This window comes from Schistocerca serialis, chromosome 4 (genome assembly GCF_023864345.2).
Source record: "Schistocerca serialis cubense isolate TAMUIC-IGC-003099 chromosome 4, iqSchSeri2.2, whole genome shotgun sequence".
NCBI lineage: Eukaryota > Metazoa > Arthropoda > Insecta > Orthoptera > Acrididae > Schistocerca > Schistocerca serialis.
The window spans coordinates 832,035,277-832,179,455 of record NC_064641.1 but is presented as its reverse complement, the minus strand read 5'-3'; the positions used below and the strand labels follow the sequence as shown (position 1 = coordinate 832,179,455).

Genomic DNA, 144,179 nt, shown 5'->3' with positions numbered 1-144,179 from the left:
TCATAAGTAATTTTCTATCATCATGTATTTTTAATGATGTGTGGTTGGAAACACGTAATCGCATGTATACGGCCATAATGTAATACTTTTTGTATATTTCATTTGTTTTAGTCAGTTGTCAGTTTTATTTATTTCTGCATAGAAGAAAACAGATGTTAAAAGCACTGCAGAATAAAACCAATGTTCGAAAAAAATTATTCAGATTTGTAGGTCAATTCTAACTTTAAGTGTACTGTATCTCGAAACTACAATTTTGGCGCTTACCATTGTGTTCCACCGAGCTGCTCAAATTGAAACAAGAATTTTATCTTTAGGGCGGTTGTACATGGCGGCCCCGATCTGTGACATGGAAGCAGCTCCTTTACGGTGCAGCGCGTCGACGTAACACTTTGATACTGAAGCAGCTGCTCTGTGGTGCGTCGGCAATCACTTTGTGCCGGGTTGCGCTAGTTTTATAAAGAATGAATCTAAACAAAATAGAAAGATTTTATTGTCACTCGTCAGAAGTTGTTGCGATCTCGTATGGAGCTGTTGTTAATTTGTTTTGTTATTGTATAGTCTTATAGCTTTTTTTGCACTGATTTGGATCCTAAAAAACGTAAAGTTGGTAGTGAAATTAGGAAATTTTTGACTGAGCGGACTGAACAATACTGTTTTACGCCGCCTGATAGGCCTGGAGCTGTTCCAGCTTGCCTCTTATACAACAAAACTGTCATTCTTCTTACAAGTGCCAAGTTAAAGCGACGCCACGGAACAACCCATCAGCAGTCTCATAAAAATTTTCTTCTGGATGGTGAAACTCGCCAAGGAAAACTCCAGACATATCTATATGCTTACTAAACAAAACCACGGCCTTACTACGTCACTCTATGAACGGACACGAAAAATCCGTTTCCTGTGCATTGGATGCTTAATAAACACCAGAAGCCATTTTCAGACTCATAGGTAGTGAAAAAATTTATGTTGGATGTGGGCGCAACCATTTTTGAAGAGAAATAGGTCATAGCTGCCGCAGTTCAAGGTATTCTATTGCCGGCAAAAAGTGATACAAGAACAAGGGAAATTTTGACTGCAGACTATAAAAGTAGTTTGCTGGAACAGATGTAGAAGAAGCCGTAGTACTTGATGAATAGTGTGACGTTGTTCAGAAAGAATAAATGTCTACTCTCTTCCGATTTTTGGGTACTGAAGCTATAGCATTCAGAAAAGATCTGCTAGCAATTTTGCCGTTGTAAGGAAAGACTCAAGGAGAAGATTTATTCAAGAATTTTGATGACTTCACAACAAAATCAGACACTAGTTATGATAAAACTGTGTCTCTTTCAACTGACGGCACCCCCGCCATAATCAGCAAAGAAATGGGACTAGTAAAGAGAATCAGGTAGAAGAAACCTGGGCTACTATCTTATTAGTGTATAATTCACTGGGCAGACCTTTGTGAAAAAGTTAGTAGCACTCTGAAAGAAGTAACGGACAATTTGATCAAGTTGATTAATATTATGAGATCTCGTTTTGCTCATCAGGACAGGCAGTTCAAAGAGTTTCTATCCGATTGTGATTCGGAGCATTCTGACTTACTGCAGGATAGCAATGTTCGTTGGCTTAGTAAAGATCAAGTAATTGAACGTTTTTGGCAAATAAAAGAAGAAATAAACTCCTTCTTAGTTGCTTGGGTACACAAGAAGCAAGTAGGCATCTGGAGTTCCTAGCAAACGAAGGCTTTACATAAGCTGTGGCTTTTCTGAAAGCCTCTGTGAAACAGTTAAATGTGTTCAGTACTGAACTCCAAGGAAATGGGAAATTAATACGTGACTGACACAAAGTGTGTCTTCTTTTCGTCGCAAGCTGGATCTGGTCTTTGAAAAAGAGATAGCAAAACAAGAATTTATTCACTTTCCAACAGTTCTTGAAAATAAAAATAATTCTTAAGTAGAAATTGCAGTAACTTCAAATCTTGCGTCAGATCTGAGGAAGGATTTTGCATCAAATTTCCAAGACATTGCAGAGAAGAAGTTGTCGCGATTCTTCAAATTGCCTTCTGAAGCTTCTCCAGTTGCATAATGGACTGATGTGGCTGCTAAGATATCCTGCCTTTCAAAGCATTTACTCCAGCTGCATATAGTAAACTTGCAGGAAGGCCGTTCCTTGGTTACTCATCAGTATGATTTGGATGCATGGCTCGGAATGTTTACTCTCCCATCGACCATATTTAAACTTCAAGTGAGACATCACCTGCATTATAGTTAGCTATGAGAGGCACAAAAGTTAATACACATTCTTTCTTTTGGTGAGTACTTTTTTTTCACATATATTGTTCAAAATTTGAATCTGCATGTTGATATAAGAACGATCTTTTTGATATATGAAATCTTGTAATATGTTGTTTTTTTGTGGTTACTGAGCAGGTTGTTTTGGCTGTATGGATGTGAACATTTACTCTCTGAAACATCATTTATTTTGGGAATGAGTCATCACCTGCACTGTAGTTAACTCTGAATGGTGCTGAAGTTAATACATCTTCTTACTTTTGATAAAAACTTTTTTCTATTATACATATTTAATAATTAGGCCCTTCCATTTCAGACAAATATTATCTTTTTGCTATACAATATGTAGTAACAATTTCATCATTCAGTGGTTATGAAGGAGGTTTACATGACTGTGACCATTTACTCTCCCACTGACTGTGTTTTTGCTGCAAATGCGACACAGCCCTCACCATTGTTAGCTATGAGAAGTGCAGAAGTTAATTCATCCTCCTTCCCCCCCCCCCCCCCCCCCCCAAGAACTTTTCTCTTTTATATGTGTTTTAAAAGTAGATTCTAGAAGTTCATGCACCAAATGAGTTAGCAAGTTCATCCTTCTGTTGTGGCTCATCTGGTTGATCTGGCTTCATATGTGTAAACATCTACTCTTCGACGTATTGAATTTTTCTTGCAAATAAGACATTAGCTGCACCATAGTTAACTATGAGATATGCACAAGATAATATACACGGTGTTACAAAAAGGTACGGCCAAACTTTCAGGAAACATTCCTCACACACAAATAAAGAAAAGATGTTATGTGGACATGTGTCTGGAAACGCTTAATTTCCATGTTAGAGCTCATTTTAGTTTCATCAGCATATACTGTACTTCCTCGATTCACCACCAGTTGGCCCAATTGAAGGAAGGTAATGTTGACATCGGTGCTTGTGTTGACATGCGACTCATTGCTCTATAGTACTAGCATCAAGCACATCAGTACGTAGCATCAGCCGGCCGCGGTGGTCTAGCAGTTCTAGGCGCGCAGTCCGGAACCGCGCAGCTGCTATGGTCGCAGGTTCGAATCCTGCCTCGGGCATGGATGTGTGTGATGTCCTTAGGTTAGTTAGGTTTAAGTAGTTCTAAGTTCTAGGGGACTGATGACCACAGATGTTAAGTCCCATAGTGCTCAGAGCCTTTTAAACCATTTGAACGTAGCATCAACAGGTTAGTAATGTTCATCACAAACGTGGTTTTGCAGTCAGTGCAATGTTTACAAATGCGGAGTTGGCAGATGCCCATTGAATGTATGGATTAGCATGGGGTAATAGCTGTGGCGCGGTACGTTTGTATCGAGACAGATTTCCAGAACGAAGGTGTCCCGACAGGAAGACGTTCGAAGCAATTGATCAGCGTCTTAGAGAGCACGAAACATTCCAGCCTATGACTCGTGACTGGGGAAGACCTAGAATGACGAGGACACCTGCAATGGACGAGGCAATTCTACATGCAGTTGACGATAACCCTAATGTCAGCATCAGAGAAGTTGCTGCTGTACAAGGTAACGTTGACCACATCACTGGATGGAGAGTGCTACGGGAGAACCAGTTGTTTCCGTACCATGTACAGTGTGTGCAGGCACTATCAGCAGCTGATTGGCCTCCACGGGTAAACTTCTGCTAATGGTTCATCCAACAATGTGTCAATCCTCATTTCAGTGCAAATGTTCTCTTTACAGATGTGGCTTCATTCCATCATCATCATCATCATCATCATCATCAGTCTGCAGTCTGGAGCATAGTCCCCCTCATAAAATTTCTCCATGATCCCCTATTCAGTGCTAACATTGGTGCCTCTTTTGATGTTAAGCCTATTACTTCAAAATCATTCTTAACCAAATCCAGGTACCTTCTCCTTGGTCTGCCCCGACTCCTGCTACCCCCTACTGCTGAACCCATGATTCTCTTGGCTTCATTCCTACGTGATCAAATTGTAAATTTTCACAATCAACATATGTGGGCTGACGAGAATCCGCACGCAATTGTGTAATCACGTCATCAACACAGATTTTCTGTGAACGTTTGGGCAGGCATTGTTGGTGATGTCTTGATTGGGCCCCATGTTCTTCCACCTACGCTCAATGGAGCACGTTATCATGATTTCATACGGGATACTCTACCTGTGCTGTTAGAACATGTGCCTTTACAAGTACGACACAACATGTGGTTCATGCACGATGGAGCTCCTGCACATTTCAGTCGAAGTGTTCGTACGCTTCTCAACAACAGAGTCGGTGACCGATGGATTGGTAGAGGCAGACCAATTCCATGGCCTCCACGCTTTCCTGACCTCAACCCTCTTGACTTTCATTTATGGGGGCATTTGAAAGCTCTTGTCTACGCAACCCCGGTACCAAATGTAGAGACTCTTCGTGCTCGTATTGTGGACGGCTGTGATACAATACGCCATTTTCCAGGGCTGCATCAGAGCATCAGGGATTCCATGCGACGGAGGGTGGATGCTTGTATCCTCTCTAACGGGGGACATTTTGAACATTTGCTGTAACAAAGTGTTTGAAGTCACACTGGTAGGCTCTCTTGCTGTGTGTTTCCATTCCATGATTAATGTGACTTGAAGACCAGTAATAAAATGAGCTCTAACATGGAAAGTAAGCGTTTCCGGACACATGTCCACATAACATATTTTCTTTCTTTGTGTGTGAGGAATGTTTGCTGAAAGTGTGGCCGTACCTTTTTGTAACACCTTGTATGTTCTTTCTTTTGGTAAGTGCTTTCTTCTCTAGTATATTTTTTTGAATTTGGTTTGTAGTGACACACAATAGTGAAATGTTTGTTTTATCTATGAGCAACTTTCTTAGGACCAGCCTGATGCTGGCTTTCTCATGTGCTGTAACACTCATGTTTTCTGCTGTCTTTCTGCTGTATTAGTGTTTAATAAATGTATTTCCATCTTAATGTATCTTATTAGTGATGAACGTTATATTATCTGCATTAATAACCACAGCGGTGACCCCAACAACAGTTAGTAACATTGGAAACTGTGAGTGTCTTTCACCTTTGTTGTGTGTACCTTGGTTCCCACTGTTCGTGGCCAAAATGAACCATACTATTCCTTCTGATTTGGACTTCTCCATGTCTACAGTGGTGTTTGACCTACTTCATCACTCATGGCTAATGCAGAACTATGTGATTTTGTTTCATGTGTTTACGATGCCACCGAGCCAGGCTCATCCGGCACAGAATGGCCGTCCTTCCCTACTGCCGTCTATGCCAACCACATTGTGCTAAGCGGCCTGCCAAGGACTTTGCCAAGTTGTTCCACACCATATCACCAGCCCACAGACATAGTTGGAGCTACAGAGCCCATTCGGTGAGTCCACAGCATGCTGCCTTGTTCCACTCAGCTCTTCATTCTGCAGTGTTATCATAATTAACATCAATGACACCTGATCCCCTGCCTCAGTGGGCTCTGTCACACAGCATTTTTTTTGCCTGTTTACTCAGCAATGCCGATAACCTCTGCCACGTCGGTTCACCTGTATGCTCATTAGGCATCACATTTCATCTTTTCGACATCAGCTTTACCATACGCTTTAGTGGCGACACCGACCACCTCTGTCATGTCATATGCCTGCACCCATGTGCAACTCTCGTCCTACCCACATAGATTTTCAGTGATGCCAGTCACTTCTGCCTCACTGGACGCCTCTGGTCTCACTTACTCCTGTTGCACTGACCTACAGCACCCATACTCAGCTCACGCCCGCTTCAAACACACCAGCCCATGGTGCCAGAGCATCCTTCATGCCCGCCTCACTAGTGCTCAGTCCTGCACCTATGGGTCACAGCATTCCTTCCGTGTCCACACCTGCACTTTTTGTGCCAACTGCCTCCGACTATGGCACTGCTGTCATGTCTGTAGCTACTTGGCTCGCTGGTGCTGTCCATATGCCTGGCACTGCTATTAAGAACTACAGTATACCTGCTCGGCCCACTCCTGCTTCTGCTTGCACCACCCTTCGATGCCCTAGGGCCGGTGCACCTGTTTCAACCGTGCCCATTGTGGACATTAGCAGACTTTACCATGCTTCTGACTACAAGCTAGCCCACCTTCCACTGCTTCAATCACCAGTTCAATAATGACTCTTGTGTGATGCTCGATCAAACTTTCACACCATAGGCCGGTACAGCTCCCCTGCCTCAGTGCATGTCAGCTGCTTCCTTGCCCACCCATTATACTACCCCTCTGGGTTTTCCCACGCAGAGGCCATACACTACATTATTCATGATGAACTATTAGGCAAGTGCACACTGTTCAAGCTCTGGCGGAACCTTCATTCTCAAATCAACAGTGAAGTTATGCCTGACATTGTACTCTGGACTATTTGGCTTCTCGGGCTTCCTTACAAGCTACAGCTGCAATTGCTTTCACATGTCATGGCCCCTCTGGAGTCATGCCTACACTGACCAAGCATTCACTATTATTCACCACGACCAGTCTGTGCCTCGAGCACCATCGCTGACCACGGTGGTGGGAGGAGTGTCCTCCCCCCACTACCCCCTTCCTCACACACCCACAGCTGTACCCATCTGGGACAGTCCACCATTTCTACATGGCTGCCACCTGATGACCTCTAGCATGCCCTGCCAGTGTCAACAAAACAACGCACACCAACTTCAGCCAGCCCTTGAGTGCTGAGCAATGACCCGGCCCATCTGTGTACACTGCCCCCCGCCTGCACTCCCTAACTTTCCACACTGTTGGTTTCACGCAATGTTTGGAATCACACTGGCAACTGCAAACCTCTGTGCAGTCACCTAAATGCTGAAGGTGGGCACATTTAGGCGGCATGTCCTGTTTCGGTGCTACACGGCCTTACCAACACAGTTGCAGCAGCATCTGCCTCCAGTACACATTCACCGCCTCTACACGCATGACATAGCGTCCAGCCTCCACTTCCTCGTGGACACAAGAGCGGATGTCAGTGTCATCCTTGCCACTGTGATGCCTATTGATCCCTCTCCAGCTTTGTTACCTTTCGATGCTGCAAACATGTCACCGTTCATGGCTCTGTCAGGTTATCACTCTATTTTTCCTGCAGTAAGCTTTTCCCACAGACATTTTATGTGGCAGAATAAATGAACCCATGATAGGGTTAGACTTCCTCTGACACTATGATCCCTTTTCTGACCTTCAAGCTGCCACACTTTGCCATTCTTCAGGTGCCTTGATCTCCTGTAGTGACAACCATGTGCTGCACCTGACACCTGTTCCTTCAAACCTGCAAGTGGCAGTACTCACAAAATGCTCTTCACTGACCTCATAGATCATAGCCATTCTCTCCGAGCTCTCGTGTGAGTGCTCTCAGACAGCAGGGAGGGGGCTCCAATTCAACACAATGCTCGGCACCTTGACACGTTCAAGCTATGCTGTGCTAATGACATTGTCAAAGACTCATTTGATGTGGGTATCCTGCAGCCCTCAGACAGCACCTGGTCCTTGCCAGTACACCTCATGTTAAAGAAATATGGTATATTCCGTATGTGCGGTGATTACGGAACACTAAATACTTGCACGACCATTGATAACTACCCTATTTCCCACATCCAGGACATCACACAGTTGCTGCATGGGGCCCAACTGTTTACAGTGCTTGACTGCCATAAGGCATACCACCAACTTCCCATGCACCCACCCACACATCTAAGACTGCTGTCATTATGCCATTTGTTGTCTTTGAGAAATAATTCATGCCTTGGGACCTTAAAAATGCCACCCAAAAGTGGCAATGTTTTATCAACTCAATGTTGATTACTTTCTCTTTGCCTGTGCGTACCTTGAAATATTCTCGTGTTCTCATCATCTGTCAGTGAGCATCAGCAGCTCCTTGAACAAATTCACGTAGCCTTGGAATCGAACAGTGTCGAGCTGAATCGTGACAAGTTGCAGCACCATCACTTTTCTAGGTCATACTGTTTCACCTGATGGTATGTGCCCCACTTCAGACTGGGTGACCTCATTCTCAGTCTGCCTCTCCTGGAAGATTATTCTGAACTAAGACACTTCCTACACATGGTCAGTTTTTATCACTGACACCTCCCCTACACAGCTTCCACACAGATACCTTTGACTGATGCATAGATCTGGAAGAACATGTCAGGCACACAGTATCTTCCTTGGCAAACAACATGATTGATGTTTTCAACTATCTGAAGACTGCGCTTTCCAAGGCTGTTAACTTGCTGACCCCATCCTGGGAGCACATGTGCCCCTCACAGCAAAAACCAGTCACACTGCCATCACCACCATACAAGAGTACATGGGTAACACTATGGAACCGTCCACTTCTCTAAGAAACTGACAATGTCTCAGTGCAAGTGGTCGGCGTTTGATCAAGAACTTTTAGTGGTTGATGAGGCAATCAGATACTTTTGTAACGATATCCGAGGGTGTCCCTTCACCATATACGTGGACCATAAACCTCTTGCTGACATCATTCGCAACCTGTCTCAGGATCTCCCTCCTCACTGGCTTCACCACGTCAGTGTCATCTACCGGTATTCCACAGATGCGTGATTCATCCACAGGGCAGAGAACATGGTGGTGGACTGCCTTTCATGGCTCAATATCATCACCGTTCTTTGAAGACCTGGCATGCCAGCAGGCCACTGACACATCAATTCAACAGCTACGCACCAACCGATCAAGTTAACTCGCACTTGAAATGTGCAAACTTCCCAGAGTGATGACACCAGTGTTCTGTGACACATCAACAGGTACATTCTGACCAGTCATCTTGATGGAACTGTGATGTGACATCTTTGATTCCTTACTCACACAAATCCTGTATGGTGAGCCACAAATCCCGCGCACTGAGTTCCTGGACGATGTCCTACTTCCCTCTTGAGACTCTTTGCTTGCCCTGGTCAAGCATGTCTGCACGCACATCTCTCACCTTCAGACACCACTGCCAAAGCCTCGCACCATTTGTTATGGGACAATTCCATCTGTGTGACTATTCAACCTCCCTGCTCGGGGCCACAAAGGGCTCACATGCAGCACCAATACTATGTGCACCACACTAAACCCACTTGAACCTGGAAGACTCACCTGAGGCACTGGGTCCCCCATCGCCCCAAAATGATGCCCCCTTGGATTTCCCCTCAGTGCGTGAACATGAAGGCAATGCTGCCACTGAACCGACACAAGCTGAGCCTCCTGTCTCCAGAGCCAGATGCCGTATTCAAGTGCTCCATTGGCATGAAAACTACTACGTTCCACTGTAGTCAGTCCCCTATGCACCACCACAGGGCCTCCGGACAACCTCTCCATCTTGCTCTGCACTTCCGGGAGGGGGAAGTGGGAGGGGGAGGAGGTGGGAGGAAAGGCACCTGTCACAACTATAGATAAGTAAAAAATGTGTTTTATCTGTGAGCAACTTTCTTGGCACCAGTCCAGTGCTGGCATTCTCACATGCTGTAACACTCATGTTCTCTGCTGTGTTGTGTATAGTTGTTCAGTGTTTAATAAATGTATTGCCACCAAAATCTGTTGTTAGTGACATATGTAATCTTAACTGTGTAAATAACCAAAGATTCTTCAAGTCCCATAAACATTATCTTTTTTGTGGTTACCCAGCAGGTTGATCTGGCTGCATCACTGCGAACATTTACTCTCCCATCGACTATGTTTTGCTACAAATGATGCATCAGCTGCTCCACAAATAAGCAAGATAAGTGCACAAGATTGTACATTCACCTTATTTTGGTAAGTCCTTTCCTCTGTTACACATTTTTAAAAATTAGGATCTATAATATCACATAAAAATGAAGTTTTTCATATATGACGTAGCAGAAAGCTCATCCTTCTACGGTTATGCAGCAGCTTGATGTGACTGCATGACTGCAACATTTACTCTCCCATCAACTGCAATTTTGCTGCAAATGAAACAACACCTGCACCTTAGTTAACTATGAAAGCTTCAGAGGTTAATACATCTTTCTTTTGGTAAGTACATTTCTCTCCTATATATATTTTAAAATTAGGTTCTGCAAGATCACATAAAAAGGATATTGATGATGTACTAGATGTAGTAACATGTTTGTCCTTCTGCAGTTACCCATCAGGTTGTTCTGACTGCATGGCTGTGAACATTTACTGCCCCATCAACTGTGGATATGCTGCAAATGAGGCATCACATGCACCATAGTTAACTATGCACCATAGTTAATTATGAGGAGTTAGTTAGTAACACGTTCCACAGATCATTCTGTATGATACATCATAATGATGTGGAATGAGTCATTGTGCATTCACATTTCACAGTCCGTTATCAAATTTTACTTTGCTTTCTGTCAGGCATTTTATATCTCTGGGTAAATGATCAAATATTTTTATTGTGCTAAATAGAGTCTTAATGTAATGATGTACCTCAGTGTTCCTCTTGAATTGTAGTAAATTATTGACAGCTAACTTCATGAGGGAATAAATATACTGTGAAGCAGTAGTCAGACTGCCAAAATCCTTAAACAGATGTCTTGTTACCTCAGAACATCATTCCATATCACATTTTTTAATGAAAAATGCAAAATATGTCAACATACTGATATGTTTCTCCCCAAGATTTTCAATGATTCTAAGCAACAATATGGCTGAACTAAGATGCTTTAGGAGTTCCAAAACACATTTTTTCCTATTTAAATTCTCATCAATATGGACCTCTAAGAATTTTAAAGTTTCCACCCTATTTATTATTTCCTCACCATGTGTTACACTTATTATTGGTATTGTTCCTCCAGATGTGCAGAAGTGAATATGTAGGGTCTTTTTAAAATAGAGGGTGAGATCATTTGCAGAAAATGAGTCAATGATACTTTTAAGGATGTCTATAATTTCAGAGCTCTGTAAACTGTTCAAACAGACAAGAAGCACTTCTACATTATGACGCAATGCTCTAATATTTTGATAAAATAAGCTACTTACTTTTCTGTGCATTATTAAGCATTTTGTGGGACTCTTCTGTTATTTTTGTGTTCTTTCTAGCCTAAAAAAAGTGCCCCTCTGACACAAGTAACCACAGGGATCTTACTATGAGTGGTGGTGGTGGCCTCCCATATATTATCTGGAAGGAGGTCAATCAACCTATCTGCAGAAGTTAATGTATCTTCTTTCTTTTGATAAGTACTTTCCACTCTTATAAACTTTTAGAAATTAGGTTCAGCAATTTCACATAAAAATGAGCTTTTTGATATTCAAAATTTAGTAACAAGTTTGTCTTTCTATGGTTACGCAGCAGGGTGATCTGGCTGCATAGCTGTGAATACTTTACTCTCCCAACCACCACATTTGTGTTGCAAATGAGGCATCATGTGCACTGTAGTTAACTATGAGAGGTGCAGACGTTAATACATCTTCTTTCTTTTGGTAAGTACATTCTTGTTTTATGGATTTTTAAAAATTAGTTGCTTTCAAGTTCACATGAAATTGACCTTATTACTATACAATATGTAGTAACAAGTTTGTTCTTGTGCAGTTAACAGGTCTGTCCTTATGTGGTTACCCAGTAGGTGGATTTGTGTGGGTGGTTGCAAACGTTCATTCTCCTATTGGCTGCATCTTTGCTGCAAATCAGACATCACTAACATTACAGTTAACTGTGAGAGGTGCTGAACTTAATGCTTTCTCTTCTGTTTCATGCGAGTACTGGTAAGTTTGTTTCTAAAAAAAATATAAAAGAATAATTAAATACCACTACAGGTATGCGCACTGCCCACTGCTCTAATTGAAATATGATATCATTGTCAGCTCACTCTCGAGTAGTGCATGGAGAGAAAATGAACAATGCTGTGCTTTAACTCGAAATGCTTACCCTACTCTTACAGTAGCTTTAAAATGTTCTTGGTTTTGTGAAGCAGCTGCACCATTGTAAATTATTCCATGGATAGTGTGTCTTGGAAGCTCTGTAACACTGTTAGAATCGCATTATATTGGTATATTCCCATTTGAGAAAAAGAAAGGCTATGTATTTCTTGCAAAAACCTATGCCTTCAGTGGAGAATCTGATACCATTATGCCATCATATATCTAGCATAACAATCATAGGAATATGATAAAGGAGATTAGGATGTGTACAGGAACATATTTATTGACACTCATTGAATACTGATGAATTGCAGGTCTTATGCCTCTGAATTTATTTATGAATTCCTCATACATTAAACATGTAATAGTAAGGCTTCCTTGGCCATTAAAAACTTAATCTTGCATAGCAATCATAGAGGAGATTAGCATGTTTGCAGAGGCATACAGACAATCGTTTTTACTCAATCATTACACACGAGTGGAAGAGGAATGAAAATATCATTAATACAGCTACAACATAGTCCTCACCTTGCAGTAGGTTGCAGAATATGTATTTAGGTGTAGACTCTTATCCAGAAGGCTCTGATGCTGGCAGACTATAGTAATCTGCAGAGGATTGACAGCTGGTGGAAGTTGGAAGGATTGACAGTTGGTGGAAGTTGGAAATGCATCTAAATAAATGTAGCTATTGAATCTAAACAGCTGAAGAGATCTGGTACTGTTCCAGTATGCCTTTGACTGCAATCACTAGAAGCAGCACCAATCATAAAATACTTTAACATAAGCATCTGCTCAATTGTGAATTTATTCCTGTACATTAGTGTGCTATTTTTCTCATTCCAATAGCTCTCTACTCACCCAGCAATGGTTGGAGGGCTAGACAGCCTTCTAACTAATGGAACATAGCTTTTGCAATGTGATGGGATTTTGAAAGAATTAACAGGGGTTTATGAACTATCTGGGGGCATTTTGAGCCAGCTTCCATTGTCAAAATCAGGTAGGCACAAATGCCATATAGCAAAGGCTGGAAGAGTCATGAATTGTGAGAATATGGAGGGTAAGTGATCCTCTGACAGAAAGGGAGCTGTCAGAAGAGTTCTATACCACATCATGTAAGTGTAGTAAGCAAACATATTACTTCCTGCTATGGACATCTCACAAAGTGACTACATTGAGAAAATTATGGGCCAATCTTCTGTGAGTTTTGTCTGTCTACAAATGGATAGACTGAAATTTTAATAAGCAGACTAAATTTAATTTATTGACTTGTAGATAAAATCCATTAAATGAAGTTTTCGAATTATTCTGCAGTATAAAAATTCTGACCAATAGTCAGACATTCTTTCCACATGTAATGCACAGATGGTATTAACTGCAGATGAAAAACAAGTATGGATGATAACTCCTAGGAGTGACAAAGTATATATGTGATCAGCACAATAGCGAAACATAAAACAAGGGGAGAGGAAGTGTGTTGTAACTGGAGCATAATTGGACCATGTTCTGTCAGAATAAGGAAAAATAAATAATGGAATTGTCAAACCACTACTGAACACGAATTTCGTAAGATATGTGGAGGCGTATAACTTAGGAAACATGTACAAGCTTGTGTCATGCAGAACTGATTATGTATTCAGCGTGAATGGTATACCATCATGCTGTTTAGGTGTATGCTGTGGACTACCACAAAGACAAAACATGTCTTGCCACAGAGAAAAAAATTGTCAGTGTAGTGAGTTATTGATATAGCCTCATTTATGGAACTAGAAGAGACATTATATTAAAAAATTCTTAGAGTATGTGCACAGGGGAAGTGTCTAGATTTTTATTAACACTACAAATGATTAGAAGGGGTGGAAATTAGTGCTAGGCAGGTGAGCAGGATGGGGGAGGGGTGTGGACCACACAGCCCCAATTAAGACAACTCAAGCTCTGTACTCATAACATGTTGTTTAACCATGGTGTGGGGACAAGCTGCCTTCAAGACTTGCTGCAGTGGTGGTGCTCCAGTTGGTGACAACATAATGGCAGTGTACAGACAGACTGGAGCAGGATAGATCCTGTCACGTTCTTTCTTCCAGTTTTAAATAAAGAAGTAATAGTAGCCCTTTTCCACAGCCTTGGTGATACCAAGACAAGCACTTTAGCATTTTGGAGCCTGCAGTGCAGTGTGGTAGGAAACACTGTGGAAAAATACAGAAATTTATTGTTTATTTGTACAGTTCATAGATCTCCTATCCTTACTCTGGTGGTAGTGGCTCATGTGTGGAGCATATTAATGAAATATATACCTTCCAGCCATTATTTTTTTTACAAGTCCACTATAATTATATAGTGTTGGGAGAGCTGATAATTACATCGCAGAAATGTAGGCTTAGTGCACATTTTGTCATTAAATAAAAATTGCTACACACACACACACACACACACACACACACACACACACACACACACACACTCTCTCTCCCTCTCTCTCTCCCTCTCTCTCTCTCTCTCTCTTTTCCTACATTGTTGATATTCATACCTGGAGTTTCATTGTTTGACTGTGTAATTTGTTAGCTTATTGAGATGTGAGATGTGGTGACTGTTTGACCAATATTTTATACTGTGTCTTCCTAAAAAAGGAGCTATTTGTGGAGAAAATCTATAAAATTGTAGTTAAAAGCCCATGTTTTTGTGTGTTGTCTTAAGAAATTAGCAAAATTAGTTATGAAACCCATATTTTCATGTATCCTCTTCAAATAATTGTGAAAATAGCATCATCTATATTTACACTTTTTAAGTGTGGGGAAATCAGTAAAATAACAATGATATGTGCATCTTCATAAAAAAAAATTGATAGAAATTGGGCAAAAAACCATAAATAACGTCATACGTTGCAGAAAATACTGTTGGATGTCAAACATTCACAAAAACTAGGCCAATACCAGTGGGTGCTATGCTATGTTTGAAATTTGCAATATCATCTGAATTTACTGATGCTGTTGCTGCTGCTCCATTGAGGTCCACAGTAAAAGTGCCAATCTCAGGATGATGCTGTGGAGCAGTAGGGGGCACTGGTGGTAGTGGTGCAACCAATAGAAGCTCGGTGGGGGGCAGGAAGATATCTTTTTTTTTATCGTAAATTACTATCACTAAAAATGACAGTTACCATTTTATGCTAAAAGCACTAAACGACTAGGTGAAAGATAAAGCCAAGGGGGCCATCATGCCCATAAATTATGGCAACTATCATGACAGTAATTGCCCATTGATTAGGGCCTAGATAAACAAAATGTGCACCCATATGAACAGTTTGTTTACATAAGGCTCATTAAATTAGGTTAGCACAACTGGCTGGTTTGTTTACAACAATGCCCCTTATTGGCCAAAACTAGTACAGCATCATTACTACTGAATAATTCTGTTTTCACAAAACCATGAAAAATGTTATAAATGATCATAAAATTCATTTATGTTCCCGCTGGGAGGGGCATTGAGGCACAAGAGATTACATCACCAGACCAAATTTTAAGCAGTTCACAATCTTCAGTCAAGGACTAGTCACTGTGGAGATGGTAAAATTATGGATGCACAGTGGCAGTAAGTGTATTCTGGATCTCTCCAATCTACTGATATCTCTATGAGTTTGTGAAGCCAGCCTTTACTGATCTCAAATTCCTTTATATGGATATAGTTTGTAGATTGCAACTGCTTTCACAGATAGCTCTGCCTTCAATTGGCTAGGTGATACCTGTGACCAGACTGGAGTAAGTGATGGTGGGAGAATGTTTGGGATAGAGCTTGCATCTAGGCCTACTGCAGGAGTGTGAGCCATGAGGCAAGGGGTTGGGAGTAGGGATGGACAAGGATATTGTATAGATTTGGTGGGCAGGTGTTACTGTGCCCCCAATGGCAGTAGCTCTGTTCTCATGGACCAGCACTTTCAGCCTAATACCTGTAACCTATGCTCATATATAAACAACAAAAACCATTTCCTCCATATACTCTCCATAGTTCCTGTTCCTTTATCACACAGCACCCTGTTCTACATGTACATGTACATCTACATTTACATCTACGTCCATACTTTGCAAGCCACCTGACAGTGTGTGGCAGAGGGTACTTTCAGTACTTCTATCGGTTCTCCTTTCTATTCCAGTCTCGTATTGTTTGTGGAAAGAAGGATTGTCAGTATGCTTCTGTGTGGGCTCTAATCTCTCTGATTTTATCCTCATAGTCTCTTCGCGAGATATACGTAGGAGGGAGCAATATACTGCTTGACTCCTCGGTGAAGGTATGTTCTCGAAATGTCAACAAAAGCCTGTACCGAGCTACTGAGCATCTCTCCTGCAGTCTTCCACTGCAGTTTATCTGTCATCTCCGTAACACTTTCGGGATTACTAAATGATCCTGTAACGAAGTGTGCTGCTCTCTGTTGGGTCTTCTCTATCTCTTCTATCAACCCTATCTGGTACGGATCCCACACTGGTGAGCAATATTCAAGTAGTGGGCGAACAAGTGTACTGTAACCTACTTCCTTTGTCTTTGGATTGCATTTCCTTAGGATTCTTCCAATGAATCTCAGTCTGGCATCTGGTTTACCGACAATCAACTTTATATGATCATTCCATTTTAAAACACTCCTAATGCCTACTCCAAGATAATTTATGGAATTAACTGCTTCCAGTTGCTGACCTGCTATATTGTAGCTAAGTGATAAAGGATCTTTCTTTCTATGTATTCACAGTACATCACGCTTGTCTACATTGAGATTCAATTGCTATTCCCTGCACCATGCGTCAATTCATTGCAGATCCTCCTGCATTTCAGTACAATTTTCCATTGTTACAACCTCTTGATATACCACAGCATCATCCGCAAAAAGCCTCAGTGAACTTCCGATGATATCCACAAGGTCATTTATGTATATTGTGAATAGCAACGGTCCTACGACACTCCCCAGCGGCACACCTGAAATCACTCTTTGGAAAACTTCTCTCCATTGAGAATGACATGCTGTGTTCTGTTATCTAGGAACTCTTCAATCCAATCACACAATTGGTCTGATAGTCCATATGCTCTTACTTTGTTCATGTCTGTTGATGCCACCTCTCTCTACACTAACCTTCCTCATGTCATTGCCATGATTCACAGCTACCTTTCTCAGTGCTTGACTGATTCCTAGCCTACAATCTCTTCTCTGGTCGCCATGACCAACTGAATTCTCACCCACAATTACTTCACCTCTGAAGGCATCACCTACAAACAAATCTGTGATCCACATTCCTATCATCTGGCCATAAAGGAGCACCTCCTTGTGACTCAGTATCAGCCAGGACTGCAACAACTAAATCACATTGTCAGAGCTTTCAACAACCTCTTGCCATGACCTGAAATGAGGAATATCCTACTCGCTATCCTTCCCACTCCTCTCAAAGTGGTACTCTGTCATACACCAAACCTATGCAGTATTCTTGTCCAGTCCCATTCCATCCCCGCAATAGACCCAGATGAAAGATCTGTCCCATACATCCTCCTACCATCCCTTACTCGAATTCAGTTGTGTGCATGACCTATCCCATCAAAGGCAGGGCTACCTGTTAAAGTAGTTATGCACTCTATGAACTAAGCTGCAGCCACTGTACTGCTTTCTACAAAGGCATCACAACCAACAAGCTGTCTGTCTGCATGAATTGCCATTGCCAAACTGTGGCCAAGAGACAGTTTGACCACCCACTTACTGAACATGCTGCCCAACACAATGTCCTTCACTTCAATGAGTGCTTCACAGCCTATGCCATCTAGATCCTTTCTACCAATGCCAGCTTTTCTGACTTGCACGGGTGAGAACTCTCCCTGCATTAATGATCATTTATTACCATAGCTTCATTGTTCATTCAAGGCTGGATAGACTGTCTCAATGGAGAACAAATTAACACAAATATGCATAATAATACAGAACAAATTTGCATAGCACTTAATGGCATATAGAGTTAGAGCTCTTAACAAGTACATATTTACTTCATTTCATATGGTGGTGCATTGTTTAGGGAGTCCAGTTTGCTGTTCCACTGTCAACCTCATTTAAACTGTACAGTGGTTTTTGGTACAGAGTTTGTCGCATCTTTCATCAAAATTTCACCAAGTCCAAGGACTGCATTTAGTATTTTTGATGGTTGAACGTTTTAATGGCTATTGATGGAATACTGTAGTGTATCATGGGGAGGTGACAGCTTCAGATGTCCATATCTTCTTTACTGTGCATGTTGTAATTGTGGACGTCACTCCTGTTGGTGAATGTTTCGCGATTTTCTTTCACATACACAAAACAGGTGAAGACATACTGAAAATTGTCATCACTCCTAGTAGACATGTGAAGATGGGTTTGCAGTGATACAGTTTCCTACATGATGTTATGATCCTTTTTGTCTCCTCCGCCCCCCCCCCCCCCTCCCTTATTTATTTATTTAATTATTTATTTATTTTTTAGTAGAAGATATTTCTTGCAGCCTGTAGAGAAAACCCTGTAGTGACAGGTCACAGCTGATACGGCTGTGGAACAGTGAGTGATATACCGTATTTACTCGAATCTAAGCCGCACTTTTTTTCCAGTTTTTGTAATCCAAAAAACCGCCTGCGGCTTAGAATCGAGTACAAAGCAAGCGGAAGTTCTAAAAAATAAATGTTGGTAGGTGCCGCCGCAACTAACTTCTGCCGTCGAATATATGTAGCGCTACACAGGCATGCTTTGTAGGCACAAAGATAAATACTGGCTCAAAACCTCTGCGTCAGTAAATAAATTTAAAAAAAAGATGGAAGACGAGCTTTTTCTTCTCCGCCCTGAGTTTCGACCACTGCATTTTGATACATTATCCAATGAAGTAAATACAAATTCCGTATTGTTCATCTTCGAATGTAGCAGAATTTTAATGTACTACGAAAATCCGACAAGCAAGATTTTTTGGGATGTTTGTCAATATGGCCAACTCTACGTTCTGAATTTTTTCCTAGCTGTGAGAAGAGATGGTTGCTAATAGGAACCTGATGAATTGTGAATCACTTGCAATATTCTCTTCACCATAAGAAAGAATACGGATATAAACATTTTGCCATGTATTCTTTCGTGTTTGCTGCTATCTCATTTAAATCCTGTCTGCCTGATAAACCACGAAACTAGAGTGAGACAACAGCAAACGCGGAAGAATATACATATCGTGTCATGTTTATATTTGTATTATTCTTATGCCTAATAGTGATACAGTCAGAAATGAAGCACGGCAACTGACTAGATTTTTAAATCTAAGATGACTCTAATTTCTGTGCAGAATTTGATGTACTAAAGAAGCGGCCGCAAAGATTTTCAAACGGAGAACAACTCTCGTTCAGAACATGTTCTATCATACGCAGTCTATTATTTGGTTCTTGTTAATCATTATCAAAGAAAGCAGCAGTGTAAGTAACAACAAATAGCAGTCTCTTGCCATTTTCTCACTAATGAGATGATTCCTCTCTCTTTTTTTTAATTGTAAGCGGCGGTAGCGCGCACAAAAGCAAGCCATGCCGCGAGCGGCGACAGGCCGTAAACATGCACTATCAGAATGCGACAAACAATGCATGACACAGTACAGTAATGCATTTTCAGCTTAGAGTGACGTAAACACCTATGACAAAGAAAACGGCACTTATCAGATCAAAGCAAAATAAGCAATTGATTCAAACCAGACGAAGCACGTGAGAAAGGAAGGGTACCCGTATAAATACGGGCGGAGCGCCTGACGCATAGCAATGGCTACCTGGTAAAGCTTAACTGCTAAGCTTACGACTCGAACCAAACTACTGTAGCTGCATCGTCATTCAATCGACCTAAATTGTGTCTCATATTACAGTGGACCAACTTTGTTTCGTTTTGGAGGTGCGGCCTAAAACTTTTCTCCCCCTTGAATTTCAAGTCTCAAATTTCACGTGCGGCTTAGATTCGGGAAATTTTTTTCCTTTATTTCGAGTCTCATTTTTTAGGTGCGGCTTAGATTCGAGTGCGGCTTAGATTCGAGTGCGGCTTAGATTCGAGTAAATACGGTACCATTAGGAGAGACTGTTCAGTTCACATGCTTCAGTTTCCTCAAAAGCTGTATGACTCCTGACTGTTTGTCACACACATATGCAGTGTATTCTTGCCAAGTTGTTTACTATCCACCATAATGCCCAGAAGCTTCAGAGTCACCGAGTTCACATATCAATATTTGCATTTTTTCTTCATTTATTTTCATTTTGTTTATAAAAACCATTCCTTTATAGTAGCATACAAAGAATATACTACTTATTGAGCCTTGCTGGCATAAATACTTTTCCAGTACAGAATTATGTCATCTGCTAATTGCATGTACTGTCCATGAGAGTCAATTACAAATACTAGGAGCAGGAGGGAGCCCACTACTGATCCCTGTGGCATACCCTACTCCAACTTCCATTCTCATGATAGTGCTCCTTAGACTGATAAATCTTCCTTCTGTTTTCCAAATAAGATTCGTTGGGTTGCCAGAACAATGATTCCAAATCCATAGTTACTGAGATTATTTATGAGTACTTTGTGAGGAATGCAATCAAGTAACTGACTAAGGATGCAAAAGTCAGTGCTACCGATTCTTCTTTTTTCTCAAAACTCTGCTTTATCCTAGTAACCAGATATAGTGCTGCTGCTGCTGCTGGTGTTGGTGTTGTTTTAGCTGGCCAGAGTGGCCGAGCGGTTCTAGGCGCTAGTCTGGAACCGCGCGACCGCTACGGTCGCAGGTTCGAATCCTGCCTCGGGCATGGATGTGTGTGATGTCCTTACGTTAGTTAGGTTTAAGTAGTTCTAAGTTGTAGGGGACTGATGACCTCAGAAGTTAAGTCCCATAGTGCTCAAAGACATTTGACCTTTTTTTTCCCCCCAGAAATCGCGTTGTGCATCTGCCAAGAGTTCATTAATTTCAAAGTAGTGTGACATTTGGTCCTTCACTGCAGTCTCAGTGACTTTAGTGAACATTGAGATAGGCCTGAAGTTTGCTACTGTGACTGTGTCACTGTTTTTATAAACTGACGCTGTCCATCCAGATTTCAGAAAGTCTGAAAAACCCCAGCAGTGAAACACTTATTAATTACCATAGTTAATAGTTCAGCAGCTTCATAGATAATTTTCCTGAGAACACTGGTAGCCATCCCATATATATTTTGACTATCAGAAGGTTTAAAATATTTTACAATATTATGCCCATTTGTTTGCAATTTCATCCAGTTCATCATTGTGCATCTTTCGTTATTTATTACAGCAGCTGCAGGGTCTATACTGATGTCTGGGATTGTACTTTTAATGTTTTCCACAACGTCAATGAAATAACATTAAAGCCATCTGGACTACACTTGCTTGAGGGAGAGATGGTTTTCTTCTGTGTTCATTGATCGGGTCAAAGGCTGCCTTGCAAGGGTTGTGAGCTCATTTGATGAACTGATCATTACTTTTCTTTTTGGCTTCTTCTACATCCTTCCTGTTATGTCTTTTTTCTTGTAACTGCCTGCTTTCAAAGACTTCCTTTGCACTTTGATCTGTTGCTGTTTTGTAGTGATCATGTAGTAGCAGTACTATGCATTTTAATTTTTTCATTTCATCAGTGTTCCACGTTCTTTCTTTCACACTGTGACTGTTGTGTCATGCTCATATATCATATTTTGGTCTTCTGTGGATAGGTGTAGTCAAAATTTCCTTTGATGATCTGGAAAAACTCTTTAAATGCACCAGTTATGGCCATTCCCTGCCATCCAGACTGCCACTTTACTGCAAATACTGCTGTCTGAAAAGCATTTAATGTTTCCTTATTTATTTATAACACTTTTTGTGAATGCATATTTAGAATGCCACATAATAGTTAATTGACTTTTATCTCTCTTTGTATATAGTTCCATTACTAATGCATAAGTCACACAGTCAAGATTCCATTTAGTTGAGAAAATGTTCAAGATTGCCATTTGGAGAACAATATACTGCGACAACAATTGCATTGGGATCTAATAACTCTTAAGCAGCTAACTCCAAATCTTGTTTCTCGGAGTAGCTTTTTGAATCTATTTCTTTAATACTGAATTTTCTGTTGGCATATATAGATACACCACAAAAGAAAGCAGTTTCTCTGTACCATGGACTTAACAAGTTTAGGTATTCAATAGAGTTGCAGTACTCAGCTTCTTGTGATGATAACCAGTGTTCACATAGACACAGTGTCTTCTGTAAAGAATGACAACATATCGAGTCTAGTCGCAAGACATCGTACATTGCCACTGCTCATAACTATAGGAGTGTGGGTAATGTGTGATCCGTTTTCACTTAGTTGCTCTTGATACCTCTTTGTCAAAGGGGAGCCTATTTAACAGGGATATTGGTCATTCTTTGGAATAAAAAACACTAACATATTTTTGGGCTATTTAGTGCTTTCCATTACTTCATATCTTAGCTCAAAGTCAACACTACATTTGTAACTGTTATTAAGACCCTTAGTTTCAAACTTCTCAGCTGTAAAGCTGTTATATTGAGGAAATATCTTTTGCAGGGAACTAATGGTATCTTCTGGCATCACTCCACTCCTGACTCTGCTCAGATGAAACCAAACCCTTTTTTCCTTCTTGTTCTCTTGTACTGACTATTGGTTGAGTCATACTTTTCAATTTGGCATTCTGTGGTGATGAGTGTGCATTCTGGTTGGCACTCTGTATTGCACCTTTGTACGAATGCTTATGTTGCCTGAAAAGTTCAGTGCCTAAACTCTTTTGGCAGGCTTCACGATGAAACTTTGTTTTTTTTTTAACATGTCACAGCATGAGCTTCACTGTTACTTAGGCCTGCACAATCACTATGGAACAGTTTACTACAGCAAAATCCATACAACTATTCCCATGCTTTAAACTGCTTTTTTGGCCTTTACACTTGATTTACTATCATCACTCACCACAATATTGGTCACATGTATCATACTTTCCCATAACTCCTCCCAATGGATTTTCCATTATTTGATTTCACAGGTACTAGAAGTAGAGATAATTGGACATACACAGAATGAGGCTCCATGTCTTAAGTCCCTGAGCATCTGAATACATGATGAACTGAGGTGATATGAGCATGAGAATGAATTACTTAAAAAGCATCTTTCTGCCTACTTTGCACTTAGAAATCTCACTTGCTGCGCTGCCCTGCAGCACAGGATTGCTAACTAACTTTGCATACATAAACTAAGCACTATATTGTGCTATAATATTTTTAGTCAATCCAGCTAGGGTCAAAAAAGCATTTATTCTACATAAACATGCAGAAAGGACAGTATGTAAAATTGATAACCAATCTTCTTGCAGAAGGTGCCTCAGGGACCTAGTGATTCTTACACATACATGCCATGTATATTTACTCAAAGGTATTTTTGGTTAATAAGGATGAGCTGAGCTGTGCTATTTGCAGCCACAATATTAGAAGTAAAGATTTCCGTAAAGACTGACCTATCTAGGATTCAAAAGGGAGTTTTATATTCTGATGCAAAAATCCATAACAGGCTGCTGATAGCTGTTTTCTAGCAACACACAAACACACAAAGTTATTCCCTTAATTATCAGTATGAGTAGATTAGCACTAGTCATAATTGGTTGTTAGTATACTGTACAGAAATTACAACTGGAATTGGTCAGATCATATGTGGGGATGATATGAAATATAATTGTCATATAGGCTGTCCTGTATGTAGCCGACAAGAAGTATTCTAACTGCGTCAGCTATTTTTCCATCTTGGTGGAATTAATACAACATGATGTGCATTTGTGAATAAAAATAACTTTTGTATTGGACCTAATAAAGAAACATGCACTACCTAATTTCAGTATGATTTTTCCATTCCTAACTGAGAAATTTAAAAATATTATTGTGTCCCAAGGTAGAACCACCATTGTCCCAAGGTGAAAGCATAGGTTGTACCTTGGGACAAGTCTCACAGAAGTCTTTATTGGTGAGTAGTGATGTAATTATTGGAGCTAGCCTAAACTGCTGTTCATTCAACATTTTTACAATTGCTACATTTTCAGCTCTTTTATAGAAAATATAGTATATAAGAAATAAAAATGTAAAACTCCTCCCAAGGTACAACCCTTTCACCTGAGCTGAAACAGAAGCAAGGCAGCTGACGAGTGCTTACTGCATGCAACAAATTTCAATGCTAATAGTTGTATTCATAAGTGGAGCCCATGAAAATTAAGATCTGGTTGAAAGGAAGGAAAATTATGATGAGAACATGCCATTTGTCATCACCCGATTCCCCAGAAACTTTACTGAGTGGAAAAGGAGTCAAAATGAGTGAACACATGTCTTGGCTTATTCATAGATACTCTATTCTTTCTCAAAAAACAAGTCAAAGTTTTCAATGTGCCTTTTACATTGCCATATCCTTGGAAGAAATGGTGGCATGGTGGTTAGCATTGCAGTTTTTTAATTCTGCACCCATGTGCAGTGTTAAATTTATTTTATTTTTATTGTTTTCATTTATCTGTTGATGTCTGTAGAATGTACCTACAGGATTGTTTATTAAATTAGGGGATACAAGGGCATTATATTAATTGCAAAATTAAAAATAGATTTCACAATAAATGTCACACACTTATATATGAGTATGTGATATATTAAGGGAATTGCAATCTTTTTAAATTCACTTATTCCAATATTTCTGTCTATATCAATTCTATCTGGTGCATTCACTTGGTGATACCAATCATAGAAACATTTGGAACAAAGTCATTGTGAACACTACAAGCATTGCACGAAGGCAGGTTTGCAACAGTGATTTCCTTCATATGAGTCACACCTTGACAATTTTTCAGCAAACCATGCACAACAGATCACTTTTCTGGAAACTGGCACTTGCAACCAATGTATACTACAGGAATTTCACTGAAAACAATTTCAAACTCCACCCCTTCCCCTTTATAAATTCATTCATCTGACATACAACTAATAGACAAATTAATGACAACATTAATGTTTTAGTCCTCTGCAGACATTGATCTATAAATGAAAAACAAAAATAAAATTAATAATCGCATTTTGAATGCAGGGCACAAAATTATAAAGCTGCAGCACTAACCATTATGCCACCATTTCATCTGAGGATACTGCACAGTAAAAGGTGCATAAAATATCTCAAAAACTTTTCTCATTGTTTTTTCAGAAACTGTCGAGTGTCTATGAATAAGCTGAGACATGTTTGCTTATTTTAACACCTCTTCAACTAAGCAAAGTTTCTGGAAAATCAGGTTATGGCACTGACTGTGTTCTCCTCATTAGTAACAAATGCATACAGAAACAAAGTTAGACATTATCATTGCTTCAGTGGATATGCCATTAACTGTCTTTTTAAGCTGGAGCTGTTATTCAATTCTCTGCTGTAATGAAGTTTATTCCAGAGTCATGTTTCTGCTACTGAACTGGAGTTGGAAGAAGTGGCCAAGTGATGACATGCGGGAAAGGAATTTGCTCTGATGGCATTGAGTGTTTCTCCCATGTTGTTCAGAAAAAGACTTAAGGTCAAGGAGAAATATCAATCAGTAAGTTGGTAGGGAAAACAAAGTATGCAGATCGCTGCACTTGTCTGCACATAGCCAGGATAGCTATTCTTAAGATGGTGAAGTATGATCAAAGAGTTTAACATCAGAGATGTATAAAAACAGGCATTCACCACAAGTTCCAGATGCTGTGAGCTTTCTTGAGAAAGACCTTGCAGAGTAGCATCAGTATTATCTATTATCAATTATTTTAAGTATTTGAACAACTTTCTTTTTCAAGTCATGAGGGAAGAGCTTTATATATTGTTGTAGAGTACGGAGAGATTCTGAGGCCCTCTTGCAAATTGCAGTTACATGCTCAGCCCAATTTAGCTTTTCATCTACTATTACTCATCAACTCTGTGCCGAGATAGAGAAGTTGATATTTGTTCCATTTGGGATTAATGATAGTAGCAGTTCCCAGTATTTTGGGCTAATGAGCCTGGAATGACCAACCAGAATCATTTATGTTTTGGACAGATTGAGCTATAATCCTTCATTCCTAGCCCATTCTGATAGTACATACAGGCCAGCATTGAAATTCTCAATAATTATCTTCATGTTTATTGGCTGTGGATTTAGCTATAAACTAGAGCACCACCAAATATGTGGTATTTACAGTAGAATAGAACTGAAGACCTCACTGACATACAATGAAGAGAATATAGAACATAATACTGAACCCTGAGGAATGCCCCAATACGACTAAGGTGCTGGTCAAAGCACATTGTAGACAAGATGTCAGACAGGAGCAAAACCATTATCCTAAAGTTTTAGAGGAATTTAGACTGCTAGATTTAGCAAGTAAAATATCTACATCAACAGTATCAAGGGCTTTGCTCAAGTCACAGAAGCATAAGTGCGAACATTGTAAAGACTATTTATAAACCAACAAAGATGATCAAGGAGTGTCTCATATCTGCAAAGAAAAGGGACACTTGCAATGTCACGAAAACACCACATACCATGCATGTATGGAAAAGTTTATGTTGGAATGACTGGACAATCAACCAACACCAGTAACACAGGACGTATGTGGCATTGCAGGTTGGGGCAGGTGGAGAAATTGGTCTTGGCAGAGCATGCTCTGTGTGATACTCACCACATAGCAAAATTTGCTGACATGGAAGTCCTGGCTGTAGAGAAGAGCTATCACACCCTCTTGTTCAGAGAAATACACAACATGAGAATAGCTTCAATATGAACAGAAATCCTAAAGGTGAATGGATCCTGGATTCCAATGCTGCAGTGAATGACCATTGCAGGTAGCAAGAGGAGAACCACACCAGAAATGATCACAGAAAAGCCCTTGGATGTTGGTACACTAGGTACATATAATCTGTGGTCACAAGCTCATCTCCCATCCACCACCATGAATGGAGGGTGAAGCTTTGAAAATACCAGCCACTTGTCTAGTGAAACATGAGAAAAATCATCAAACTAATGTTGGGGGCCAAAGAACCCCAGACAGAGGCCAACAGACACTTTGTCAAGCATATGTTAGTCATCTCTTGGGTATATGTGGCAATCTTCTGGTAATCTTTTACTTTCATTAAAGCAGATAATGTGCTGCAATGTTTGCAGAAACCTGACTGGTATTCTTTTAGTACATTGTAATGTAGTTGGTTGGCTGTTCATGGACCTTATATTATGAAAACAAGATGGTCACAAGAGCGTGCTGTGGCGACATCCTTTTTGGGTAATAGCTTAACAAATCACAGCTTTTAGGTCTGAAGTAAAAAATATATCATAAATTCAGTAATTTACTTATCAAATTCAGAGTTACCTTGTTTATGATTTTATGTACAAAACAGTGTCTTCATCAAGAATTCACAGCCGCGGATTTCCATCAGTTACCTTCTGATCGATGATACAAGAGGATGGTTATTATAACTGATGAGAGTTGGAACACACAGTTATTTCTGAACCATTCTGTTTTTCTTTTACAGTACAATGTCTGTTCTGTAAATGATACTTTGGTGGTTATCATCAAATTTAAAATCAAACAAGTACTATACACCGACTGCCACAGCATTAACAGAGTGTACAGTACTGTATTAATCCAGTTTGTTAGGAGTGTGAAGAGACATCAGAGAAAGACATAATTATATGCACTACATAGATGTATGAAGAAGAATTGTAAAACATATTACTAATTAGTCTGGTTTTGGAACCTCAGTGGTGTCAGGATAGAAGAATTGGAAAGAAATTGATTTTCTTAAAAATGGCAGGACAGTAATCACTAGACAACCAAAAAGCAGAGGATGAATTGCTGGATGTAACACTTTTCATGTGATTTACAGCGAAGATCTAGAGTGGTGTTCCAATGTCAGACCCAATATTTCAAGAAAATGTAATGAGTTCAAACAAGGTGCAATCTATGGATTTCTAGCATTGTGCATTAATTGCAGGACAGCAACTTCTGTTCATCATTTCAGTATAGAAACAGCCAAAGTTACAAGGTTCATTTTTTATTTAGTTGAAGACTAGTTTTGAATTACCTGAACCCATTTTCACATCATCCAGACAGACAAAACAGTATATAAATGATGTCAAGATAGGATGATGTCAAGTTTAACCATAAACAGGGACAGAAAAAAAGTGAAGTCTGTTATGTCATTTCACTGTTCATGGTTAAACTTGACATTGTTGCATGTTGTAATGTCAAACAATTTAATACGAACATTTTTATTAGTGAATCTACTGACTGACACTGTACACTGTATGTAGGAATCAAAGACACTATAAACTAGCAGAGAGAGATGAACAATAAATCTCTGATTTATATAAAATTTCTATTGTTATCTGGAATGTTTATTACTCTGACTATTGTTCTCATTAAGATGATCTTGAAGCTACCACAGCTCTATAGATATATTGTATCAGAAGAAATAAAAGAGCTCATCTCAACTGATTAATAGGTGAGACTAATATTATGCTTCTACAATTATTATCTAGAGTGCTCCAGAATCTACTTTGACATACATTTGGAGAGAGACTGAATGATTCTTTACAGACTCAAGAACTCATTATCATATAGCGTTAACAACGCTTTACCAAGATATCGTCACTTAGCATGTTATGCAAGTGACTAATTTAGTTAACAGTACACTTTAAACCCAACAGTATAAATCAAAATGTTGTCCATATAATATTCCAACAAACCACCATGAAACACGACAACAATATAATGTACGAGGGCGGTTCATAAAGTAACCTCCGATTGGTCACAGTGCGGCTTGTGGGGGGAGTAGCGACGCCATCTGTGCGTTCACGCACTCAACAGGTCAGTCGGCATCAAGCCGTGGTCGAGTGAACGTCGTACCTGCGCTAGTTTAGTTTTTGTGGCAGTTTGAAATGTGTGCTGCAATAGAAAACCCCGCCAAATGTGAAGTGCGTGATGTCATAAGGTTTTTTACAGCCAAAGGATATTCTGCAGCAGCTATTCATCGTGAGCTTTGTGCCGTGTACGGACCAAGAGTTATGAGTGAAGGAGTTGTCCGTGAATGGGTACGTTTATTTAAAAGTGGACGAGAAAATGTTCATGATGAAGAGAGGAGTGGTAGACCATCATTGGTGACTGACGAACTCGTTCAGACAGTTGATGCAAAAGTTCGTGAAAATCGACGTTTCTCAATGTCGGAGTTGTCTACTGGTTTTCCACAGATTTCTAAGACTCTCTTGTACGAGATAGTGACAGCAAGATTGGGTTACTGTAAGTTCTGTGCACGATGGGTGCCCAAAATTCTTACCGACCACCACAAAACTCAAAGAATGGCCTCTGCATTAGACTTTCTGTCACGTTATGAGGACGAAGGAGAACCATTGTTAAACAGAATCTTGACCGGTGACGAAACCTGGATTAAGTACGTGAACCCTGAGACAAAAGAACAATCAAAGATGTGGGCACATTCAAATTCGCCTACCAAACCAAGAAAAGCCTCGCAAGATTTTTCTGCCAGAAAACTGATGGCAACGGTGTTTTGGGATGCCAAAGGGGTGTTGTTGGTTGAATTCATGGAACGTGGTACGACCATTAATCAAGACGTGTACTGTGAAACAATAAAAAAGTTACGACGGGCTATACAGAACAAACACCGTGGTATGCTGACTTCTGGTATCGTTTTTTTGCACGATAACGCCCGTCCTCACTCTGCTCGCAGAACAACGGCCCTTCTTGAGTCCTTCAAGTGGGACGTTATCAACCATCCACCTTACAGCCCAGACCTGGCGCCAAGTGATTATCACCTCTTCATGCATTTGAAGAAATGGCTCGGGTCACAGCGGTTTGATGACGACGAAGAGCTCAAAGATGCGGTCACAGGCTGGCTCCAGGCACAAGCGGGTGATTTTTATGCAGAAGGAATTTCAAAGCTTGTGAAGAGATACGATAAGTGCCTCAATCGCTATGGAGACTATGTAGAAAAATAGTGCAAAGACGTAGTTGTAAGATGTATATATTAAAATATTTTTATTTAACTTGGTGTATTTTTTAAAATCAACCGGAGGTTACTTTCTGAACGGCCCTCGTATATGTATAATCTCGACATGGTTTTTAAGGAAACACTGTTTTGACAAACTGCCTATTAGATCCAACGACATACCGAAAACTAAGCACAGATCCAATGCAGCATATCACATGGAATATGAATTGATTAATCAAGGCATCATCTCTGCCGGTGGACATACAGAGAAACTTGTGCAACACAGAAGCCCTACCACCTCAGCTGTATGGATTACCCAAGATCCATAAGAACAATGTTCCGCTAAGACTGATTGTTAGCACTCCTGGCTCACCTATATTTAAACTGGCAAAACACTTGGTCCCTCTGCTCCAGGCACATATGGGGAAAACCAAAACATACATAAAGGACTCAGGACATTTCACTGAGAAACTGAAACTTGCACCAAACAACATCTTGGTCAGCTTTGATGATGTTTTTTTGTTTACGAAAGTGCCACTTAGTGTCACTCTGGAGCACATCAGCTCCATTTTCCCGCAAGACATCACAAAGCTCTTCCATGCATGTCTCACCACGAGCTATTTCACGTGGAATGGCGATTTCTACTAACAGCTGGAAGACGTCGCCATGGGTAGTCCTCTTAGTCCAGTGGTAGCCAACTTCTTCATGGAACAATTCGAACCACGGACACTGGACTTGGCAACTAGCAAACCTAAGGTGTGGTACAGATACACCGACGATACTTTTGTTGTGTGGAGCCATGGTGAAGAACAGCTCGGTGACTTCCTAAGAAGCTCGAACAGCCTCCATGCCAACATAAAATTTACCATGGAAGTAGAAAAGGACAAAAAGCTGCCATTTGTAGATGTGCTGGTCACAAGGGATGGCGAAAACATGTGACACAGCATCTATCGAAAACAGACACACACGGACTGATACCTGCACAAACTATCAAACCACCACCCAGAGCCAGAAAAGAGGCATGATCAATACACTCGTAATGCGAGCAGGACGAATACGTGAGCTGCAGCACCTCAGACGCAAAATGCAACACCTGGAAGTGTTCTGAGGAGCAATGGGTACTCCACAAATTATATTAGAAATGTAAGAGAGCCAAATGCTTGGTGAAGTAAGGAATCAGAAAAAGAAATGTAGGATACCGCCTTTCTGCCATACATGCCCAGAGTGACGGACAGAATCGGCCGTATATTGCGCAAACATGGTGGCAAGGTGATTTTCAAACCGACAAGGAAGATCAAAGAGTGTCTTAGATCGGCAAAGGAGAAAAGGGACCCACTTGCAATGTCGGGAATATATTGTATACCATGCACATGCAGAAAAGTTTATGTCAGAATGACTGGACAATCGATCAACACCAGGATCAAAGAACATAAGCAACATTGCAGGTTGGGGCAAGTGGAGAAATCGGCCATGGTAGAGCATGCACTGAGTGAGACTGACCAAGTAATAAAATTCGCCGACACGGAAGTTCTGGCTGTAGAGAAGCACTATCACATGCGCTTGTTCAGAGAAGCTGTAGAAATACAAAAACACACGAACAGTTACAACAAGAAAGAGGAAAGCCTTCAGGTAAATGGATCCTGGCTTCCCGTACTGCAGCGAACGACCGCTGCAGGTAGCAAGATGAGAACCGCACCGGAAATGACCGCGGAGAAGCCTTCTCATGTTGGTGCACTAGGTACATATAGTCTGCGGCCACGAGCTTGACTCCATTTCACCACCGGCAATGGAGGGTGAAGCTTTGAGAATGCCAGCCACTCCTGCTAGCGAAACGTTAGTAAAATCATTAGATGAACATCGGCCGAAGAACCTGAGACAGAAGCCAATAGGTAGTTTGTCAACAAGTGGCCACGAAAGCCTTAATTTTGTAAACACTGTTTTGTCCATCTCAGTTGTTTGAAAATGGGTTCAGGTAGCCCAGAACTAGCCAAATTAAGTTAGAAGTGAATCTTGCAACTTTGACTGTTTCTATATTGAAGAATTATTCTAATGGTAAGTCTAATGTCACAGCCAGCTGGAATGGGTTACAAAGTGGAAAAATAAATGTGAAATATGGAAGCCTTCCAGAGGCACACTAGCTGATGAAAATTTTGCAAAAGAATTATAAAATTTGATTTTCTTTGACAAGATGACTCCAGATCAGTTCACAACATTGAAGATTCTGGTCTAAAAATCAGATGCTATCCAGCTAGACATTTGCTTCAAAGTTAGAGAATTCTGTAGAACATTTTATTTGAATTTTTTATTTATTTATACGTCAAGTTCAGCAGAACCAAATTCAGGAGCAAATCACCAAGGTCATGGAACGTGTCAGTACATGAAATTACAACATAAAAGTAATGACAGATAAAAATAAATGTTTATGAATCTGAAAAAAGTCACTACATAAGTTTAAGTAAACACACTCATCGATATGACAAGAATCAGCTTAATTTTCAAGGAACTGCTCGACAGAAAAGAAGGAGTGACCCATGGGAATAAGCTAATACTGTTAACAAGAAATGACAGTAATTTTTCACTTATTGCCCGAGCCACCCATTTCTGAGCCAAAATTATCCTTTTAGAATGGGAAGAGTTACCCCAAAATATAATACCATACAACATAAGCGAATGAAAATAAGCAAAGTAGACTAATTTTCAAGTTGAATGATCACTCACTTCTGATACCGTGTGAATAGTAAAAAGGGCAGTATTAATTCTTTGAACAAGATCCTTAATGTGGGCTTTCCATGGCAGCTTACTATCTATCTGAACATCCAGAAATCTGAACTTCAGTTTCACTAATTGTACAGGTATGCCCATTCTGTGAAATTAAAACTTCAAGTTTTGTTGAATTGTGTGTTAGAAACTGTAAAAACTGAGTCTTACTGTGATTTAACATTAGTTTATGTTCTACAAGCCATGAACTTAGGTCATGTACTGCACTATTTGAAACCGAGCCAATGTTGCACATGACATCCTTTACTACCAAGCTAATATCATCAGCAAACAGAAATATTTTAGAGTTACCTGCAATACTAGAGGGAATATCAGTTGTATAAATAAGTAACAGGAGTGGCCCCAACACTGATCCCTGGGGCACCCCCACTTGACAGTACCCCATTCAGACTACACCACAGCCATTATCAACATTGTGAATAATGAACTTTTGCAGCCTGTTGCTAAAGTAAGAGGTGAACCAATTGTGAGCTACTCTCCCATATTCTGTAATGGTCCAACTTCTGCAGCAATATTTTGTGATCAACACAATTAAATGCTTCAGTTAAATCAAAAAATATGTCAAGCATTCAAACCTTTTGTTTAGCCCATCCAGTACCTCACAGAGGAAAGAGAATATAGCATTTTCAGTTGTTAAACGACTTCTAAAGCCAAACTGTACATTTCTTAGCAAATCGGGTGTGATAAAAAATTATCAATTATTCTTACATACACAGCCTTTTCAATAACTTCTGTAAACACTGATGGCATAGAAATAGGTCTAAAATTATCTACATTATCCCTTTCTCTGTTTTTATAATGCGGCTTTACTACTGAGTACTTTAATAGCTTAGGAAACTAACCATTCCTAAAGGAAAAATTATAAATATGGCCAAATACAGGGCTAACATGTGCGGCACAGTACTTTAATATTCTGATAGACACTCCATAACCATGAGAGTCCTTAGTCTTCAGTGATTTAATTATTGAGTCAATCACCCTCTGGTCTGTATCACAGAGGAGTATTTCAGACATCAATCTCAGAAAGGCATTTGCTAAGGAAGTTATGATTTCCAGTAGAAACTAAAATTTTATTTAATCCACCAGCAATGCTCAGAAAATGATTGCTAAATACTGAACATATACCTGATTTATCATTAACAAAAATATTTTTACTGTGAATTGACTTTCTATCGTCGACCTTGTGCTGCTGACCTGACTTCATAACTTACCATGTGACTTTAATTTTATCCTGTGAATTAGCTATTCAATTTGCATACCACATACTCTGACTTCCTAATAACATTTTTAAGCACCTTACAATACTGTTTGTAATGAGCTACTGTAGCTTGATTGTGACTAACATTTTGGTATAATTCCTGCTTTGTTCTATAAGATATCCTTGTCCCACTAGTCAGGCACTCGGGCTGCCTATTACTGCTAGTACCCCATTTAGAATGTTCTAATGGAAAGTAAGTCTCAAAGACCATGAGAAATTAAGGAAAGCATTATATTTATCATCTATGTTATCGGCACTATAAACATCCTGCCACTTGTTCCTTGACAAGGTTTAAAAACTATTGCTCTTGGATTAACTTTCCTACATAGTTTGTTATTAAATATGACATTGGTTTGAGTACAAAAGCCTTTTAGTGTTAAAATTTCTGCATTGTGGTCTGAAAGGCCATTCACACTTTTACTAACGGAATGCCCATCTAGTAATGAAGAATGAATAAAAATATTGTCTATGGCTATGCTACTGTTCCCCTGCACCCTAGTTGGAAAAACCAAAGTCTGCCTCAGATCATATGAATTTAGGAGATCTACTAACATCCTTTTTCTTGCACCATCATATACAAAATTAATATTGAAGTCACCACACGTAACTAATTTCTGGTACTTCCTACTAAACCTAAGAACATCACACACAGCCATACCCAAGGCAGGATTCGACCCTCAGCAGCGAGAGAGAGAGAGAGAGAGAGAGAGAGAGAGAGAGAGAGAGAGAGAGAGATATTAAATGCCTGTGTATATGCTATAATTAGTCTACTTTTGTCTTCATGATCCCAATGGGAGCAATACGTAGGGCAATGGAGGACATCTGTAGGTTATTCACTTAATATGGTTCCTGAAGATTCCTAAGTAGGCTTGTATAGGATAATTTCGTATTTAAAGGAATCTGATGGTTCAGATTTTTCAACATGTCCATGAGAGAAAGGAACCTGTGGTTTGTGCCATCTTCCTTTGTATAACAGCTTGTTCAGAATCCTCTTTAATTGTTTGGTACAGATTCCACACACTTTAGCAGAATTGCAAGAATGCCTTGCAGTAACATATGGGAAATAAACCTTACTTCTGATAAAGGGGAAAATAAAATGTGTTTGTATTTATGGTCTTTAACTTGTCTCATCTGAAATTTTCCCTGAATTTTCAATTACCTGGATTTTTGTAATCCTTATGACTTATAGTCCTACCTAGTCCAGATCAATGAAGTTCCACTCTTCTACATAAAATGAAAGTGCATTTGTCGATCCACTGAAGTGCAGTATTCAGATACAGTATACATAGACTGTGCCACAAAGTTGTTTCTGAAACATTTCTTATTTGCTTGTGCTTAGCTGGAACAACTGTTGTCGAAGTACCACCTGGGACTGGAACAATTGAATCCCATTTCTGACAGTATTTCAACTACTTATCATTCCTCTCACTGCAGAATTCTGACACCTACCCTACCTTGTCCAACCCCACTCAGTCCCTGGTCCCTAACTCAATGCCTCATATCCCTGCAATATACCTAGACGTAAGAGCTGTTCTATACATCATCCCCTACCACCTACTCCAATCCTGGCCCAGGCATCTCGTACCCCATCAAATGCAAGGCCACCTGTTAAAGCACCCATGTCTCAATATCTTTGGTGTGACATCATAAGCGAGTGACTGCGTGTGAGATCGCTCTCTAAGTTTTCATATATTTTTAGGTTTCAGATACATATTTTAACGGTTTTTGTGATAACATTTACTATATAAGTGACGTATTAGTGGTTTCTTCATTCACCTCTGCCTTTCTTGTGTTGTGACCTGATATTTGTGAGTGTTTCATATCGAGCAACTTAACCTCTTGCCTGTGTTTACATTCCGCGCTGACCAGTTGCAGCTGTAGCGGCGCATCGAAAGCTAAGTACTAATTAATTGTTTGTGTATAGTGGTTTATTTAGGAACTTTAGTAGTCTTCAACCAGTGTTCTTGGTGTTTTCTGGTGAAATAATTTCAGAAGAGCCTTTTGGGAACTGTTTTCAGCTTCGTTACTGTGCCATTAGACGTTTGATTCTCTTTCTGTATTAGTCTTTTGTTATATTCACATTTGTTGTTTATTAATACTGTTAATAATAGTCGTTACTTCCCTTGTAGAGTAAGTTTGTGATTATTGTAGTCAGGTTTTTAACATCATCTTATTGTAGTAGCAGAACTTAGAAAAAGTAAAATTTTACCATGAGTGAGAAGTGTGGGCTTTGCCGTAGGTTCGTGAGTAGTGGATTGCGGTGTGAGACTTGTTCGAAGTATTTTCACTGGGGGGAATGCAGTGGGGAAGCCAGTGGGCATTCTGGTGAGATCCTCTCCTGGAACTGCAGGTTATGTAGCAAGAGTAAGTAGATAGAGGAGCAGGAGCATAAGATCTGTGCCCTTCAGGTGCAGTTGAAAAATGCACAGGAGCAGCTAGATAGGATGAGGAGGGAGAAGGGGGTTGGGGAATGGGAGCTGGCTGTTGGCAAGAGATCTGCTAGGAGAAGATGATTTTCAGATAGTTTTACTATTGGTGTTTACAATAGATATGACCAACTTTCAGAGTCTAGTGGAGAGGAATCTCTAGTAGCTGTAGATGTAGGATGTATGCAGCAGACTTCAGTAGTTACTGTGCCTAGAACAGTTGCAAAGTCGATGAGGAAGAAGAAGGTTCTGCTGTTAGGTAGTTCTCATGGCAGAGGTGTAGGCCAGCAGTTGCAGGATGTGCTGGGAAGTGAGTACCAGGTCACCAGCATTGTGAAGCCTAATGCAAGGTTGGCTCAGGTGACTTAACATAGGGGTGTTATGTAGGGATTTTACTAAAGAGGATCAGGTAGTGATTGTGGGTGTGGCTGGTAATAGTATTGGTAGGGATGGGGAGTATAACATAGACGGTGACCTGGAAAAGATAGCCACTCAGACTGGCAACACGAATGTGCATTTCGTGGAACTGTTTCAGCGTCACGATCTGCCTCATCTTAATACAGCCGTCAGGCGTAATAACATGAGACTTGCGGGTGCACTGATGACAGAAAGCATGGGTCACATTTCAGTGGTGTTGGTGGAGTCCATCAGCAGGACAGGTTTCACTAGACATGGCCTGCACCTCAACAGGTATGGGAAGGGGAGGTTGGCAAAGCTTATAGGTGACAGCACAGGTGGGGTTGGTGGGATCACTCATGGGAAAATTCCTGCAGTAGTGGGTGTTAGAGCTGCACCTTTTTTAGATTGAAGTCAGCTGATAGGTATCCCTGCTTAAGGGAAGTCTCTCTAACAAGGGAATCACTTTTGACAAAGCTTAGGTATCCGAGTAATGAGGGTATTAGTATATTTCATCAAAATATACAAGGTATTAGAGATAAAGTTTGTGAACTGCTTATAGATGTTGACTCTGAAATTATTGGTATATCTGAACACTTCTTAAATAAGGAGATAATTCAGAGGCTTCCTTTACCAGGATACAGGTTGGCTGGCAGCTTTTTGAAGAGCTCTTTGCGGTGTGGGGGAGTAGCCATGTATGTGAAAAACGGCATCCCATTTGAGTCAATTGATGTTTCAAAGTACTGCACTGAAAAGGTGTTTGAATGTTGTGCAGGTGTGGTTAAATTTAACAGAGCTAAACTTCTAACTTGTTATTTATAGATCCCCAGACTCCAATTTCACAACATTTTTGTTAAAGCTAGAGGAGGTTCTTGGTTCACTTTATAGGAAATACAAAAAGTTAGTTATACGTGGTGACTTCAATATTAATTGTATAAGTGATTGTGCAAGGAAGAGGATGCTGGTAGACCTCTTTAATTCATATAATCTTATGCAAACCGTATTCTTTCCAACAAGAGTGCAAGGGAACAGTAGAACAACCATAGACAACATTTTTGTTCATTCCTCATTACTAGAAGGGCATTCTGTTAGCAAAAAGGTGAATGGCCTTTCAGATCATGATGAACAAATTTTAACTTTAAAAGATTTTTGTGCTGCAACATGTCTTAAATATAGTCATCAGCTGTTCAGGAAAGCTGACTCAGTTGCTGTAGAGACCTTTGTAAACCTTATAAAGGAACAAGAGTGGCAAGATGTTTACAGCGCTGATACAGTAGACGATAAATATAATGCTTTTCTCAAGACTTTTCTCATGCTCTTTGAAAGTTGCTTTCCGTTAGAATGTTTAAAACAGGGTACTAGCACAAACAGGCAGCCTGGGTGGCTGACTTGTAGAACAAAGTGGCAATTATATCAAAACGTTAGAAACAGTCAAAATCTAAATGCAGCAGCCCATTACAAACAGTATTGTAAGGTGCTTAAAAATGTTATTAGGAAGGCAAAAAGTATATGGTATGCAGATAGAATAGCTAAGTCTCGGGATAAAATTAAAACCACATGGTCAGTCGTAAAGGAAGTTCCTGGTCTACAGAGAGAGGTCGAGGATATAGAATCAGTGAGTAGTGGGAATGTCCGTGTTACTGAAAAGTCGCATATATGTACAGTATTTAATAATCACTTTCTGAATATAGCAGGTGAACTAAATAGAAACCTAGTCCCAAAAGGGAATCATATAGCGCTCTTAGAAAAAAGTGTTCCGAGACTGTTACCTGGAATGCTCCTCCATGATACTGACAAGAGGAAGATTGAGTTAATAATTAAATCACTAAAGACCAAGAACTCATGGATATGACAGGGTATCTAGCAGAATACTGAAGTATTGTTCTATGTATGTTAGCCCAGTTCTCAGCCATATCTGTAACTTTTCCTTTAGGAGTGGTCGGTTTCCTGACAGATTAAAGTACTCGGTAGTGAAGCCACTTTATAAAAAGGGAGACATTGATAATGTTGACAATTTTAGACCTATTTCTATGCCATCTATGTTTGCTAAAGTTATCGAGAAGGTTGCATATACAAGGTAACTGGAGCATTTAAATTCACATAATTTGCTGTCAAATGTTCAGTTTGGTTTTAGAAATGGCTTAACAACTGAAAATGCTATATTCTCTTTTCTCTGTGAGGTTTTGGACGGATTAAATAAAAGGTTGCAAATGCTAGGTGTTTTCTTTGATTTAACGAAGGCTTTTGACTGTTGACCACAAAATATTACTGCAGAAGTTGGACCATTATGGAGTAAGGGGAGTAGCTGACAATTGGTTAGCCTCTTACTTTAAGAACAGAAAGCAGAGGGTAATTCTCTGCAATATTGAGAGTGATAGTGGTGTTCAGTCCCAATGGGGCACTGTTAAGTGGGGCGCTCCCCAAGGGTCGATGCTGGGGCCACTGCTGTTTCTTATCTATATAAATGATATGCCTTCTAGTATTACAGGTGATTCAAAAATATTTCTGTTTTCTGATGACACCAGCTTGATAGTGAAGGATCTTGAGTGTAATATTGAAACAGTATCAAATAATGTAGTTCAAGATATAAGTTCGTGGCTTCTGGAAAATAATTTGATGCTAAATCACAGTAAGACGCAGTTTTTACAGTTTCTAACTCTCAGTTCAACAAGAACTGATATTTTGATCAGACAGAATAGGCATATTATAAGTGAGACGGAACAGTTCAAGTTCCTAGGCAATCGGATAGATAGTAAGCTGTTGTGGAAAGCCCATGTTCAGGATCTTGTTCAGAAGCTAAATGCTGCTTTATTTACCATTAGAACAGTATCTGAAATAAGTGACACTTCAACACGAAAAGTAGTCTACTTCGCATATTTTCATACACTTATGTCTTATGGTATTATTTTCTGGGGTAATTAGTCTGATTCAAAAAGGGTATTTTTGGCTCAAAAACAGGCTGTTCGAGCTATACGTGGTGTAAGTTTGAGAACGTCTTGTCGACCCCTATTCAAAAATCTGGGAATTCTGTCATTGCCCTCACAGTATATATTTTCTTTAATGTCATTTGTTGTTAGCAACATTAGCCTATTCCCAAGAGTTAGCAGCTTTCACTCAGTTAATACTAGGCAAAAATCAAATCTGCATGTAGAATGCACTTCCTTGACTCTTGTGCAGAAAGGAGTGCAGTATTCTGCTGCATCCATTTTCAATAAGCTACCACAAGAACTCAATCTTAGCAGTAGCCCAAACTCTTAAGTCTAAACTGAACAGTTTCCTCATGGCTCACTACTCCTATTCTGTCGAGAAGCTCCTGGAAGAGCTAAAAAAATTAAGCAAATTCCAGTGTTACATTGTTGATTTTCTTAATTTAAACTTATGACTTGTCACCTGAATGTTTTTTTTATATTTCATTTTATCTGTTTTTATATCGTGTTATAATTTCATGTATTGACTTGTTCCATGACCATGGAGACTTCTTAATTTGGTCCCACGGAACAATAAATAAATAAATAAAATGTGCTAACTTAGCAGCAACCACTGTGGCACTTTACATGGAAATGGCTGCTGTAGAACTGTCTGTCCACACAAATGGCCACTTCCAAACTGGCCATCCAACACCTGGACTACCCATTTGATGAACATGCCATCCAACACAAGGAGTTCCACACTAGTGACTGCATCACAGCCTGTGCTACCTGGATTCTCCCCATTAACACACATTTCTGAATCATGCAGGTGGGAGCTCCCCTGCAACATAATCCTTTGTTGCTGTAATCCTTCTGGCCTCAAGCACCTGCCTGTCACCTTCCCTGCTCCTCTCCCAGCACTACACACACTTTCTATCCCTACAATGAACCTACATATTGCTTTCCCCTCTCTCCTCCCATTCTTTCCTTCTCCACCTTGCCCCACCCACCTCTCACACCCACCAGAAGCTGCACCAAGTACTCTTATCCTGTCTTCACAATGTCCCTGCATGCTTCCACAGGCAGCAGTAGCATTTTTTTCCAACCCCTACCCTCCTAGTCCTCTACTGTACACCACTACCAAACCCAGCAGAGATTCCTGCTTACCTCAGATGCAGTCAGTTGGGCCTTATCACCAAGACATGACAGTAGCCCTGTGAGCTGGTTTTGATTGTACACAAGTTTTCTTTGATAAACTTGGTCCAATAGCTGAATATACACTGCTTAAAAGTTAGAGGATTATGTGTATCAGCATCAGGTATGTTAAATCCAGTTTGACACAAGTGGTACTTGTGGTCTTACTGCATAGCCTGTGATTTTTGCTTTCAACATATCCAACAACTAAAGTCATTTGCCATCTATCAGCTGTGTTATGCATTACCAGTGTAACAGTGTTCTCTATTGAGGCACACAGAGGGTAGTTGTCATTTGTGAGTGTTGTATTCAACCAAGCACATGCAATGTGATGTCTTAAAAATTCAGTGCAAGTTACAAGGGCAGTTTGATCCAAGAAGGATGGACTCTCCGTCTTGGTGCCGTAGATGCTAATTACACTCCTCCTGTCATCTATAGGTTGTGGATGTGCTACAGGGAGACAGATTGCTTCTCAAGGCGAGTTTGATAAGGTCAACAACACCTTAGAGCCCCATCTGAAGCCTGATGACTGGCCACCTTTGTATTACAGCATCATACAGCTACTGCCAGAGCACTGCAGGACAATCTCAGAAGTGGCACAGGAGGTGCCATGTCCAATCAGACTGTATGGAATAGAGTACGAGGAAGGATCTTATGACCCAAACATCCTGATTAAGACCCCACTGCTTGACATGATATCTCTCAGCTCACCTGTAGTTCTACAGTTCCCATGTCAACTGGCAATTTTGTCACTGGCATGATGTGTTATTCAGAGATAAGTCCAGATAGCCAGTGTGACATGGTGACAGCTATGTTCATGAGTGGAGACTGTTGAGATGTAGCTGCCAAATGCTGTCCAGGAAATTGACAAATTCAGCCAAGGTTTTGTGGTGATGTGGGGAGGCATCAGTATTGACAGCCATATAGATCTTATTGCCCTTCGTCATCTTACCACCAGGCAGGACATCAGACATATCTTGTTGGACTGTGTGGTGGCTGTTGCATATGGTACAAGGACTGAATTCCATCTTGTGCATGATAATGTGAGTGCCCATGGGTGGGCATCACCAGAGATGTCTTACGAAGCCTGGACATTGAAGTAATAGAATGGCCAGCAGTGAGTCCTGAGTTACACCCCAGCAAGCATGTATGGGACACACTTGACAGACATGTTTGAAAGCATGTTGTGGAACAGGGCGACTGCAAACTCAAGGGCTCTCACTGAAGAATGGGAATGAATACCACAGGGTGACATTTGTAGACTTACACAGAGGATGCCACATAGCTGTCAGGCAGTGATAAACACTCACAGGGGACATACACATTACTGGAGCTGTTTAAGACCAACAAAAAGTATCCAAGGTGATAGAATGAATGTTTCCACTTTGTTTTTGACACCTGTCAGACATTTGAGTTCTTGTTATGTAAATTATCAAGGATGTAATGAGTTGTGTACTTTATTTATGAAAGAAAGCTATACTTTGATAACACACCCAGTCCTTGGTTACTGCTCAACAGTATGTGGCAGATGCCCAAAACAATATTCACCTAATTTGAGCAAATCCAACAATCTTTTACATTATGCCAGACTGTGGCTCAATGCCTTCTTTGTGGTAACAATTTAGCCTTTCCATGTTTTTATACCATTCTGTATTTTTTGAGGTTTATATCCAGATACATTTGTTAACTTTTATTGTGCAAATACAAAAAAATTCGTGCACCGCTATGTATTGATATACAAGAAAAGAAAAATTACTGGCACAAGAGGAATTATTTAATGTCATTACATTTGCCAGTATCAAAAAGATAAAGTCCATTACGTGCACAGTCAACTTTACTTCAGAAAGCAGTGTTATCTCTGTCTGAATACATTACTACATAAAATATAATGTGATGGAACTTTGTTGCTACACAGTGTACAAATACACATTACACAAATTGTTATAATTTCAGGGACTAAGACAGGCCGTACTTCCCTTCTAGGTGCACCACCCTTAATACTGTTGTCTCAACACACGAAAATGAACAACCATACTCCCAGCTTCTGGATTTGAGTACTTTCACTAATAAATTTTACTGAGTGAATAGCAAATATTGAGATCCAAGAAACTGCTTGGAAATATTGATCCTTCAATTATGTGACCTATGGTGATTGTGAACACTGCCGAGTTGTGACTTTAGTTCATGTTCAATGAACATCACTGGAAAAAGCCCAGGAATCACAGGATGCAACAGCACCTCACCTATTATAAATAACAACATAATATTCATACAAACATTTATTAGACCATTTATTCATTTACAAAACTGCTCTTGCAAGACTCAGAACATGTGTAAAGTATAGTATAAAATGAATTCACTTAAATAAACTGATGAAGGCACTGCACCCACTGAGCAACAGGCAACATGTTTAATGTAATATACAGTATTTGAAGAATAAAACTTTGGTGGAAGCCTTCAATTCATTCCATATTTTGCCACAAGCTCTTCCACTTTCTTTATGTAAGCTTCCTTTGCTTCCTCTTGGGACATTCCCTTCTTTCCATTCCATGCATCCCACTTGGCTTTGCCTTTAAAATCCAACATTCCTGGACGATCTGTGAAAAAATAAAAATTACAGACTGTTATACATGCTCTTTGCTAGAGGCAAGGAAGAAAAGTTCTAATATTTTTATTTCTTATGTTATGCTTGCTTATATATCATCTAAAATGTTTGTTAGCCAGACCATTCCACCAATAAAACTGATTATTGCAGGTTGTGGTGGGAATTGAGTTCTAAGATGTGTAAATTACATGAAAAACACTGTAATGCTGTAATTACTGCAAAACTTTGGTATCTGCTTACAAAATCCAAGCCTGGCAGCAGTTTCCTAACGGTTTTTCATCAATTTTCTGAATGAGTTTTTATAAATTTTTTAGTATTTCCATTACTACTATGTAAAATTTAGCAGTTTAGCTGTAATGTAAACAACTTTTCATGCTATCACTAAAAATCTATATTTTGTCACATTCCATCACAGTAAACAAGTATTATATTTTCAATGCAGATATGTTCTGTATGCAATAAATATTACTGAAAAACATAATACGCAAATAATCAAGAACTTATAATTGTAACCTTCAAATTATTTTTTATAATTTGTCCCCTTCTGCCACAGCTCAAACAACTGGTTTGTAGGTGCTCTGTAACTTCACGTTCATGTTTTAATAATAGATTCAAATTGTTTGTGTTTTAAGTAAAACAGCTGAAATTGTTACATTAAACCAAGCTCCAGGTGCCAATGGAATCCCTGTCAGATTCTATACTGAATTTGCAGCTAAATTAGCTCCTCTTTCAGTATAATCTAAGATCCCTCTAGCAAAAAACAGTGCCCTGTTCTTGGAAAAAGGCACAGGTCACACCCATCTACAAGAAGGTAGCAGAAGTGGTCCATGAAACAACCATCCAATAGCCTTGAAATCTATATGCTGTGGGATATTTCAACATATTCTGAGCTCAATCATGACGAGGTATCTTTGAACAGAATGACCTCCTCGACACCAACAAGCATGGTTTCCGAAAACATCACGTGAAACCCAACTCTCACTTTTCTCACATGACCTATTGAAAGCTTTGGCTAAGGTAACCAGGTAAATGCGAGATTTCTCAATTTCCAAAAAACCACTTGTCTCAGATCCGCACCTATGCTTATTGCCAAAAGTAAAATCATGTGGGATATCAAGGGAAATCTGTGATTGGATTAAGGACTTTTTGTTGGAGAGAACACAGCCTGTTCCTTTGGATGGGGAGTAGTCAGATATACAAATAACTTCAGGTGTGCCCCAGGGAAGTGTGTTGGGACCCTGGCTGTTCATGTTTTATATTAATGATCTTGCAGACAATAATAGTAAAATCAGACTTTGAGATGATGCAGTTATCTATAATGAATTCATAGATGAGAGAAGCTGCATAAATATTCAGTCAGATCTTGATAAGATTTTGAAGTGGTGCAGAGATTAGCAACTTGTTCTCAAATGTTCAGAAATGTAAAATTGTGCACTTCACAAAATGAAAAAGTGTCATATCCTATGACTATAATATCAGTGAGTCATGTTTGGAATCTGCCAACTCATACAAATACCTGAGTCGAACACATTTTAGGGATATGACATTGAATAATCCCATAGTTTCAGTTGTGGGTAAAGCAGGTGGTAGACTTCAGTTTATTGGTAGGCTGTAGGGGAAGTGCTTACAAATCACTCTTGTGACCCATCCTCAAATATTGCTCAAACGTATGGGACCCACATCAGATAGGATTAAGAGGGGATTTTGAACATATACAGAGGACGGCAGCACAAATGGCAACAGGCTTGTTTAATCTATGGGAGTATCACAGAGATACTGAAGGAACTGAAATGGCAGACTCTTGAAGACAAACTATTTGAAGAAAGTCTATTACAGTTTCAATGATTACTCTAGAGAGTTATTAGAACTCCCTTCATATTGCTCACACAAGGATCATGAGGATAAGATTACAGCAAGTACTGCATGCACAGAGGCATTCAGTCAATCATTCTTCCCACACACCATATGTGAAGAACAGGAATAAACTGCAATAACTTGTACAATGGGATGTACCCTCTGCCATGCACCTAACAGTGGTTTGTAAATATAGACACAGAACATTTAATATATATTAGGTTGGGTGTTTTTCTTAATATTTCATCAGTCAGGACTGGGCCTATACTGTGGCTGAAGTGATGACATTTTGTATCATATCAGCCTAATACATCTGGAAATTCTCACATAGGAAAGAATGCTTATGACATTGATAGAGAAATCAGACAAGTAGAACACACACACAGTACTGGATGGGAAATATCAGATTAAAGATGATGTGTCCTTTTACCAGATTGGCAAACAGATTGTGATGGTATGTTGTCCAAAGGATGGAGGTTAACAGCTTTTAGTCTTCATTTGATGTAGCTATTCATGATATCCATGCATCCTGACCATGTACACCGTCAGGAAGCTTCAACTTATGTAATTGGGGGGGGGGGGGGGGGGGGGGGAGGAGGAGGAGGAAAGGAAGCAATTTTTGATATCAGCTGCATCACAACTTTATGCATAATCAGCAGTAATGAATGAATGAAAATGTGTGCCAGACCAGGACTGCACCATTCAGACACACTATCGCAAATGCATGGATTATCTTGGCAAACTCCCTGGCCAACCCCCCTTCCCAACTAGCACCATCTATCCACAGTTCCTGTCCATGTCCTCCATGCTCACCAATTTTAGATTCCTATTTGTGTTGTGTCATGTTCTTTTGGACATGTTCAAAAGTGCAGACACCATGCTTACATATAAGTTTTTGAACTTAACTGTTTCAGGGAATGATTCTCACGGACAAATGAAATAATGGAGTCAGTAATCAAATGGGAGAAAAAAATAAAAGATACTCATGTGGGTTTCTTTGTTATTGAATTCACAGCCACAAGGTCAGTTAAGCAATTAATAGGAAAAGTTCTAACAGATGAACAAGAAGTAACCTTTTAGGAGGAGGACAGTGCGAGCAAATTTACATTTAAAGCTAATAAGATTGCTTGGGTACCAAATTCTGATATTTTCCAAATTCTTGATATATCTGATATTTACTATCAACAGAGGTTTTTCTCCCTTTGCTTGGACATCAATGATATTTCATAGGATGTTGTATTTTTTGTTAAAATATAAAATTTTTACATCTTTTGTATTTTCAAAACAGTTAATGTTTGGTTGTTGACTTAAGCACAAAAATTTATAATTAGTTTATAATGTCAAGGAATTTTTCTACTATGTTACCACAGGTGGATTTTATACCCTGCTTGATATCCATTCTGTCATATGTCTGCCTTTATTTATTTACACACTATGAAATTTCACTAAAGGTATATTTAAGTGTGTAACATTTTATGGCCAATAGAGTTCCTGTTTCAACAGAAATTTCTGGAATGTGAAACATAGTGAAATGTTATGCAACCGTCCCATTCTATTACAGAATGGATGAACCATAAATTTCATTTAAGAGTCTTGTAGTGGCACCTTCAGCAACAGTCCAAGTGCTTTTTGAAGATTATGCTGAAAACCATACCAATGTCAGATCAAGGACACAGAACAGGCAAGTCACAATCTGCCCATGAATGCAGCCAATTGTCATCTGAAAATTTGCAAGTTGCTGCAAGACCTAATGTGAAAGGACTTTAGAAGGATATGAGATTAGAGGTAGTGAATGTCACAGCTCATTTGAACTTTCTACAAGAGAGAAATGCATATGTAACCTAATCTGTTAGAACCTGATCCATTGTTTAAGCTGCCAAAAGTATTCAAGGGAGGAATGCCCTACATCCAATATTAAACACTATCAGCTCTGTGGTGCGGGTGGTTGAGAGTTAAGGGACTAAACAGCAACATCAGTCCCTTGGGCAAATATTCATTCATCCATCCAAAATTTGGTATATCCACTAGGGAAGTTATCAGATGAGTAAAGTATGTAGGAGAGGTAAAATAAAGGCACTGAAGGCAATACTGATGTCATAGCTGAGAAATGATTTAAAGAGAAATGGAAGTATATGTTTTGGGCCACTACACAGGGCACATGGTCTCTCAGCTCTGGTGTGACAGAAACCTCACCTGCATCTGACCCCCTACCAACCATATTAAGGAAGACAGTAACAGAGCAAAGACTCTTGTAGTCAAGAAATTCAGAACAGTAAGGATGAAAAAGTTTGAAAATGTTATGGATCTGCTGGACCATTAACAGTGAAAAAATACAATAGAAACAAAGGAACAGCTGGGCATCACCCAGTGCTCTGCATGCATAGGGAAAAGGCCAACCCTCAGCTACCCCACCCAATACATCGGTGGTGCTGAAGAAGAGCACCCACTATTCACTAGGGTGGTGCTCCTAAGAGAAAACAGTGAGGCATAAAAGTGGCAAACTGCATCTAAACACAATTGAAACAGAGGAAAAGAGGAATGACAGAGGCAGTTGGCTGAAAAAGAGACTGTATCAAAGGATCCCAAGTCCAGCATGTAGCAAGAGTTGCCCCAGCCCCAACCATATCCGCACTCCCTCAGAAGATAGTTTAAACTATTATGTCTGCAAATAAAAACACTTTCACAACTGTTAATGAAAACACTTTCACAATGAAAAAGAGAACCAGTCCAACCCTCCCCCAAGTCATTTACCAATATGTGAGAGAATATCAAAGTATCAGACTTAGTATGGATAGCTGTGAGCAGGAAAGAATTCCATCAGGGTAGGCTTCACAACCCCAGTATGGGGGTCACTAGTTTCATAAAATGAAACTATGGGTTAGTCTGGTATGATTGACACAGAGGCAACACAACAGTGGATTCTGTAGGGGGAAATGGTAGGAGGCAAGCTATGCAGCAATAGTCTCGTTGATAGTATGAAGTTATTACAGGAGTAGTAGTTTATCACATGTTCCAGAGGCATTATTTGCACTCAAACCTAGAGCTGGTATCATCAAAGCAAATATAGAGTGAATAATTGCTTCTCTCATCAAACAGTGTCATTCCCTGGGATACCCACATGACTTGGGAATTAGAGGAAGACAACCAGTCGCGCAATATGATTAAATTCAGAGGAAGACATGACTAGCAGGTATCACAGGGTGATGAAAATAACATCAGGCAGTGGCCTAGAAACTGCTCATTGAGTCACTACATGTTAGAATGTGGTCAAGGGGGGCCCATTTAAGTGGAAGGTACTGTTAATGGCTATCACCTCCGTCATAAAAATACTGAATGTTCCCAGTAACAAATGATGTTCATGATCGGTAGTAGCTTTAAAAACATATTCCATCCTATCCATGGTTTTAGGGCCATCTGTGTGAAAGATGGTAGCACCTTGACACTCCTGAATGATATGAAGAGTGTAAATTAAACAAAATTATGATTTAAATTGGGGAATGAAGCAGAAGCAGCCATGGTTAACATCCTATGAGCATGTAAGATACAGTTTAGGAGTAAAATTGCAGCAGAGGAAAGTAACTACAGCAATGGCTTGGGGCACCATGTTTGCCACAAATGTACTCACAGTAAGAGTTGTGAGGGGAAGGGGAAGGGGGCAGTGCATGGACTAGCCGAACACCCACCCACCCAGTTTTTGGAGGCATTATAAAGATGTGAAGTGTGCTACCCCAGAAAAAGCAATATACTCAACATGTTTTGAGGAGACTACTGTTGAGGCCACATAATTCAAACCTATGTATTTCAACAAACACATTGATAACTGAGGCCACATGGCAGGGAGGCCCTGGATGAATTTGGCTACACCATCCATGAGAATAACTCCACCATGGAAGTAGGAAAAAGGGTTGCCATCCAATCCTTAACACCTGAGTACAGAATAAGCAAGATGACAAGCAGCTCACTTTGTACATAGAAAACTTATGCAGACAGAGCACCATTTACGTATGTTGAGCTGCCACCACCCAACCCAACACAGCAATGTTTTTGAGAACTGTTAACAGTGACTAAGAGGTCCCACCTATTGAGATGCAATGCTTTATTAATGTTTTCTGGGGGAATGGTTACAGTGATATGCAAATCAAAGCAATATAAATAATGCCCAATGTTCAAACAACACAGGGGCAACAACTAACATTTTTGCCATACATGGGACCACCAGCAGCCTAGATTTCAAGGATTTTGAAGAAACAAGGTGCCAATCTTCCAAACACTGCAGCTGATTGAAGATCTACTTGGCCCAGGCAACACTTAAGGGGGATTTTTTTTTTGGTTGGGATTTAAGGGCGCTCAACTACTGAGGTCATTAGCACCCAGTCACAATTGTTAGAGCACATAGAATCTAGTAAAACTCGGGGGGCGGGGAGGGGGGAGGGGAACCCAGAAAGTTCTTAGAAAGATGCGGATAAAATAAGTGAAGGAGTTAGATGTCTGTGGACAAGCCAGTCAAAGTAATTAAACAAAGAACACGAGCAGCTGCTTGAGCGTCATCAGCTAAAATATCCTGTAAAGTAGATGGCAGAGACAGGACAACACGAGATTGACTAAAACGGGGACACGACAATAAAACATGGCGCACTGTTAATGCATGACCACAAGGGCACTGTGGGGCTGGGTCACCGGAGAGCAGGTAGCGGTGGCTAAACCGGCAATGCCCAATCCGCAACCTGGTCAGAAGGACCTCTTCTCGCCGAGATGGTCGGGAGGAGGTTGTCCAAGCAGTTGGGAACGGTTTTACTGCCCGGAGCTTGTTTCCTTAAAGTGATGACCAAGTATCCCACCACAAAGACAAGCCTCTTACAAACAACCCCACTAATGTCAGATGACGGGACACAATGGGAGGCTGGCCGAGGCAGGAGGACTGCAGCCTTGGCTGCAGCATCAGCAGCCTCATTCCCAGGCACTCCTACATGGCCGGGAACCCACAGAAAGCTGACAGGAGAGCCATCAGCAGAAGAATGGAGGGACTGCTGGATCCGTTGCACCAAGGGATGGACCAGATATGGAGCTCCAAGGCTCTGGAGAGCACTGAGTGAATCAGAGCAGAGTACATACGATGAATGGCAGTGGCAGCGGGCATACTGAACGGCCTGGTGGAGAGCAAAAAGCTCGGCCGTAAAGCTGGAACACTGGTCGAGGAGCCGGTATTTAAAGGTGGCGGCCCCGACGACAAAGGCACAGCCGACACCATCGTCAGTTTTGGAGCCATCAGTGTAAATAAAGGTGTGACTGGCAAGTTGCGCACGAAGTTCGACAAACCGTGAGCAATACACTGCAGCCGGAGTACCCTCCTTCAGGAGAAAGCTGAGGTCGAGATAGATATGAACCGGAGCCTGGAGCCACTGTGGTGTCGGGCTCTCACCCTCTCTGAAGGTGGTAGGGAGGGCAAAATCCAATTGTCGAAGCAGGCGACGAAAGCTGACTCCAGGGGGCAGCAGGGCAGACACATGCAACCCATACTGACAGTCGAGAGAATCGGCGAAGAAGGACTGGTAAGAGGGGTGGTCGGGCATTGACAACAGCCGGCAGGCATACCGACAAAGCAGTACGTCGCGCTGGTAGGTCAATGGTAATTCGACAGCTTCAACAAAGACTCGACGGGACTCGTGTAGAATGCTCTGGTCCCAAGAGGTAACCCCCAATGGTGGATGGAGTTGAGACTGCGTAAGAGGGATAGACGAGTAGACGAGGCTCCCATAATCCAGCTTTGATCGGACTGTGGACCAATACAAACGAAGCAGGATAGTGCGATCTGTTCCCCAAGATGAACCACAAAGAACTCTGAGGACATTAAGGGAACGTGTACAACGGGCAGCCAAATAAGAGACGTGCGGAGACCAACAAAGTTTCCTGTCCAGCGTGAGCCCTAGAAACTTAGTTGTTTCTGAGAATGGGAGAACAATGGGACCGAGATGTAAGGATGGCGGAAGGAACGCTTTATATCGCCAAAAGTTGATGCAAACCGTCTTCTCTTCAGAGAACTGGAAGCCCTTTGCCACACTCCATGAGTATAGGCTGTCTAGACAATGCTGAAGGCAGCGCTCCAGGAGGCATGTTCTCTGGGCACTGCAGTAGATCGCGAAGACATCGACGAAAAGAGAGCCGGAGACATTAGGTGGAATGCAATCCATAATTGGATTGATCGCTATGACAAAAAGGGCTACGCTCAAGATGGAGCCCTGAGGCACTCCGTTCTCCTGGAGGAAGACGTCTGACAATATGGAACCCACATGTACCCTAAACTTTTGATCTGTTAAAAAGGAATCAATAAAAAGGGGCAGGCGACTGCATAGACCCCACCTGTGCATAGTGTGGAGGATACCACCTCTCCAACAGGTATCATAAGCCTTCTCCATATCGAAGAACACGGCTACCGTTTGGCGCTTTCACAAAAAGTTGTTCATGATGAATGTCGACAAGGTCACAAGGTGGTCAACAGCGGAGTGGCATTGACTAAAGCCGCATTGAACATTGGTAAGTAGCCGTCGAGATTCAAGAATCCAAACTAACCGAGCATTAACCATGCGCTCCATCACCTTACAGACACAGCTTGTAAGAGAAATGGGGCGGTAACTAGAAGGAAGGTGTCTATCCTTCCCTGGTTTGGGTATAGGAACAACGACGGCGTCACGCCAAAGCATGGGGACTTTACCTTCAGTCCAGATGAGATTGTAGGTACGGAGAAGGAAGTTTTTGCCTGCCGGAGAAAGGTGTACCAGCATCTGAACGTGAATGGCATCTGGCCCCGGAGCAGAGGACCGGGACAGTGCAAGTGCACGTTCAAGTTCCCGCATAGTAAAGGGGGCATTATAATTTTCCAGATTCAGCGAGTGGAAGGAAGGTCGCCGAGCCTCTTCTGCCTTTTTCCTGGGAAGGAAGGCAGGGTGGTAATGGGCGGAGCTTGAAACCTCCGCGAAAAAGCGGCCGAAGGCGTTGGAGACATCTACAGGATCAACAAGGACCTCATTACCTGAAGTCAGGCCAGGTACCGAGGAGTGGGCCTTAATGTACGACAGCCGGCGCAGGCCACCCCAGATGACAGAAGAGGGAGTAAAACTGTTAAAGGAGCTGGTGAAAGAGGCCCAACAAGCTTTTTTGCTGTCTTTGATGACTCTACGGCATTGCGCTTGGAGTCATTTGTATCCAATACAATTCACCAACGTAGGATGGCGGCGAAAGGTGCATAAAGCAAGAGCTGGTGAAAGAGGCCCAACAAGCTTTTTTGCTGTCTTTGATGACTCTACGGCATTGCGCTTTGAGTCATTTGTATCCAATACAATTCACCAACGTAGGATGGCGGCGAAAGGTGCATAAAGCACGTCGTCGAGCACGGATAGCCTCTCTACAAGCCGCATTCCACCAGGGGCATGCAACGCGACATGAAGAAGAGGTAGTATGAGGAATGGAATGGAATGTTCGGCAGCATTGATAATAACAGCCGTGAGGTATTCGACCTGACTGTCACAACTGAGAAAATCGTGGTCCGAAAAGGTCGCCAGGGAGGAGTAAAGGCCCCAGTCAGCTTTCAGTATGTTCCAGCTCTAAGGACGTGGGGATGGGGTGTGGTGCAGGAGACGAACGACACAGGGGAAGTGGTCGCTCTAATAGGTGTCAGAAAGGACATACCACTCGAACCGATGGGCAAGAGTTGTAGAACAGATTGAGAGGTCCAAGTGGGAGTAGGTATGAGTAGAGTCCGAGAGGAAAGTCGGGGCGCCGGTATTGAGGCAGACAAGATTGAGATGGTTGAAGACATCCGCCAAGAGTGAGCCTCTGACAGGATGCAGGAGAGCCCCAAAGGGGATGATGGGCATTGAAGTCGCCAAACAATAAAAACGGCGGGGGAAGCTGAACGATCAGATGCCTCATGTCAGCCCGACTAACAGCAGATGACGGTGGAGTGTAGATGGTACAAACTGAAAAAGTAAAAGCAGAAAGAGTAATACGGATAGCTATTGCTTGGAGTGGGGTGGTCAATGGGATGGAACAGTAATAGACATCGTCCCGAACGAGCAACATGACCCCACCATGAGCTGGGATACCGTCCACAGGGGTGAGGTCATACCGCTCCGAGGTATAGTGGGTAAAGGCAATACGGTCAGTCGGGTGCAACTTGGTTTCCTGGAGACCAAGGACGAGCGGACAGTGCAGGCGGATGAGCAGTTTTAATTCCTCCCGATTAGATCGAATACCTCTAATGTTCCAATGTAACAAGGCCATCGCTAGTCAAAAAGTTGGGGGAACGAGACGGGGGAAGAGCTGGTCACCTCGACGGCCGCGGAGGGCCAGGTTTCGAGGGAACAACACTACAACCGGCGGGAGGCGGATCCGGAACGTTTCCCCGATGGACGCCTGAGAAGAGGAACGCTTCTCAGGTGGCGGGGGGGGGGGGGGGGGAGAGGAGGAGGAGGAGGAGGAGGAGGAGGAGGAGGAGGAGGAGGAGGAGGAGGAAGGGTGGCCCCTGGGGCAGAGGGGGCGGGGCCCACGGGGGAGAATGATTTGGAATGGAGGGATTTGGGAGGCGGAGGCAGAGCCCCCTGATGGGCGGAGGCGGTGGAGGGGGGACAGGATAGGGGTGAGGATACCGCGGAAGGAGTGGACACAACTGAGGCAAACGAAGTGGTCAATGGCACGGGATGGAGGCAGTCATACTTCTTCCTGGCCTCAGAATAAGAGAGCCGATCCAAAGTTTTGAGTTCTTGTATCTTCTTCTCCTTTTGATAGGCGGGGCAGTCTGAGGATCTAGGCGAGTGGATGCCAGGACAATTAATGCACCGAGGTGGTGGGGAGCATGTATGTTCCTCACGAAGAGGACGTCCACAATCGCCACAAAGGGGCTCAGCCTCACACCGTGACGACATGTGCCCAAAGCGCAAACACTGAAAACACCGCATAGGAGGCGGGACGTAAGGTCGCACGTCGCACCGGTAGCACATCACCTTCACCTTCTCTGGGAGAACGTCCCCCTCGAAGGCGAGGATAAAGGCCCCGGTGTCGATACGACCGTCTTTGGGGCCGCGCTGGACTCGCCGGACGAAATGCACACCTTGGTGCTCCAGGTTGGCCCTGAGCTCCTCATCAGATTGTAGCAGGAAGTCACGATGAAGAATAACCCCCTGCGTCCTATTTAGTGCCAGATGTGGGACAATGGATACTGGGATGTCCCCTAGGCGGTCGCACGCCTGGAGTGCCGCCAACTGTGTGACAGAGGTGGTCTTGATAAGAACGGACCCTGAACGCATCTTGCTGAGAGCCTCGATTTCCCCGAAGATGTCCTCAATGTGCTGAACAAAGAACATGGGCATGGAGGTGGCGAATATCCCCCCCATCAGTTCGAGAACAGACCAAATAGCGGGGGAAGTACTTCGCCCCAAGCCGGCGGGCCTGTCCCTCCTCCCAGGGAGTGGCCAAGGGGGAAAGGGCAGGAGAACCAGAACTAGAAACGGTACCTTTTGTTTTGAAAGACTCGGCCGCAGAACGACCTGATACGTGTTTACGTTTCATCTGCGAAACGTCCGCCCCGATACCACCCACTCCGACCAGGGGCTCTCCCCACGGGCGCCACCCAGCCTCAGCAAGGGCCACCTGGCAGGATGACCGTTGCCGGGAGTCCTGATGCCCCAAGGAGACAGGCATCTACTCCTTGGCCGACGTGGGGAGGGTGCAGCTCAGGTATCGGCAGTACGATCCCTGTGTTGTCAGGGGGCTACAACTACAACCTAGAGGGTACATGACGACCCCACCACAACGGGCTGGCTACCGTGCTGGATTTCTGGTGCCATGGGGAGTCCATCATGATCGCTGGTGCAGATGGGGACGCACTATGGGTGTAACTTGTACAACCCATCAGGTGTTTAGGCCCAATTTGGGGAATAGTGGGTATGGTTACAACACCGGTACAATGCTGAGTGCCAAGGTCTTAGTGCACTTAGGACCAGTGGTACACCACGTAAGGTGTCCTTCCCCAAAAGGCTCTTACTTCTGTAGAATTTTGAAAAATGGAGGTCAAACCCCAAGGGGGACCATCACATGGAAGGCCGAAACAGTTGAAACTCCTTTTAATCGCCTCTTACGACAGGCAGGAATACCTCGGGCCTATTATTACCCCGGACCCACAGGGGGTCTTCAGGGGGACTGCACATCTGCCTAGTATAGCCTTCAATATACACTATGTGATGAAAAGTATCCAGACACCCACAAAAACATGTTTTTCATATTAGGTGCATTGTGCTGCCATCTGCTGCCAGGTACTCCATACCAGCAACCTCAGTAGTCATTAGACATTGTGAGAACAGAATAGGGCACTCAGTGGGACTCATGGACTTCAAACATGGTCAGGTGATTGGGTCACTTATGTCCCATACCTGTACGTGAGATTTCCACACTCGCAAATTTCCCTTGGTCCACTGTTTCCAATGTGATAGTGGAGTGGAAATGTCAAGGGACATGTACAGCACAAAAGCATACAGGCCAACATCATCTGTTGACAGACTGCTGACAGTTGAAGAGAGCCATAATGTGTAATAGGCAGACACCTATCCAGACCATCACACAGGAAAAGCAAAGACGCTGATTCACAAACTTGGAGGAGACCCTTCCCACTACAAAGAAAACTCAACGGTCTCATGCGACTCAATCGCCAGTCACTTAGTGAGAGTTTCCAAGGTCCCAACCATAAAGCTAATCTTCGACAAATAAAAAGAGAGCTTACGGAAGTCAAGAAACCTCTGCAACATGGCCTGGAATTCTCCATTTACAATCACTGACCTGGAGACAGCCCTTAACCATACGAACTGTAGGAAGCGAATGAAGGCCAAGGTTAACATGGGCCACTTCACAAAGCCAAGGTGGTGAAGGGTTAACACCCATTGGGAAAGTTGCAGGTAGCGTGAAGTTATGCTGCTGTAGCATGTGCCGAAAGCTGATGCCAGGAAGTTACAAAAGGGATACACCCCATACTGGCAATCAGAGGAATCATCGAAGGAGGCAGCATAGGATGGGTGGCCACACATGGCAGACAAATGGCATGCATACCTTCTGAGGAGAAAGTCACAGTGCACAGTGGTAAGGCAGTGGTAGTACAGCAACTTCAGCATACAGACGCAACTGGGCTGGTGTAAAAGGCACCCGTGGGCAAACATGTCATGATCATGAATAGTGTTGAGATGGTGTAAGAGGGATGGGCATGCAGACACATAGACAAAGCACATCGTCGAGTCTTGAACGGACAAGGGACCAGTACAAACAGAGGAGGGTGGTTTGATCAGCACCCCAGAAAGTACCATTGACGACACTTAGGACACTGAGGAACCAGATACAGCGGGCTGCCAGGCAAGATACATGGGAGAACCAAGATTGTTTCGCATTTAGCACAAGCCCCACGAATTTTGTAGTTTCAATGAACGGAAGGGCAACAGGCCCAAGATGTAAAGATGGTAGGAGAAACCACTTGCGTCGCTAGAAATTCGTAGAGACTTCTGTGAATGGAACAGCAAGAGCCATTGTTGATGCTCCAGGAGTAAAGGCGATCAAAACACTGCTGAAGACACTGCTCAGTGGGACAGTGTCCATGGAGAACTGCAATAGATGGCAAAATCTTCAACAAAAAGGGAGCCAGAGATGCCCAGTGGGAGACAGGCCATGATAAGGTTAATAGTAATAAACAGGATGACGCTCCAGATGAAACCCTGAGCCACAACGGTTTCCTAGATAAAGGTGTCCAACAGGGCAGAACCCACACACACCTTGGAAACTAGATCTTGTAAAAATACAAGGAGGAAACAGGGCAAGCAGCCACAGAAGCCCCACGTGTAAAGAGTACAGAGGACACCAGTTCTCCAGTAGGTCTCTTAGGCCTTCTCCAAATAAAAAATCATGGCCAGACTGCAATTTCCACAGAAAACCAATTATGACATGGGTGGACAAAGTAACAGGAGGGTCAACTGCTGAACGCCGTGCTTGAAATCCACACTGTGCACTCGTCATTCAATTGTGAGATTTGAGCCACCATACCAGCCGTGCATGAATCTTATGTTCCATCACCTTGCAAACACAGTGGTAAGAGATGGGGCAGTAGCTAGCAGGTAGGTTTTTGTCCTTACCAGGCTTAGGTATGGGCGTGACAGTGGCTTCACGCCAGCATCCAGGAAATGTGCCCTCTGCCAAGATGCGGTTGTACATGTTAAGCAGAAAGTGCTTGCCCGCAAGAGGAAGGTGCTGCAACATCTGAATGTTGAAGGCGTCCGGCCCTGGGGGAAGGATCAGAATGAACTGACAGCATGATCTAGCTCCTCATAGTAAAGGCAGCATTGTAGCACTCACTATTCAGAGAGAAAGGTATCGCCTGAGCTGCCTCCAATTGTGTCCGATGGAGGAAGGCAGAGTGATAGTGGGAAGAGCTCAAAACTTCTGCAAAATGATGACCCACCAAGGTGTTGGAAATAGCAATAGGGTCTACAATAACATTGTCCGCTCCTGTGAGGCCAGAAATGGGGGGGGGGGGGAGGGGGGAACAGGAACAGATCTTGGTCCCAGAGAGATTTTGGAGGTTGACCCGTAGAACAGAAGGGGTGAATCTGTTAAAAGAACTAGTGAATGAAATCGATCTAGCTCGTTTGCTGTCCCACAGAGCATGATGACACTTTGCATGCATCTGTTTATAATGAATACAGGTTGCCATCGTAGGATGGCTGTTAAAAACACAGGGAGCATGTCTCCATGTGCGAATTGCATCACGGCATGCCCCAGTCCACCAAGGGATTGAGACAAGATGTGGTAAAGATGAAGTGCAAGGAATGGAACAATCTGCAGCAGTTAATATAACATTAGGGAGATAGTCCACCTGGTCATCACAACTGGGGAAATATTTTTCTTCAAAGGTTGCCAGGTAGGAGTAAAGCTGCCAGTCAGACGTAGTAAGCTGCTTTTTGGGTGTGCATGTGGGTGGGGTAGGAGTCAGCAAGCAGATAGCACAGGGGAAATGGTTGCTTGAGTAGGTGTCAGAATGAATAGATCACTCAAGATGGTGGGCAAGCTGGGCAGTGCAGAAGGATAGGTCCAAATGGGAATAGGTGTGCCACGAGTCTGAAATGAAACTGGGTGCTCCAGTGTTAAGGCAGAAGAGGTTAAGTTGGTTAAGAGGGTCAGCAAGAGAGCACCTCTGACAGATCCTGGGAGAACCTCAAAGCGGATGATGCACATCAAAGTCACAGAGTAGCAAAAATGGGGGAGGTAGTTGCCCAATAAGCTGAAGGAAGTCTGCCCTGGTGACAAAGACAGAGGCATAAATCGTACTAAGGAAAAGAGTCAGGTGGGGAAGAAAATGCCAAGTGCAACAGCTTGAAGACAGGTAGTCAGGGAGATAGGTTGACAATGTCATCCTGTATGAGCAGCATGACCCTCCATGAGAGGTAATGCAGACCTCAGGGGGAGTGTCAAAACAAATCTGTAAGTAATGTGAAAGCTCGAAATGGTCATGAGGGCCTGATTTTGTTTCCTGAAGGCACAGTACAAGGGGACACTGCTATGCTAAAAGCAGCCGTGAATCCTCTTTGTGGGAGCGAAGGACACAAACCTTCCATTGGAGGGCAGTCATAAGGAAGAAGAGATGTAGGGGTGTCAACTCAACAATAGCTGAATGACAGCTGGTGTCGAGTTGCTACTACAGGGCACAGAAGCAGAAGTGTGCTGCTCCATGGGGTCAAGATAAGCATCAGCTTGCTTGTGTGTTCAGTCCATGAAGTCCAATGCTGAAAAACGGTTGGCGGTGTGCACTGGCATGACATACTGGCCGGGCTAAGGTACCACGTGGCGACACCGTCTAACAGGATCTTAGAGTTGGTGAAGGTGAACACCGTTTTTCTCTAAGTGGAAAGGCTGGAAGAAGTCCACCAGAGGCAGACTGGTGTCCACTGGCTAGAGGTATATAGCAGGTCTTCACGGGTCTTCTACTCCTGTTCCTTCCTGCCAACTGGTTGTGTAGCTGGTGGCTTTGCCACTTCAGACAAGAGTGAGTTTGTCACACAATGGGATGGGGGATGGTGATTCTATCTTGACACTGGGCGATTTCATGACTGCAGAGCTGAAATGTAGGTCTCATGTCTGCATAGAGGAAAGGGTAACAAAAACAGAACTATAGGTGCCAAACGGGAGAACACGGGGTTTGTGACTAGCCAGTTACTTGCAAGCTACTGGGTAAAGCACTTTTTCCTTTACCCCAATCTCTGACAGCCCACTCATCAAGATATATGGGACAATCTCTAGAGGTGGCGGCATGGCCTCCACTGCAGTTGATACAGTGGGGTAAAGGAGGCAGACAATCGCCCTTGTGTGCACCATACTACAGGTTACATATTTGGCTGGGTGTCAACAAGAAGTTCTAGTATGGTTGAAACAACACTGGTAGCGGCACTTCAGGTTCAGAATGTACAGCCGGACTGTGCCGTGCCGTGAGAGTGGAAGCTGTTATCAAGGCTAAGGGTAAGGGTAGGACACCACCATATTGAATTCCGGAATTACCGATGGAGGGTGCCATGAACTTTGAAGGTTTTTTCAGCCATATGTCCAGATACTTTTGATCACATAGTTTAAGTCTGAAAGTGGTACATCAAGCAACAAAAGCTATATTCTACAAAGCTGCTTTGAGCACTCCAGGTACATTCAGCCAATGCAACATTCCTGTTGTGCATCATGCTGTAGAAATTGTAAAAAATACATTTTGCTGTTTAACTGCAGAGGACTGGTGTTAGTTTGATAACACAATACTGGTTAGTCCTCAAATTTAGGCGGGATGTATCTCTTGCATGTATTTCTTTGCTATTAAATGATAAAGCCTTTGCACTTTAGTCCAAATTTAAGAGCAACAACTTCAGAAAAATTATGTTTTGAACATCCATAGGTATGTTTTTAGGAAGGGGTAACACTGTATACAGAGTCCTTTTTCATCCAGTGAAGCATAAGAAACTGCCACCCACATAGTATCTTTTACTCTGTTATATAGATTTGGTTTCATGACTTTCTAAACAGTGTCATACAGACAATGTCATTATCTTTGCTGGAAAAACCAATTTAGACATTAATCCAATATTCAAAATCAATAATTAGGTGCCTTTAGTCAATATTACATGCTATAAAAGAAAAATAATGCCAATAGTTTTGTCAATGAAGCCATTGTGTAGCCGCTTTTCATTTACTTTGACCACCATACTTTCATGTGCCACAATCAAACACCAGAAAGGTTCTGGAAAATCATGCACAGGTTTGAGTGTTAACTGATTGAGGGTTTTAATCATTACTATCCTGTGTAACTGCAGTAGCTTAAGTTCAAGAATAAATCAATGATGTAAGCATACAATTCTAGTGACTTTCTGCCAGATTGTCTCAAGATACGGAGAGTTACTATTCAGGCAAATGCATTTTGTAACATGTAATTGATCTCACCTGTGTTAACATCTCCAACAGAACCTTGTTTGAAAAGTGCATAAATCTCTAGGAGCTCTGCATCTGTGGGAGTAGACTTCAACTTCTTGACATCTTCAGCTGCTTTGTTGAATCTCTGAAATAATTATATATTTTGTCTTAAACTCAGATTTATTTCTCCAATGAAAAAATCGAACTATTGAACAGATACATCTACACAGACATGTATTGTAATATTGTCAGCCTTGTGAAAAGATATTTAACTAAAGTTAATTTAATATGATTATTTCCTGTAATTACTCTGAAAACAGAAGTGAACAGTATTATGCAGCAAGAACAATTTCCCCTCTTTGTACTGAATCAGACTTTTGCCATTCCTTATGTATGCCAAGGTTGCTGCTAACTTTTGTTATTGTATAGATTGTTCTCTTTTGAAACTGAGGTAGCTATGATTATATTATGCACTCCATTTTGGTCAAGAATGGATGTCTGTTCAAATGCAGTGAGTTCTACTTACTTCCTGTCAGTCAGAAATAATAAACGTCAGAAGTTATATAACAGAACCACAAATATATTACATTACATGCAACAATAGTAGCACTTTTAGACAGTGAAGTCATCCAAGCTCATTCAAGTATTTTCAGATCCACTTTAAGCCTCAATCGCAATTGCTCCTGCTACTTGTACAGAGAATCTATCCTCATTCACATCCATACAAATAAAATCTCTTTAACCATATGGTTTTGTTTTAGGGTGCAAAAACAACTGGGGTAATATGCACACAAGTGAAACTACAGAACACAACGACAGGAGTTAAACAACTATATGTCAATTCCAACTGACAGAAGGCAGCTAAAAAGACGGACATGGAGAAAGGGCTACAGAAGACACCGTACAGAAACAAAGGTCCAAAACTACAAATTAAATTGCCTTCGCCATATTGCTTTGATGGATAAAAAGTGAAACAGTCAACAGCCCACACATTATTTCCTAGAACAGCTGATAACTGACAGCAAATGCAAGTGGGAACGTAAATAGTTAAAGATGGGCATTCTGTCTGGAAATAGCGGACAGTTAAAACTTGGGTGCAAAATGTACAAAGTGGTGGGGTAGCACCACTTAGCAAATTATGGCTAAAAATGCAGTGCCCAATATGCAACCTAGTTAAAATGAGCTGCTCCCAATGGGAGGACCGAGAGGTCACTTAAGCCTCTGGGAGAGGTTTAATAAGCTAGTGCTTATTCCCATGTAGGGGCGACCAAGCGATGCAAAAGGGACACCACCTCCTGCAAATGGCAACACAGATCATTGGAGGGATTATAGGAACCAGTGGGCTGAAGTACGAGGACAGCAGCCTTGGTAGTAGCGTCAGCAGCCCTGGTTCCGGGCAGACTGACATGACAAGGAACCCATGTAAATATCACAGTGGCTCCACCAAGAGTGAGCAAGTGACAGTTTCCCTGGAGCAGTTGCACAAAGGTATGAGCAGTGTAAAGTGCACAGACTTTGAAAGGCACTGAGCGAGTGAGCAGAAGACAACTGGGAAGTCTCTGTAGCCGGATGTACTCTGTGGTCTGATACAGGGTGAAGAGCTCAGTTGTAAATACTGAGCAGTGTGCAAGCAGCTGATATCAAAAGACATGGCCACCAATGATTAAGGCACACTACACCACACTCAGTCCGAGAGCCATCGGTGTACACTAAAAGTACGTTGTCCAAGACGCGACGTACACTAGCGACTGCGACGGGTCGCTACGTGACGTCAGAAGTTGCCTGCTGGCGCATGCGCAGTTCGAGTTTGGGATGCGACGCGCGACTGTTGCGGCAGCTGCCGCAGCACTGCTGTGGGTGCAAATGGCTCTGAGCACTATGGGACTCAACTGCTGAGGTCATTAGTCCCCTAGAACTTAGAACTAGTGAAACCTAACTAACCTAAGGATATCACAAACATCCAGGCCCGAGGCAGGATTCGAACCTGCGACCGTAGCGGTCTTGCGGTTCCAGACTGCAGCGCCTTTAACCGCACGGCCACTTCGGCCGGCATCCGCAGCACTGCACCAGTGAGCAGTGTTGCGACGGAAGTCTGACGACACAAAGACGTACGGCTGCCAGAAAGAGGTCGATTCAGTCAAGGAAAACTGAAATGAGCCGCTCACAGGATGTGATGATCTGTGAGCTGGTCTCGCAACATCCTTGCCTTTACGATTTGAAGAACCCTAAATATAGGGACACTTAGTTCAGAGGCAGAATTTGGGAAGAAATTGGTGCACAGTTGAAACTGGCAAGTGAGTGAAATATATATTTTCCCATTGATGCAAATTTTTCAGTCCTGTTATGAAAATCAGTATAATCCATGCAGATGTAGAATTAGAATGATGAAAATGAACTTGCAGGTCAATTTTCGCATTACTCTTTTTTGTGACGATAAAAATTGAAAACGGCAAGTACATTATAAAATGAACAATCTAAAGTACAACGAGAAAGTTACATTTTACAATACCTTCATTCAGAGTAAACGGTAGATTGGTGTCTTGATGATACCTTCCAGTTGTGAAAAACCACCAACAGATTGTTTTACAACTTTCTGTAATCAATTTCGCTCAGTTGAAAAACGTAAATTTTTGACATTTGTTGGTTTTGTTAGGATGTCTACTTCTACTTGGGTATCCTCGTCCAGGTTCAGAAGAAAATACTAGAGGTGAGTAATTTATCATCTTCCCAAGAATGGGAAGAAAATATATTGAAGGCAGCATGTCTTTACTTTTAAGAAACCTGCATGTCTTTACTTTTAAGAAACCTGCATGTCTTTACTTTTAAGAAACCTGCATGTCTTTACTTTTAAGAAACCTGCATGTCTTTACTTTTAAGAAACCTGCATGTCTTTACTTTTAAGAAACCTGCATGTCTTTACTTTTAAGAAACCTGCATGTCTTTACTTTTAAGAAACCTGCATGTCTTTACTTTTAAGAAACCTGCATGTCTTTACTTTTAAGAAACCTGCATGTCTTTACTTTTAAGAAACCTGCATGTCTTTACTTTTAAGAAACCTGCATGTCTTTACTTTTAAGAAACCTGCATGTCTTTACTTTTAAGAAACCTGCATGTCTTTACTTTTAAGAAACCTGCATGTCTTTACTTTTAAGAAACCTGCATGTCTTTACTTTTAAGAAACCTGCATGTCTTTACTTTTAAGAAACCTGCATGTCTTTACTTTTAAGAAACCTGCATGTCTTTACTTTTAAGAAACCTGCATGTCTTTACTTTTAAGAAACCTGCATGTCTTTACTTTTAAGAAACCTGCATGTCTTTACTTTTAAGAAACCTGCATGTCTTTACTTTTAAGAAACCTGCATGTCTTTACTTTTAAGAAACCTGCATGTCTTTACTTTTAAGAAACCTGCATGTCTTTACTTTTAAGAAACCTGCATGTCTTTACTTTTAAGAAACCTGCATGTCTTTACTTTTAAGAAACCTGCATGTCTTTACTTTTAAGAAACCTGCATGTCTTTACTTTTAAGAAACCTGCATGTCTTTACTTTTAAGAAACCTGCATGTCTTTACTTTTAAGAAACCTGCATGTCTTTACTTTTAAGAAACCTGCATGTCTTTACTTTTAAGAAACCTGCATGTCTTTACTTTTAAGAAACCTGCATGTCTTTACTTTTAAGAAACCTGCATGTCTTTACTTTTAAGAAACCTGCATGTCTTTACTTTTAAGAAACCTGCATGTCTTTACTTTTAAGAAACCTGCATGTCTTTACTTTTAAGAAACCTGCATGTCTTTACTTTTAAGAAACCTGCATGTCTTTACTTTTAAGAAACCTGCATGTCTTTACTTTTAAGAAACCTGCATGTCTTTACTTTTAAGAAACCTGCATGTCTTTACTTTTAAGAAACCTGCATGTCTTTACTTTTAAGAAACCTGCATGTCTTTACTTTTAAGAAACCTGCATGTCTTTACTTTTAAGAAACCTGCATGTCTTTACTTTTAAGAAACCTGCATGTCGTGGCATTTTAAATGAAATTGTCAAGAGCATATGGAGAAATATTAGTAACTCATACCGGAGAAATATACGACATAAAATGGTTTCATTAGGTCCAAATGTGTCAGCGAAACAAAACAAATGCATTCTCTATCGTGCGATGACATGACTCACGTTGCGCATCGACAGAACTGGCGGCTAGTCGCTACCCTCCCGGAGATATACGAGTCCAAATCTCGGAAACTGAGATCGATGTCATTCTGATCTCAACTTTAAAAATAATTTCGATATGTTAGCTTCGTTTCATCGGCAACGATGTATGACCTAACGTGAACCATACGCAAAGTAGCCAGCGACCACATTTTTCACTGTACACAATTCAAATTTTATGCAGTAGGTTACTTGTAAATTAAGTATCGGAATAAATTATGAATATCGGAAAAATAGACATTATCAAGCTGTTATGTGAAACTGTAAGATACGAAAATATAAATTTTTTGTGCCTTTTACTTTCCTCACAATCGATAGAGAAGTAATATACAGCGAAAAAACACGCATAACCGGAAGAGATATGTTTCAGTTTTTTTAAAGTAAAAGGAGAATCTGTATCGAAAAACTAACTCTGGGAGCCGATGTAACTTTGTTCCATTAACATACAGTATCTTTTACAGCAAGAAAATCGGAATTCTTATTTTTCTTATGTATTTGAATCCGCCGCCGCCGACCAGATCTTGGGAAACAGCGACGACTCCTGTCTTGTTGCGGCCTTGTCGCCGTCTGCCAGGGTGCGAAAAGAGGGGGCAGCGTCGCAGTCGCAGCCAACTGTCGCGTCTTGCTCAACGTAGCTTAGGGCACTATCGCGAAGTTTCATATGAAGGTTCATGCGAAGGTCGTGAAACTTAAGATGACCGTGCAAGGCTGGAGTGGTCTCCTTAGGAAGCGAATGAAGGTGAACATGGGCCACTTCACTAAGCCAAGGTAGTAAAGGGTTCACACCCACTGGGAAAGTTGCAGGTAGTGTGAAGTTAAGCCACTGGAGCATGTGGCAGAAGCTTACGCCAGGAGATAACAAAAGGGACGCACCCCATACTGGCGATCAAAGGAGGCAGCATATGAAGGGTGGCCACACATGGCACAGAAATGGTATGCTGGGGAGAAAGTTACGGTGATAGGACAGTGGTAGTTCAGCAGCTTCAGCATACAGACTCAACTGGACTAGTGTAAAAGGCTCCAGTGGCCAAATGGATACCACAATCGTGGATAGTGTTGAGATGGCATAAAAGGGACCGACGTGCAGATGCTTAAAGCAACCATAGGCAAGTTTCGAATGGAGCAGGGACTGGTACGAACAGGAGAGTAGTTTGATCTGGATCCCAGGAAGTATCATTGAGGACCCACAGGACATTGAGGGACTGCGTACAGTGTGCTGCCACTTAAGACCCATGGGAGGACCAAGAGTTTTCTATCAAGCATGAGGTCCAGGAATTTTGTAATTTCAACTAACCGAAGAGCAACAGACCTAAGATATAAAGATAGTGGGAGAAACCAATTGCACCACCAGAGATTCATACAGACAGTTTCTTCAGTGGAAGAACTAAAGCCATTGTCGATGCTCATGGAGTACAGATCAAGACAGCACTGAAGATGCTGCCCATTGGGGCAGGTCTGTGGAGAACTGTAGTAGATGGCAAAATCACCACCAAAAAGGGAGCCAGAGGTGCCAGGTAAGAGACAAGCCATGATAGCATTAATGGTGATAGCAAAGAGGATGATGCTCGGGACAGAACCCTGAGGCACACTGGTTTCCTGGATAAAGGTGTGACAAGGCAGAACCCACATGCAACTTGAAAACTTAAAATTCCTGAAGGACACAGGGCAGGTGGCCATAGACACCCCATGTGTAAAGAGTATGGAGGATACCAGTTCTCCAGCAGGTGTCATAGGCCTTCTCCAAATGGAAAAACTTAGACTCTGGGATTTCCACAGAAAACCATTCATGACATCAGCAGACAAAGTGACAAATGGATGAAGTGCAGAACGCCGTGCTCAAAATCCACACTGTGCAGTCATTAGTAAATTTCGAAACTCGAGCCACCATACCAGCCGGACATGAATCATACTTTCCATAACCTTGCAAACACAGCTGGTGAGATATGAGATGGTAGCTTGAAGGTTTATCCTTACTGGGCTTAGGTATGATTATGATGTTCAGGAAATGTGCCCTCTGAACAGATGCGGTTGAACGTATTAAGCAGAAAGTGCTTGCCCACAAGAGGAAGGTGCTGCAACATCTGAATGTTGACAGTGTGGCCCTGAGGCAGAGGATCGGGATGAACTGAGAGCATGATCTAGCCGCCTCATACTGAAGGCAGCATTGTAGCGCTAATGATTCTGAGAAGGGAAGGGTATTTCCCGAGCCGCTTCCACATTTTTATGGAGAAATGCAGGGTGATAGCGGGAAGAGACCTAAATTTCCGCAAAATGGCGGACCACAGTGTTGGAGATAGCAATACGGTCCATGATGACGATGTACATTACTGCCAGGCCAGAAATTGACGAATGGATCTTGGTCCCAGAGAGCTGTCAGAGGTTGCCCCACATGACAGAGGAAGGGGTGGAACTGTTAAAAGACCTAGTGAATGAAATCCAGGTAGCTCGTTTGCTATCTCGAAGAACACAACTACACTTTGCATGCATATATTTATAATGATTGCAGTTTGGCATCGTAGCATGATTGTTAAAAAAGCGGAGAGCATGCCTCCATGCGCAAATTGCATCACAACATGCCTCATTCCACCAAGAGACTGGGACACGGTGAGGCAAAGAGAAAGTGCGACGAATGGAACATTCTGTAGCAGTAAGGGTAACGTTTGTGAGAGATCCACCTGGCCATCGCAACTGGGGAAATCTTTGCCTTCAAAGGTCGCCAGGGAGGAGTAAAGCCACCAGTCAGCCTTTGTAAGCTGTCATTTGCGTTTGCACACAGGTGGGGTACGAGTGAGCATATGGATATCACATGGGAAATGGTCGTTTGAGTAGGTGTCAGAACAGACCACTCAAGGTGCTGGGAAAGCTGGGCAGTGCAGAAGCATTGGTCCAAATGGGAATAGGTGTGTGAGAGGAGTCTGAAGGAATGTGGGTGCTCCAGTGTTTTAAGAAGATCAGCCAAGAGGGCACCTCTGACAGGTTCTGGGAGAACCCCAAAGGAAATGATGTCATTGAGTAGCAGAAATGACTGAGGTAGCTGTGTAATAAGCCGAAGGAAGTCCGCCTTGGGGACATTGAATGATGGAGGGATATAAATGGCACAAAGGTAAAATGTCAGGTGAGGAACAAAACAGAGAACTGCAACAGCTTGAAGATGGGTGGTCAGTGAGATGGGTTGACTATCAACAATATCCCGTTAGCAGTATAATGCCCCCACAAGATGGAATGCCGACCTCAGGGGAAGGACAAAACGAAACAGGAAGAAATGTGAAGCTCAAAGTGGTCGTGATAACACAATATTGTTTCCTGAACACTGAGTACTAGGGAACGCTGCATTGCTAAAAGCAGCCGTAAATCCCCTTTGTGGGACCAAAGATCGTGAACATTCCATTGGAGGGTTTGTTGGTTTGTGGTATGAAGGGACCAAACTACAGGGTCATCAGTCCCTTTTTCCTGACACAAATAAGGCACAAGGTAACACCCAAATTTAGTTTGGGAAAGTGGGAGGGATTAAAAGAATGGGGAACCACAAAGAGAAAATGAAACAAACTAACAAGAAATGGGGAAAACTCACACCACAAGGAGAAGCGGAAGAAGAAATTAAAACCAGGGAGCACATTGTCTGGGCTGTCTGATAGACTAGAATAAAAGTGGATGAGCCAGTCACTGCAACACACTAAAATGTCCAGTCCAAAAAGACAAGGCGATATGAAAACATAGGGGAAAGACGAACTCAGATAAATGCAAATGAAGGGTGACAGTTAAAATGGAGGGAGGGTGGAGGCCTCAAAGGCGGCCAGGTGCCCACCCTTAGATGGTATGATAAACCCCCCTTACAAAACTTAAAATCTGCTGTTGAGGCATTGTCACCCAATACCGTAGTAGGGTGCTGGGAAGGGTAAAAGCCTGGCAGTCTACACACACTATCAATACGAATCAAATCTGTGAAGGGGAAGTTCGTAAGGTGTCTCTCTCGAGAAGTCCACCATCATTTAAGTACGGCGCGCCCAGCGGATCACAAAGCTCCTTTGGGCCGACACATTTGACTCTTCAGGCAATCAACAATGCTCCGCGGCGTATCTGTCTGTCGGCGACCGCCAGACGTCTGTTTCTAATGGAGTATGAATTGCTGTTAAGACATTTCATTGAACTTAAGTTTTTATTTCAGAGCCTGGAATACCACTATATAGGTTCGACTGCAGTTTTATAGAGAAATATATGCGTTAATATCTGCAAACTTTTAAATGTGTATTATTTCCGTCATACACGGATCTGCCTTACATCTAATTCCTGTTTCTTTTGCAGTAACAGAGCTAGTTAAGCAATTTTGAAACAACCAACGTGATAATTAGGATCTTCTAGGACAACCTATTCTTTGGACTTTGTATATCATAACATCACTGATTTTTGTTAATCACATACGCCGTACATAATGTTTAAGATACAATTGGTAAAACTGTCAACGTTTGTGTTAAGCATCTTTAGAAGTACACGACGCAATGCTTATTACAATGACACTAGTAACACGTTGACGTAATTTAGCATTGTGGTAATTGATGTACGCACGATAAACCAACTGTTTAACGTAACATTTCACAGTATGCAATATGTAACCACTTTTGCCATGACTCCATTTGACATACCACGGCAGCGGAAATGACGCACAGAAAAATTCACAAAATCTGCTTCAGTAAAATTATGACAGTATGTTTTTCACCGAATTAAGAGGCTCGTGCGTGAAATATTAAAAATCGGATACGAAATTTTTTTATCGCATAGCTTTCTACATAAATACGTTTTATACCACAATTATGTGAAATAACGTCGGTGTGAAGCTTCCCAGCCTCTTCCTCTTGTTTCCCCTGCTGCTTTATCTCCCCGTCGGGAGATTGAAGGAGGACGGTGCCACGTCCATGGGCGTTTCCCCGGTTTCCTGTATTTCTACAGGTTCCGGGGCGACGTGATTGAGTGGGCACGTCCGTTTGCGGCGGAACATCCGTCTGCGTCGCCACAGCGCCACAGCCACCCCTGCTTGTCGACAGCCGTAGAGGTGGCGTCGGGGGGGGGGGGGGGGGGGGGGGGTGTCTTCTTCAGCACCATCCTTTATTCTTCTCGCAGCTGTTGAAGCTCCCGATGAAAGGCGACGAGCTGCTTCTGCATGGCTGCCCTCTGCCTCCATTGCGGCTTTGAGAGCAGCCACTGCGTCGTCGGTGGCGGCGCTGGGCGGGACTCCAGCCAGCCTCGCCGACTTCTTGGTGGCGCGGCCCTTTTCCCCTGTGGGGTGGGATTGCGGGGCCGCAACCTCTGTGTTAACCTTGACACTGCTATGCTTCGTAATACCACCACTACCACCACTGTAGCACTTTTGTGAGTTACTCTCAGACTAAGCAGTGCAACTACGCTCTGTAGCCTCATCCGTGCTCATCGCTGGATACCTCCAGTCCCACCTGTTGCCATTATCAGTCAATATTGCGGCTGCATGGTAGACATCAAATGCCGTAAACAACATTGGGCTTTTGCGACCTAGCACTCAAGGGGTTCCATGTAAGTGTTGCGTCTCAAGATACTGGGTATGGGTGTGCTTTATTGTGCAGTACCTGTCTGTGCCTGGCAACCAAATACGTTTATTTTGTATTGTCAGCGATGTTACAACCACAACAAAATAACTAGACTGGCGAACCGTAACAAGGAATTTTCGTGCCTAATCGGTGGCGTCTTTACGGCAGTGGGACTGACTACGACGTTCGGCGTCGACGCTCCGGTGTTTGACATTCAGCGTAGTCACTATGACGTCATATCAACGCACATAAGTCATACGGAAAATAGTCACAAATTCATTCCATTTATTTACTAGCGGGGGGACTACCAAAATATTAGGTTTACAATATGACTATTGCGAAATATAAAATTAAGGTTCGAAATCAAAGTTGGTGATCACCGACAAAGTGAAATGGTTGCTATTCGTTTATTCATTGGTGTTTATTTGTAGTTCACTGTTCCCACTTGAGTTTACATATTGTCATTTGGAGATACTGTGTGGAGTTATGGACGCTAGAAAATTGAGTGTCCAGTGGAGAAATCTGAACAGTTCAGACATATTCTTCTGTTTGATATCCATAGATGGTTGACTGCAGCGGAGGCAGCTAGAAATATGTGCACCGTGTATGGGGATAATGCCGCTGGGCAGAGCACGACAAGAAATAGTTCTCTCATTTCGAGGAGGAAAGTTTTGACAGTGACTCCACGTCCATGAAGACCTTCGGAGTTTGATGAGCGTTTAAACGCATTAGTCGACAATGACACACATCAGTGTACTCGAGAACTGAGAAATGTGGCTTACTGATAATTCTACCATCGAGCGACATTTGCACGCCATGGAGAACGTTCAAAAATCGCGGGTATGCTCTAAGCCGAAATCCTGAGGAATAAGTGGGTGGGCATACGCGCATCTGTTTGCTCGTCATCACTTGGCTCGTGAACAACACCGACCATTCCTATCTTGTTTTTTACTAGCGACGGGAAATGTTGGCTTAATGCTGACATGAGGAGGAGAATGGTTGGGCCGAAACAGCTCCAACTCCCAGCACAAAGATCTTATGCGCACAAAAGAGTCATGCATCTGGTGGAATAACGAAGCTGTGATGTACTATGAATTGCTTCCCTGAGGTTTAACCATCACTTCTGCCATTTGTAAACAGCTGAGACCTCTTGCTACACGCAGTTCAAGCACGATTACCTGGAAGACTGCATAATGTGATGCTAATCCACGATAACGCCAGCCCGCATTGTGCTAAAAAACACTATACAGGCGATGGATTGAGACGTCTACTACCACTACGTGATCAGGCCCAGTGGACCGCACGCATCTACAAGTTTCCTCCTCCACTGTATTCTGTCCATTGCTGCTATCCGCCATCCGTTCACATCTATTGACACTTGGTTTAAATCTTCATGGAGTCCATCCCTCCAACGCTCCTTAGGTCTCCCTGGCGGTCTCTCTCCTGTCACTCAACACCCACCTTATTCGCCTTATCTTGCGCCCTCAGATTTTCACCTTTTCTGGGTGATATCTAATAACTTTCAAGGAGCTCCCTTTCCGGATGAAATAGCGCTCCGAACATGGCTCCACGAGTTCTTCGCCTCAAAACCATGTGTATCGTACAGTCGCGGAGTCTGAAAGTTCAGTCCAGCGTGGGCAGTAGACTGTTTTAAATAGTCAAGGAGGATATTATTGACTGAAGTCTCACGTGTATATGTCGTAAACTTAAGGAAAAACGATACGAACTTACGCACCAAACCAATACATTTTAGTTCTTCAGACTTGGGTCTGCACTACAAAAATGTAGCAATACGTCTATAAATATTGGGTAGTGAGAAATAGTACATGGATTTTCAGTTTCTTTCGCCATTATGTGTACGTCGTTTGATTTTCTGTATACGTCGAAAATTCAACCTGAAGTAACTAAGGGCAGCGTACCCTGAATAATACTGCTTGAATATATTTCCCAATCCAGAATGGAACTAGTATGCTGTCAACGTTTATAAAAAAAATCACAATGCAAAGGCAATGTGTCAGCTTTACTTTTCTGTGAGATGAGACAACGAAAGTCTTTTTACTAACCTAGCAAATTTGTCCCGGACTCAGAATTCAACAGAACATTAAAAACAAAATCCACGTATAAGACGATGCGGTCAGCAAGTGTCATTCATAAACAAGCTAGATACCTCGACGTAAAGACGAGGTGACATTCTCCGCAATTTTCCTGGTTGAAAACCTTAATTTCCTAATAGTAGCTGAAAGGGGTACACAAACTCTAAGGTCGCACTGCTGTTGATGCCGAAGCTCCAGTGACTTCAGAAACGATTAACTTGGGTGATGGAACGTTCGAGCTGAGTGTGTCAGTCATCTAAACTATTAGCCTGAAGCACAATAGCTGGACTAGAATGTGTACCCACTCCTCCAAACACGAGTTTTATTTCTTCACCGTATAGGCTGAAACTAAAACTTCGTTTGATCGAGTCTATAGTCAAATAGGTTTTATGTGACAACTCTAATAGCTGCTAATTTAACTGCGCTGCAGCCGCGCCTACTCACCTCGTCAAGGGACATGATTGCTCAGTGTCGTCTGCCTTCCTCTCGGCTCAGTCTTCCGCTGTAGTCCTGAAAGAAATAAAAATAAGATGGTCGCTGATTAATTTCAAGAGCTTATACCGGGTGTAAAAAATTACGCCTAGCACTCAAAATTTAGAGAACATGAAAAGGAACACATTCTTAAGTGACAATGTCACAGGAGCACCGTTTCCACGCATGAAGATTTGGACGCAAGGGATGTCCAGAGACTATTCAAACTGCCATCCGAGGTATACTATTTAACAGATATTGCTGAAAACGTCGACAGTTTACGTTAATGCACAACTATGTGTGTGCCAACGAAAGGCAGTTGGACGCTCCAGCCATTATTTCGAGTGTGTTAGTCGTAAGCACTCAGATCGCAGTTGTGAATTAATATAAGTGGACGACGTTTACAGCAATATCTCTTACAATATTCATCACACAGCAGTTCGAACACCGTCTCTGAGCGTCTCTGAGCATCACTAGCATCAAAACCTTCATGGATCCCTAGCAGAAAAACGGTGCACCTGTGACACTTGTTTGATATAAAAATGCTTTTTAGCTCTTCTATACACTCTGCATTCCTGACTAATTATTACAATTAAATATCGAATTTGAGAAAGGAATTTGAGAATGTAAGTTCGGGGCACTGCAATGTGTGATGAAAAGAAGAAAATCGGAAAGTTTGATATATGGTGCTATAGGCGGATGTTAAAAATTAAAATAAGGAATGCGGTACTCCGCAGCCGAAGAAAGGAACATGTGGGAAGAAACTGATGAGGGACTGGACAACAGGATTTGCGTTGAGGGGTGAAGGAGTAACTTCCACGTCACTACCGGGAGATGTAGCGTGTAAAAAGTGTAAGGGAAGATAGGTAGGAATGAAGAGGTTGACAAAAGGAATTTGTGACGAATCGCCTCAAACGAGAGGGAAGACTTGAAAAAATTTTGTCTGCTCAGCTTTTTAACACTTCGTATAGGCCACAAAGTGAAAACGAAAAAGAATTATATAGGGCATTAATGTTTTAAGAAACTAAGAACTTAATCTATTAGAACAGCCTACATTTATGACAAATTTTGTATTAACACTTCATTAAATATAGGAAGCCCGTTTATTAAAAATAAATCTGTGCCAATAAAAATGTTAAAGCTGACTGCGACTCGCGAGGACTATCTTTGGTTTCAAAAATCTCTAACTGGCGAAACCATTTCAAATTTCTAAATATACAAAAAGCTAAGGAAACGTCACATGGTATTGTGTGGCTGTATATTGGCAGTACAGCTAGCCACTCTGAACAGCTTAAAGCCTCCTCTCGACACCTCTCTTTGAGAGGCAGCTTGAGACTTCAGAAAGCTGTGAAACATTCCACCTTTGCTCACGCTAATACCATTTGTCACAGTCTGGTCATATTCGACCGGAAGTGCTCATTCGTTATTGGATTCCGTAGACATTGATAGTACGGTTCACCAGCTGTTACAAATAGTCCCGAAGATTTTCTTTAGAATTAAGATTGGGTGATTTTGGAATAGTCAAGGTGAGATCCAACGCAGAAATCTTCAAGCCAGGAAAGTGTGAGTGCTGCCTTGTTATCTTGGAAGACGGGAATGTCCACAGCGTATTTATCATGAAGACGTACCAGAAAGAGCAACTGTGTTCACGTTCACGTTCACGGTAATCTGAATGAGTGGGGTCAACTTATGGTACGAAAAAATACCAAAACATCTTGGAACCATCTCTGGGCTGAATTACACCACTAAGACAATGCGGTTTAAAGGGGGGCCTCATTGGGCCATTCGTACACCCGACGCCATACAGAATTTGAAGAGATGCCATATATGGATTCCTCAGATCACACTGTGCGCTTCCACTCAGCTACTGCCCAGTTTGTTTTCCTTGGCCCTTGGAGAAGTGCAGCTATCTGGCGGTATTAGAAATGACCTTTGGCGAGGTACAAAACTCGCCATGTCCGATGCATGTAGCTCAGCTGACAAATGGACTTTCATCCACATAACAGCATTTTCTTTTTTGAAATCGGCTGCCATCGACATGGCGCGAAAAGCTTCGGTCCCTGTCAGCTGGGATCATTCTGAAATTATATTCTTGCGTAGTATTACATGGCAGAATGTAGTTCACGATTCCTTGTGCACAATTTGGACACTTGGCGTTGACACACCAACAAATCGGGCAACTTCATTCACAGGCTTCTTTCTGCCGTGCTGTTACGACTTCGTGTCGATCCATCTTACAGCGCTGATGCAACCAACTGGCAAATGCATCTGTCGACATCTACGTAAGTACTCCAGATCATCCTCAAGTGACTGGCAGAGGGTTCTAAATCGATTATACAGATCAGTACCAGCAGAGGGTGTGTAACACTTCCTTGGGGAATGCCAAATATTACTTCTGTTTTAGTGCATGACTTTCCATCAATTGCTACACACTGTCGCCTTGCTGACAAGCAATCACGAATCCAGCCGCACAACAGACGATACTCCGTATGCACGCAATCTGAAGTCGCTTGTAAGGAACGATGTCCATATCCTTTTGGAAATCTAGAAATATTTGAGGTCCCCTTCGATATCACTAATTACTTCATGACAAAGAGCTAGTTATGTTTCTCAAGGCCGATATTTTTTGAAACTGTGCAACCAATAGAGTTGTCCAAGAGGTAATTTATAATGTTGGAACACAGTGCATGTTCCGAAGTCCTACTGCAAATCGACGACATGGATACCAGTCTGTAATTCATCTGATTACTATCACTTCCTTTCTTTATTATTGGTCTTTAGGTATGGATCTTTGGTGTAGCGAGCAGTTGTATGTGACTTACATATGGAAATATAGGCATACTCTGAAAGGAATTTGGTATTCAATCTGGTACAGAGAACTTTCTTCACTAAGTAATTTAAGACATTTTGCTACAGCGAGGACATCTACTTCAAAGTTACTCGTATTGGCAGCAGTTCTTGATTCGAAATCTGGAATTTTAACTTCGCCTTCTTTGGTGAAGGAATTTCGGGGAACGTATTAAGAAACTCCGCTTCATTGATACTCATCACTAACATTACCATGTGTGTGCCTGGTTAGGCGTGCCGGTCCTCAGCACGAATCCGCCCGGCGGATTGGTGTCCAGGTCCAGTGTGCCGTGCAGTCTATGGATGGTTTTTAAGCGGTTTTCCATCGGCGTCGGCAAATGCGGGCTGGTTCCCGTTAGTCCGCCCCGGTTACACTATGTCGGCGACTGCTGCGCAAACACTCCATCCACGTACGCGTACACCATAATTACTCTACCACGCAAACATTGTGGTAACACTTGTCTGGTGTCGGTGGGGGAGGGGTCCCTAACAACTCCGGGTTCGGTGTGGGACGAAGCCTCTCCGTCGTTTCTAAGACCCCAATTCCTTACAACGCAACATATTACCATGAAAGTAATAACGGTACAGACCGCAAGGCACGCTTATTAAAAGATGACCGGTTTCTATCAAATTATCTTCAGACCTACATCCATACTGGTTGTCAATAGCTGTGCGTGGAGCAGGACCCGCTGAATGACAATAGCTGTTCCTGCTCCATTCACAGTAATTGACGATAAATTTGGCTGAAGGTCTGAAGATGTGAAGATCAAAACCGGTCATCTTGATAAACGTGCCTTGCGGTCTAGACTTATAATTATTTAAAAAAATATATTCTGATCGCTGATATCTCCAGTAATTTTATCAAAAACATTACCATTCCTATGGCTTTAGATACGACCAGACTGTTTTTGGATTTTCTGGCAGATTTCGAGACAGTTTCGTTGTGTAATACATTACAAGCACCTCGCACAGAAGTTGACTCTAAATTTCAAACTTCGGTGAAATTTCTCCAATCTTAGGCATTTCCTTTAAATTCGGCATGCTTTTTGTCGTTGCTTCCACAATAGTGTACTGATCCGTTGTATCATGGTGGGTCAGTTTTGTCTCATTTTTATTTGGTTTAAATCAGCGATGAGATCCGTTGACTGCCGAGTACCAGTTCTACACCATTCACAAAACTCCAAATGGGCCAGTGTCTTAAGGGGTGACGAATGGGACTGGTGGAAACATCTTTAATTGGAAGCGGTATTCCAAAATCTATTCTCAGCCATAGTCGTGGGTAACAGGGCTGAAAGGGACGTGCCGCTACCAAGTCCGGTCGCAGCTTCTTGTTCGCTACTTCCGGCTGCTCCTTTTCTCGCTGACGTCATCCTTTCCACTACGACGAGACGATAGCGTGCTGCGAGTTGGCGCTGACAGCAGACTGCCGCCTCTAGCTGCCCCTGCTGAATTAATGCCCCGTACGTTTACGGATGGAACCACCTTCCCGTAAAAGCTTCCTGCTGTATATTTTTCTTGCACCACACGTATGCCACAGAACGTATCTGAGCATATTACGATATTTCTACGCTGGTGCTCTGTTAGAATTTCTATTTCGTGTGATGAATGGCAGCTTGCTCTAAATGTGAGAAAATTTAAAGTTAATGCAGATGAGTACGAAAAACCATCTCTAAACATTCGGATACTGTTAGCAGCGCGCTGCTTGACAATCACGACTATTAAATGTTTCGACGAAACACTGGAAAGCGACATGAAATGGAACGAGCACGAAAGAGCAGTTGTAGGGAAGGCGAATGATCGACTTCAGTTAACTGGAAGAGTTCTAAGACGGTGTGGCTCATGTGCAACGGAAACGGCGTACAGACCACTACTGCGACCCATCCTTGAGTACTGCTAGAAGGAAGACAACAAATCAGTTGAGATGCGTGCTGCTGGATGTTACCGAAGACACTACTTTTCGCGAAAAACTATACAGAAAGCATAGAGAACCGGCACTTTGGACAAACGTTAAGATTCCACTCACTGACAGGCATCTTTTGAGGACCATGAAGATAAAAGAAATCTTCTCACACGGAAGTATGTAGGCCGTCTTTCCCTGGCTCCATTCGTGGGTGGAACAGGGAAAAATGACTAGCAGTGGCAAAAGGTACCCTCCGCCTAGCACCAGATGATAGCTTGAGTAGTATGTATGTGTAATAAGAAATAGAAAGTGAGAGTCTAAAGAAACTAAATACCAAAGAATGCTGAACGGTATGAAACAATCGTCTCGACTTCTGACTGAAGTGTTAAACGAATTTTAGAACGTCTTGTATATCAACCAGTCAGTCAGTCCTTGCCCACACTGTATAGGCCTACACTCCAGAAGGAAACGCTCCAGTAGCATAAAGATGTCAACCAAAGACTAATATTTTAACACTACTTCAGCTATTCTGATAATTCGCTGAAGTACATGGAAGAGGGTACCTTTTATTGTACCATATTATATGGTTTCTTGCTGTACCATTCACGCATGGAGTGAGTGACGAATAACTGCTTGAAGGCTGATTAGTTGCACTATTTTACATCTCTTAGATGTGTAGAATATTCCTTGTCTGCTCTTTGAAAGTCGGTTCTACAATATGGTTCTTTAGACGTCACACAATGAGCCAGTTGGCTTCAAATAGACGATAAACGGACAACAGATCGCAGAGTTCCACAAAAATGGGACATCTGCTCCTGTGGGCACTCAGCAGAAAATATGTTGGCTGAAGAAACATCTACCACGAGGTGTGAAAGAAGTAAACCGCAATGGTTGAAGTTTTCCTTCAAGCGGAGAATATAAAATGTTCTGACCTTTTCAGAAAGTGAGGGCTTCGACCTCCTACATGGTGTATGTCTCCACAATGAGAGCGCAAATACACTTTTTCACCTCAGTGGAAGCGAGTATCACTTGCTTAGCGTAGCTCTTTGGGCTATGGCTTACGAGGTACAGTAGTGTGTGGGATCTGGAGCTGATCCGAGGATTGGATTCACCGACATTGGTCCGACACACTGGCCGATCGTTTCTGGTCTTTTCGTTACGACCTGTTTTGGAAATGCCAAGCGTTTCTCCTCGCCCACCCATTTCCGCCTGATCTACACAATACGTACACAGCTCAAGCTCGCAAACAAAGTGCGGATATTACAGAATTCGTTCACAGATTGCGAACAAGACGCGGCTCCATAAGAAGTTGAGACGAAGTGAGACTACGTCCAACCACATCAACGGTGAATTCGGTATGAAGCGTACTGTGACATTTACTGCTCGTTTACAATGCGTTTTCCGTGCCTACAAATCAAATACTAAATGTAAAAAAAACGACGTTCTGTCTTTTCCTGTTACATCTGTAGTAAGCACAGGATTTGCTCCAGGTCTCAGCTTCCGGCAGCATTGCAGGTTTGATACATTCTTGGAAGAATCGAACTATAAGAAGTGTGCCATTTATCTTATGATTTTCAATTCTTTACATGCACTGAAATAAATTGCCTTAACCTCACAACACGTTCATTCCGATGTAGTTTAAGAGGTATCCAAGTGTTATGGCAGGTCAAAACAAATGAGATTCAAACATTTGAACTTATCGCCGTACTCATACGCAAAGCAGATTCTTCAAAATTTTAGTCTGGTCGTATAGTAAGTTGTGACTCATTTTCTATGTCAATCATTCGACAACGTATTAACAGAAATGGATATAATATGGCTTTCACAGCCGGTTTAGGCACATAGTTGTAAGTACAACATGCTTTTAGTTAAATCTGACCTGATTACACACTGTGGAGCTTAAGTGAGAGCGCTACGGTACTTTTCGAAGTTCAGAGCTCTTCCGTATGTGATATTTTACCTCTGCTGATTGAGATACTTTACGTGCTATTTTAATTGATCGTGGACGGCACTAGAATTTTTTCGCCAATTGAAATCACTTGCTCTCGGGAAGAGATTTAATAGTGGAAGAAACTTCAAACTGCACTGTGTTTTTGGTTCGACGTTGAAGCGTAGGTCATTCCACACCATCTAACTGGCTGAGAGCTTGTTCTCGAAGCAAAAGAACGCAAGTTTCTCTAGGATCTCTACATTCGGGGAAAGTTACGTAAAATCGAAACAAGAAAATATCTATTTCCTCAAAAATCAAATGTATTTTCAAAAGCAATATTCACCTCTTATTATGCAGTGTTCATTACAAGTGAGTTTTCTTCACAGGGTGGTAAGAAATACTAAAAATATTATCTGATATTGGCATTATTCACTGCGCACGAATTATGTTAAGAATTTACATAGAAAGCTATGCATCGTTAAACCGATGAAGAACCTCGCAATCCACAATTCACTTTCAGAACTCTGAGGTCCACTGGCTTCCCTCTAAATTTATCCAAGGGTGGGTAAGATTCTAAAATCGACGTTTATATGTAAATTTCGACGAATTTTAAAACTTGTTGGGCTCTAAGAACTTTATTTGGACAGAAAGTAAACGTAATTCGTTGGGCCCTAAGATACTAATTTCACGAACTAAAGGTATCTAACTTTTGATAGTGATCCACGCAATATGTTTTTCAAGATTACTTTCGTACATAACAGGCAACCATATTTCATCATCTGCAAAGTTCACTTTTTTTAACAATATTAAATCCATCGAGATACGAAATAAAGCTAGAAATCATTTGCAAAATCTATTTTTGTTCATACCTCAATATTAGGTTGTTGTTAAAAATAAATTTGAAACTCTTACTGGATATCAGCAAAAATAACCAGCAACAATGCCCCTGTTTCATACTCCTTTTAGTTGAGAAACTAAAAATTAACGAAAGAGGCTTACTCGGCTTTGGTACTATATTTTGCTCATAAAACTCCACGTCTAATTATGCTAATGGATTTCTTTCGTTATTTTCATGACCTTTTCAACACTGCCATAATAAAAGCTCAACAACGTTTTGAAAGCTGTATTTTCTGTATTTGGGTAATATGCAACCTTGGGCCAGTATTCGACGAGACAAATGCGTCAAATCTTACGAAACAATCCTCGAATTGACCGGTAGAACGACAATTAAGAACTAACGACGGAGCCAATACCGCACTCGTCTCTTCCATTTGATACGTCCTTGTGCAGTCATATCGAATGAACAGCACACCTGGTAACGCAATGGCCGTACGTCGCGCTATGTCTAAAGGATTGGTGACTATTTTGGCAATGTTCTTCTGAGGTCCGTATCAGCCAAGGCAAAAGTAACGCTGAAACCGCCGCGGCGCTAAGGAAACGCTACGAATTACCATGAATATCCTGATAATCAAACTGATCTTTTGTAGTGCTTGCTAAAGGTGCACCTTTTCCAGTCGTAATCGGGCAGTGCTAAATTTGGGGCTTAGTCGCATCAGACAATTCTAGAAAAAGGCTGAGAATCTTATGATGCTTAATATTTCAGGAAAGTACCTTTACTTGCCCTCCCTTACGGGCGTCTGTACCGGAGACCTATTTTTAGCGGAAAAGTTATTTTTTAACTAGGAGTTTCATGAAAACCTGGCAGTTAAGCTGGAAGGCAGGTTCAGCAAAGAGTACCACCACTAAGATAACAATGGCGTCTTACCATAAAATCTAGCCTTGTTTCTCGACAAAACTTCTCCTCGTGAACTGATCTCTCATACTGCTCCGCTTCGACAGACGTGTGTCAGTTTGAACAAAACCAGTACATGTTGCAAGTATAGACAGAGCTAGCTGTCGGGAACTTCTAAATTATTTCCTTCACCACCACCACCACCACCACCACACAAAACCTACAGCAGACCGTGTGAGCGAAAAACGAAATCAACCGCGTACTTTTCATACGTATTTTCCTGTAATTTGCCTTAAGCGATTTAGGTAAACCACGAAGACACCAAATCTAAGAGTCCGGATGGGCAACTGAACGCAGCTCTTCGCGAATGCGAGTACAGTGTCTTAACCAACATGCCATCTAAATCAGTACTGGATTTCTTTCTCGACATTCAATCATTGAGCCATGGAACTTAACATATGTTCAGCTGTTTTATCTTCAAAATCTTGCATTATAATTAGTGTTGTGCTTCAAACGCTGCCTCGTATTGTTACAGTCTATTATCTGAAGTAATCGATAATCGGTTTACTCATCACTGAATATAATGACTTTTCATTTTTTAATTAACTCAGTCTTCGACTAGACGTATCCAACGACAATCACCTCTTCTTAATACAGGGTGTACATTAAATCTATGAACTAAACGTCGTACAGATGTCATACATATTGTATTTTGAATAGAAACTATTTTTTATGAACATTCGATATACGAACCATGATTGACCCGGCAGACGTCAATACGGTAATCGAATACTTGCCATACCCGTCCCAGCATGGCATCGTCGACTGTGGCAGTCTCTTCCCGTATTCTCTTCCGGAGCTCTGCTACATCAAGTGGTACAGGCGGTACATACACCATATCTTTAAAGTGTCCCCACAGAAGTCACATGGAGTGAGATCTGTTGATCCAGGCCATTTCATGAAACAGCTGTACCCTTCTGCAGCATTGATGCGGCAGCTCCGTGTTCAGGTACCCACGAACTTCACGATGGAAATTAGGTGAAAAATGAACGGAGAGTCCGATTGCATTTGAGGCATCAGCCATTGCTGCAGCATGTCCAAGTAGGAATATCCAGTGAGTGCTCTCGGCGAATAAGAATGGCCTACACAGTTTTCGACGTGACAAGGCACAAAAAACATTTACCTTTGGGGAATCACGCTCAAATTCAATGCATTCGTGTTGATGCTTTGTACCCCAGATTCGATAATTATGCCTGTTCACTTTCCCATTAGTGTGAAAAGTGGCTTCGTCACTGAAAATTAAGCGATCAACAATGTCATCCCCATCCAACTATTGCAACTGCGAATAGAACTCAAAACGCTTGTCTTTGTCGTCATTGAGCTCCAATTTGAATGGTTTCATAGGCAGCTTCTGTCGCAGGACTTTCCACACTGTCATTGGAGCCATTTAGAGTTGACGGGATGCACGACGCACCAATTTCTTTGGACTCCTTATGAATGTATCTCGTACGCGCTCCACATTCACTTCACTCTCACTGGGACGTCCGCTTCTCTTTGCTGGGCCCAGGCAACCCGTCGATGGTTGGTTGCTTGAGGTTAAAGGGACCAAACAGCAAGGTCATCAGTCCCTTGTTTCAAATAGACTCCATTCTACTAACGGGACATCTCAGTATAGTCAGAAAAATAAAACGGATAAAGGGGAAACGTAAAAGGGCAGTCACGTTGTCATTAGTAAAAACAAATGAGGGAAGTTGGCAAGAGAACGAACCCAACACTATGCTGAAACAGCATAGGCAAGACCACCTGTGACTTAAAAGGTACAACTGCTATAATGCAGAAAGTACGTATGGGAACAGAAAAACTAACCAAGCCTTAAAAAGAAGGGGTAAAAACAGAGTAAAAGGGAAAGAAAAGAGGATTCCGGTCAGGGAGGTGAATCGGGAATCTCTGAACACTGCCTACAGTGGGAGACACCCAAACACTCACCGCCCTGCCCCAACACCAGAGGGAGATTAAAAACCTTAAAACTGAGAATAAAAACCACTCTCCCGGAGGAAACCTAGAACCAGAGAGACCATCCGGGAATCGTCAGCCAACATCAAAGGTAAAGTGTGGGGGAGTCTGTACTTAGCACGCAGAGCCAAAAGAAGGGGGCATTCAACCAAAATGTGGGCCACTGACTGGAAGGCTCCACAACCACATAGCGGGGGTGGCTCATCACGCAAAAGGAAACCATGGGTCAGCCTGGTATGGCCAATGCGGAGACGACACAGTGTGGTCGAGTCCTTGCGGGAGAGGCGAAAGGAAGAACGCCATGGGCCTGTATTCACCTTAATGGCACGAAGTTTATTAGACAGTGGAGTAGCCTCCCAAGAATTGGCCCATGACTGTGCAAAGTGGGATTTGATGTGAAGCCGTAAATCCGCTGCAGGAGGGGTTACAGAAAATGGGGGGTAAGTAACTGCTCCCCCAGCCAAACGATCAGCGAGCTCATTACCCGGGATACCCACATGGCCCGGGACCCATAGGAAGTCAATGGAACAAGCAGCACGGTGAAGATCAGCGAGATGGTCATGGATGGCAGAGACCAAGGGATGGCGCGAAAAACACCGGTCAATAGCAAGAAGGCCACTCATCGAGTCCGTACATAACAAAACGCGGTTGTGTTGGGATTGTTTAATAAAGGTAAGGGCCCGGGAAATTGCCATCAATTCCGCAGTAAACACCCCACATGAGGGTGGCAGTAGATGATTTTCCGTTCCAACAAAGGACGTGAAGGCATACCCAACATGATCAGCAGATTTAGAGCCATCAGTGTAAAAAACAACAGCATTCCGAAACTCCCATAAAATTTGGCGGAAAAAGGAACGGAACACCACCTGGGGGATGGAATCTTTCGGACCGCGGCGGAGATCCATCCGAATTCGAGGCCGAGGAACTAACCAAGGAGGGGTGGAGGGGAGGGAGCGAGGAAGACAGGACAAAGAAGGAAGCCGAAAATCACGGGTAAGAGACGCAAGGCGCAGCCCAACCGGTAAACCCGCCCGAGGGCGGGAGTCAGGCGGGCGACGTCCATGGTCTGGGAATAGGATAGAATAGGAAGGATGAGCGGGAGAAGAACGGATAGTAAGGGCATAAGACACCAGAAGCTGGGACCGCCGAACAGAAAGGGGGGGGATCCCAGCTTCAACCAGGAGACTATCAACAGGGCTAGTAGGGAAGGCACCGGTGGCCAAACGGATACCACGATGGTGGACTGGATCCAGCACGTGAAGCGTGGAAGGAGCAGCTGAACCATAAACTTGACAACCATAGTCCAAACGTGACAGAACTAGAGCACGATAAAGACGGAGGAGGAGGGAACGGTCCGCACCCCAGGAGGAGTGGGCAAGGAAGCGAAGGACATTGAGTTTACGGAAACATCCTACCTTCAGGAGTCTGATATGGGGCAGCCAAGTGAGCTTGTTGTCGAAAAGAAGACCTAGGAAACGAAACTGTGGAACCACAGGCAATCTTTGTGCAGCGAGATAGAGCTCTGGATCAGGGTGGACCGTAGTACGGCGACAGAAGTGGACCACCCGCGATTTTAAAGGAGAGAATTGAAACCCGTGGGAGAGGGTCCATGCAGAGGCACGCCGTATAGCCACCTGGAGCTGCCGTTCTGCAGATGGCATCGAGGAGAAACTAACCCAAATGCAGAAATCATCCACATACAGGGCAGGGGCGACCAAGGGACCGACAGAGGCCACAAGTCCATCGATAGCAATGAGGAAAAGAAGGACACTCAAGACAGAACCCTGTGGGATGCCCGTCTCCTGGGTCCGTGGAGAACTGAAAGCAGTACCAACTCGAACTCTGAATGACCGATGGATCAGGAACTGGCGGATAAAAATCGGGAGTGGGCCCCGAAGACCCCACTGATGAAGGGTTAGTAAGATGTGATGGCGCCAGGCCGTGTCATAGGCCTTGCGAAGGTCAAAAAACACTGCAACCAAATGGCGGCGCTGGGAAAAAGCCTGCCGAACTGCGGATTCCAAGCGAAGCAAATGATCGATTGGAGATCGTCCCTCTCGAAAGCCACACTGGTAAGGGGACAATAGATCCCGAGATTCGAGGACCCAAGTGAGCCGACGGGCGACCAGCCGTTCAAGTAACTTGCAACCAACATTGGTCAAACTAATTGGCCGATAGCTGTCAACAGATAGGGGGTTCTGACCAGGCTTAAGGACAGGAACCACAATGCTATCCCTCCACTGAGAAGGGAAGTCACCCTGGAGCCAGATACGGTTAAACACCCGAAGAAGATGGTGCCGTTGTGGAGCACTGAGATGTTGAAGCAGCTGGTTATGAATGGAATCTGGGCCAGGAGCCGTATCATGAGAAGCAGATAGAGCAGAAAGAAATTCCCATTCAGTGAAAGGTTCGTTGTAAGATTCTGACTCACAAGTGGTGAAACATAAGGTGACAGCTTCAGCCTGCTGTTTTTGATGAAGGAAAGCAGCTGGATAGGAGGCCGACGCTGATGCCACTGCAAAATGGGTCGCAAGATGTTCTGCGAGAACTAATGGGTCCGTACAAATGCCATCTGGGAGGTGAAGGCCTGGGAGGGTGGACTGCCGATGGCAACCTTGGAGAGAGCGAAGTGTAGCCCATACCCGTGACAGAGGGACAGTGGAACCAAGGGAAGAAACGAATAGTTCCCAACATATCCGCTTGCTCTGTTTGATTAAATAACGGGCTTTAGCGCGAAGGCGCTTAAAGGTAGAAAGGCTGGCTACAGATGGGTGCCTCTTAAACTGTTGCAAAGCTCGACGGCGATCACGGATGGCAATGGCAATGGCCGTACTCCACCACGGGACTTGCCGACGACGAAATTGTCCAGATGAGCGCGGGACAGCAAGGTTAGCAGCGCGAACAATCGCGTCAGACACGTCACGTAGGACGTCATCAATACAACCCGACAAAGAGGGAGAAAACTCGACCTGTGCAGTATATAGAGGCCAATCGGCGCGGTGGAAAGACCAACGAGGTAACCTCTCCATCGGGGAGCGGGAAGGGAGCGTGATAATCAACGGGAAATGGTCACTATCACAAAGGTCGTCGTGTGGCGACCAGTGTAATGAAGGGAGGAGAGAGGGAGAAGAAAGAGAAAGATCAATGGCAGAAAAGGTACCATGACCAGCACTGAAATGAGTAGGGGAGCCATCATTAAGAAGGCACAGGTCGTGGTCTGCAATAAATTGGTCGATAAGAAGACCTCGTCTAGATGGATAGGCACTGCCCCACAAAGGATGATGAGCATTAAAATCCCCAGAGGAGGAAGGGAGGAGGAAGGGAGGAGGAAGTTGCTGAAGAAGGGTGGTTAAGGCAGCAGGTGTAAGAGTTCTGTCAGGAGGGAGATAAAGATTGCATACTGTGACTGCAGAGTCTAAGTGGACCCTAACAGCAACCGCTTCCAATGTAGTTTGGAGAGGAATCCACGTGCTAGCAATGTCTGTACGGACCAACGTACAAACGCCACCAGAAGCCCGCAAGGGTCCGACCCGATTTCGACAGAAAACACGGAACCCACGGAGGGTCGGTGAGTGAGCATCAGTAAAATGAGATTCCTGGAGAACCACACAAGCTGCTGAGTAGGACGAAAGAAGGGATTTCAATTCCGGAAGGTGACGATAGTAGCCATTACAATTCCATTGGAGAACCACAGAACGATGGTTTAAATGAGGGCTGAACACGCTAAATCCAGTCATACCGCCGGGTCCCCACCCGTCACCGACAAGGAGGGGGCGACATCCATAAACGACAGGTCAGAATCCGGTTGTGAAGCCGGGGAAGGGACCTCCAGTGACACCAGAGGCTCTTTGTCCCGGGACTTATGTTTCTTCTTCTTTTCAGGCTGAGATCGAGGAGGGCTGTGTGGCATAATGGAGCCAGCTGCAGCAAGATCAGGAACAGAAAGAGACCGGGCGACCTGGGTGCCGATAGACCGCGGCTCTCGCGGTCGCCGCGCTGCAGCAGACCTTTGACCTGGAAGGTGCCGGGAAGGGGCATCCCGGGAGAGGCGCCCTTGACCAGCAGACGCCGAAGGAGTGGGACACTTCTCCGGCTGGGGAGGGGGAGCGGCGCCCAGAGGAGAAGGTGTGGGAGCCGCAGGGGAGGGGGGAAGGAGAGGGGTCCGGGACGGGGGTAAGGAAGGGGGAGGAAGGGATGAAGATGTAACCAAGGCGTAACTAGATGTCATGGACACAGGGTGCAATCGTGCATATTTCTTACGGGCCTCTGTGTAGCTTAAACGATCAAGAGACTTATACTCCTGTATCTTTTTTTCTTTCTTATAAACTGGGCAATCTGCTGAACGTGGAGAATGACTACCATGACAATTTACACATACAGGAGGGGGAACACAGGGACTCCCCTCATGGAGTGGACGTCCACAGTCACCACAGAGAGGGTCCTGGGTACAGCGAGAAGACATGTGGCCAAAACGCAAGCACTTAAAACACCGCATAGGAGGTGGGATGTACGGCTTCACATCACAGCGATAGACCATAATCTTAACTTTCTCAGGAAGGGTATCCCCTTCAAAGGCCAGGATAAAGGCACCAGTATCAATACGATTATCTTTAGGACCCTTCTGAACACGCCGAACAAAGTGAACACCCCGCCGTCCGAGATTGTCCCGAAGTTCCTCATCAGTTTGAAGGATGAGGTCTCTGTGAAAAATCACACCTTGTACCATATTTAGAGACTGGTGAGGGGTAATGGACACGGGAATTGTGCCAAGATGGGTACAGGCACGAAGGGCCGCAGATTGGGCAGCCGAAGCAGTTTTTATCAGTAATGAACCCGACCGCATCTTGCTCAGGGAGTCCACTTCGCCGAACTTGTCTTCAATGTGTTCCACAAAGAATAAAGGTTTGACACTGGTGAAAGTATCTCCATCAGTCCTGGTGCAAACTAGATAACGGGGGAAAGGTTTTGCCCCTAGACGACGGGCCTGACCCTCCTCCCAGGGGGTAGCCACGGAAGGGAAGGCCGAAGGGGCAAGAGAAGCAGCACTTGAGGAATCAGTACCACGCAGAGAGACGGCCGCAGAAGAGCGGCCAGAGGTTTGGACCCTTATGCGTTTCATCTGCATAGCGTCCGCCCTGATACCACCCACTCCGATCAGGGGCTCTCCTCACGGGCGCCACCCAGCCACAGCAAGGGCCGTCTGGCACGGCGGCCATTGCCGGGAGTTCCGATGCTCCAGGATGACGAGCAACCACTCCAAGGCATGCATGAGGAGGTCACAGCTCAGGTATCAGAAGTGTGATCCCTGTGTGTTCAGGGGGCTCAACCAAAAGGGTACATAGCGACCCCACCACACGGGCTGGCTACCGTGCTGGCTATGCACCCTAGCATCAGACAACGACGTAGAAGAAAAGGTGGAATATACTAGGAGGGCAAACGTCGGAGACACTAGGTAAGGTGCTCTTCCCCAAATGGCTCACACTACGGAAGAGGAATTTTGGAATGGAGGTCAAACCCCAGAGGGGGACCAAGGAATGCCAAAAGGAGGAGATGATTACGCAACAAAGCCAGAGTGTAAAACCAACAGAACCAGGAGGATAGCGGGGGCCAACATAAGCAAGGACACCAATAGAGGGAGAGGAGAGGGCGAGGGGAAAGGGGTATGGAGGGGAAAGGAGAGGAAGGGAAAGGAAATGCAGCCCGGGAGAGAAAGAAGGCTGCAATGGCTCGGGGCCCCGTGCTCGCCACGCACGTATCCACGAAAGAGTTGTGGACCCCCTGGGGGGGCAACCCGTCGAAACGAATTTGTTGTGCCAGTGGTAAATGGCCTTCCTTGTCGGTGGCTTCTTAACGTACTTTGTTCTAAACATCCGTTGAACAGTTGAAGCACACTGTCAACTCCAATACGCAGAAAGTAAGCTCTGCACCAGAACTGGCCATTTCTGCGACTGGCGCTGACTATCGGCACATTGCCAAACTACAATGGGGCGGTATACACGAAAAAGTTTCAAGGTTTCCTCTTCAAAGTGACATGTGTATGAAATCTGTACAATGTTTGGTTCTTGCGCAATAAATAATTTACAGTGTTCCCGGACTTTATGGACACCCTGCATAATGTGAAGAGGTAAGCCTTTAATCTTCTTCGAAGTCTTCTGCATTTGATATTGCCTTGAAAGATCGCCTTTTTTAAATTACTCTTCTCAAAATGTGGAAAAGGAACTGCTGGTAGATCTGAGTGGCATTGGGAGGTAAACTGCTTTTGATAAGTTCTATACTGGAAACAATTTTTCTTTCCGGCACTTCTCTTGTCCATGGTACTCGAGACATCTTCCTTCAGCACATCTCGAAGACGCCTGTTCGGCTCTTGTCACTAGCTGGGACGGTCCAAGTCTCACAGGCCTTACGTGAATACCGGTTTTCTTCACTGTACTTCAGTTATCACGATTTTAAATTGCAAGCATGACTTATGTCCTAACATATTAACTTCTGTTGATTGTTCCACGGATTTTAAATGAAACCGTCGAAATCAGGAAAAAGCAGCGGAAATGTTTCAAGCTAAGATTACACTATTCTATGAGACGACTAAATCGCCCGTAACAGGTGGCTTATCACTTAGCATTCAGTTATCTTGCTGCCGTTAAGAGTAATGACCGACTCCTTGCCTCACCTGATCTTCTGGGAAGTAACACTTATTAACACCTACCATTAGGAACTCAGGCGCACAACCACACACACGCTTGCATCTACGAGCAGTGCCTCAATCCTAGCAGTTATGTACAGCAAAACGCATCGCTGGAACAAACACACACACACACACACACACACACACACACACACACACATTACATTTTCCAACTGGTCCCAATTTGTTTGATCATTGAATGAGTCGCGACGCAGTGCATACAAATAACGGCAGTACAAGAATTAAATATTGCATAAAGAAAATTCAGTCATTAAAAAGTGTCTCAGACTGAATCACCATGAAGGTATAGCGCATGTAGACAAATGTTTATTTTGATAACTGCACATATTTTATTGTTTAGTTCCTACTTCAAACTTTTCCACATTTTTATATTTCTACAGTGATTCAGGAAATTATAGGAAACTTTATTATTGTCCATTATCAGTAATTAAATAAAGCTGGGAAAATAGCGCTTTATATGAAACTACGCAGCAAATGAGCATGGCTTACAAAACCTTTCGGATGCCAAATGCAAGTGCGCGACCTTGCGCTTATTTATACTATACGTTAAAAACTTTTCCCAACCGATTCTTTCTTGTGAGCGCGTGGTTAGAACGCACTTTTTACACTGTGTACCAGTCCCATTTACACTCCGTTTTTATTGGTGATTGCACGCTGGAGGAATGCCTTACCCTTCTACATGAGCCTGAATTGCTCTAATTTTAGCGTCTTTAACATTACGTGCCTTGTTGTAAGTAATAGTACGTATCTTTATTCGCATGTGTACTTGGGCCCTCAGCATTTTGTGAGTATGCCTATCTGATGTGTTCTAAGACTTCCTTGGAACGTTTCCCATTGGAGATCGAACATTTCTGTAACTTACAGTGACCAATCAAACCAGTGAAGAATCGTGAAGTCCTTATTTGAATCTCTTCTACCTCTTTCGTTTATCCAGTTTAAGGATCCCATATCTAAAAGCTTCACTGATAAATTGGTCGAACGAGCGTTTTTCCGGAGTGTGCTATGTACGAATTACGCTTTCGAGTTCTGACAGTAAATCCAAGAAAGAAAAGTAATGAGAAGTAGCAGAAATGAGAACAGCGAGAAACTTGTGGTTGTTTATCACGAAGTACATGAAGTTAAGGAATTCTGATACCTAGGCAGCAAAACAACCCATGACGCACGGAGCAAGGACGGCATACGTCGACTAGCACTGACAAACAGGTTATTGCACGTCACGAGAAGTCTACTGCTACCAAACATGGGCCTTAATTTGAGGAAGAAACTTCTGAGAATGTACGTCTGGAACACTGCAGTGTATGGTAGTAAAACATGGACTGTGGGAAAACAAACCGAAGAGAAAGCATTGGAGATCTGGTGCTACAGACGAATGTTGAAAATTATATGGACTGAAGGTAAAGAATGAGGTTCTCCGCAGGATCGGCGAGGAAAGGAACATGTGGAGAACATTGAAGAGGAACAAGATGGTAGGACGTTTGTTAAGCCATCGCGGAATACCTTCCATAGTACTAGAGGGAGCTGTAGAGGGTAGAAACTGTAGATGAAGACGGACTGGAATACTTCGACCAAATAATTTACCTATGTTGAAAGTGCTACCTAAGATGAAGAGGCTGGCGCAGAATAATTCGTGGCGCGCCGCATCAAACCAGTCAGAAGACAGACGACTATGAAGAAGTTTTGCCGATAAATCAGTATAGCATCTGCCCTCCCCACAGATTTATGTGGCTGTTAAACTTTAGATCACTCCAGACAACAACTCATACATCATGATTTCAGTAATTGTGTGGCTGCCCCACGTGTCTTCCACGACTCTTGCAATCCCAGGCCCAGTTAGCAGGCACGGTAAATGTTAACAGGCTGACATGATTTTAAATTGATTTGCTACTCAGTATTCGATCGTGTAACGCCCCACCAACGTTTCTATTTGCAGAGTTGCCGATTTGGTTGGTTACGGGGAAAAGGTGGAAAGATGTCTACACCAGTAAGGAAGAAATAAGAAGGAATAAAATCTTTATATTCTGAAATAACATTAAGTAAAATACAAAATTTGGCTGAAGGCAGCCTTCACTGACATTATGCAATGTTAAAACACAGCGCACATGTATTTAACGCAAAGCTAGGTACACTACGCTCAAGCCGGGGAGAGTACTGGCCGTAGATAGCTGAGCAAGGTTACGAAGAGGGAGATTACAGAACTCCTTATCACGTGAGTGGCGGCGTTGGTTTGCGGTCAATGCACGATCTTCTTGCAACGGCGAGCGAGTTTACTGAGTTCTGTTGGTGATAAATAGCTCCACTGCTACCAAGGGAAGGCGGTAAATGTCTAACGAGAGGTGGTAGCTGCTGGCCCGACTCCAAACTAATGAACGTAGCGAGACGTACGCGCCACATTCCTGTACGCTTCCGACCGAAAAATAGAGCCGTTGTGAACTATGTGAGAGGGCAGAGGCCAAAGCCGTTCTTCAGACATATATGCGCTGACCACGTCTTTTGCAGCTAGAGGTTTCTTATTCCAGCTCAGTTCCAACCGACGAAAGGCTGTTCTCACTGAATCCCTACACCCTCACAAGGAAGAAGATTGTTTAAGATCACCTACTTTTGCTCTCCGTGTAACTGCTGTTCTTTGAAACTAATCTCCTGACATACTTCGCAATTTTCGCTCAGTGTCTTATCGAATAATTTTCTGTGGTAATTCCAAGGAAGTCCTGACCGCAGTAAAGCGAGCAGTAAGCATAATGAGCGGTTTACCCGTGGTCGTCATATAGATGTATCCCATCAAGAAGTTTGGCATTTTAATTGCACCATCAGAACACATGTATTCCCTAATGAAATTAGTCAATTCATCACAGTTTAATAATATTGATATCCACACATCTACATGGATACTCTGCAAATCACATTTAAGTGATTTACAGAGGGGTTCATCGAATAATCTTTACAATTCTCTATTATTCCAATCTCTTATACCGCGCGGAAACAACGAACACATCTTTCCGTATGAGCTCTGGTTTCCCTACGTAGGTCGGTATCAAAATATTTTCTCTTTCGGAGGAGGAAGTTTGGAATTTCGTGAGAAGATTCCGTCGCAACGAAGAGCACCTAAGTTAATGATTGCCACTCTAATTCACGTATCATGTCTGTGGCACTGTCTCCCCTATTTCGCGAGAATACAAAACGTGCTGCCCTTCTTTGAACTTTTTCGATGTACACTGTCAATCCCATCTGGTAAGGATCCCTCGCCGCGCAGGAGTATTCTAAAAGAGGACGGACAAGCGTACCGTAAGAAGTCTCCTTAGTAGATTCTTACATTTTCTAAGTGTCCTGCTAATAGAGCGCAGTCTCTGGTTCGCCTTCCGCACAACATTTTCTGTGTTCCTTCCAATTTAAGTCGTTCGTAATTGTAATTCCTGGGTATTTAGTAGAATTTACGGCCTTCAGATTTGATTATCGTGAAACCGAAGTTTAACGGATTCCTTTTAGCACTCATGTAGATGACCCCACATTGTGTTATTTAGGGTCAACTGTCAATTTTCGCACCAAACATATCTTTTCTAAATCGTTTTGCAATGACTTACTAGTCGAACGACAGTGTCATCTGCAAACAACCTAAGACTTTAGATTGTCTCCCAAATCGTTTATACACATAATGAACAGCAAAGGGCTTATAACACTACCTTGGGGTTCGCCAGAAATCACGTTTGTTTTATTCTATGACTTTCCGTCAATTACTACAAAGTGCGACCTCTGTAGGAAACCATTAATCCAGTCACATAACAGACGATATTCAATAAGCACGCAATTTCACTACAAGCTGCTTGTGTGGTAAAGTGTCAAAAGCCTTCCGGAAATCCAGAAATACAGAATCAATCAAATCCCTTGTCAATAGCACACACTTCATGCGAATAAAGAGCTAGTAGTGTTGCACAAGAACAATGTTTTCTAAATCCATGTTGACTGTATGACAGTTTTCTTCGAGGTAATTCATAATGTTCGAACACACATGTTCCAAAATCCTGCTGCATTTCTACGTTAATGATATGGGACTAATTTAGAGGATTACTCCTACTACCTTTCTTGAATACTGGTGTGACCTGTATAACTTTCCAATCTTTGGGTACAGATCTTTCCTCGAGCGAACGGTTGTATATGGTAAGTATGGATTTATTGCAACGGCATACTCAAAGGAAGCTAATTGGTATTGTGTCTGGACCAGAAGACTAGCTTTTATTAAGTGATTTAAGTTGCTTCATTATTACGAGGGTACTTCTACGTTACTCAGGTTGGCAGCTGCTCTTCATTCGAATTCTAGAATATTTACTTCATCGTCTTCTGCGAAGGCATTTCGGAAGGCTGTGTTTAGTAACTCTGCTTTGGCAGCACTGTCTTCGGTAGTATCTCCATTGCTATCGCGCAGAGAAGGCACTGATTGTGTCTCGCCGCTATCATACTGCACATACGGCCAAAGCGGCAGGTGGATCAAAACAAAATGTCCAGACACACTGACCAAAATAATACTGAAACAGAGGATGACAGACTAAAGGCCGAAATACTAAATGAGTTTTTCCAAAGTTGTTTCACAGCGGAAGACTACACTGTAGTTCCTTCTCTAGATTGTTGCACAGATGACAAAATGGTAGATATCGAAATAGATGACAGGGTGATAGAAAAACAAAATCGCTCGAAAGAGGAAAGGCCGCTGGACCTGATGGGATACCAGATCGATTTTACACAGAGTTGGCGAAGAAACTTGCCCCCTTCTTGCAGCGGTGTACCGTAGGTCACTAGAACAGCGTAGAGTTCCAAAAGATTTGAAAATGGCACAGGTCCCCCGTTTTCAAGAAGGGACGTCGAACACATGTGTAGAACTATAAACCTATATCTCTAACGTCGATCAGTTATAGAATTTTGGAACACGTATTATGTTCGAGTATGACTTTTATGGAGACTAGAAATCTACTCTGTAGGAATCAGCACGGGTTTCGAAAAAGACGATCGTGTGAAACCCAGCTAGCGCTATTCGTCCACGAGATTTAGAGGGCCATAGACAGTGGTTCTCAGATAGATGCCGTGTTTCTTGACTTCCGCAAGGCGTTCGATACAGTTCCCCACAGTCGTTTAATGATAAAGAGCATATGGACTATCAGACCAATTTTGTGATTGGATTGAAGAGTTCCTAGGTAACAGAACGCAGCATGTCATTCTCAACGGAGAGAAGTCTTCCGAAGTAAGAGAGATATCAGGTGTGCCGCAGGGCAGTGTCTTAGGACCGTTGCTATTCACAATGTACATAAATGACCTTGTGGATGACATCGGAAGTTCACTGAGGCTTTTTGCAGATGATGCTGTGGTGTATCGAGAGGTTGTAACAATGGAAAATTGTACTGAAATGCAGGAAGATCTGCAGCGAGTTGACGCATGGTGCAGGGAATGGCAATTGAACCTCAATGTAGACAAGTGTAATGTGCTGCGAATACACAAAGATCCTTTATCATTTACCTACAATATAGCAGGTCTGCAACTGGAAGCAGTTAATTCCATAAATTATTTGCGAGTAGGCATTAGGAGTAATTTATAATGGAATGACTATATAAAATTAATCGTCGGTAAAACAGATGCCCGACAGACTCATTGGAAGAACCCTAAGGAAATGCGAAAACGAAGCAGGTTACAGTGAAGTACAGTATGGCTGTAGATGTAGAATCACTTTGGATTTTCTGCCGAGTCTCGAGAAGTTTCGTTGTGGAAACTGTTGTAAGCATCTCGCATTGTAGTTCGCGCTAAATTTCGAGCTTCTGTAAAAAAATCGCCAATCTTGGGGATTTTGCATCTGTTTAAAATTGGCATGTGTGTTTTGCTATTTCTACAACGATGTTCTGGTCCGTTCTGGGTACCAAGGAGTATCAGCTCCGTCGTTTGTTTATTTGGTATAAATCTTTCAATTTCTGCCGATACTATTTCTTCGAATTCAAACCACATCTTGTCTACACTTATGATAATTTGAAAGGAGTAGATATTGTCTCAGGAAGACCTCAGGTGAATTTTTATCTTCTTTTTTGAATAGGTATATTTTTCGTTTATTTTTGGAGGATTTGGGAGTTACAGTATTCAGTCTCGCTACGACAACTCTGCGTTCACTAATACCTGTACCCGTTTTGATGCTCGTTAACTCACGGTTATTTGTTGCTAAGAGGTCAACTGTGTTTTCAGAACCGTTTACTATTCTCGTCGGCTTTATCTGCTCGAAATAATTTTCAGAGACTGCGTTTAGCACTATTTCTGATGACGGTTGATACGTACCTCCGGAATTAAACATGTATTTTCGACAATATATCGAGGGTAAATTGAAGTCACCAATTATAATCGTTGGAGTCAAACTAGTTTTCTTTGAACCTTTCAGCAATTTTATCATCTGAATTAGGTCGGTAAAAGCATCCAATTACTCGTATTATTTTATTCCGGTTGCCAACAATGTCTGCCCATACTAATTCACAGGAACTATCTACTTCAATTTCGCGACAAGACAAACTACTAACAGCAACAAACGCCACCGCCAATCGTGTTTAGCCTATCCTTTCGGAACACCGTTAGCTTCTTCGCAAAAATTTCGGCTGAGCTAATCTCCGGCTTTAGCCAGCTTTCAATGCCTGTAACAATTTGAGCATCAGTGCTTTCTATGAGCGCTTGGAGCTTTGGTAGTACTTTCCCAACACAGCTACGACAATTTACAACTGTTATACCGATGTTGCCTGTATCTACGTTCTTCCTGTGTTCGGACTGCACACTGTGACTGAAGCCCTTCTTGTGTTTTCCAGAGAGCCTCTAACCTAAAACACGCCTAGTCCACGCCACATAGCCCCTGCTACCCGTATAGCCGCCTCCTTCGTATAGTGGACACCTGATACACCTGATCTATTCAGCAGAACACGAAACCCAACCACCCTTTGGCCCAAGTTGAATTTGTAGCCTCCACGGTCGCAGAACCCTCTGACCCTCCACTCAGCTACCAGAGGTCCAAAATCGGTCCTGTCGACTATGCTGCAAATAGCCAGCTCTGCTTTCATTTCGCAAGCAAGACTGAAGACTGTGCGAAACTTAACTATCCAGATAAATTGACTATCGGCACATGCTGTGGAACTCTAGACACTGGCGAAAATGTAGGAACTGTGTAATAGATTAATATGCAGAGATTAAAAAACCCAACTACTGAAGAACTCACGTGAAACTATAATTTGCCCTGATTAGGAACTTGTAATAAGCCACAAAATCAGTTCACTTTCAGACACATACAAAAACCCGAGAACTGAGGCTATTAGATATTAAATTAACTTGCAGAAACTGAAGCAACTAAACGTAAAGAACACACAAAATTTGCTCCTGGTTAGGAACTCGTGAAAGTCACAATCTGTTACTTCCTGGTACCTGCATGTGTGTCGGCCAGCTGCTGCTGCCTGACAACAACACTAGAGGAAAAATGACCTGTTACCCATTATTAAAGCTATCGGTGGCTCTAAGGAGTTCAGTATGCAGCAACAAATGTTTCATAATTTGCCAATGCCATAAAATGCGTGACAGCGAAGCATGTTTTAAATTTAATATAAAATCATTTCTCCTGGACAACTATTCCCATGAACGAATTCCTGTTTAACAATTGGTAGCCAGTGAAAAAGACAGTTTTACTAGTTTAGGTGTGGAGAGATGAGTAGGACTAGAAAACAGTTAATACTAATCATTTACTATATATACCTGTACACTAGTTCCACATAATTTCAATGAAAGTCGTTCAAATTATTAAATGTATCACTAGCTGCAGTAACTTAGTAATTCATCAACTCCTCTCTAAATGATGGCCGGCAAAATATTTCCAGGTTTCGGTTCCTTGGTAGCTTAGGAATCATTTTCATGAACTTCCTTCTCTCAAATTTCGTCAACGCTTTAAATCGCGACTGAATTTTCAAGGAAGTCTAAATAAAATGGAGGGAGAAATTGATACATCGTTAGTTTATTAATTACTGAAGCGACCTGGATCTGTCATCTGCTCATCAGTTTCTGCTCCACTGTCTGCAGCCTTGAGTGACCGCCCACATTCCCGTCGCCTCACGTGGCGGTTGGGAAGTTTCGTCGTGTTACAACCGATCGCCGATGGTGGCATTACCGACGCGTCATTTTTTTGTCTGTGGGTGCACATTAGATTACATGTATGCGTGTCAGAGTCACTTGTCCACCTAGGCACAACGCAGTGATCAGTTTTCCATGTGACTAAACTTCCTGTTACAATTATTAACGATGTCTTACCACGCAGCACGATTTAAGAAATGTAGTACCGCAACGAATGGCCCGATGTTCATGGGTATTCGCTTTGAGCAATTGCAACTGCTAAAACAGAAGTTATTTTTGGCAAAGGGGTAACAGACCCATTCACTGAGTCACGCACCATACAGGACAATTGAGTAAAACTGAACTAATACTTCACTCAAGTGGCAATCTATGTCAAGAGGAGGAGGACTTCATCTTCCTGCTAGACAAGAATCGCTTCATCCCAGGCAGCAGTAATGGTTTTCAATCCGAAGACTGGTTTGGATCACCTCTTCAAGCGGATTTATCTCAGACAACTCCATCTCTGCAAGAAGATTACACCCTGTACCTATCGGAACCACATCCCTACCTCTTCAGGAAGCATACGTTCGTAGAACTGCCAACCAGTATATGGCGTCATGCGAGACATATGTCGCGAAAAGGCCATGAACACAATTAGGAAGATTCGAACTCGAACTGAGGCCTATCTACAATGGTCCTTCCCGCGCACCTCTTAATGGCTGGAGCAGGCAAGGGGGTGGGGGGGGACGGAGGAGGGTGGCATATTGTATAAACGACCCTCCCCCACATATCGGAAGGTAGTGCGCGGATTATAGATGTACATTCAGCTGTCAAATACGTAACATTTATCATTGCAATTAATCTTCCAAATTTTGGTCCACAAACAGGAGTCAGACCATGAAATGACAGTGGATGGACTATCCTAGAAAAACACGTCGCCTTTGGTAATTTTTTCACGCAACCTCTCTTGCTCGAAGAAAAAAGATGGACACAAAGCTGGAACGACGGAAACAGACGCCTATGTAATTTACAAGGAAATCAAGGAACAAGCTTATGTCAGTATCTTTAGCCTGTGGAACATTCCTCCCAAAGACACTAAACACGGCAATACAGTTGGCACTGTTTCGAATGCTCTAGAATAGGGATAAAACTATTCGATGGCATGTAACGTAAAATGGTGAAGATTTCAATACTGAATATTTCAATTTTTAACCACGAAGTATTTCCGTAGATATTGCAGCATATCAGGATCTGCGAAAACTTTTCTATTTAGGTCAGTTATTACTGCCGATATCCGAATCCCGGAAAGGCCTCTGCTAATAGACAAGGGTAACAGCTATAAATCAACCGACAAATTGTCGAGGTGCAGATCGATCCTCGGTGTGACGGACACTTAAAATCTGAGGAAAACAATTCCGGTTAAGATTTCTGTTTAAGTACGCGTGGATGAATCGTCCGTGTCCACTGCAACGTTTCCCATGGCTATGCTACAGAAAATATTTGCTATGTTAAACAAATTCTGCACCAGTAACAGATACAGATACAGAAAGGGCGAATAAAAATCTGACGTTTGCTCGCATTCCACGCGTGCCATGCAAGCACAAAGGTTAATTATGTTCAAGATACTAAAGACACGTTCGAGAATTTTATTGATGTTAGTCGTTCGATGCCCGTCGATTATATGGGATGTCCCACAAGGACTGGTAGGTATCCAGGAATACGACAAATGATCATTCGAAGCGAAAACGTTGGTTCTAAAATGCGTAAGTACTACTTTTCGCTACTGTGAAACATCTACCGAAATGCTCATAGCCCTTCAGGTATCCACTTTAGAGCCCTTGTTTACTAGACTTTGCTTCAAATGATCGTGTCATGCCTGAATATTAACCATTCCTCCCGGGACACAACAGAAGAACTCGGGCCTCAATTGGAAATCATGGTCCATATTTAGTGTGGATCCATTGCATCACGGACAGGAAAGCAATCGCGTGACACTATTTGGGTTTCCTGGTACATCAACTTTATGGAAACTGAGCCAGTGAAACGAAGTTTCTAAGAGACGCATGGGGATGGGAACAGGATACACATTTTTGTTGCAGAATTACCAATCACGATGACTCATTAGCAAACTATTTTCTTGTTTCAATTACGGCAAGGTATTTTCTCACGGAAACTATTTTTCTTATAACAGCGGAATTATATGACACAGCTGAAAAGTTGGAAGCGATGAATATATCTACTACAAGACAATGAGCATTTCCTTTCCCTAAATGTTAATTTGGAAAGAACGGTTATCTTCCAGCGATATCATCTAATGACGTTGAATTGTCTTACAATCTAAATTTTTCAGCTCACGTATCACAGCTTGGCAAGTAGTTCAAAAAAGTACGTCCATGCAGATAGTATTAAATTAACATGGATTCAAGACCCATTTAAAGCCAATATTTACATATTTACAAACGATTTTACTACTTTAAAAGGAAACCTTATCTTGCGACAACATATGGAAGAATATTTCGAAACATGGGATTTCATGACTTCTGAATATCGGCAAGAGATTTTTTTAACGCTCCGTGATGAAGTTGAAGGAACATGAATTACCTTTTTTAACATCCTATACGAGTGTATGCGGATCTTCGGTGGTCCCTGTGATAAAGAGTAAATACCACCTGGAAAGGAACATTAGATCAAAAAATGAGGGTAGCTGTATCTAGTTTGACTCCGAGCTTTGAGAAGGTGCTGTGGATAAGCTCCGCTACACCATTAATCGTATTATTGATAAAGGTGACACTGTGGAAATTTCAAGTCAGTCTCATTATTGTATTTGTAAACTAATCTAATCTCATTAAGAGCGCACTAGACTACGTTAGATAAGCCATATTTAGACTTAGGGCGCAGCAGAATATTTCCAATATTTTGTTGGTGATGGGAACCAGAAAAGGTTGGCAGCCACTGCTCTAAGGTTTCCCTTAGAATGTAGGAGACTAGACAAAGTTAGAATGGTCACGTCGGGTAATTCCCGGGTGTCTGGTAACTGCATGAATGAAGCGATGCCCCGTCAGTCACCCAAGTTCCAGCGCAACCAAGTCCCGCCCCCCTACAGAAACAGTTGTAAATTATTAAGCGAGCAAAGTGAGGGGGTCGATGCTGCGAGCAAACTTACCAGCGACGTGTAACAGGTGGGGGCGCACTCCAAGCGTAGCCGAGGCAGTTTCTGAACAAAACGGCGGAGAAATGGATGAACTAATGGGTGTTAGTGCAACTCTCCTGCATTTGGATTCCAGGAGGAAAAAGTTACCAAGTAAAAACTGGGCTGCGTGTGTACATTCTTTTTTAAGCACGCTAACTGCTTCCGAAACTAGCTTATGGACTGATTCTGGCTATATAACTTGTACAGCACGCCAAAACACGTTTTTGGATACATCATTGAAAAGCAATTTGTCCGAAAAATTACTAAGACCAATACCAATATTATAGTCTGTTTAACAGTTACAACCAGACTGGAAATCCCCATTTTTTCTCACCAGGTTTTGGCTACTGGTGTTTCATGCAGAAGTCTGATGTACATCTTCGAAGGGTAATTCTCATCGATAGGTTTCGTGGTACCAGGTGATGGAAGGACTCAAGAAATTCATTAAGGCAATTTGAAATGAGAACGAAATGTTTATTTTAATATTTTATTGTAGTTAACCAGTTGCTAAGTTGCTGCCCACGAGCAGGGAAACAAGTAATGAATCTTCAAACAATTTACAATTCGTAAGGACATACGGAGAAAAATTTTATGGCTCACAAGGGAACCTCCCCATCGCACCACCCCCCCCCCCCCTAAGATTTATTTATAAGTAGGCACAGTGGATAGGCCTTGAAAAACTGAACACAGATCAATCGAGAAAACAGAAGTTGTGTGGAACTATGAAAAAAATAAGCTAAATATACAAACTGAGTTGTCCACACGCAACATATGCAGCATCACGGATAGCCTGAGCCATGGAGTGCCGTGATCTCATGGTTAGCGTGAGCAGCTGCGAAACGGTATGTCCTTGGTTCAAGTCTTCCCTGCAGTGAAAAGTTTAATTTTCTATTTTCAGTTATCTGTCGGTCCGTCCGTCCGATCCGAGGTAACTGCGCCATAGTATGAGGACGCTACACCTAAACAAACATCGAAACACGCGACGTCAGTCGACTACAGCGCACGGAAGAGAGTATTCATGCTAACGAGGCTCCCTGGCTGGCAGTTGACTGTTCGCTTCTTTGGACGAGAGTGCATTAAATAAGTGAGATGTATTCCGTGGGCAATATGAATCCAGCAAATATAACTCGCGACTTCAATAACAATCGCACGGTTGTGCGGTGCGGTCGCAAAACAGACACTAAACTTATTACAGTGAACAGAGACGTCAATGAACGAACGGACAGATCATAACTTTGCGAAAATAAAAGAAAGTGAACTTTTCACTCGAGGGAAGACTTGAACCAAGGACCTCTCGTTCCGCAGCTGCTCACTAACCACGGGACCGCGGCGCTCCTTAGCTCATACGATCTTTGATGTTGCCTATGTTGCTCATGGACTACTCAGTTTGTGTATATGTTGTTTTAATCGGTCGAATACGAAGCGTTTGGTGTACGAGACACCGGTAGAGACTACAAGAGAATTGATTGCCCATTTGGTTGACACTGCAGCCATTATTCATAAAACACTTGGCTCAGAGTTAGTCGACAGGGCAGATGCCTTCTATGCATTAATGTTAACGAACGATTTCAGAGACACCTCTAAAATAACATTCATCAGACGGCAGTTTGAACACGGTCCCTGATCATGATAATTACCGTCAAAACTTTGCGGACTCTTAGCAGTTAACGGTGCACCTACGACATTTGTCACACGTTTCTTTTTATCTCCTCTAAGCACGCAAATATTACATTCGTGGTACTTTTACTCCCTGTATAATACTGTGTGTCTCCCATAGTTTTGACGAAGATATACGTATCAGATTCACATACTTCGTAATCTGTCATGTTGCCCACTTTTACATTCTTGTAACCAAGAAACCTGGTGCTTGTACTCCTGCGTGCCATCTTTCAAAATGAAGACAAATGTTTCAACTTTGATTGGTTAATTACGTCTTTTGCAACTGTAGTAAGAGCAAACGCGTTTCGCTTTATTCTAAATCATCTCCAGTGTTCGCCGTAACAATTTAGTTTCTTCCATCTTACAATTTCGTTTGCTGGGACCATGAACAGTTCGCGCGCGTTACTAATATAACTAGTTAATAATTGCTTACTTTATTCAACAGGTAATCGAGAGTAACTATGAGAATTAACAGCGTTTATAGTAGTGAGCAAAGCATGCTAACTGTTCATGATGCTAGAAAACAAAATTTTAACAGACAAACATTGTTACAGTCAGCACTGAAGATGCTTTATAATAAAGCGAAACGCGTTTTATCTCAAGACTCATTCCAATTGCAAAAGACTAATCTGTACAATTGTATTTCTGCAACTGCAGAAAAGAGGCCGAAAACAGAAAGACATTGTTTCTCTACTCTTATTTCGTTAGTTGGCACAGCAGCACTGTCGGTGTCAGAAACAGGAAGGAAGGGGGGGGGGGGGGGAAGAGATTATACTGACCATAATGTCAACATTGGTCGGCAACAGGATGGGCAGCAGTACTGCCTGGCCATACCGCACTATTACTGCTTATCACAGTCACATTGCAGCAATGTTGAGGACACTATTTCAGCCACACACTATCTTGCCAAGATGCACCGACCAGCACACATCGAGCACTTCCGGGACTTAATAGGAGCTGCCTCACGTGTTCATATACACTTTTAGGTCAGGAGCGTTTTATTGTAGGCTGGCACCAGCCATAGATGCTTGTTACAGTGTGTGCCCTGGAGCTAAACCACTGTCCGAAACAGTACTGCTTGCAAACGTGAAAATAGATACTAACAATCATTCGCGGATAGATTGGGATGGTGGGAGGGGAGTGTGATACTGGTACATTAAATTATCGTCTCACTACTGAATGGAACAGATGTTTTAGAATCATACCAGAAATAATGTTCATTGCGAATATCGTTTTCTTAGCTAAAGCTTTTGACTTTGAAACGCCACATCCTCTATAAAACGAAGCAGTAAGTGATCGTTGATAGTGGGTGCATAGTTTTATGTATGCTTAATTTGCGTCGTCTCTAAGCCGCCACAAATCAGCAGTTACACTGAATTACATTCACTTCAGTGCCAGCACAAGCACGTTACAGTTACGGGAGACATGTAAACATGTCTATTGAGAAACACTTCCCAAAACAAACTTACTTTTAGTTGTAACATGAGCAGTCTTCCACTGTAAGCAATATACCACATGGCTCATTCACACTCAGACATTGAAATGGAAACGACTAAGATTCGACCAGACTTCGACTCGAACTCTCAGCACATGGTATATTTTTGTCTTTAGAAGTGCCGAAGCTCAAATCGCGTCATGCAACTTTTAGGAATAGTAGACCAGACTAGCGTTCTGACAGCGGACTGCTCAAACCCAATACCACCGGGTAATCAGAGGCCACAGTAGATAACTAAATTCATGAATTTACTGAAAATCCAACGGCTCGCTACAACCATGGTCCTGCACGACAATCCGAATAGTAAAATCTCATTTAATGGCTAACAACTGATTTGCGTTAAATGATTAATAACAAAGTTTCTGTTCAGTCCTTTCAAACGAAATCCGAAGCCTGAAAGTTATGAAGAATACAGAACACTGAGAAACAAGATGAAGCAATACATGCGCAGTGCCAAAAGCACGCAGCTCGTTTCGTTATGTGCAGCTATACGAGCTTAGATATTGTGGAAGAATCTCCGAAGCTCGATTGTTGCCACGAAATTAGCGGTTTTGGGCGCTATCTGACTTTTTTTAGCACGACATTTGCTGAAGTTAACTACCTAGTAATTTTCCGAAAGCCTGCCAAGACTACTACCGAAATATGTGGCACTTGAGTTCGTATATAACTGTCTAGTAGTTGTGACATTTGCGGATGTGGGTACTCTCATACAGCAGCAATGATAATAGTGGGAGGAATAGAGTTTCGCCGCTATCTTTATTTGGTTGTACACTTTTCTTGTGGTTATAAAGTAACAATAATTACGCGTGAAATTTCCGAGTTTCGCAGTTCATGAAAGTGATTAACTCCAGGAATTAGCTACAAAGCTCGATTAAAACAAAATTATTTCCAACTCCGCCAGCACAAAAAATATATGCAGTTACCGACTAGGCGCCTACGTAGTTTAGTATGTTGTTTTCATTCCAGAGACTGGTTTGATCCTGCTCTCCATGCTACTCTATCCTGTGCAAGCTAAACTGGTGACCCCTCGATGCCTCACAACGCGTCCTACCAACCGATCCCTGTTAGTTTCTGCCACAACTTCCTCTTCTCCCCAGTTCTGTTCAGTACCTTATTAGTTACAGGGTCTAACCATCTGAGCTTCAGCATTCTTCTGTAGCACTATAGCTTCTATTCTCTTCTTGACTAAGCTATTTGTCGTCCATGTTTCACTTCCATGTCAACTAATACTCATTTGTTTGTTATTTTCTGGCGACCAAAAATATTACGAAAGAGTATTTGACGACGTTTTGAAAGATGCCTGTATTCAGCAAAGCGATAGCTGGTGCAATTCTGTCGAAAGAGTGAACAGAAAGATACGGGGGACCCTCACATTTTCTCCACGTTAGGAATAACTACGTGATGCTCAGATATTCAATAATACATTTTATGAACAGATTAGAAGTCACCATTTCAGAATTTGTTATAGTTCCCTGTTAAATAAAGTACTGCTGTTCTATTACTGCTCTGTGCAATGCAAATTGCAAATAATGGAGTTTCAAACCATTCCAGTACGCAATTTAATACTTCGAAACTAATGCTAGTGTTTTTTTTTGCAATAATTACTTTCTAACGCGTGTTGAAAAATAATCGTTAAACGCGCCGTGCAAGATCTTCGACTTGACCCAGGGTTTATGGGTTTATTTCTGTTGAAGATATATTGCTCTTGCGTTGGCCGAGGTAATAACACCCTGTCACGCAAGCAGCGCTGCTATTGCCACAGGGGCGTTGAGGACAAAGCCCGAAGTACGCGCGCAGACCGCGAGGCTGGACGCTAGTGAATGACCAAGACAGCCTGAATCACAAACAAGGAAGGGATCTACACGGATACTCTGCAAATCACATTTAAGTGCCTGGCACAGGGTTCATCGAACCACCTTCACAATTCTCTATTATTCCAATCTCTTACAGCGCGCGGGAAGAATGAACACCTGTATCTTTCCGTACGAGCTTTGATTTCCCCTTTTTTATCTTGGTTATCGTTCCTATGTAAGTCGGTGTCAACAAAATTTTCGCATTCAGAGGAGAAAGTTGGTGACTGGAATTTCGTGGGAAGATTCCGTCGCAACGAAAAATGCCTTTCTTTTCTCAGTCAGTCCTATCTGGTAAGAATCCCACACAGCGCAACAGTATTCTAAAAGTGGACGGACAAGCGTAGTGTAGGCAAGTAGGTCTGTTACATTTTCTAAGTGTCCTGCCAATAAAACGCAGTCTTTGGTTAGCCTTCCCCACAACATTTTCTGTTGTGTTCCTTCCAATTTAAATTGTTCGTCATTGTAATACCTGGGTATATAGTTGAATTTACAGCTTATACATTAGACTGATTTATCGTGTAACCGAAGTTTAACGGATTCCTTTTAGCACTCATGAATGATCTCACTTTTCGTTATTTAGGGTCAATTGCCAAGTTTCGCACCGTACACATCTTTCCTAAATCGTTTTGTAATTTTTTTGTCTCCTGATGACTTTGTCGATAAATGACAGCGTCATCTGCAAACAAACGAAGACTGCTGCTCAGATTGTCTCCCAAATCGTTTATATAGATAAGGAACAGCAAAGGGTTTATAACACTACCCCGAGGAACGCCAGAAACCACTTCTGTTTTATTCGATGACTTTCCGTGAATTACATCAAGGCAGTAAAGTTCCCTCAGCTGATAGCTTCATGTGGACAGTCTTATTTTATTATGTTTACAATAACTGACAACCACGCGTACTCGTTTGCTCAAACCATACGTGAAAACTAAATACAGTGCAAAAAACATGTACACGTTTATAAAAGTATAAATATACTATACGTATCCCACGCAAAAACCTTTCACAACATCTCTGCAATATTAGTTTAGCACAATACTTTATCACATGGAGTAATTGCCAGAGGTGCTAGAATGTCTTCTAGCTTTCTTTTAGATATAGAATGAAAAATGTACCAAGTTCGAATCAATTTACTACTCATATTCCACAATTATGTCTTCGAAAACACCAACCTCCTTTTCCCTCCCCCTCCCACACAAAAAATATTGCAACTCCTAGCACTCAGCCTAGAGACCTCTGACATTTAAACTAACGTCAGATCTTTTCTATTGTTTTTGGTGTCATTCCCTTTCCACCCATACTCATTTCCAGGGCGTGAAATGTCATCGAGACAGTCACCAATCAACCTACTTTATCTGTCTTCTTCCTTCTTCAGTCCAGAGACTGGTTTGATGCAGCTCTCCATGCTACTCTATCCTGCGCAAGCTTCATCTCCGAGTAACTACTGCAACCTACAACCTTTTGAATCTGCTTAATGTATTCATCTGTCTACCTCTACGATTTTTACCCTCCAAGATTCCCTCCAATACTAAATTGGTGATCCTTGATGCCTCAGAACGTGTCCTATCAACCGGTCCCTTCTTGTCAAGTTGTGCCACAAACTACTACTCTTCCAATTCTATTCAGTACCTCATTAGTTACGTGATATACGTATCTAATCGTCAGCATTCATCTGTAGCACCACATTACGAAAACTATTTTTTTCTTCTCTAAACCTATTTATCGTCCATGTTTCACTTCCATACATGGCTACACTCCACACAAATACTTTCAGGAAAGAGTTTCTGGCAAATCTATACTCTGTGTTAAATTTCCCTTCTTCAGAAATGCCTTCCTTGCCATCGCCAGTCTACATTTTATGTCCTCTACTTCGACCATCAGTTATTTTGATCCGCAAACAGATAGGACCAGTCAGTAGCTCTTCTTGAGAATCATTATTAGGAACAAAACTGAAAGTGTCCACTGTCTTGTACACTGGAAGTCTTGTCCTATACATTCTCCTCCTGTACGGCATGACTGAGTGCTTCGTGCGACTGCCTCGAGTCGAATGAGCCTACTGCTGCCTCAGAACAGGATGTACTTCCTGCCCCCCACTGGCGCGCACAGAGCCTTATCGCTATTGCGCAATCTTGATTTTCCAGCAACACGGGCTAAGTAATACTAGAGCCCGTGTTGCCCGGCTGCCTCGCTCAGCGGCTAAGCCCCGCTCAAGGTCACACGCCTTACACAGCAGCATAAGTCATATTCACACAGCCATGAAAATAATTCCTAATTCCTTCAGCAATACCTGACTTCGTTTTGCTTTGATTGATATTCATCTTTTAACCTTCTTTCAAGAAACTCAATTCCATTCAACTGCTCTTCCAAGTTCTTTGCCATCTGACAATTACAATGTCATCGACAAACCTCAACTTTTTAGTTCTCCCCCATGGATTTTAATTCCTACTCCAATTTTTTCTTTTGTTTCCTTTACTGCTTGCTCAGTATACACACTGAACAACATCCGAGATAGGCTGCAACCCTGTCTCACTCCCTCCTCAACCACTGCTTCCCTTTCATGTCCCCCTATTCGTATAACTGCCATCTGGTTTCTGTACAAGTTGTAAATAGCCTTTCGCTCCCTGTATTTTTCCCATGCCACCTTCAGAATTTGAAAGAGTATTCCAGTCAACACTGTCAAAAGCAATCTCTATGTCTACAAATGACAGAAACGTAGGTTAGCATTTCCTTAACTTACCTTCTAAGATAAGTCGTAGGGTCAGTATTGTCTCACGTGTTCCAAGATTTCTACGGAATCCAAACCGATCTATCCCCAGTCTGCTTCTACCAGTTTTTCCATTCGTGTTAGTATTTTGCAGCCGCGACTTATTAAACTGGTAGTTCGGTAATTTTCAGACCTGTCAACACCTGCTTGCTTTGGGATTGGAATTATATTCTTCTTGAAGTCTGAGGGTATTTCGCCTGTCTCAGACAGCTTGCTCACCAGATGTTAGAGTTTTGTCATGGCTGGCTTCCCAAGGCCATCAGTTGTTCCGACGGAATGATTTCTGCTCCTGGGGCCTTGTTTCGACTTACGTCCTTCAGTGCTCTAACTCTTCACGCAGTATTATATTTCCCATTTCATCTACGTCTTCTTCCATTTACATAATATTGCCCTGAAGTACATCGCCCTTGTATAGACCCTCTATATACTCCTTCCACTTTTCTGCTTTCCCTTCTTTGCTTAGAACTGGGTTTCCATCTGAGCTCTTTATATTCATACAAGTGTTCTCTTTTCTCCAAAGGTCTAATTTTCCTGTAGGCAGTATATCTTACCCTTAGTGATATATGCCTCTACATCCTTATAGTTGTCAAATAGCCAGCCCTGCTAAGCCATTTTGCACTTCCTGTCGATCTCATTTTTGAGTCGTTTGTATTCCTTTTTGCCTGCATTTACTGCATTTTTAAATTTTCTCCTTTCATCAATTAAATTCAATATCTCTTCTGTTATCCATGGATTTGTAATTGCCCTCTTATTGTTACCTTCTTGATCCCTGTGGCCTTCACTACATCACGAAGCTACCCATTCTTCTGCTGTATTTCTTTCCCCTGTATTTGTCAGTCTCTTATTAATGCTCTCTCAAACACTGCCACCTCGTTCTTTCAGTTTATTCAGGTTTCATCTCCTTAAATCCCACCTTTTTGCAGTTTCTTCAGTTTTAATCTACAGTTCATAACCAATAAATTGTGGCCAGAGTTCACATCTGCCCCCGGAAATGTGTTACAATTTAAAACCTCATTCCTAAATCTGTCTTACCATTACATAATCTGAAATCTTCCAATGTCTCCAGGCCTCTTCCACATTGATTCTTGAACAAAGTGTTAGCTATGATTAAGTTATGCTCTCCGCAAAATTCTACCAGGCGGCTTCCTCTCATTCCTTACCCCTCCCATCCCCCAGTCCATATTCACCTACTAGGTAGGCGTTGACTTCGCGCCTATCTTTGCTACAATAATGCGTTCACTATGCTGGTCGTAGAAGCTTATCCGCGCCATTATTTTATTCAACATTAAACGTGCTTCTGCATTACCCCTATTTGACTTTGTATTTATTACCCTGTATTCACCTGACCAGAAGACTTGTTCCTCCTGCCGCCGAACTTCAATAACTCCTACTGTAATTTTAACCTATCCATGTCTCTTCAAATTTTCTAACTTACCTGTCCGATTAAGGGATCCGACATTCCACGCTCCGATCCGTAGAACGCCAGTTTTGTTTCTCCTGATATCCTACTGAGTAGTCCCCGCCCAGAGGTCCGAATGGGGGACTATTACTTCCGGAGTATTTTACCTAAGAGGACATCATTTAACAATACGGTAAAGCTGCATGTCCTTGGGAAAAATTAGGGCTGCAGTTTCCCCTTGCTTTCAGCCGTTCGCAGTACCGGCACAGCAAGGCCGTTATGGTAAGTTAAGGCCGTAACAGTCAATCACCCAGACTGTTGCCCCTTCAACTACTGAAAAGGCTGCAGCCCCTCTTCAGGAACCACGCGTTTGTCTGGCCGCAACAGATACCCCTACGTTGTGGTTGCACCTACGGTACGGTTGGTTACCTGTATCGCTGATGCACGCAAGCCTCCCCACCAACTGCAAGGTCCATTGTTCGGGAGGCTGGGGGCAATCAACCTAGTTCACCGAAAACTGTCTATTCGACACTAATATCGGTCGTTTTCAGATATTTTTAAAAGTCACCAATTTCTCATTTTCCCCAGTAGCGGTGTTTGGCGTACCTGGCCCATACAGTATTTTTACCAAATACGAAGCCGCGTGTACCAAATTAGGCTGAAATCTGTGCGTTCAAAGCTATGCTGGAATTCAGTTTTTAAGAGAGCACGTGTTGAGCAAGTCACAAAGCGCTGGGAATGTCAATGCAATCTGATGAATCGCATGGACGTGGCAATGTGGCTATCCCGGTTGCGACTTTCGTCAAAAGCGTGATTGTGTAGTGTTATTTCGTTGTGACTAAGAACTGTGTGTTAGAATTTATAGCTGTTCAGGGATCGCAAAGCACACACTTACAAGAAACAGATTGGAGTTACCATTGATGTTTAAGAACTAATCGTCTTACTGTATAGACAAGTCCTAGTTTAACATTCTTACCAACAATCTCGCATAATCTTTGATCGATTTATTTCAAATTTTCTCTCGATACTCTGATGCAGTGATGCCAATGCTTATCAATCGTCAGGATCGTCAAATTTCCCGATTTTATCTCCATATGCCCTTCGTTTCAATAATAGTTACAGAAATGTTCCATGGCGCAGAGCTATGGTATGGACTGCTTATTTATCTTGTCGGCTGAAACGAAATATCCTTCGCCTTCTGTCCCTTCTTTTGTAGGGATCAGTGCTACTATTGTTAAGTTTTCAGTATGTTCATACGAGCCATTTCCAAGTTTTTAAGGGGAGCCGGAGGTGGTCAAATCCAAAAATTACGATTTTTTTGCTACCGAAAATTAACTGGAACATTCCTCTTTAATGTAAACTTTGAATTATTGTTCTACTCGCCCTAGAATTGGAGTTATTACCATTTTCCCCCACGCCTGCAGAGGAAATGGGCGGCCGCTGAATGCATTTAACACCCTCTCGTGACTTCCTGGCGAACTGCTTGGGATTTTCTCGGCCTGTTACGCATACAGCGCCTTACGTTACGTATACAGCGAGTGTGCAAGTGTTGGTTACATTGTTTTCTGTGACAAATGAAGCGCTAAGAGCGCAGAACATCGTCTTTGCTGTTTACCGTTTCGAATTAGTTCAGTGTTGTGCCTGTTGGTAGTATTATACTTCTTGTGTAAAGCGTTGTTCTCGTTACGATGCCACGTTTTAGTAACCGTGTATATAAGAGGAAGAACATAGGGAAAAGAAAATTAACACTAATACCAAGTTGCGATACTACAATCACTGAAACAGTGCGTTCTTCTGCTAAGCAACACATGGCCAGCCATAGCCCTGTGACATCTTCTAGCAAGAAGCTGACTGGTGGAAGTGACAAATTTCATGAATATGTTAGTGACAGTGATGATATTAACGAAGTATTGAATATTGGATTATTATCTTCTGTGCTGAAAGAAAGTGTTCTGTGCAAAATGTGTTCAAGTGGAGTGGGACTAGAGATAAAGCACTTTGGTTTAGCTTGTGAGATGAAGATAATCTGTGCATGTTGCAAGTATCAAGTGACTTTCTACAATTCACATGCTAGTCTCTTTGGTGAAAATGGACGATCTAGAGTGTTTGATGTGAATGTTCGACTTGTGTATGGTCTTCGATCCATTAGAAAAGGGTCTGCTGCTGGTAAACTGTTTTGTGGTATTATGAACTTTCCATCGCCTCCAAGCAAATTTGAGTACTACTGTGAACTGGTAGGATCCTCTGTTGATGTGGCTTTGAAAACCATGAAGGAAGCCGTGGAGGAATCTGTAGAAATGAACCGTGGTTGTAGGGACTTGGTAGTGGCATTAGATGGCTCCTGGCAAAAGAGGGGTCATAAATCCCTGAATGGGGTTGTAACTGCTACTTGTGGTGATAGTGCAAAAGTGATAGATGTTGCAATATTATCAATACATTGTAGGTGCAAAAATAAAATCAAAGGAGAGCACAGTGGAACCAGTGAGGCAAATTTTAGTGGATCAAGTGGAGCAATGGAAGTGGATGGAGTGAAACAAATTTTTGAACATTCAGTTCCCAGATACAACGTTAGGTACAAATACTACCTTGGGGATGGTGACTCTAAAGGTTTCAAGACTATAGAGGAACTGAAACCATATGGAAATGAATTTGTAGTTGAAAAGTTGGAATGCATTGGGCATGTGCAAAAGCATATGGGTGCATGGCTTCAAAGGCTCAAACTTTGGGTTCACGTAAGCTCAATGATGGAAAGACAATAGGAGGGAGAAGCAGGCTTACTGATGAGATGATTGAACGTCTACAGAGATACTATCGGTATGCTATAAGGCAAAATAGTAGTAATGTTAGTGACATGCGAAAAGCAGTGTGGGCATTGTTCCTTCATACTGCCTCTTCCAACGAATACCCTCAACTCAGCCTGTGCCCAAAAGATTCCTGGTGCAAATATAATGCAGAAAAGGACTATGATCACAAACATGGTTTGCCAGCAGCTGTGATAAATGCAATAAAACCAATTTTTCATGACTTAGCACAGCCAGAATTGTTAAATGTCTACACGGAAAGACACAGAATCCTAATGAGAGCGTAAACAATTTTATTTGGAAAGTGATTCCTAAAAGGGTGTTTGTAAGCATAAAAACACTGCACTTTGGCATTTATGATGCAATAGCAACCTACCACCAAGGGAACAGTGTGAAGTGTGAAGTTCTGAAGGCATTAGGATTTACAACTGGGGTGAACACTGTACGAGCACTAAGAAATATTGACAAAGGATAAGAGGAGCAGAAAGGAGAGAAAGGCATATGAAGTATGATGAAACAACAGGCCAGAAAAGAAGACAGAAGTGGAAGCTTTTGGAGGATGAAGAAGACCCTGATAATCCATCCTATAGTGCAGGAATGTATTGAGAAACTCTGACAGCCATTTCCCATAAATTAGAATTTTTCGAATATAAGGACCTTTTCTCAAAATCCATTCAAGCTAGAGAGATGAAATTTTTATACAGCAATCCTAGTGGTCAAACTTACATTGTAACACAGCCATTTGGCAATATGTTCAGTAGTTTCATTTCAGTTTAATTATAAATCAATTATTTGTAAAAAAATTTGGGTCATTAATAAAAAAATAATTGAAAGGAAACTAGAAAAGATACTCCAAAATCCTCCTGTCATAACTGCAATACTAAACCGCTCTATATGTAAAAAAATCAAATTTTTCTATTTGGTAGTTTATTCATAAATGTTCCTCAAACTTAGTGATTTTAACATGGGCAGCATAGGCACCTCCGGCTCCCCTTAAGGGTACTGAACACTCGTTCCACCGAGACATTGGAGAAGGGATAACAGAAGACGACATTAATTAAAAATTTGTCAATGTAAATGCGCTGTTGGTAGTTTACATGTTCTATAGATGAAGATGGCTCTTCCATAACATTCCAAAGGTAGGCAATAAGTGCGTTATATTGTTCCACTTCACTATCTACTCACGATTTGACAGACATGTCGAGTTGCAGAAGGACAACATTATACGAAAAACACTACATTTTTTAACTGTGTCCCTCTTACCAGAACATCTACTGAAATGAGAACCCAAGTTTGTCAGCAAATTTCCAACGCCTCTGAGGTCAAACGTTTTTGAAGCACGAAGATGAATCATGACACGAGTATTTAATATAAGCTACATGTAGGAAGTCTTTCTACGCTCGAAAATACCGAATAGAGCTCTCCAACCATAACCTCTGATTCCAAAGAATTTATCATTGCCTTGTGTAAGACGTCAGCAGTATACGACAAAACTTCGAACATATCAAGGAAACTCGTTCTGATCTGGCCTGAATCCATATTAAAATACAAGACTGTATAATGCACACTTTAGTACCAGATCAGTAGTTTCATCCATAATCAGTGAAAAAGACGCACCTGGGTGCGTTCATCATACAAGGACTGAATTTGACTTACCTAACAGTCTTCGTAACACTTTACAATTTCGTGCACTTTAAAGCACTCTTCTGATTAACTGTTTAATCAGGAAAGACATTCTTACAGAGAGGAATCAATGTGTCCAAGGTATTGAATGGTAAATTATTTGCAGCAAAAAGCGTTAATTTTATTTCTGCTCCTTTCATGTTGTCAGCATTACTACCTAACATTGGAGATACCATATATTAGAAGTAGATGCAACCGATTTGGTTTACTAATATGTTAAGAAGACTGTGCGTCTCAAAATTTCAGATTTAGGTGATAAAATACTATCACATACACTAAGCGGAGTCCATCCCTCCGTTTGTTGCTCATCCGTTACGAACAAATTCACTCAGAAGAGCTAAACAGGAATCACCGAATCAAATTGTTTTGAATTTCTTTGACTTCCTATTCGAATGTGATGTTTGGGCAGAGGCAGCACTATGGTACTTTTCAATAAGCTCAATTTATAAATTAGTAGTTTCAAGAAAATTAGACAGCAAATTTAGGAGGAGCATGCAGATTGTCTAGATTTCACACCGACACTTGATGCAACCACTTATCCATTTTAGTGGAATAAATGCACTATAGTTTAATAACTATCAGAACAATCTAGCAGTGTGGTAAAACTGTGAGAATGCCATCACAAGAAAAACAAATGACTAGTACCGGTATACTTAAGAGTTGTGACACATACCAGTTCGAACAACAGCAGAAGCAAGAGCAGAGAAATCGGGGAATTCCCAGACACATTGCACAATGTAACGCATCACAATCCTGAAATTCTCTTACCGCATCTGTACTCATGTTGAACGGTTTGAACAAAATGTTTGGGGCCAACATTATCAAACTACCCGTAAAATACCCACCAACCACAGTTTTATCTTACAATCAGATAATCACTGCTCAGATGAACATATGCTACCTTTTTTTGTGGTATGTTACAATACAGCATCACCGGTCTATTGTGGTCTGTGTTGGTGAGGCAGTAAATTTATCCACAGGGCAGCGACTGCGTCACTGCAATTCACTTTGGAGGCGTGGCGGTGGGACTTGTACTCCCGTACCACCCTCTGACGGTGACAGTACTACATCAGTCAGGCAGAAAAATTTAGCCTAACGTGGGCAGGTATGATTGGAAAGTATTGGACGTAGAATGGGGGCTAGTACCGCCAAAGGATGCGTCCGTGGTGAGCGTGCCAGACCTATAGTTAGCCATGGTCGGAATCCGATTCCTCTAGGATGGTTAGGGGAACCAGATGTCGATGCCAGCGGCGTGGAAGTGTGGTCCCAACGTGGCGTAACCCATAGACAGTGTCCCGCAAGGCATCCACTTTCTCAGAGCCGCCGCGCGTTGTTGCGTATGGTCATCTTTAAGGGGACGATATCCGCTTCCTCGTGGAGAGTGACAATTCTCGTGAGTGGTGGGGCGTGCAGGCTCCACCTGAGCACCTTGTTTTGCAGGTGCTGCGATGTCCGCATCCTGGTGACACTAATTGTGGCCCACGCAGCAGATCCATACGTGAGGGCAGGCAGGATAACTGTTCCGTAAATGCGGAGCTTGGTATGCAGGTTAAGTTCCCTAATGCGAAAGAGCGGGTAAAAAGCCCTGGTTAGCTTTTGACCCTTGTTGGTGACATACTCCGCATGACTGTGGAAGAGCAACTTGTGGTCCATTTGGACCCCGAGACAGGTGGTTGTCGGGAACCAGGGCACCTGCACACCTGCAATCGAGATGTTGCGGCGGAGGACTGGGCGCCGTTTCGTGAAGTAAACTGCTGTAGTTTTTGCGGCATTGAGAGCTATTTTGTTTGTCCGGCACCAGGTGATAGTGGTGTCCACCTGTCGCTGGAGGCAGGCGACGATGGCGTCAGTAATGCGACCAGTGGTGTATAGTGCTGTGTCGTCAGCGTATTGAGCAAGGTGGCACTCGGGGATGACCGGCATATCATTGACAGACATTAAAAAGGATGGGAGATAGCACCGATCCTTGCGGAGTGCCTGCCGACAACTGGCGAATGCCAGAACGCATTCCTGTTGAGCCACTACGAAAGTCCTACCACGGAGGAAGTCATCCACGATCTTGACAAATATCCGGTATAGGGGTCTGTGTCAGCATCTTGTGTACGAGGTTGTCTTGCCAGATCTTGTCGTAGGCGTTTTTCAAGTCCAGAAAAACGGCAGCTGTCTACTTCGCAGTGTTGAAGCCTTTGCTGATGTGTTCACTGATCCGTAGGACCTGAAGTTCAGCAGAGAGGTGCTAAGTGAATCCAGGACGGATCGTCCCAGTTGCCACAAGAGGTTGGGAAAGTCGGTGAAGGATCACAGATTCAAGGACCTTCGCCACAGTGTTTAGGAGGCTGATGGGCCTGTTGGTGGGGACTGTAGCGTCCTTGAACCTCTTGGGGATCGCAATCAGCTTGGCTTGTTTCCACTGAGGGGAAAAGGCCAGATGTGAGACAACAGTTTAAAATCTTGGTGAACAAGATGAGTGGTGTGTGGGGAAGGTGGCAAAGATGTTCATTTAAAATTCCGTCCAATCCAGGGGCCAACCGGCCACGTTTCCGTCGAAGGATGCGCTGAATTTCTGCCATGTACGTAAGAAGGGGAGCAGACTGGGGTGGGCAGTTGCGGAAAGCAGCAACAGCTGTCAGGACTTCATGTTCTTCCTGTAGTTCATTCGGAGGAAGGTCCTGGACCAGAGGGCGGTTTTGGGCCTCTAACGCATCTGCCAGCGTTTCCACAATTTGCAGGGTATCATAAGACAAGCCCGCTGCTGTGCGAATAGGATGGGCAGTCGCTGGCTTAAAACGCCACAGGGTGCGAATGACAGCCCAGTCAGATTTTTGGTGGAGTAGGAAAGTGGACATCCTGTCCTCCCACTGTTCAGACCTCCATTCGCCGAGCCAGTGGCTGAATTCGCGTTGGAGATGTCTCATTTGGCGTTTGTCCTGAGGGTCACAAAACTGCTTCCACCTCTGGCGGTAGCGGTTCTTTTGCACAGAAGGGGCAAGTCGTCCAGGGGTGTTAAATTTCGAGGTGCAGTGGAGGTGGAGAGTTTCACTGCTTTCTGTATTTTGGCGGTAAGGTAATCCACAGCACGGACTATATTGGCCGGTGTTGTCAAATCGAGGTCGTGTCTAGTGGTGTTATTAATTACCCTGGCAAACTTGTCCCAATTGGTGAGGGTCGCAGTGGAACGAGCATCAAATGAAAGGGCAGCATTGGTGAGGTGCAAGAGTACTGGCTCATGGTCAGAGGCCAGTTCGTGGAGAACTTCCAGTGAAAACTGAGCGGTGATGTTTTTGAAGATGGCCACATCCAGAACGTCTGGCTGGCAGTTAGTACGGACTGGGATATGGGTAGGTTCGTGGGGGCCATAGACTGATAGTGCTTAAGTATCCTCCAGGTCAAGGAGGAGCTGGCCTTTGGGGTTAGACACGCGAGAATGCCAAGCTGGGTGCTTGGCATTGAGATCTGCCCCAATGATGAGCCTGTCGAAGGATGACAATGTGCGGAGGTCTGCTTGCAGCAGTGGCTTGTTTGGGCTCAAATACGCTGCTGCAAACGTAATGGCACCAAGGTGTGTGGAGATGGTAACCGCTGTGGCCTCTGTTCCATTGGCTGGAGTGTGTCTTGGGTATGAACAAGAGCTTTGTTGAGGAATACAGCTGTGCCTCCACCACGGCAGTCGAGGCGGTCAGAGCGGTAACACACCATGTTGCGAAGGCGGAAATCGTCTGCCGGTTTGAAGTGTGTTTCTGTGACCAGTAAAACATCCACATGATATTCATGGAGGAAGGTGTTCAATTCCATCTTCATACGTTTTATGCCATTGGCATTAAAAATGCAGGTGACAAGATCCCGAGGGGGCTGGTGGTGGTGTGGAAGTCCATTCGCCATTACAACAATATTTGACTAAGCCCTTCCACTAGGGCGATGACCTTGAGAGACCGTCCTCCGACTTACGGATATTTTGTGCAGTGTCATGAATAACAGCCCGGACGTGGGGTTTCGTGAAAAAAGAGATGACCTGGAGGATTTTGCGCTTGTCCGCCGGAAAGGACGCATCAGTCTCCATCACTGGGGGAGGGTCCCAGGTGGTCTGCTTGCCCCTACGGCGCGCAGGTGCAGGTGTAGTAGGCAGAGTGGAGGTAGGGGCAGAGGGCTGAGATAGAGCCACAGATGGACTGGAGTGAGCTGCAGCTGGCTCCTGTAGTTGGTGAGCAGTGGGAGCTGTCACGGAAGACAGACAATGAGGAGGAAACCGGGCTGCAGCAGGAAAGGATGTCGTGGGAGTCTGGGCAGGAAGGGGCACAGGAGTCAACGAGCCATCTGGTGCCTGAGTGGCTGGTACCAGAGTGACTGCTGAGGACAGTGCACCAGGCTGACCCCGCAAAACAGGGTAGTTGGTCATGTCCCGTAGTGGTGGGGGAGGTCGATTTGTTCTTGGTTTCTTTTTGGGTGGACGAGATGACTTCAGTGCCTTCTGGTAAACAGGGCACCCCCTCCAGGATGCCATGTGGTGGGGATCGTGCGTCGTTCCCAAACATCTGGCACAGGTAGGTTTCTCCAAAGCAGGGAGTGTGCAGTTCTCCACTAAATGTGGGCCAGCACACTTAACACACCGCAACGGCAGGGAGCAGTAATTCCCAGTATGTCGTAAACGTTGGCATTTGCGACAGATGGCTGGCCCGTTGCGGCCCTTGTACGATTCAATCGAACTTTCGTGTACAGAAGATACCGCATTTGGTAAATCCTCTATGTCCTCCCTCCGGGAAAGGGAGACGACGTGGGTAGCGCAGGGGATCAATGCCCTGGTCTCAGGATTCCTCTTGCTATACTGGTGGACCAAAGGATCTTCGAAATAGAGTCTAAGCAGTTCCTCTTTCACCACCTCTGCCATAACCTCTGGTGGCAAGTCCTTGAGTTTGGTGCGGCGATTACCGGACGTCTGGTGGGTAAAGTAAGGCATCGCCTTTGATTTTACGAAATCGAGAATGGTAAGATAGTCGTCCCTACTGTCAAGCAGGTATTTCACATGCTCTTTTTGGTAAACAGCTCTCAGCTGGCCGACGATGAGCCGCTGGAGCTCAGTGTTCAGTTTCGTATAATTAGTGACATATACCACATTGGAGGGTATCTTCTCTTTCTTCAGAGGGCTTGACGGGATCTCTTGAGGAGGAGGGTCGGGAGCATGAGCCATTTCCTCATCCACAGGACCATCCGGTGCGGCGTCCCTCGGCAGGGGGGTATCGGAACACGATCCACTGCCACCACAGCCCGTGTGGGCGGAGGGTCGTCTGGAGCGACGGCCAGAGGACTTTCCGACTGGGTCAGGGTGTCCAGAAGACTCGCCACGGTGGCGGGACGGCGTAAAGGGAGGTGCAGGTACAGCCGGGTAGTGGTCAGACAGAGCCGATGTGTTCGCCGCCTAACTACGAAAAAGATCAATTACTAGGCGGTCAGGTGAATCGTCTGACGACGACGACGACGACGACGACGACGACGCGGATGAACGGACCCTGACACGCGACGGTGGACAGTCTTCATGATGATCGGTTTCAGTGCCGGTGGTTTCCACCGGCGATTTGTGGCGGTTGGCGCGATTCCGGCGATCCTTCGCCCGTTGCGGGGTGGGCAGAGCATTGTGCGCGACAGGAGGCCGGGACGAGCGGCGTTTCCTACGCGGTTCTTCCCGAAGGGCTGCAGTGCAGGGGTCTGAGGGTCGCGAAGGCTGCTCCGCGACCTTCTCCATAGTGGGCACGGGTGCGTGATCTACCCCTCGCACTCTTATTAGTTAGCGCTTGCAGGGATCCAACCTGAAGCACGCATATGCTACCTTTTTTTTAGTTAGCGTTTGCAGGGATCCAACCTGAAACACACGCATATGCTACCTTTTTCTTTTTTTGTGACATGTTCAGCATCACCGGTCTATTGCGGTCTAACTGTGTTGGTGAGGCAGTAAATTTCCACAGGGCAGTCACTGCAATTCACTTTGGAGGTGTGGCGGTGGAACTTGTAGTCCTGTACCACCCTCTGACGGTGACAGTACTACATGAGTCAGGCAGAAAACTTTAGCGTAACATGGGCAGGTATGATTGGAGAGTATTGGACGTGGATGGGGCTAGTCCCGCCAATGTACCACCCTCTGACGATAACAGTACTACATGAGTCAGGTAGAAAAATTTAGCCCATCATGGGCGCGTATGATTGGAAAGTATTGGGCGTAGAATGGGGGCTAGTCCCGCCGACGAATGCATCCGTTGATTGGAAAGTATTGGGCGTAGAATGGGGGCTAGTCCCGCCGACGAATGCATCCGTGGTGGGCTTGGCATTTGCTACCACTTTTTCAAAGATAATGTACAGTTTTTCTATAAAATCCGACTGCGAGAAATAAAATGCAGTGTTGTGAAAAAGTGTGATTGTTTCCTTTCTCGTGGTCATTTTGAACTGCAATAGCAGGGCATGCAAACTATTAGTGTTTGTCCCACATACAAGGCGTGTTTTTGAAGTACCGTATTGTACTTCCACGGCTGGAATTTGGCAAGCTATGATAGCCATTCGCCGTGTTTACGTTTGTATTTGAAATGCCTCCTCCACTTGAGAATCCCGACGACTGAAATAAGCCCTGTGTTCGTTTTCTTAGCGCAGAAAGTGTGAAAGCGTCAAATTCGGCACGTCAGTGAAATGTATGGCGAAAACACGAGTCATGGGATGGCACTGAAATGAGCAAAAGCTTTTCAAGGTGGCCGTATGAATGTGTATGACAGACGAAGTGTGCAACCTTCATTCGTTACTGACGATTTGTGGCAGAAAGTTGATGAAAAGTGGAAAGAACCTTCGTTATGATGAGTTCCCTCAAGTGTCAAGAAGTGTGCTTTATTCAATGATTGTTTAATCAGGCGGCAGATTTCTGTGAGGGAACACGCCCCGTGTGTTCTTTCTCCCTATAAACACACAAAGGTCAAACAACTTCTACACACAATATGGTGTTTTCTTCGTCTCCGACGGTTATACAGGAAACTGGAAAATCGTATTTATGGCTTATCGGCTTATGATTAAAATAAGCCGACTGAATGCGACTGGTTATGAAATTTGTAATCTCACCCAATTACAGTTTAAAGCTATGTGAAATACTGTCATTGAAGCTACTATCCTCGAAGATCCAGCATTTGGAGATGTCGGTACCATGCTCAGTATAGAAATGACACCGATTGATTTACCTATTCGTTTTCAATAATAAACGAATCACAAGGCCAAAAGTGGGGTACGATGTCAGGAGCACAGAGGGTGCAGGAGTTGATGGTGGTGGGGGACAGGGGCAGCAGTTTAGGATATATATGCGATTCCCATACATATTCACCTATTGGAAAGCATTTACTATTACAGCAGTGATTAGCGTTTTGAAACTTGGGCTGTAGAAGTCGAACTGATGGGAAGTTCATAGAAATATTCACGATACACTGGGCTGCATCTGACGAATTAATAAGTTTTTTCAACTTCTAAAGCGAATGATGCACCGTAATACGAGGGCCGTTCAGAAAGTAACCTCCGGTTGATTTAAAAAAATACACCAAGTTAAATAAAAATATTTTAATATATACATCTTACAACTACGTCTTTGCACTATTTTTCTACATAGTCTCCATAGCGATTGAGGCACTTATCGTATCTCTTCACAAGCTTTGAAATTCCTTCTGCATAAAAATCACCCGCTTGTGCCTGGAGCCAGCCTGTGACCACATCTTTGAGCTCTTCGTCGTCATCAAACCGCTGTGACCCGAGCCATTTCTTCAAATGCATGAAGAGGTGATAATCACTTGGCGCCAGGTCTGGGCTGTAAGGTGGATGGTTGATAACGTCCCACTTGAAGGACTCAAGAAGGGCCGTTGTTCTGCGAGCAGAGTGAGGACGGGCGTTATCGTGCAAAAAAACTATACCGGATGTCAGCATACCACGGCGTTTGTTCTGTATAGCCCGTCGTAACTTTTTTATTGTTTCACAGTACACGTCTTGATTAATGGTCGTACCACGTTCCATGAATTCAACCAACAACACCCCTTTGGCATCCCAAAACACCGTTGCCATCAGTTTTCTGGCAGAAAAATCTTGCGAGGCTTTTCTTGGTTTGGTAGGCGAATTTGAATGTGCCCACATCTTTGATTGTTCTTTTGTCTCAGGGTTCACGTACTTAATCCAGGTTTCGTCACCGGTCACGATTCTGTTTAACAATGGTTTTCCTTCGTCCTCATAACGTGACAAAGTCTAATGCAGAGGCCATTCTTTGAGTTTTGTGGTGGTCGGTAAGAATTTTGGGCACCCATCGTGCACAGAACTTACGGTAACCCAATCTTGCTGTCACTATCTCGTACAAGAGTCTTAGAAATCTGTGGAAAACCAGTAGACAACTCCGACATTGAGAAACGTCGATTTTCACGAACTTTTGCATCAACTGTCTGAACGAGTTCGTCAGTCACCAATGATGGTCTACCACTCCTCATCATGAACGTTTTCTCGTCCACTTTTAAATAAACGTACCCATTCACGGACAACTCCTTCACTCATAACTTTTGGTCCGTACACGGCACAAAGCTCACGATTAATAGCTGCTGCAGAATATCCTTTGGCTGTAAAAAACCTTATGACAGCACGCACTTCACATTTGGCGGGGTTTTCTATTGCAGCACACATTTCAAACTGCCACAAAAACTAAACTAGCGCAGGTACGACGTTCACTCGACCACGGCTTGATGCCGACTGACCTGTTGAGTGCGTGAATGCACAGATGGCGTCGCTACTCCCCCCACAACCCGCACTGTGACCAATCGGAGGTTACTTTCTGAACCGCCCTCGTATTAAGTAGACGTCTTAGTTTAAATATTTAGAGCAAAACTGTGGTACAACTACATTCGAGGCCCTTGTCATTCCATATAATCTGAATCTCCCTCAGATAATTTATATCAAGAATGAGCAGTACTGCTGTTTACATTTCCATACAAACATATATAAAGTAAAACAATCTGTTAGTACTTGCAGTTAAAGTGTAAAACTAAGGTATGAAAAAGGAGTTGAGGACTAATAAATTAAAGAATTATATTAGCACACTGGAAAGACTTACACAACCCACTTGGCGTCAGTGAAATATTTAATGAACTCCACAAGGTAAAATACAGTTACGAAGGAAAGTGTTTCAAAACAATTTTATTACAGTTATTTTTAATTTATTTTTTAAAGTATTTGAGGAGATACAGACCAACTGCCACAGCCGCGAAACAGTTCGTTTTTTCGTAACACCTTTTCGACATAGTGGCGTTCGTAATACTATATAGCAGAAGTCACCGATTTTTTTTTCGCAACAAGCCGGATAACTAACAAAATGACGAGCGCGGACCGCACCATCAATTTAAAATCTATTTAAAATTTACTCTGGGAAAATTAAGGCACAGAGCATCCAGGAGGCCTATTATTCTGAAAATACTTAAGATCGCCTTTCGTTCTAAGAATATTTAATTTTAAATTGTGTCACAACGTCTCATTTCCCATACGTTTTATCGAGCACATGTAAGAACCGCCGGCGGGCCGGATGCGGCCCACGGGCCGTAACTTGGCGACCCCTGTACATAGTTGAAACTGATTGGTGTAACCGGTCATGTGTGGCAGGGTACACGCAAGCGAACTATTGCAGTGACATCGGTTGCGACCGGATAGCCGAATCGGTCGATCGGGTGTGGAACGCTTTATACACGTTACAGAAAAACGAAGTCGAATAGAGAAAACTTTCCCCAATAACCATAGGATGGAAATCAAACCATTTTATAGCTATAGCCATAGAACAGCAGCCAGTCTGCGACAAGCGCGCGGAACAGTATGTATTTAAACTGTGTGTTTCGCTAAAGAGCGCAGTTACCAATTAAATTAGCTGAAGATACCGGTTTCAGCTGATATTCAACGCCACGAACACTAAAAATTCCTACCCATGGCTGTTTACATTGGACGCGACTTTGACGTTTATAGGATAAGATTCGAGAAATTAACTACGTTAAAAGGTCTGAAGGGCGTAAATTTTACATTTTGCTATGCTCAGTGAAAATTAATGAACTTTTGTTGTAACAAGTACAGTAGATCAGTAAGTGCGAACTAAGGCAATGGTGAAAAACCCATTTTAAACACTTTCCCTTTATGGTTTTTTCAACAAATGACGGGAAAAACTTCAAGCCCGTTTCTGGTTGGCTGTTATGCTGTTACTCCACATCGGCGCATTTCTTATGTTAATGTGAATAATTTTGTTCTACCCGAAGTCTCAGCCTGCACTAACACTTAGCAGGTTGTTTTCCCCCACCGTGAATACACAGATGTTATAGCGGTTTTCAGACTGTATTGGGAAACAAATGGAACTACTCGTGTATATTGCGAGATATGTAAGAAAACTACCACGCAGTACTATCTCCATTCGTATATACTCTCAACTGTTGAGTTAGATACATGACCAAGTCGAGCTCTTGGCTGAAAACTAGTTCGAGCCGCCCCAAAGACAGTTTTCCATGATTTATATAATTATTCATGAGGTATTCTCAAGTTAACATTTTTGGAACTGTTGACATCCAGTCAAGTTTTCCAGTCAGGTAGCCGACACAACGCTCCATGTTGAAATGCCAGTAACCTTGTTTAAGAGGTTGGGAGGCCTGTTTATACAAAATACAGCTATGAGCTTCAAAGCTGAGCCTAAGGGAGTCTTATCAATATCTACGTGATTTTCGCCGTCCGCTGCTTACAACGAAGGAGAATCTTGATAGCGGCTGAACTTAAAATCCCTATATGAATCTTCTGCTTAGATTTTTCAGTAACCAACTTTCAATATTAATATTTTGATTGCGTTAAAGGATCATTGTTTCTGGCATTGGCAATTCTATCCTTTGAAAGTGCACTAGAATTGTGGTTTCACGAACCATTAGATAAAATAAATGCACTAAACACGTGTCTTTGCTTTCGGTTGCTACCGAACTTACTTGCTGAAGTGCGTTATTTGCAAGTTTTTCTTTCTTGAGGACAACAACGCTTTTCGCAACGTGTGCGTGAGACAACTGCAGAAACCGTATTTTGAGACTACTGAACGGCACAATAGCTATGACTCTCCGGCAGTCGAGAATTTGACCACACATTCGCAGCCTTCCCCAGTATGGAAACCACGAACCGCGACTGACGATATACGTAAATTAAACCATGTAGCTCTCGCTATGTCTACGTCTAGCACAGATTACAGTTTTACTAGGAACCTCAGGAACCTTGTATTAAACAAAAGGGGGGGAGAGAGGGAGAGAGAGAGAGAGAGAGAGAGAGAGAGAGAGAGACGCATGCGCTCTCGCATCCCGCAGGCAACTTGAACCGACTAGCTGCGTAGCTAAGTAACGAGTTCCCTAGGGAATGCGGCCGCACGCTACACTTGACACCTCAAGCGAAAGGTCCCCACTGTGTAGGAGAGGAAGGGAGGGGAGGGGAGGGGAGAGGGAAGCGAAGAAGAGACGCGGAATGCACCAGGGCTAGCAGCTGCTAGGCTACTACGACACTAAATTCGCTCGGGAAAGAATTCATATACCCAGTCCTCGCCCCACCAAAAGAGTCCGCCGATTGCTTTTTAACTTGTTTGAGACAGTAAAAATATTGTAAGCTCTGTCGTTTTCAAGGTAGCGGCGGGTTAATTCTAAGAGGCTTTCCGCGTTCAGTATTTATTGGGACTACCAGTTTGTCAAGTCTAATAAATTGAAGCGACTCAATAATATCGTCAGCTGACAAGGCGATTTTTCAAGATGAAGCTGTCGACCGCCCAGAAGAAAACGTTTCGGCAATTGTGTTAGCTATAGACAGCAAGAAACAAGAGAAAAACGAGAAATACGACGGGCCGGAGAATGAATAAATACGGAGTGATTTGTCTCAATTCATTAAGTAATATGTGGATCACCGACCCGAAAGCTTTCATAAGCTAAGACGAGTCGTGCACCGTACGATAAATTAATGTTGAGGACGTGAAGCAAAAATATATTGATAGGCAATCGCAGTCAACGAGACATTAAGAGTAACCTTTAAGTTTCTGGCGACAGGCAGAGCACTCAAATGCGTGAAATTTAGTGCTGTAATATCGGCAAACAACATTAACAAAATTGTTATAGAAGGCTTTGAAGCAACTTTATCTACAGTGCGAGGATATGTTCATGTACTTACCGTAAAACAGTGTATACGTTTTATTTGGTGAGACTGACATGAATTTCGCATATATCTCACTAGTCACTGCGTACATCTACGGTATATGACTTAGTACAACCATTCGACGCTGCTGTGCAATTCATGAAGTTAATGATATATTTTCAGGTTAATAGACAAAACAATGCCTTAGTGAATTCTCCATCGATCATCCTGAAGTGTTACAAAGACTAATCCTACATATACATACAAAAACTTGTTAAACGAGCGCTTGAGAAAGCGAGGTACAACCTGTGCAAAGACTACCTCAAAACTGCATTTTTTTATCGCCGTGTGCGTGAATCAAGAAACAGTCCATCCGAATGACTAATATTGTTAAACTCTCAATTCACTATCTCGCATTCTAAGTACTTATTAACAATACTGAGAATATTTTGGGTCCGTTAATACAACTCGTCACTAAGTCAATACGCGTCCTTCAGATCGTGAATGTTTCGACTGACAACACTGAGCAGGAGTGCAAGACTCCAAGTTAGTTTCGAAATGTCACGCCACAAGAAATTTTATAGGTGACACTTATGTTCCACAGAATTGATGGTTATCCTCTCAGTATTAGTTACAAGTGGATTATTTTGATACTTAAAAGCAAACAATTATACAGGAATTGCTATAGAATATTGTTTAACTGCAATCAGCCACGTAGTGCTGGATTTGGCTAAACGAGAAGTTTAGTTGCATCGCGCGACGTCACTTCCAGAGCGTACGTGACAATTTTGTATTGGATAAGAACTTCGGGTGTACACTAGATACCTGGAAGGGGAATTGAACGTCTCAAAGGGCTAATACAGGGAGATATTACGGGGACAATCATTTCTATTAATGTATCAAATCTTTGATCCACGCACGAAGTTCTATTTCCTTATGTCGTTCAACCTTGATACTCTCCTTTAACAAGTTTTCCATTCATCCTTTTTTTTCTGGTTGCAACGGTGTACAACAGTTATCACAGCAACATCATGCAACATTTCGAACTATAATATTATTGAGCAGTTTAGAGTGAATTTCAATAATATATCACAATGTTATTTATCGTCAACGACGCGCTTTGCTTCATAAACGTGTCAGCCTTGCCTCATTCGTGAAGAAAGAGCGTGCCTTTCGATAGCCCAAGTTAAACATTCGACGAACTGCTGCTTTTTCTATCACCACGGCCACTTCGTCACGAACACTACACAAAACTGTATGTAACGAACATTAACTTACAATCACGGTACAGATACTAACTGATAGTTAACTGTACAATCAACTGAAGGCGTTTAGCCCAATTTACAAAGAACTGTACGTAGCCAATGAATTACAGGGAAACATTGCCAGTTATAATGCATTGGAGCTCTTAGTGCTAGTTGAGTGACTACTGGAAATGCGGATTGTTCGAAAGAAACACTGCCAAAAGTAACTGGACTGCTGCACTGCAGTTGGACAACTTCGCAGCGATTCAAAAATCAGTTCCAATCCTGTGCCCTCAAGTTTCAAATAGTGAAGAGCCTGCCTGTGCTACTGCTAAAGCGCCTGAGTACAGCGACGTTCAAACTTCGCACGGGTTGTGGACGCAACCGCTGGCAGTGAAGTCCTGGCCTTGAAATTTCTGCCACGGCAGGATGCGCACCAAACGGGCTATTACAATTTCCTTTCCGTCCACGAGGGACACGCTAGCAACACAGCACCCCGCGCATCACACACACACACACACACACACACACACACACACACACACACACACACACACACACACACACACACACACAGGATACTTCCTAATAACATGGCCTCCAACAACAGTTATTTTCTAAAAAACTAGTTTCAATTTATCCCCTCCCCAGAAGAGTCTTAATCTTACTTCTATTACACGTCAATATTTTGGTTAGCTGTTTTGTTTAGACAAGCAGTATGTCCTGTACTGTTATCCGTGAAGCAGACTGCCAGTGATATTTACTACCACGTGTCTACTAGCACACAGGACCTACAACTGCGCTTTTATGCACAAAGTTCCCGAAGCAGCCACATAGCAAATAGAGGCCGACACAGCGTGCTTTATGAGAAAACGCTATATCGAAGTAGTATCGTGTAAGGAATAACGAAGTAAAATAAAAAACGAGGACCACGTAGCGCCGTAACAAGTTTGATGAAGATAAATATATTTTGGAAAAGGATTCTGCCTCGGCGATAAAGTGTCAACATCAAGGTGGCTGCATGCATCATTTCTTGCACACAGATCAGGGGTAGATCTGAAGTGCCCAAGAATTTATAGCAGAAGTAGTTTTACACTTAACACGCATGTAACCCCGTGTAAACCGGGTTCCGCGTACGTAGTTGCTTATTAGCTGGTGTACATTTGTCATTTCTCGTTAACTCCGCAATAAATATGGTCGGTCTGACCCATTAACTTTATTTCTATCAAAATATTAGGGCTGCTTTTTAACACATTAAGTTCCACCGGAAGTCATAGAAATTCAGAATCCAACGTCGCGGGCGGTAAAAGAGCGGTCCCAGGGTTAAGTTCGGGGGGCGGGGGAATGTATTACCTTCTATCAACCCCACATTTAACTTGCCACAGTTGACTAAAATGTTTCAATACAATAATTTGTTTACATCAGTACTTTGTGCATCGATATATCAGAACCTCGAAATACAAATCAGACAATTCGAAAAGTATTCGTCCGAAAACTTGTGAACATGCACCAAGCAGTTAATTTAAGAACTGTAATATCAACAAACCTACATCTTTGACAATTTACATAAAATTAGATTGAAGAGTACAGTCAGCAATATCAGTATTTAATGTAGTATTTCGACTGAACACACGCCTGAAGACTGGCTCTGTGAGCTTGTAAATGCAAATGTTTCAGTAGTTTACACCGATCTTCGGGAAGTCTGCCTTAATTTTTGCTTGGTGGAGACGTCTTTTCCTTTGTCTTCCATTATTCCTGCGATTTTTTGGTTCTACCTGTGGACTTATACGAACCATATCTGATTTGTCAGTGATAGCAGGGATGTTAAAGCCTGGGAATGTCCGCGTTCACCTGGCTGGAGTGTTACCGGTTAGGTCTTAAGCCAATCCACTAGGCCAGGTCCTCAGATGAAAGTACCCTGTGTCAAAACTTAGCTTGCATTTATAGAATTCTGCCACTTCCGAGACACAGGTGTTAAGCCACTTTATTCTCCGGACCGGAAGTTAGTTGCGAAATTTGAAATCTACATATAAAAATATAGATCCTGTGTGTGTGTGGGGGGGGGGGGGGGGGGGCGGCGGGGAGTTCTCTACAATATGCGTTCTTGTGAGCCGAAGTCCACATGTTTCCTTCTAAATCATCTGTGTTAACACGTCATAAGCGTCAATGCACAAACTTCCTTCTATGCCCATCACCTACACCTCGAGACAGATTACCCCTAAATGGGAAGCGTGGCTACACTGTATGCCCTTCGTGATTTGCTTTTCTTATCCTTTAAACCATTCCTTGAAGTATTCTCCGAATTAAAGGAGCTGAATTATTCAGTTCTTTACAAATGACATCCCATTTCAATACTTTATACTTATACTACAGTAATTAAAGTTTTTTAATGGGGGAACTAACCACTACCTAAATATAAGAAGCCGTTCAAGGTATTTTAACAATGGACAGCACTCCAAAGGCATTAAGTGAAAATTTTCTTGTCAGAGCTTCCGTGTAACCATGTCAAAGCTATTCCGCCGGGGAAGCCGTGACAATATCCAAAATTATATATCGATTAGAAAATCGACATCAGCGGTAGTAAATCGAATTAATACACACGGCTCTGCACTATTCCGGTAAGGAGCAGTTCTTCTGGCTCAAGGAAGTCTTTCCACCTACATTACAAAAACTAGTCTCTCCACTTACACTACAAATATTTTGGCAACATTTGGAAGATCAGCGATTGTTTTAAACATGACAATTAGGTGCTAGCATAAATGGCAGTTATTTTCTTCCTATTGGTCGTTACAGGTTTCGATTATAATCATTTCCACAACGCAGTGTACCGCATACATTACTTCACAACGACTTCAAGCACCAGATTCTCATGTGGGCCGGTTAAACTATGGGCTGATTATAGTCGTTACAACCTAAACGTGGACAATCATTTATATCTGCAACTAACACCAAGGTGATAGAATTCGGAGAATAATTTTCAGCCCATTTCTGTAACGTTCCACATACTCATAGCAAATGAGTAAACGAACACGTAAATTTTTCCGTGCGAGGTCCGATTTCTCATTATGACGGTATTTTCTCCCTATTATGTCGGAGCCAATATTTTAGCATTCGGAGGAGAAAGTTGGTGGTTGAAATTTCATGAAAGATATCGCTACTACGAATAATACGTTTGTTTTAATGGTTGCCACTCCCATTTCGCTTATTCCCGTGACATGTTCCACTACTTCACAATAAAACGAATCGAGGTGACCCTTTAACTTCTTTGATATAGTTCGTTAATCCTGGCTGGTAATGATTCCATAGCGAACAGAAGTAGAAGAGCACGTACAACAGATTTGCCTCATCTCAGAGTTCCAAACAGAAAACAGGTTTTGGTTTGTCTTCTCCACAGTATTTCCTGTGTGATGGGCATCCACACTCAGAATTCACTGATAGAAGACCAGAACTATTCAAGTGACAGTTTGTCTATTGTTCTGTACTTATAGAACAAGCAATGACACTAGTACTGAGATTCAGTACGTTTGGGTCTTGGTATTTATTTAGCACAATAATTCTGTGCTCTAAGATTCAGAAACGGGAGAGTTAATTCAGCTTTCTGGCTAACGTATGAATGTAACGTCAAACTTAGGTGCAATATCATTCGCTGGTGGTCGTAGAACGCAATTGACTGGCGCCCTGTTAACGACAGAGCGTTTAACTTTAGTTACACGACAATACTTCCCACAGAATAGCATTAAGAGCTAAACTCTTTCAATTTCCTTATTATACACGCTTTGGTCAGAGTAGGATGCAACGGATTTCTAAACTCGTTTATTGAATTCCTGTGGCTCTCCAGCTATATCTTGGTATTAAGTCTAACGTAATCTAACACTGGTCACATGCTGTTAACGAAAAAGTTTCCCGACATTAGGAACCCACGTCGCGTGAACAACTTTACCGTCAGCAGATCAGCAAAAACGCGTCCACAACTATATACACAAATTGGCATCATGTTAACTTAAATACTGGCCGAATTATTCTTTAAATTCGGTTTCACTTCCATCTGAAGTATAGTTGACACGCCGGAGTGCTTTTCGTCAGACTTCGATCGAACACGCCACTGTCACGTTACATAGTGACTAATGACACGCAAACGATTTATGATCTAGCAGGGCACAGATGCTTATCCAAGGTCGCCTGTCACCCAGAGTCAGTCACATGCGAGCAGAGAAGGGATCAATACTTCTCGCAAATGTCACATGCGACGCACTGGTCGGCACTTTGCAGTTAATTGATCTTTGACTCATCTCCCGACTGTTCAGGGCCACGTGTCCGTCCGATGTCCACCAGCACACGTAACATGAGGCATCTCATTGCATAACTGTAGTTACTCTCTAGGCTTCGTGCCATATTATCTACAACCGAGAGTTGGTTAAGTGCACGTTAGTACTGCAATAACGCTGCAGGAAAACTTTCAAAGATTCGTTGACACTTTCAGTAGTTGTCTAAGCTGTCTCGAAAGAACACACACACTCCTATTTCTAGGATAATATGACCTCACTACTCATATGATGAATTAGGCATCTTTTATTTCTTTAAGTTTTCTTTATTGCACGGTCATTTCACTATAACTGACAGGACGAAATTTAAAGAGAAATCTCAGCTACAGAAAGTGTATAGTAACTACTGTGGCACGTAGTAGAAAACCTATAAACCTGTACTTAAGGAGTTCACATAAATGATGGGGAAAAATTGTGTGTGTGTAAACAAAATCTTACATGAATACACACTGAAAATCAACTATTTTGCAAAGTTTAGTCAGTTTCAGCGTTTTGGGTCGACTTATTCGCCCTAGGAAACGCCCAGCTTTCGAAAAACAAATCGCTACAGAATTGCACTTGTTCCAAATTCTTGGTATAAAACACTAATATAGTCTGCTCTACGTACGCAGCTAAATGCCCCCATTATTTTGGGTACCGCTTGTCGCGTCATTACACAAAAACACTTCACAGTTTGTGGGTACTTACAGCTGTAGGTCGGTGCTGCTTTTCCGGCGCCGGTTCTGTGCGGGTAGACGCTCACGCTCGGGTTAAGTGCTAACGAACAGATCGACGCCTCATGTGCACGCGAACATCAGCGCTACGAGCGGCAGCGGCGAGAACCACTCGAACAAGCGAGCGCCGACAGTGGGCGGTTCTAGGCGCGAGATTCCAACAGCCCGTAATGATAGGGTGGATGAGATCCTGTGCATAATTAATACGCAGGCCACAGGTGCCGCACAATAGCACAGCTGGCATGGCCGGAACTTTTCCGTGACTCAGGCAGTAGACAGTACTGGTGTTCAGCCGCTGTACACGGATTTGTGGTATAAAAGCACGGTATGAAAACAAAGAGTGTGCATCATCACGTCAACCATGTCTACACAGATTTAAGTTTGGTACATTGCTGGTTATTAGTTTTGATCCTGAGATTTTGGTTGTCACGACGTTATTCAATAAATGGAATGCCGTACATACATTGTACGTAATTAACAGATATGCTACCACAAAAGTTTTTGAAAGGGTAATACAAATTACGAAAACTAGTCATCACAGTTTTTCTCAAAGCACTCTCCTTTAAATTTTGTTCACTCTTACAACCCTTCAAGTCACTTACTGAATGCTCCACGTTATGCTTCTTATTCAGCGACACACAACAGTTCAATAAAAGCATTTCCGGGGATTCAGTAGTCAAAACTTCTACTACTACCTCTTTCCCTTTCTCTCACTAACTGTTCTTTAATTTTATTGTTGTGATCGTTCCGCAAGAAGTAGGACGGTGTGTGTGGTAAGGCATGCTCCATGACACCTGTGATTACAATCATATCTCATTCGAATGTGAATGTGGCGAATAATCCTACAGAAATGAAAAAAGTTCACGTCATTACATTCTCTGCTTTCTCCCCTTTCTCATTTTACTAGGCCATACATCATCAGGAGATTGCCTCGCATGACAGCTGCCTATCACATCCACCTCTTTTCACTATTTTCCACGCTTGATACGGTATTTTTACAAAAGTATCGAAGTCTGGACAATACTATCAGAAGATAACAAAGGCAGCAGTGCGAGATTAGTCGTACATCAGCTTAACAGCTCATGTATCTAAGTTACTGACAAGAATATTATACAGAATAAAGGAAAATAAAATTGAAGATGTGTTAGACTATCAGTTTAGCTTTTGAAAAAGTAAAGGGTTCAGCGAGACACTTCTGACGTTGCACTTGATCACACAAGCATATTCATAGCATTTGTCGATGTAGAGAAAATGTTCGACAATGTAAAATAGTACAAGGTGTTCGAAATCTCGGAAAAGTAAGTGTAACTTTTACGGAAAGACGGGTAATATACAATAACTGTAAGAACCAACACGGAGAAATAAGAATGGGAGACGAAGAATGAAGTGCTCGGATTAGAAAGGGTAGAAGACAGTCTTTCGCTCTTACTGTTGAATCTATACATCGAAGAAGCAGTGACGGAAATAAAAGAAAGGTAAGGAGTGAGATTAAAATTCAGAATGAAAGGGTATCATTGATAAGATTAGCTGATGACACTCCCAAGTTGTAGAACTGCATGATACACACTGTGCAGTCTTACAATACATTTATTCACTTCAAATGATTCAAATGGCTCTAAGCACTATGGGACTTAACATCTGAGGTCATCAGTTCCCTAGACTTAGAACTACTTAAACCTAACTAACCTAAGGACATCACAGACACCTATGCCAGAGGCAGGTTTCGAACCTGCGACCATAGCAGCGCCTAGAACCGCTCGGCTACAGCGACCGGCCATTTATTCACTATCGTGACAACACTGTTGTGCCCGAGCAATGGTGCTGTGCAGTATGTGCTGTTACATGTTTTCAACGTCGTTTTCTGCTTGATAAAGCCTATATTACAGCGTTAAGTATCAACATGTTTCCAGGTCAGCAATGGCGTATACTTTCCTGGTTAAATAGCATGTATGCCGTGTGAAGTTGTCACAATAGATATTTTTTGTACTGTGAAGATGGTTCATTATCGAAACAGGTAGTGAATAAATGTGTTGTAAGAGAGCACAGTGTGTATCAAGCACGTCACCAACCATATCGATACTGTTGACATTGCTGATACAACGAAGGTGAGGAAGAATTGTAAGACCTGTTGAAAGGAATGAAGAGTGTAATGAGCTCACAATACGGATTGAGTGTGAAACGGACAGAGAGAAAAGTAGTGAGAAGTTGCAGAAGTGAGATTACCGGTAGCCTTAACATTAAAATTGGGTATCATGAAGTAGACGAAGTGAAGAAATTCTGCTACCTTGTGAGTAAAATAACACTCCACGGACGAAGCAAAGAAGCCGCAAGGATCAGAACAGCACAGGTGAAGAAGGCCTTGTTGGTCAAAAAATATTTACAAGTATCAAACATCGGTCTTAATTTCAGTAAGAAATGAGTGAGAATGTACTTATGGAGCTTAGAATTTTCTGGAGGTGAATCACGGACTATGAAAGATCGAAAAAGAACTGAATCGAAGCGTTTAAGACGTGTACTATGAGGGATGCTAAAAATTGCATGAATTGATAAGAAATAAGGAGTTTCTCTGCAGAATTGCTGGTAACACATAGCAAACATTGACAAGTAAGGTCAGGATGACGGGATATGTGATAAGACATCAAGGAAGAACTTCCATGTACGTGAGCTCGTGGTCGTGCGGTAGCGTCCTCGCTTCCCGCGCACAGGGTCCCTGGTTCGACTTTTCCCTGCCTCGAGATGACCGGGTGTTGTATCGTCTTCATCACCATCATTCATCCCCATTACGGTCGGAGGAAGGCAATGGCAAACCACCTCCCCTAGGACCTTGCCTAGTACGGCGGTGCGGGTCTCCAGCATCGTCCACTACGCTCCTTGGAGTATGGGACCCCATCATCATCATTTGAGGGCGCTGTAGTGGCTATAATCTGCAGGGGAAGATACTGATTATAATATGTCCACCACATAAATGAGATGGTATTGTTGCAAGCGTTACTCTGAGATGAAGAGGTCAGCGCAGGAGAGGAATTTTGTGGAGGGCCGTTTCAGTCCAGTCAAATGACTGATGACAAAAAAAAAAAAAAAAATGTCGTAGCACTGTTGACACTAATCCAACTACGAGACTTCTGCTCCTGGCGTAGAAGGTTTGCTATCCGTCGCCTGTAAAGACTTTCATGTAAGGTCATGTAGATGATGGTTGATCCTGTAGTAACATTACACTGTCAGTCTTGGTATTCTTCACTCTTTCTCCGAACACGAAGCGAGTTTTACATTTACGTCTCTACTCCTACATTCCTGACTGTGGTGGAATTCTCTTCCCTGGTGCTATCGAGAATGCTGTGGGCGGAGGACGGCAGTCGTTAAACTTACGTACGAGCCCGGGCTTCTCTCTTTTTTCTGTCGCAGTCATTACGCGAACAGCACGTCGGTGAAGTAATATGTGGCCTAACACCTCTTGGAATCTATGTTCTCCGAATATCGACGGTAAACCTCTCCTTCATGCACTACGTCTGTCTTGTCTGTCACGGTAGTTTGATAAGCATTTCCGAGAAAGTCCTGCTCTTACTAACCGAACCCGCGACAAACGCGCCTTTCTTCTTTGCAACTTCTAGGCTGACGACAGTACTCAAGACTCAGTCGGACGACAGCTACCTCTTTCTCTAATGAACTGGGTTTCCTTAGGTTTCGTCCAACTAGTTTTATGTAATCGTTTCACTTTTTCTTTCCGGACAGTTACTTCCAGATATTTTACAAATATTACAGTTTCCAATGATTACTTGCTAAACGTGCGGTCGGACAACAATGGGTTCTTTTCGCCTATTCACGCGCAGTATGTTATGTGCATTTATGCTGAGGCTCAATTTCCAGTCCCTGTACTTATGGTCGATCCGCTACTGGTATCCCTGTACTTTTCTGGCGGTGCGACTTTCCTGTGCACAACATTACCATCCGTGAGCAGCCACAAGGATTTTCCGACGATTTACTAAACTAACCGCGCTGAAACACTGCCTTGGGGTATTCCAGAAAATACTTTTACACTTGACAATTACTCGTCACTACGGACGACGTTCTGATCTCTTTGTTCTAGGAAGTCTTGAATCAAGTCACAAAACTGATCACACATTCATTGGTACTGGCCATTTCTGGGTACACACATCAAAAAACTTTTGCGTCACCCTGGTTTCCAGAACTCCCGAAGATAGACGTTGACTTTGGATATTATATCACAGGCAAAATCCCTTTGAATGTTCAGAGACGTCACTAAACCCACCCAAAGATGTGAACAACCATGCATGAGCAGCGCCTATTAGACAGAGGGGGTCCGACAACCGATCATTTCCAGTCATTCCACCAGGAAGGAGGTACACGGCTCATGTTGTCATGCCTAGACGATCAATACCGTGTTTCGATCGCGTCACCAGTGTTACTTTGTGCCAGGAAGGGCTCTTAACAAGGGAAGTGTCCAGGCGTCTCGGAGTGAACCAAAGCGATGTTGTTCGGATATGGAGGAGATACAGAGAGACAGGAACTGTCGGTGACATGCCTCACTCAGGCTGCCCAACGGCTACTAGTGCAGTGTATGACCGCTACCTACAGATAATGTCTCGGAGGAACCCTGACAGCAACGCCACCATATTGAATAATGCTTTTCGGTCAGCCACAGGACGGCGTGTTACGACTCAAACTGTGCGCAATAGGCTGCATGATGCGAAACTTCACTCCCGACGTCAATGGCGGGGTCCATCTTTGCAACCACAACACCATGCAGCGCGGTACAAATGGCTCTGAGCACTATGGGACTTAACTTCTAAGGTCATCAGTCCCCTAGAACTTAGAACTACTTAAACCTAACTAACCTAAGGACATCACACACATCCACGCCCGAGGCACGATTCGAACCTGCGACCTTAGTGGTCGCGCGGTTCCAGACTGTAGCGCCTAGAACCGCTCGGCCACCTTGGCCGGCCGCGCGGTACAGATGGGCCGAACATGCCGAATGGACTGCTCAGGATTGGCATCACGATCTGTTCACCGATGTCGCATATGCCTTCAACCAGACAATCGTCGTAGACGTTCCTGGAGGTAACCCGGTCAGGCCGAACGCCTTAGACACACTGTCCAACGGGTACAGCAAGGTGGAGGTTCGCTGCTGTTTTTGGGTGGCATTATGTGGGGCCGACGTACACCACTGGTGGTCATGGAAGGCTGTAGATACGTGAATGCCATCGTTCGATCGATAGTGCAACCATATCGGCAGCATTTTGGCGAGGCATTCGTCTTCATGGACGACAATTCGCACCTCCATCGTGCACGTCTTGTGAATGACTTCCTACAGGATAACGACGTCGCGCGACTACAGTGGCCAGCATGTTCTCCATACATGAATCCTATCGAAAATGCGTCGGATAGATTGAAAAGGGCTGTTTATGGACGATGTGACCCACCAACCACTCTGAGGGATCTACGCCGAATCGACGTTGAGGAGTGGGACAATCTGGACCAACAGTGCCTTGATGAACTTGTGGATAGTATGCCACAGCGAATATAGGCATGCATCAATGCAAGAAGACGCGGTACTGGGTATTAGAGGTACCGGTGTACCTGTGTGTCCAGCAACCTGGACCAGCACCTCTGATGGTCTCGCTGTATGGTGGTACAACATGCAATGTGTGGTTTCCATGAGCAATAAAAAGGGGCGGAAATAATGTTTATCTTGATCTCTATTCCAATTTTCTGTACAGGTTCCGGAACTCTCGGAACCGAGCTGATGCAAAACTTTTTTTGATGTGCGTATGTTGTGTGTCGACTCGTAGCGAGAAATCGTTCAAAGCGTGGAAACCTTCCGGTTTCCTCTCGGTTGGTCCATACGTCTTAATGTCTTGTAGGCCACCGAGTTTCTACAGCGATGAAACGTCTAAGTTTTAAAGTGGGTGATATTATACGATGAGTCACATCCTAGTCAGTTCCAAAATTTTCGGTGTCTGCATCTACATTCATACTCTGCAAACCTCTGTGTTGTGCATTGCAGAGAGTACGTTTCACTGTACCAGTTGGTAGGGTTTCTTTCCGTTCCATTCCCGTATGGGGGAGAACGGCAGGAAAGATTGTCGAAACGTCTCTGTGTGAGCTACAATTATTCTAATCTTGTTCCTCCGATCCCTACGAGATGGATGTGTACGGTTTTTGTAATATATTTTTAGATTCACCTCTTACAGCTGGTTCTTGAAACTTTTTGAGTAGCCTTTCTCTCGGTACTTGTGGAAGTCCATCCTTCTTGAGGATGAGGGAGAGCGACTGACAATATAATTAACGAAAATAGAAAACTACAGCCGTATTTTCAAAGTATTTATTATTCAGGCGACCAGTTTCAATGCTACATCTGTGTCATCTTCAGGTCCTACTATTAACCAAATAAGTACTTCCAGTCATTTGCTCATATACCATGGGAACGATACAATAGATAGGTGTCGTGTGCAGCTATTCGTCAAGATTTTACTTTCCAAACGTGTATTCACCGTAGTGACGACGTTCGGAATAAAAACTCCTGACGAACAGTGGTCCACGGCACATAGTAATTGTATAGGTCCTACAATTCATGAGCCAATGACTGGAAGTATTTATTTAACAATAGGACCCAAAGATGGCACAGATTTAGCATTGAAACTGGTCGCCTGAATAGTAAAAACGAGTTGAAAATACTGCTGTGATGTTCTATTTCCATTATTTTTTCGAAACATTTTGCGTCTGTCCTCAAGTGACTGCCAATTTAATCTCGTCAGCACCTCCGCGACTCTCCCCCATTGGCCAAACAAACCTGTCATCATTCCTGCTCCCCTTACATGTATACATTCAGAATCGCCTATTAAATCTGGGTGGTGCTGGTCCCACAAACTTGAGCAATATTCTAGGATGGGTCGCCCAAATGTTTCGTAAGCCACCTCGTCTGTAGACTGATTGCATTTCCGCAGTATTCTACCAATGAACCGAAGTCTGCCACCCACTTTACCTATGACTGAGCCTATGCGATAGTTGCATTTCGTATCCCAACGAATTGTTTCACCCATTTTGCTGAGGCACATCTAGAGTTACTTCTACATCTGCCGATGACTCTCTCCCTAATATAACGTGTTGCGTCCTCTTTACTAAGAAATGCTCAACTGAATCGCAAATTTGGCCTGATACCCTCATACGATCGTACTTCCGATAGCTGTGTTACTCAGTCAAATGCTTTCCGGAAGTCATGAAATACTGCTGCCTTGTCCATGGCTTTCAGAATGTTATGCGATAAAAGCGCGAGTTGGGTTTCACACGATCGACGTTTCCGAAATCCATTTTGGTTGACTTAGAGTAGGTTATTCTGTTCGAGAAACCTCATTAAGTTGGAGTTCAGAATGTGTTAGATGATTCTACAACAGATGGACGGTAGTTTTGCGGATCACTTCTCCTACCCTTCTAGTAGATGAGTGTGACCTGTATTTTCCTCCAACTATTGGGCACGGAATTTTTGTTCGACCGATGTACGCTTCAAATCATTTCTACGAAGATTGACAGTAAATGTCTGAATGACTCATGGTATCAGCCTTCTTGCCTTCCAGGAATAAATGCGTCATGAACAGCAGAAGCTGTTTCACGAGAGGGACGGCTTACACTCCTGAGCATATTACAAGTGCAGCAGCGCAAGATACGTGGGCGACTTTTTAGGTTGGGGCCGATACTTAAAGAGCGGTGGATGGAGTTGATTATGTTCGCCTCTAGTGGACGTTATCACACGTGAGTAGAAGTTACTCTCTGTTGTGGGTTGGCAGGAGAGCCAACGCCGGTATGAGAGGAAGCCGAAAGGCACGCGTTTTAGCTCACGCAGGCTGGCGTGAGGTCTGGAACAGGACAAGGAAATTAGACTTTAGCAAAAAACGTACGTAGCTGCTGGAATACTTAACTTTAATCCATAAATGGTGAACATCGCTCTTGACGGTACATGTTTTACAGTATCAATAGTAACTGGTAATGGCGCCTTGCTAGGTCGTAGCAAATGACGTAGCTGAAGGCTATGCTAACTATCGTCTCGGCAAATGAGAGGGTAATTGTCAGTGAACCATCGCTAGCAAAGTCGGTTATACCACTGGGGCGAGTGCTAGGAAGTCTCTCTAGACCTGCCGTGTGGCGGCGCTCGGTCTGCAATCACTGATAGTGGCGACACGCGGGTCCGACGTATACTAACGGACCGCGGCCGATTTAAAGGCTACCACCTAGCAAGTGTAGTGTCTGGCAGTGACACCACACTCTCCCCCCCTCCCCATTCAAATCGTCAAGGGTGGCCCTCATGATGGCTTTCTCTACTGAACTTAGCGCTTGTGCCTGACGCCTTTCAACAGCGCAAGGAAAGCACATGTTTCGCGCGTACGTGTTTTGCTGAAATTGGCACACGATTGTCAAAACTCGTAGCTTATAGCAAGCGATGCGAATCGCGCTTGCTGTTTGACCGACAATAGTCGAATGTGATCGACCTATTTGCGGAATGCAAATATGGTTCAGAGCTATGTTTCTATACGTGTTGACTACGGGGGATAAAGCAAACAACGGATCATAGAAGACAACAATCTTATTCTAGCACTCGTATAAACAATCAGCTTTTCTTCTTCAGTCAAGATTCTTCAGTTCGGTTCGGTGCGTTTCGACTGCATCCTGCTGCCGTTATCAGTATCTTTTATGCCAGCGATTGTATGGTTTAATGTTTTGGCCACAGTCAGTGAAGAATAATTACTTTCAGAATGTTCTGTGTACAAATAAAAAGAAAGGAAGGAAGACAAATTTTTACTGTCTCGTCGACGACGTCGTCGTTACAGATGGAGCACAAGCTCAGATGGGGGAGGACGAAGAAGTAAATCGCCAATGTCGTTTTCCAAGGAACCGCCCAGTATCCGCCTTAGATGGCTTATGGCAACGACGAAAAACCTAAATCTGTGTGGTTGGAAGTGGGTCTGAATCGCGACTATTCCGAAAATGAGTCCAGTGTTTACTGTCTTAGAAGAACACTGTGGCAAATGAAATATCAGTTTGTTGAGATGAATGCTAACTAACGGCAATAAAGATAATAGTTAGTGGATGATATTAAACTACATACCGATGACTGAAAACATTATGACGACCGCCTTAATAGAGTGTTGGTCCAGCTTTGAAAAGGATTGCAGCAGCAGGAGCACTGCGTGGCTTGGCTTCGTCAAGTCCTTGTCAGGTTTCCGGTGGGATGTGGCACCAGGCAGTTGCCGTCCAGTTTCCTTACTGAAACATTTTTCCAAAATATTCGAAAAAGTGATGTACTCAAGAGTAGTTGTGCACTTAAGTGAAAGCAGTCTACTTATTGCATCACAGTTTCCAGAAGCCTTGCACGACTGAGAATGGTACATATTCATCCAAGCATCAAACAGTACAAGCTTGAAGAAATAATATATCTCCAATTAGTATTTTTTGTGACCTTTCCACTGCATTTGACTGTGTAGATCATGGTTCCCTCTTAGAAAGACCCAAGTTGGGAATTGATGGTTTACCCCATAGCTCGTCTGAATCATAATCACCAGACAGAATTCACAAAGTAGTGCTGAATAATTCAGACAATGTCGGAAAGGTAGAAATCTTTATTGAATGGGGGAGGGACGGGGGGGGGGGGGGGGAGCGTAAAATTACAAAGGGATTGCCACAGGGTACAGTTTTGGGTCCACTCCTTATGTATACTGATGGAAAAATATCGCAACACCAAGGAGGAGTTGCGCGAGATAAAGTTGGCAGGCATGTTTCTGCATCTGAAAGATGATGTCTATTCACATTTCTCGACAGTCGCTTAAGGATGGCGCTGTTAACGCCACTATAATGATACAAATCGGGTTTGCTTAAAACATATGCTCTAACGGTCGTGAACATTAGTTACCTTTAAGACTGGACATGGTGAGTTGATGATACTCAAGAACGCCTTTAAAGAAACAAACACGCCAGTCAACACCTCACTGAATTTGAGCCAGGTAGTGTAGTGGGGCTATGAGAAACTGGGTGATCCTTCTGCAGTACTGCGGAAAGACTTTGTAAGATAGTAATGCCGTTTTGATTTTTGTATGTTATCTATGTGCACGTCAGAAAGACAGTAACTTACGTTTCTGTTAAAGAATCTTTGGTCTTGTCGTGGCACAGTCTTTGCCTCTGCGCAGTCTGATACATCCTTAATTGATGTGTGGTAGGTGATGGACAAATTCAGTAGTGCTGTGTTGACTTGCGATGGTATCTGTTAGATGAAGAAAGATTTATTGTAAAGGACAGCAAGGATTTTTTTTTAAAAAAAAGGGGTTTTCAAGTA

General features: G+C 42.9%; 1 protein-coding gene across 1 annotated transcript; it reads right to left on the bottom strand.

The window, feature by feature from the left end:
• Positions 1-43,360: 43,360 nt before the first annotated feature.
• Positions 43,361-133,939, bottom strand: LOC126473443 (acyl-CoA-binding protein-like). The gene is made up of 4 exons (XM_050100490.1): positions 133,815-133,939; positions 73,313-73,378; positions 61,049-61,163; positions 43,361-43,691 (listed from the first exon to the last, which is right to left on the bottom strand). The coding sequence occupies exons 2-4, from the start codon at positions 73,325-73,327 to the stop codon at positions 43,552-43,554; spliced, it is 270 nt and encodes an 89-aa protein (XP_049956447.1). The 5' UTR covers positions 73,328-73,378; positions 133,815-133,939; the 3' UTR covers positions 43,361-43,551.
• Positions 133,940-144,179: the final 10,240 nt, after the last annotated feature.

Coding starts and splice junctions, on each gene's coding strand:
- LOC126473443 (XM_050100490.1), bottom strand. Junction 43,692..61,048: donor TGTTGGAGATGTTAACACAG/GTGAGATCAATT, acceptor ATTTTTTCACAG/ATCGTCCAGGAATGTTGGAT.